At 46.9% G+C, this 143,864-nt stretch overlaps 2 protein-coding genes across 5 annotated transcripts in view; one reads left to right on the forward strand and one right to left on the reverse strand.

Moving 5' to 3' along the window:
- Nucleotides 1–5,388: 5,388 nt before the first annotated feature.
- Nucleotides 5,389–68,786, forward strand: MYO7A (myosin VIIA; the record flags this gene model as incomplete). 4 transcript variants are annotated; one of them, XM_080817723.1, is made up of 48 exons in its annotated part: nucleotides 5,401–5,499; nucleotides 10,543–10,695; nucleotides 16,357–16,374; nucleotides 17,726–17,910; nucleotides 18,444–18,565; nucleotides 18,646–18,788; nucleotides 19,045–19,158; nucleotides 20,326–20,479; nucleotides 20,928–21,004; nucleotides 21,601–21,720; nucleotides 22,502–22,644; nucleotides 23,577–23,787; nucleotides 24,286–24,421; nucleotides 27,244–27,350; nucleotides 32,088–32,225; nucleotides 33,903–34,061; nucleotides 34,512–34,604; nucleotides 36,593–36,687; nucleotides 37,891–37,975; nucleotides 38,549–38,767; nucleotides 39,171–39,278; nucleotides 40,149–40,358; nucleotides 40,734–40,937; nucleotides 41,176–41,352; nucleotides 41,805–41,894; nucleotides 43,294–43,421; nucleotides 45,472–45,598; nucleotides 46,334–46,453; nucleotides 47,014–47,187; nucleotides 48,033–48,260; nucleotides 49,546–49,716; nucleotides 51,844–51,961; nucleotides 52,701–52,827; nucleotides 53,936–54,105; nucleotides 55,049–55,239; nucleotides 55,914–56,038; nucleotides 56,656–56,825; nucleotides 57,768–57,921; nucleotides 59,038–59,193; nucleotides 59,711–59,816; nucleotides 60,924–61,037; nucleotides 62,095–62,182; nucleotides 62,359–62,465; nucleotides 64,696–64,881; nucleotides 65,309–65,425; nucleotides 66,493–66,576; nucleotides 67,460–67,579; nucleotides 68,175–68,786. In XM_080817723.1, the coding sequence occupies 48 exons, from the start codon at nucleotides 5,401–5,403 to the stop codon at nucleotides 68,262–68,264; spliced, it is 6,531 nt and encodes a 2,176-aa protein (XP_080673849.1). In that variant the 3' UTR covers nucleotides 68,265–68,786. The 4 variants fall into 4 exon arrangements, with proteins under 4 accessions (XP_080673850.1, XP_080673852.1, XP_080673851.1 ...); XM_080817724.1 differs by lacking the exon at nucleotides 16,357–16,374 and having other exon boundaries at nucleotides 5,389–5,499; nucleotides 53,822–54,105; XM_080817726.1 differs by lacking the exon at nucleotides 16,357–16,374 and having other exon boundaries at nucleotides 5,389–5,499; nucleotides 65,309–65,419.
- Nucleotides 68,787–98,327: 29,541 nt separating this feature from the next.
- GDPD4 (glycerophosphodiester phosphodiesterase domain containing 4) overlaps nucleotides 98,328–143,864 on the reverse strand; it is a gene marked incomplete at both ends in the record, with an annotated part of 138,502 nt that continues 92,965 nt past the window's right edge. The window contains 6 exons of the mRNA XM_080816362.1: nucleotides 98,328–98,821; nucleotides 113,974–114,023; nucleotides 114,776–114,858; nucleotides 119,676–119,823; nucleotides 132,997–133,151; nucleotides 134,127–134,348. Of these exons, the coding sequence (XP_080672488.1) occupies nucleotides 98,328–98,821; nucleotides 113,974–114,023; nucleotides 114,776–114,858; nucleotides 119,676–119,823; nucleotides 132,997–133,151; nucleotides 134,127–134,348 (1,152 nt within the window). The remainder of the gene's footprint in view (nucleotides 98,822–113,973; nucleotides 114,024–114,775; nucleotides 114,859–119,675; nucleotides 119,824–132,996; nucleotides 133,152–134,126; nucleotides 134,349–143,864) is intronic.

Genomic DNA, 143,864 nt, shown 5'->3' on the forward strand with positions numbered 1-143,864 from the left:
GAACAGGAGTGGCGATTGTGGGCATCCTTGTCGGGTTCCTGATCTCAAAGAGAAGGCTGTCAGCTTTTTCCCATTGAGGGTGATATTCGCTGTGGGTTTTTCATAGATAGATATTATGAAGTTGAGGAATGTTCCCTCTATCCCTATACTTTGAAGCATTTTAATCAGGAACTGATGCTGTATCTTGTCAAATGCTTTTTCTGCATCAATTGAGAGGACAATACGGTTCTTCTCCCTTCTCCTATTGATTTGTTCTATCACGTTGATTGATTTGCGAATGTTGAACCACCCTTGCACCCCAGGGGTAAATCCCACATGCTCATGGTGGATAATCTTTTTAATGCACTGTTGGATCCTATTAGCTAGCATCTTGTTGAGAATCTTGGCATCCAAGTTCATCCAGGGATATTGGTCTGAAATTCTCCTTTTTGGTGAAATTCTCCTTTCAGGTCTTTGCCTGGTTTGGGGATCAGGGTAATGCTGGCTTCATAGAAAGAGTCTGAAAGTTTTCCTTCTGTTTCTTTTTTTTTTTTTTTTTAAAGATTTTACTTATTTATTTGACAGAAAGAGAGAAATCACAAGTAGGCAGAGCAGCAGGCAGAAGGGGAGGGGAAGCAAACTCCCCACTGAACAGAGAGCCTGATGCGGGGGTCGATGCCAGGACCCTGAGATCATGACCTGAGCTGAGGGCAGAGGCTTAACCCACTGAGCCACTCAGGCACCCCAGTTTCTATTTTTTGAAACAGCTTCAGGAGAATAGGTATTATTTCTTCTTTGAAAGTTTGGTAGAATTCTCCAGGGAATCCATCAGGTCATGGACTCTTGTTTTTTGGGAGGTCTTTGATCACTGCTTCAATCTCATTACTAGATATTGGTCTATTAAGGTTGTCAATTTCTTCCTGATTCAGTCTTGGAAGTTTATAGGTTTCCAGGAATGCATCCATTTCTTCTAGGTTGCTTAACTTATTGGCATATGACTGTTAATAATTTCTGATGATTGTTTCTATTTGGTGTTAGTTGTGATCTCTCCCCTTTCATCCATAATCTTATTAATTTGGGTCCTCTCTCTTTTCTTTTGGATTAGTCTGGCAAGTGGTTTATTGATCTTATTGATTCTTTCAAAGAACCAGCTTCTAGTTTCGTTGATGTGTTCTACTGTATCTCTAGTTTCTATCTCATTGATCTCTGCTCTAATCTTGATGATTTCCCTTCTTGTGTGTGGGGTTGGCTTAATTTGTTGTTGGTTTTCCAGTTCTTTAAGGTGTAAAGAAAGCTGGTGTATTCTGGATTTTTCAATTTTTTTGAGCGAGGCTTGGATGGCTGTGTATTTTCCCCTTAGGACCCCCTTTGCCGTATCCCATAGATTTTGGGCCGAATTGTCTTCATTCTCATTGGTTTCCATGAATTGTTTAAGTTCTTCTTTGATTTCCTGGTTGATCCAAACATTCTTAAGCAGGGTGGTCTTAAGTTTCCAGGTGTTTGAATTCCTTCCAAACTTTTTCTTGTGGTTGAGTTCCAGTTTCAAAGCATTGTGGTCTGAGAATATGCAGGGAAAAATCTCAATCTTTTGGTTCTTTCTTTTTTAATATTTTATTTATTTGTGAGAGAGAAAGTGTACACACAAGCAGGGGGAACAGCAGGCAGAGGGAGAAGCAGGCTCTCTGCCTAGCAAGGAGCCTGATGTGGGACTCGATCCCAGGACCCCGGGGCTTGTTCGTGACCTGAGCAGAAGGCAGACAGTTAAGATTTCTAAACTGTGTGTTCACTGTGGGTGTGTCCAGTTTCCCTGGTGAGGGGGTGGGGTCCCAGGTACTTTTGAGAACTTTTAAGATCGATCCATTCTGAGAAATCGCCACTCAGGGTCTGGGAGACCCTCTGCTCTAGCCACTCATGTGACAGAAGAGAAGCTGGAACTGGCCCCCTGTCACGTGGCCATACTGAGGTGTCCCTCAGGTCACAAACAGGATTCTCAATTTAAGGTGAAGTCTCTAGTGGGGCGCCCTTCACAACGGAGTGGTTATGAAGGGGGCTAGATGCAGGCATCAGTGCCTGGGGTCTGGGGACTGGAGGGGTCAGTGGGGTAAGACCTGGGGCCCCGTACGCCTTTCCTCTCCGCCCTCTTTCTGCCCCACAAAGACAGTTCCTGTTCTTTTCCATCTTCCTTCCCTCACCCAGCCGGGACTCCCACCCCATGCTGCTTTTGGTCCAGGCCCTGCCCTGCAGGTGCTCCCAGTTTTATCCGTCACCATCATGACTGTGGCCAGGTACCTTTGTTTCTTTGGGCCTCAGTTTCCTCATCTGTAAAAATGAAGACTCCTCCAACCCACCTGCATTCTGATGCCCTAAGAACTTACCCTGGGACCATGGAAACTTCTCTCCTCAGAAGTTCTCAGGTCTCAGAATTTTCCCTGAGGCCTCTTAGCTGCTATTTTAGCCTTTTTCTTCAAGTTGAGACCCAGAGCAGAAGAAAAGAAATTTAAGTACCTGTCCTCCTCCTGACTGTCCTTGATTAGGAGAGTTCTAGTCATTGTTTCTATAGGTTCTGAGCTCCCTGCTCAGCCTCTCCCATTTCCTGATCCCATGAGGTCTTTTATTTTGGTTATCCTCTGTTCCCTGAGCAGGATGCATTTTTCTTTGTGCCAGGCTCTGTGCTGGGTCAGGGGATACAGGTGACTCAGACTCTTGCCCTCCAGCTCTGCCCTCAGCTGAGGCTCCTATCATGACCTTTGGCCCACAAGCCATGTAAGGCCAAGGGTCCTATCAGCGTTTCCTGTTTTGCTCACAGAACTGGGTTCAGAGAGATGTCAGGAAAGAGCACTGGATTTCGTTTGTCAGCTTTGGGCTTCATTCCTAGTTTTACTACAGAACAGCTGGGTGAATTTGGGCAAGTTTCTTTACCTCTTTTGAGGAGATGAGGTAGATATAGAATGCTCTGCCTGAGGGGTGTCAGTGAGATCGTTAATCACAGGGAAGCATCTAACTTGCTGCCTGGCCCATCGTGGGTGTACTGAGAGTTAGCATGAAGCAATGTCCTGTCCAGCCTGGCTTCCAGAAGTTAGTGTTTGTCTCTGTCTCTGGCTCTTTCTCTCTCCTGCTATACATTCTTCATTCTTTCTCACACACCCTCTGTCACATGCTTTGTCTCTTAGACACACACACACACACACACACACACTCTCTCTCTCTCTCTCTCTCTCTCTCTCTCTCATCGAGAGACAAATTCCGTTTTTCAGTGTTTGACTCTGGGGAGTCCCTGATGAGACCCGGCCCCAGCCCTGTACTTGGTGGGGGTGGGGTGTGCTCCATGCTAGTGGTGAAATGTTGCATAGATGGCGGTCATCCCATGTGGTGCTGGCTGTAAGGGGCAAGCCCAGAGGCCCTGGAGCCTGGAGGGATGCCCCCATTCTCTACAGCAGCCAGAGAGAGCTTTTGAAAATGTAAATTTGTCATGCCATTCTCCTGCTTAAAACCCTCCAATGGCTTTTTGTCATCCTTAAAAGAAAGTCCAACCTCTGTCATGGTTACAGGGCCCTTTGTAACCTGGTACCTGCTCGTGGTCCCCCCACACCCTCCCCTCATCTGGCTGTAGGCGCTCTGCCTTTCCCATCTGTTCACAGCTCTGTCCCCATAGCTGGAACGGGGCTGGTCCACAGGGGGTTCTCCATAAATACCTGCCAGATGAATAAATGAGCTCTTCAGTGGTTGGGGAGGAGATGGAGGAGGAAGATGGGGAGGTGGGCAGGGCCAGAAAACATGCACAGACTGGTGGGCATCCTCTCTGTGGACAGGTGGGCGGGGGAGCAGGCAGGTGGAGAAGAGCAGTGTGAGCAGCCAGTGACTGGTGGCCTGGAACTCAGTGTGACTGAAGGCTGTCAGGAAGCGCAGTTTGGGACAGAAGGGTGACACGGGGCGCCTTACAGGAAGCAGCCATGCAGCCTGGGCACGCAGCACAGATGCTCGGGAAACAGGAGTTCTCCCCAGAGGCTCTCCAATTCTCCTTCCGTTTTCTGGGAGAAAGCTCACGTTCAGAGCTAGCCTGTCTCTGACGGCCTGTCTCTGACGTGCGTAACCTCCCACGAAGTGGCAGCTGTGGCCGAAAAATAGTTGATTCCGAAGGGAAGAGGGGGAGTCCAAGGCAGGGAGGTACTGGCCTTGGGACTCCCTGAGCCCACCCGTCAGGCACCGGCAGAGACTGAGGCTCAAGTCAGTCAGCGTCTTGTCCAGGACCCAGCCTGGACTGACGAGCCTGGAACCTGTTCTCCTGCCTCCCCGCCCAGAGCTGTTTCCCCTGGGCTGTTCCCACAGGGTGACTGGATTGTCCTCTGTTTTATCAGCTGTTCTGTTTCTAACTGCCACTTGGTAGTGGTAAATTCTCCTTTTATTGGGATGTCTGCATTCTCTCGCCCTCTGGGGCAATACTCTTGTTTGGATAGGATAAACTCCCAGTTTTACCTGCAGGCCATGACAGGGAGCCTCTGTGGTGCTGGGTCTTGCCCGGGGCTGTGAGGGCTGTCGTCTGCTCGGGCATTCTCCGCCATCCATGTGCCTGGGCTCTTCCCAATCCTCACTATCCTCTGCAGCAATGGCGTGAGCGTGTTTGCCCAGCTGTTTATTTTCTGTCTCCTCCCAGCTGCAGTGCAGACTCCACTGTCACTGCGGGATCCCCAGTATTTAGATCAGTCAGTGCCTCGTATTCAGTAGGTGCTCAGTACCTATTTGCAGAATGCACCCGTGCCGAAAGCAGCTGTTCTAAGTCCATTTCTCTGCCTCTGGGTTTTGGGTTTGGCGTCCGTGTTCCTGACTGGGTATGTAGTAAGAGCAGGGGGCACAGCGTGACACCCTCCCCCTCAAGGTCAGGGCTCTTCCTGCAAGCCAGGAGGCAGTGTTGGGGGGCTCATATCGCAGGGCCCAGGTCAGAGCAGTCACTGTGAGGAACCCACCCCTGTGACTCTGAGACTTGCCCCTGTAGGTGATGGAGGCTGTTTGGGTGTCCTGTGAGGATGCCTCCTTTAGTACAGAGGGAAAGTGGTTTGGGTGGCTTGGTGTTTCAGCCTGAACCTCAACAGATTTTGCTATCTGTGTAGGGGGTGTAGACCCTTGGGGAGAGCTGGGCGCTGGACAGGCCTGTGTGTGAAGCTGCCTAGCCAAGGGGTCTCTTTCCTGCTCCAAGCCTCTGCTTACCTATCTGTGAAATGGGGGCAGTAAGAGCTGATAGGAGGAGGGATTGAAGACCTTGGATCAGTGCTGGGCCTGGGGCCTGGCACCAGCTGGCTTCCACCTCTTTCTTCCCTCTCCTGTGGTTGGCACAGGAGCCTCTGTTGGGAGGAGCGACGGCCCAGGATCCCCCTCCCTGCTCACCTGGCTGTGACTCTCTCTCACCCACAGGGGGACTATGTCTGGATGGACCTGAGATCTGGGCAGGAATTCGACGTACCCATCGGTGCAGTGGTGAAGCTCTGTGACTCTGGGCAGATCCAGGTGGTGGATGATGAAGGCAATGTGAGTAGCCCCCTACCTCCCCTGCCCCTAGGCCTTTGGGAAGACCCAGGTGGACAGGTCACCTGAGGCAGGGGCTGGACAGGAACCTGAGGGTGTTGGAGGCAGTGCCTGTGCCCCTACTTCCACCTCTCAGACACCCCATCTTCCATGCAACTTTCTCACTGCCCCAGTGAGACGGTGCCTCCCCTTCTAGCCAGGCTCCTGGATTCTATTTCCATGAGCACTCCGTGCATTCTGCCTAGTGTTCAAGATGGATGTGTGTGTGTGTATGTGGTGGGGGGGCACCTGCCCGTGTATGGTGGTGGGCAGGGGACGACACCAGGCTGGGAGCTCCTCAGGCACAGTGGTGCTTTGAGTCAGACAGATTGGATTCCAATCCCATCCTGCCCATTTGTCACTTATGCAACCTTCACCAAGTCTCCTTCCCTTCTGAGCCTCAGTTTCCTCTTCTGTAAAATGGGGATCATAGTAACTGTCTCATCAGGTTGTTGACCCATATGATGGGGACCCCATAGAGAATACCTCAGTAAAGTGAGCTAGACTAAAAATGCCCGTAGTCTTGCTCTATTGGGTTACAGCATCCTAGGAATTCATTGCTTACCTTGGCACTACCCTAGGAATCCATCTAACAGATTAACCCTTTATTTCTTGCAGCCCTGAAGGGAAAGGATATGGGAGGTGTAAGTTCTGTGGGTAGTGGGCGTGGGGAAGGACGGAAAAGTGTGAGGTCAGGGTCATGCCCTGGAAAAGGCGGGTAGTCTGGAGGAGGGCCCAGAGGGGAAGCTTGTGTGTATGTGGCATGGGCAGGTGGGGGCGTGGTCCTGAGAAGAGTCCTAGCTTAGCAGGGACGTGAGGAACCCAGGGAGATTCAGTCCTACCATCACTGGCATTGTGCCTAGTGCTGTGCCCAGTGCTGGGGAATACAGAGATAGAACCAAGTTTCTGTCTTGGGGTCCTAGAATGCTAGGGGCAAAAGAGGGTGCAGTGACTGGGAACAGAGGGCTTCACTGGGGGCAGGGACAGTCTCAGGGGCCCAGAGGCCAGGCGCTGGCCATAAAGGGAGCAGGGGGCTCATTCTTGTTCCTGCAGCCTTCAGGGACACCCCCATGGGGTCTACAAAGCCCTTTGACCCCAGCTCTGTCTTTGGGTCCTCATAGCATCCGTGAGAGGCAAATGCTCTGTTTCCCAAGGGGAAGCTGGGACAGGGAGGGACCACCAGGCCTGGTCACACAGCTAGTAAGTGACGGTGCTGGGATGAGTCCCCAGGACCTTCGGCCTCTGTGTAGTGTTTCCTGGGTCCATATCTCAGTGGCAGCTCTGGTGCTCAGATTCTGTTGAACCATGCTTTGTCCCCCCAGGCTTTAGAACAGGAGGGCCTGCAGATCCTTCTGGAGGCTCTGGTTCTAGAACCTTCTAGGAAGCCACTGTGAGCTTACAGCCAGAGAAGGGGGCACAGGTTCGGCTGGCAACCCAGACAGGCCCACAAACCCGCCGAGTGGGGCCCTGGGACTCTGCCTGCAAGCTTACGTTTCACCTGGGTCATGTTGCATGTCAGATGGTGTCCTGTAACCATGTCACTGGATCCCAGAGCTCCCCTCCCACCCTCTCCCACTAAAGCCCTGGGGGTGGGGGTTGCAGCTGGGGAGGGAAATGACTAGGTGGCCGGAAGCGGGTCGGGGAGTCTGGCTGGCTTCTGCGGCATTGAGCCCAGGGCTTCTGGCCTCCTAGGCGCTTTCCCACTCCCCTTCCTCCCACCCCTGCCCTCCAGGCTGTTGTCTTTGACCCCTCTGACTTCCAAGGCTCCCTTAACTCTAGGGCAGGGACTGAGGGAGTCCCATCTGCTTCCCCTGAGACCCCACAAGGCCAGGGCCAGAGAGGGTTCTCTGTGAAGCCTTGCTGAATGAATGAGTGGATAAATAAATGATCCTCAAGGGTACCCTAACATTCTGCCTTTGCTGGAGCTGTTCCCATTGCCAGACGCACCCCTTCCTCCCTTCCTCTGCAGAGCTCATAGATCCTTTCTCTCCAGTACCAGGCCAGCTCCTTTTCTCCACATGTGTCCCCAGTCCCTGGGGCTGGCCATGTTCTCTCTCTCTCTGGCATTCCTTCAGAGCCAGGCCTCCGTTTGTGCCCTGGTTATACTTGGGTCCGTGCTGTAGGGGCCTGTGGACATTGACCTGCAGGCTGCTGACATCGGTTGAGGGTCCTTCCGTGCAGGGAAGGGGTGAGGAGAGGCTTGGCTCTGCCGTGTAACGGGGTGAGCCAGGTGATGGCTTGAGTGTGACTCCCCACTGTTAAATGGTGACTAGTCGTTCTGTTATGGGATGTTATGAGGAATGAACGAGAACAAAGATGTCCTCTGTAAAGCCAGAAAGCATTGTAGTAATAATACCCAGCCCTGGATGAACAGTTGCCAGGCACCAGCACTTTTTACACGGTGGGAGGGAAACCAAAGTTAGCCTTTAGTGTCTCAATTAATCCCCCCAAGGTCCCCAAGAAGAAGGGATGGTTACTCTAATTCCCACTGAATAGACGAGGTCACGGAGGCCCAGGGATTCCAAGTGGTGTGCACTGGGCTGCAGGGTTGCCTCTCCCTGCTGTGCGGAACAGTTGGGGGAGGGACCGTGGGGATTGGAGGTGGGGCTCGAGGGAGGAAGGCTGACAGCCTGCCCAGGCATCCTCTTCCCTCTGGCCCACACTGGAGCCTAGCACCGGGTCTGTGAGCAGGGACCAGGCAGAGGGGAATTTTCCAACTGGATCCACGTTTATCAAGAAATAGGTTAAAATGGGAGAGAGGAATGTTCCACTCAGGACTGGAAGGTCAGGCAGGTTCTTTGATCTCCCTATCTGGCCCATTCATGCCTCAGGGAGGGCTGTGTGAGGGCCTGAGCCAGACTGAAGCGCTCCTGGCCCAGGAGGTGCCATGAAATGCCAGGGCAGTTGGAGTGGTGGGCTCTGGCTGGCCCTGTCCCCACTCCCTCTGAGGGCCGGGTGCAGGCCACCGTCCTACTCTGATCCTATTTTCTTGGGTGAAGTGAGAGGGTGGAAAAAAGGGACTCTGAGGGTCTCTCCATGACTAGGACTTCTGCTTCTAATTCAGAACTGGTCCCCCATAGCCCACCAGCTAGCCGACCGTCCTATCAGATTCCCTGCCACATCATTAGTGTGTGGCTCCTGTGTGAGGCACTGTGGACCAAGGATCTTGAAGACACGGAGTCTGGCTGCCATGAGTCCCCAGCCTTGGGGCACACTGGGAGGTCAGAACTGCATTCAGACAATGGCAGCCCAGTGCACCCACTGCCTTTCCATGGGAGACCCAGGCGATGTGGTGGCCCAGGGGAGGCACTGACACAGTCCTGTGGTGGAGGTGGGGGGATGGCACAGTGGAACACGTAAGAGGGGGCAGCATGGTCAGCAAAGGCTTTAGAAATGGGAAACTTTTGAGCTGTGCCTTGAAGGCTGAGTAGAAAGGAAGTAAAGGGAAAAGCATGACCAAGGCCACAAAGTGTCTGGGGAAGTGGAGACCAAGCTTCTTTGGCTTGAAAGTACAGGGGATTGCTGGAGCAAAGGCCCGAAGTCCTTGTGTCCACCTCAGGCTGGCCTTTGAATGCCAGACTGCAGTGTCGGGGGGAGCAGGGAAGGGCTCCAAGCCCCAAAGTGCTGCGATCAGACAGGTGTTTGAGGCAGCTCCCAGGGGGATGAGGGGCTGGAGGGCAGCCAGGGCCAGGGGGCCATGTGAGAGAGATGATGGTCTGGATCAGGGCAGGGGCTTAAAGCTGGTGAGGAGGGGACTGATTCACAGGGTTGAGTGAGTAGCACTGGGTGACAGTTAGATTGGGGCTGGGATGAGATGAGGGGGTGATGCCTCAGATTCTTGCTAGTGTCCAGCTTTTGAGGTTGGTTATCCCAGAGGGGACCTGGAGGAGAAGCAGCTATGGGAGGATATGTGTGCAGCACACATACTCACAAAGTCTTAGGGCCAGAGCTGGGAGGTGGCACAGGGGTCCCCTTCTCCTCCCCTATTTCCAAAACTCAAACTCCTGTGTTGTCCTGAGGCTCCCGGGGTTCTGGCATTTGGGAACAGGCAGGGACCCCCAGAGGGCTGTGGCGTCTCACTCAGGTTGTGGCCATACCCTGGAGCACAGTTCACTCTCACCTTGCTGAGAAGCTAGATTGTGAGAAGGTGCTGGAAACCGTCTTGGGGAAGGAGGGAGGGATTTGCAGGTTTGTTGAAACTGCCAACGCCATTGGCCAGATGTCCCTCTGGAAGTCGCCCCCCGCAATCCCCAGCAGAAGATACTGCAGGGGAGAATAGGGGGAGCCATGGAGGCAACCTCTCTTCTAGTTTCCACATCTGTTCATGAGCACCAAAAGTTCACCCTTGCTCCACATTCATCAACAAGCCCAGTGAGATCTATCCCCAATGGATCCACTTCCCTCCATCTCCACTGCTACGCCTCATTTGCTGGCCTCAGAGGCTTAGTATGGAACTCTCTCTCCCCACATCTTACCAGGGGTCTCTTTCCCATCATTCAGATCTCTGCTCAAATGTCACCTCTTTGGAGAGGTAGTTCTTGACCACCCTAGGGGAGTTCCCTCCCTGGTCTCTATCCTATATGCCTGTTGGTTTATTCTTGGCACTGTCTGAAATTATTTTTGGTGCCTTTGTTTACCAGAGCCTGCATCTCAAGTCGTCTAATTCCAGAGATTATATGCTCCACTCCATCTTGCAAAGTGACTGGGGGCGGGACGGGGGGACCGACTCGAATTCCCTTTATGAGAATGCTGAGTGGGGCCATAGTCCTTGCCCTGCCCAGCTTTTAGGTCTGCAGAGAGAATTCCCGAAGGGATGGAGTGGTCCACAGAGAGTGGGGGTGGGCAGCACCATCCTCAGACACTCACACCTGATAATGAGAATGTCTGGCCACAGGAGAGGAGGAGGCCCTTATCAGGGTCACAAAGACCTGGGATCCCTGTGTCCAGCAGAGCACAGCCTGGGTCTCAGGGGCCCCGCCTGACTGGAAGCACGGTGCTTCCCCACAGGAACACTGGATCTCCCCGCAGAACGCCACACACATCAAGCCCATGCACCCCACGTCGGTCCACGGCGTGGAGGACATGATCCGCCTAGGAGACCTCAACGAGGCCGGCATTCTGCGCAACCTGCTGATCCGCTACCGGGACCACCTCATCTACGTGAGTGCTGCCCCGCCCACACGCTGCCCCACCCACACGCTGCCCCGCCCACTCCCGAGAGCCCGGTCTCCAGAGGCCATCAGAGATTCTGCCAGCTACAGCTTGGTCTGAACCATCCTTTCTTTGGACCGTGGCTTGTGTGGTCTGGAATTGGAGAAGGGAGCTGTGTGTACCACGTCTTCGTGTGCCTCCCCAGGCCATTGCTCGATACGGTGAGAGGCTACGTGTTTTGCCCAGAGATGGGGAACTGCTGCCTCCTCTGGGTTCGCCAAAGGATGAGAGCCTCCCATCCTATTGGTCTTCCAGTGAGGAAAGGATGGGTCAGGAGTCTGTATCCTCAGAGGAGGAGGGAAGAGGGAACATGCTCCTTGACTCCACAAACCCTTGACCTAAGAACCAGTTGTACGTACGCTCCACGTTCTTATCCTTGAAACTTAAAAGGGCAAATGGTCTCACTCAGCCAGGACTGACCTGATCTCAGGAGGTGGGTTCAGAGACCGTCAGAATACAAAGGGCTGGTGGAGATTGTATCCTAGAGGTTCTCACACGTTTTGGCTTCGGGAACCTTTGATGGTCTTAAAATTATTGAGGACTCCCAAGAGCGTTTGCTAATGTAGGCTGTATCATACTTACCATATTAAGAATTAAAACCAAGAAACTTCACAAGTGGATTAATTTGTTAGAAAATGACCATAAAAATCCATTTACAGGAAAAGCATTTAATGAGACATAGCTATAAATATGCCCCCCAAATTAGCAAGAAGAGTGGTATTGTTTTATAATTTTTTGAAATACCTTTAATGTCTGGCTTAATAGAAGACCACTAATTCTCCTGTCTGCTTCATACCCAGTCTGATGTGAGGCTGTTTGGTTGAAGCATATGAGGAAGAGCAGGCCGCACAGATATGGAGGTGGAAAGGAACTTACAGACCTCTTGAAAGGGCCTTTGGGAGCCTCAGGGGTCTCCAGACCATACGCTGAGACCCGCTGACCTAGTCCCATAGTCCCATTTTATAGACAGGGTAACTGAGCCCCACGAGGTTTAGCCAGGCCCGGAGCTGTGTGCTGGGGTTGCTGCATGTCTCTGACCCAGACCCTCCCTCAAGCAGCTCCAGGTGAAGGAAAGCATGGGTGTGGAAACAGGAGAGCAGGATGGAGTCCCCCTCCCCAGGCAGGTCCCCAGGCCCCAGGCCGGCTGGTAGAGGGTGTGTCCTTAGGTGACAGGTATTGTGCGGCATGCTAGAGGTAAGTACAGACAGAACAGGTTCTGCAGGGTCTGGGGGAGGGGGTGAGGCCTCACTTCCAGCTCAGGGAGAGGGTTGGGGTTCCCAGAGTGGGTTAGAGAGCATTCCGGAAGGGGCGCTGCGTGGATCAGAGGCTGGAGGCAGGACAGGGCCTGGTGAGTGAGCAGCACAGTGTCCCTCACATTGTCAGCACCACGAGGAGGAATCAGGGAGACAGGTCCAGAAGCCCTGAATTTGTCCCTGAGCAGTCACAACAGGGAGCTGCATCAAGGTCAGAGACCCATCCTCTTAGAAGCCCTGGAATTGTGGCCACTTCACAGCCAGGGAGGCCCTCTGCGACCCTCCCCACTGGACCCTCCACCACTTCAGACTCCCAAGGGGAGGGTGCACCCAGGCCCTTCATTTACCCACTGGGCATGAAGAGCAAGTGGCTTTTGCTGGGAGCCCCTTAGCACTGATAAAGCCCCTCTCACTCTTTCCTGCACCTGGGGGAGGGCAGGGCACAGGTGGCCCCTCCAGATTTGAGGAGCATCACCCAGACAGGAGGATGGGGCTAGAACTCGAGCCCAGGTTGGAGATACCCCAAGAAGACCCGCCGGTGTCTGTGCCCCAGTTCGCAGAGGTTCCCTACTCACTCTTCTCCCTAGATGGGAGGGCGTCACCCAGGGTCCTAGAGCACTCTGTGGCTGCTCTCCCAGGGCTGTGTGGAGCCTGACACTTGGGTCTGGAGGTAAGTGGGGGGCCTGCCCCTCCCTCCCTCCTCCCCCTCAGGGAGGCCACTGCCAGAGTTAATGTCCTGACCCAGTCTCCTGGGTAAGGAGCTGGGTAAGATGAGGATTGTCCCCACCAGAGACCCCCACCCCAGACCGTGTCTAAGAATAGCTCAGAGGCGAGGTCACTGGTTATTTTGCACAAAGTTTATTGATTCTTGCGGGCAAACTGGTTCCTCACGTGTGAGGGGCAGTCAGTGGACTGAATCAGAGAACAAAGGCAAACACAGGAGGTGGGGAGAGAAAACTTCAAGAAGAGCAAATCTTATCTGTGAAATTTGGGAGGATGGATTGAGCCGCTGGCAGCTAGCAGAGAAATCAGCTTTGTGTCCTCGAGCAGGCTGATGAGGGGAGCAAGGGAAAGAATTTCCGAGATTTATGGTTTCTCCAGAAAGCGCCAAGATCAGTGCCACTTGCTTAATTAGAAGTTCTCACCAGTAACCTTTCTGGTGGTCTCTTTTTTGGATGGGGGAGAAGGGGGTTGGGGACGGGGTAGGGCACTGAGTCAAGACGAGGTGCCTAAGTGGCCTTCTTGTTCAGGAATCACCTGGGCGATCCCCAGCTCAGTTGGTCCATGAGCCTAGGATTCTGGGTGTCCGTTGGTCTGGGGACCCCTTCTGTTCAAGGATTGCTCTGTTCAAAGGTTTCAATTTGCTCACTCTCTGATTCTGTGTTGGGTAGATGGGGTAGGACCAGAGCTTTGAAGAAGCAGCTGGGCCATTGTTCCACCAGAAACCATACCTGTCTCTAACCATGGCAACCCCTGGTCACTTCATGGCTTGGGTTACCCTGGGTACAGTCCCGCGTACCCAGGATTTCCTCCAATTACCATGGCCGTTCACAGCCCTGGGCTAGGTGATGTGCTGTCCCTGACTATCTGCCTTGGGCTTGCCCAGTACAGCTAGCCTGCCCCCTAGGAGACTGAGGGACAGCACCCCAGGGCCACAAATCAGCCCCAGACACCCCCAGTGGGGATGTCCCTCACAGGACACCTAGAAACCCCTGGCTGGGTAGTCTCAGAGGCCAGGTGTCCTCCCTGGGTCCTGCAGGAAGCAAGTGGCAGGGTCAGTGGGGATCCGGGGCTCCCCGATGCTGAACAGGGACTAGAGTCTGGGACGCCTGGGTTCAAGTCTTGGCAGGTGGCCTTTGGGGAGTCCCTGTTCTTCTCTGGTCTCAGCCTTCCCTCTGGCACAAGGAAAGACTTCCTATGTGAGCACCGCTGTGACTCTAGGAAGGTATGTGTGCCCAGGATGTGTCTTGGTCTCTATGGCCTGCTAAGGGAGATGCCCGAGGGCTGGTAGGCCTGGGGACTTCCTGGAAGAGGTGGAGCCATTCCTGTCACATCTCTTGGAATGCGTCTCTGGCTCCAGAGAGGTCCTCAGAACTCCGCCTGGGGACTTGGGGCCCCTAGGCACCACGTGTGCTGTGTCCTTGGCTTGGGAATAGCCCTTATCTCTCCTCCTCCCAGCCTATGGCCCCAAAGGCAGACTTTCTTCCTGGAGGCTAGAGCAGGAGGCCTGTTCTGGGCAGCTGGGCATTAACCCCCTGTTGGCCATAGGCCCGAGAGAGAGAGAGAGAGAGAGAGAGAGAGAGAGGCGCCTGGAGGGGTTCAGGGAGCCTTGCCAAGAGCCTTGGGGGACAGACAGGGGTAGGATGGGCCTGGGTCTTGTTGCCCGCGGTGGCCAAGCCCCTCCCTTCTTCACTCCCCCATTGCTACCTCTACAGTTCCCCAGGTGTATTCCTGGGGTTCAGATCAGCGCAGCCCTAGGTAAGACCTAGGCTTGGGTGCCAGCAGTCCCCCCGCCCCCATTTAGCTCTGTGCTTCTCTAGTATGTGATCTTGGAGTTCCTCTGCTTCCCAGAGGCTGAGTTCTCCCATCTGGAAAGGACCATGTAACTCCTCCCAGCATCCTTCTGAGGAGGACAGGCTGTGTGTCGCTGACAAATTGTCCCCTCAGCTCCCTTCTCTGCCCTTTCCTATGAGCAGCAATTAGCTGTCCACTCCATTTCTTCTCCACCTGCTAGTCATTCTTTCAATCATGCAGAAACATTCGCCTGTTGTATGTGCCGTGCACGTGGCTGGGTCTGGGTAGGGAGGACAGTATGGCTAGAGGGTGGAGGCCTTGAACCCGAATTATAGAGGAGTCGGGGAGCCGAGGGACAGGGGCCATGCAGATCACATAGGAGGTTGCCTGGCTTCCTGTGGGGTGATCATCTCTGTGTGGACTGCGGGAGTTAGCTGGGAGAGGGGGCGGGGGGGGGGGAGTTTGGTGCTGTTAGCTGAAGGGTTAATGCAGACGGGGCCTCCTGGCTGTGGGATGCCGCTGGTGAGGACCAGCGCCCTGGCATCTCGTGTCCTGTAGGCATGGGAAACCACTTGAGGGTTTTCAGCAGGGGATGACACAGTCCCATTCTTGAAAAGCTGGCCCTGGCTCCGAGTAAAGTGTGGACGGCAGGGTGCGCCTGCGGCAGTCTGTGAGAGCCCATGGTGCCCAGGGCCTGAGGCCTGGCTGTGCCACCCGAGAGAGGCAGTCTGGGATGAAGGAGAGGGAGGCAGAGAAGGGCTTCCTGGGTGCCACCCTGGGTGAAGGACGGGGGACTCTGTTGGCCAAGTTGGGCAGTGTGAGAAGGAGCAGTGCTGGTGGGTAGGGTGCGGTCTGGTCTGGACAGGTGGGTGAGCAGAACGGGGGACATCCAGGAGGGGGACCTGGTGCTATAGGGGAGCCCTGGAAGCTCTGCAGGGGAGAGGAGGGTCCGGGCCCCACCCCAGGAAGGCTTCTCCCCGTTTTTATCGGTGCCTCCTCTCCGGCACTGCCTGGGCCTGCATGTGGCTGCCGGGCCTGCTCCCAGGCCACCCCTGTCTGGCTCTGGCCACCTCCGTTGACTGGCTCATTAGGCCTGAAATGGTGTCTCTACCTCCAGCCTCCGGGACAACCATTCATCCTCTCACAGCTGCCAAAGTGACCTTTCTCCAAAAGACCTTCCAAATGCCATGCCCTTTCACGCCTCTGTGCTTGATTCTCACGGACCAGGCTTCACTCCCCCTCTCCCTCCACCCCCATCTTCCCCACCAGAGGAATCTGCTGCCTCCCACAGACCCAGGCTTTTCCTCCCTGGCCCCCATGATGTGGCTGTTGGCCTCCCCATGAGTCTCAGTGGAGGGTCCTTGAATGACTGTGTGGAGGCTGACCTCACGCCCCATCGTGATCACAGACCAGGTGGTTTGGTGTCACTTTATTAAGGAAGGTGGCATGGAAGCACAGCTGCTCTGTAACCAGGCACATGCCAAAGGTTATGCCCTTTAGTTTTCAAATAACCTCGGGGTGGAGGGTTAGGGGGGATGTGCTAACCATCCCCCTTTTACAGATGAGCAAACTGAGGTATAGACAAGAAAAATGATTCACAGAAAAGATGTTCTTTGGGGCTAACTCCCTCCCTTGGGGATGGGGGCCATCTGGTTCCCACAGCCAGGCAGGGCTGAGCTGTAGGTCACAGGGCTGAGGTGCCCTGGGGCTGGCGGTTCGTGGCTTCTGATCTGAGACGTGAGCCCAGCCCCGAACTGTGTGGGGTGTTCTTGGTGGAGAAGCTCCTTGCGTCCCATTCCCTACTGACCAGCTCTCTCTCCTGTTCCTTGCTTTCCAACCTCAGACCCATTGTGGAGGGCGGGTGAGTAAGGCAGAGCCGGCTCCGGCTCTTAGGACGCGCTTGGCCTGGCAGCCCCCTGCAGCCTGCGTTCTCGTCCTGCCCCACCTTTCCCTGCCTGAGCTCTTGCACTCACTCAGGAGGTCGGCACCGGCAGGCATAGCAGCTCCTGGCTTGGGCTGCTTGGAGGGAGAGCCCGGTTGGCAGAGGAGCGTCCCCCGGGGCCCAGAGCAGGGTGGTAAATGGAGAGGCGGCCAGAGCCAGGACTGGAACTCAGGTCTGGGCTGCCGAGCCCGAGTCTGCTTTGCATGGCCACAGCCGACCCTGGTTTGGGCCTTTCCCCTGGAATGTGGTGCTGGCAGACGCACTTGCCCAGCATGGCCACCTTGGGCTGAGGCTGCTGGGTATGGCTTGGTTCTGGGGTGATGCTATATGGCCTTGGCGGGAGGCCGTGACCCGGTTGTTACTTCCTCTGTGTGGTTACATCTTTTTTCAGCCTCTCCAGGCCCAGATGTCCATCCATCCATCACCAATTATACGCTGCACCTGACCTTTTCAAGCTGGGGTGGGGAGGGAGCAGTAACCCCTGGGTACCTTATTCTGCCCTGGTGGCAAGAGACCCAGACCGTGTTGGCCCCTGTGTGGCAAGGCCCCAGGCTTACAGCAGGAAACCTCATGCATCAACATAGGAGCCCAAGAACAGAAAGGCCCCTAGAAGTTTATCTTAGGTGCACTGGGCCCCCCACCTGTGCTAGCCAGGATAGCTGGAGGTGCCCTGTCCCCCAGAACACAGGGATCCCTCCACCGTGGGGCCTTGCTGCAGAGACTGGGGCCTGCCCAGCCCCCAGACCACATCCCCCAGCCCCTTCAGCATGCTGTGGCTTCGTTCCACTCCCCCTGAACCAACCCAGCCTCTGCTCGGGCATGGTCCAGTTTATGAATGTTACTCTAAACCTCCGGGATGCAGGGCTTAGAGGCAAAGGTGGGAACTAACATTGCAGGAGTACCTACGGTGAGCTATGACTTTCATGACTTTTAAAATCCACCATCTCCTCATTTTTAGAAACAGTTACATTATGCCCATTTTACAGATAAAGGTAAGGAAATGGAGGCTTAGAGACCCTCTTCCTCTTCCCACTTCCTTCCTCCCTTCATCAAACCTCACTGAGTACCTACTCCGACCCAGACCCAATGCTAGTTTGCAGACCCCTCCCCCAGCTCGCAGAGAGGCAGGATTCTGACTCCAGGTCCATGTGACTCCAAAGCCAGGGCTGTGCCTTCCAGAGGAATGGAGCAGGGTGGAGCCTGAGAACTTTCTAGAGTTCGAGCCTCCCCCATGGGAAGTGGCAATTTCCTCATCCCTTTGTGCCCGCAGACGTACACAGGCTCCATCCTGGTGGCTGTGAACCCCTACCAGCTGCTCTCCATCTACTCACCAGAGCATATCCGCCAGTATACCAACAAGAAGATTGGGGAGATGCCCCCCCACATATTTGCCATTGCTGATAATTGCTATTTCAACATGAAGCGCAACAGCCGTGACCAATGCTGTATCATCAGGTGGGCGGCCCGGCACCGGATTGGGGCTCCAGGCTTAGCCCCAGAGCTCCAGCTTTGTGCTCCTGCTAATGCTTCATCATGTAGAGAATCCCCTCCCTTTCCCATGTCTTACATCTCTATTAATGCTGCCAAAGTTCTTGTTAGCTTTTGAGGCCAACATTGTTTATTACTGATTCCTGTTAAGTTAGAGTCAGGTGACATTTTGGGCCCCTGTTCTCTCTTGGGCAGAGGGTAACAGGACAAAGCATTGATCTAGCATCAGTCTATGTCATGCTCCATGGCAGATGTGGATGGAGCAGGGCGTGTGTGTGTGTATGTGTCTAAATGAAGGACAAGGAAAGTACCTTTGGCCGTGGCAGAGCCCCGAGTTCCTGGAGCCTTTCTCATCCCTGAAAGGTCCATACTGTCAGCCTATTTTATAGACTGGGGAGTGGGGAGGCATAGGTGGGGGAAGCAGCGTGGGCTGAAGCCCTGTAGGGAGAGGCCCCCGCAGACCGTGATGGGCCCTGCCTCTCTCCGGATCTGCTCTGCAGCGGGGAGTCTGGGGCAGGGAAGACCGAGAGCACCAAGCTGATCCTACAGTTCCTGGCGGCCATCAGCGGGCAGCACTCCTGGATTGAGCAGCAGGTGCTGGAAGCCACCCCCATCTTGGAAGGTAGGGCCAGGGCCCGCAGAGTGGGGCTGGGGGGCTGGGCGTGTGCTGACCTTGCCCATGACCCTCTCCCCACCCCGAAGCGTTTGGGAACGCCAAGACCATCCGCAATGACAACTCGAGCCGCTTCGGAAAGTACATCGACATCCACTTCAACAAGCGGGGTGCCATCGAGGGCGCCAAGATCGAGCAGTACCTGCTGGAGAAGTCCCGTGTCTGTCGCCAGGTGGGCCAAGACCAGGGCAGAGCTGGCCCTGCCCTGAAGCCCCAGCCTCGGGGCAGTGGGGATACCACACGGTGTGGATCGGGCCAGGCCGCTGCCCGCTCCTCGTGGTGCCTGAATTCCCACCACGAAGCCGCCCACAGGGGCTTTTTTGGTCACTATTTTGTCACTTGTTAAAATAGTAAACTGTGTTTCAACCTGACCGGTTTCTGATGCCTCCCCACCTCCACCCCCCAACACCTCGTACTTGCCTTTGCAGGCCCCCGATGAACGAAATTACCATGTGTTCTATTGCATGCTGGAGGGCATGAGCGCGGATCAGAAGAAGAAGCTGGGCCTGGGCCAGGCCACGGACTATAACTACTTGGCTATGGTGAGGCCCAGGTGGGGCACCTAGGGAAGGGGACACCAGTCCCAGCAAGGTCATGGCCAGCAACCCCAGCTGCTCCCCAGCTCCCAGCCTGGTGGGCGGGTTCCTCTGTGTGGGCTCTCCCTGTCCCCTGACCTGCCTCAGCCCACTCTGGGCTTGTATGTGGGCTTGTATGGCCCCCGCTTGGGCATATTTCCAGGGGCACATGCATCTAGATGAATCGTCATCACAGAGACACGTGTTCCTAATTCTGCACAGACACCCTAGACCCGGGGCATGTAGACATGTGCCCGTGTGTACACGTGCACAGACCTGCCCACGCACACATGCTGTTCGGGCTTTGAGGACATGAAGACCAGGGCCTCTGCCAGGCGCCCCAGGATTGGAGGACAAAGGCTGTTGCAGCCTCAGCTTCGGGGCTCACTGGTCACAGAGCCCTGGTGGCAGTCTCTTGCTGCTGTCTAGCTACCAAGGAGGCGTGGGCCCCAGGGCTCTTGCTGCCACCCAGCATCAGATGGGTGGAGGTGCATGGGTACAGCAGGCCGGCTCTGGACTGGCTTCCTTAGGCCTGGAGAGGATCCCTGCCTGGCTGTCTGGGGCGGGGCAGGGCCAGGACACAGGGACACATGGGGGATGTGGGACAAAAAAGAAGTAGGTGTTGTGGGTGTGCAGGCCTTCCCAGACACTTCCTGCAGCTGGAGGGGGCAAGCGCACGTGAACACAGCTCACAGGCACACATCCTGGGGCAGGCCCCTGTCAGTGCCCTGCTTGCCTAAAGTCCCCCCCACCCCATCGTGAAGCCTCCAGTTCCTGAGCGAGAGTGAGAGTGTCCATTGGGGGGGGCAGTGTGAGCACGGTATGGAGTAGGGCCTGTGAGCTGTGACTGCTGGGCCAGGCCAGGTCTCAGTGACCCAGCTCCTCTCAGTCTGGGGAAGAAGGGGCACCTGGGGTCCTTAGAAGTGGGAAGTGTATCCTTTAAAAGCTCTAACCAGGAGCTTTCTAGACTTTCTGGAGAGGTCATGGTGCTCACGAGGTGAAGTCAGTACCTGCCGCCCCACGCTGGCCTGGCTTGGCAGAGGGGGCCCTTTGGCCCAGCCACTGCCTCTCTGGGGTTCCCCACGGCCTTACTGACACCCTCCTGTGTCCCACTCTCCCATCTCTGCTCGCCAGGGTAACTGTATCACGTGCGAGGGCCGGGAGGACAGCCAGGAGTACGCCAACATCCGCTCGGCCATGAAGGTGCTCATGTTCACCGACACGGAGAACTGGGAAATCTCCAAGCTCCTGGCCGCCATCCTGCACCTGGGCAACCTGCAGTATGAGGGTGAGGGGCCCCGATGGTGTACCCCTGCCCCAGTCCCGCCCTGGCTTCAAGGGCAGCACAACACCTAGCTGCCAGGGAGGGGGCGTAGTAGGCTCAGCTTCTGGGCCAGCCGCTGCAAATCTGCTTCGTAGGAGCCAGGGCTGCTGTCAGGAGCTCTGGGAGTCTGGGGTGGAGGAGTGTGGGGGGAAAGGGCCACAACGGCCAGTGTCCCCACTTGGATGCTGGGCATGGCACCAGGTGCTGGGCACACAAGGTTCCTACCTCGTGGTGCCCATAGCTCATGGGGAGAACATCTTTCAAAAATACCCAGACCCGGAGAAGTGCTTAATCACAGTGCCAGTGGCCCCTGTGGACAGGGCAGGCCCCCGAGAGCCCGGCCCTCCTAGCCTGCCCCTTTCCCCTGTGCCCACCCTCGTTTGCCTAACCCTGCACCCCCTGGCTGTGACAGCCCGGACGTTTGAAAACCTGGATGCCTGCGAGGTCCTCTTCTCCCCGTCCCTGGCTACAGCCGCATCCCTGCTGGAGGTCAGTGTCCGGCCTTCTGTCCCCATGGCTTCTGCTTCAGTTTCTCTCAGAGGGGCAGTCTTGACTCAGGTTCAGGGGGCTGGGCATGTGGGAACCTGGAAGCAGGGACTCTGCTTGGGAGAGTTCTAGAAGTTCCACATGGAGAACTAACTGTGAGCAGGATCTGTGCTGGGCACAGATCTCAGGCAGGGGATAGAGCCTGGCTCCCAGGAGCCTCGCCGCCCTAACTCTGGTGCCCCTGGGGATGGTGTGGGGCATGGGGGACCCTGGGTGAGTCAGTCTGTCCATCTCTCAGCAAAGCCTCACTGGGCTCTGCCCTGGGATGGAAAACTGGGATGAATAAAACCAGTCTGAGCTAGTCCTGGGAGGGCCAGGTAACAGGGAGTGAGGAGGCCGTCAGGAAGAGAGCAGTGGTGTGGTGTGTTGGCTGGGGAGGATGTGGCTGCCGAGGCTGCAGCTGTGAGGTAGGGCATTCTCAGTGGAGGAGCTGGTCTGAGCAAGGCCTGGGGGGACAGTGGGAAGGGAGTTCTCCAGGGTGGGCAGAGGGAGCTATGGGCCTCGGGGGTCCGGTGAACGCCTGGATGTTGCCCCACCAGGTGAACCCTCCAGCCCTGATGAACTGCCTGACCAGCCGTACCCTCATCACCCGCGGGGAGACCGTGTCCACTCCGCTCAGCAGGGAGCAGGCTCTGGATGTGCGAGACGCCTTCGTCAAGGTGGGCTCTTCGGGGCGGGGCTCCAGCTTGCTCCGCCCAGGGTGGGGGCATTAGCTTGCCCATATAAGCAGGAGTGGAGGAGTCCACCCAAACAGAAGGACATCTGGGCCACGACCCCTGCCTGCCCTTGGGTCCAGGCTCTGGCCACTGGCTCTGCGGGTGGCCTGAGCAAGAGGCTGCCTTCTCCCGAGCTCTGTTCCTCCTGCAGGGGGCTGAGTGTCGTGCTCCTCGGGAGCCCTGCCAGCTCTGGTCCCCTCAGGTCTTCCATCCCCTGCCTGCTTTGCTCCCTAGCCCCGTGGGCCTCATGCTGGGACATAGTGTTTGGGCACTCAGTCTGCTGTGCTATTCCCAGCCCAGCGGATCAGGGAGGCCTGGTCTTTCCAAAGAAGACACTGAAGATGGGCTGGGTCAGGTGGAGAGGGCCCCCAGCCCTTCCTGTTTCCACGCTCACTTGTTTGCCAGCCATTGAGCCCCTGCCTGTGCCGCGTTCTGTGCTGGGTTCTGGGACCCTCCAAATATTCAGAGCTGATAGGGAGACAGGTGTGGATGGAGGGATGGGAGCCCAAAGGAGGGTTAGGGAAGGCTTCTTGACAGAGCTTTGAGGAGTAGGAATTGTTCAAACAGGAAAGGGGGCTCCAAGACAGAGGGAGCAGCTTGAGTAAAGACTAGGGGAGTTCAAACAGCAGGGGACATGGTGTGTGAGGTGGTGATGGCCCCAGGAACCCAGCCCATCTCCTTGGGATGGCGTGTGGGTCCAGGGGCTGACACAGCCCCCTCTCAGGGCATCTATGGGCGGCTTTTCGTGTGGATCGTGGACAAGATCAACGCGGCCATTTACAAGCCCCCCTCCCAGGAAGTGAAGAGCTCTCGCAGGTCCATCGGCCTCCTAGACATCTTTGGGTTCGAGAACTTTGCTGTGAACAGGTACCACGAGGGGCTCTGCTCTGCGGGAATTTTCTTCCACAGATAGAACAGGTGTTGCATTTCTGCTTTAAACCACACTCAGCAGGCTGTGAGCACGCTATGCCGGGCTGCAGATACTTTGCCTCCAGTCGTCCTGGTGGGCTCCCTCACTTACCTTCTGGCCCATTACCTCCCGCTGCTGGGGTCAGCTGAGGCCACTGGGGGTGGGGGTGGAGAGAAACCTCTGACACCATCATAGACACCCCAATGAACAAGGGGCAAGGTGCCTTGAAGCGGATGAGGCTGAGCCACGCTTGGGATCCCACACTCCCTGAAGGGCCGTTCTTGGAGGCGGTGGCAGGGGCAGCTGGAGGGAGCAGGCCCATATGGATCCCGGGGCTGGGGGCAGCCTCCCCACCCACTGCCTACCTGTGTGACTCCTAGCAATTCACTTCAATTCCTGTAACATCTGGATGTCTCCAAGCCCCCCACCTCCACCCAAACACCCACAGTGGATATGTGCAGTGTCACCTGGGAGAACACTGGGTTAGTCACTCAGAGATGCTGGCCCTCAGGAGGTCACTTGCTAAATCTCATCAGCCCCCTTCACCTCTGTTGACAACTTTGGATCCCTCTTCATGTCCCGCCCCTGCCCCCCAGGGTCATGGCTCCAGCCTCCCAACCCCGCCAGGTCTCTACAGGGATTTGGTGCCCCTGCCCGTCAGCCGGCTCACAGGCCTGGTCATGCGGGGAAATGGTTCCAGCCGTTTGCGCCTTCTGGCTCAGTGTCCCCTTCCGTACCTCCAGGGTGGGGGACTGGGCCCTGCCGCCTGCTTCAGAGGCTGGGGAGTCTGTGCAGGGAGCACAGCATGGCCAAGGACGTGCAGGGCAGAGGGCCCAGGCCTGCTCAGCCCCTCGCCCGCCCCCTGCGCCCCCCCCCGTGCCCCCTGCAGCTTCGAGCAGCTGTGCATCAACTTCGCCAACGAGCACCTGCAGCAGTTCTTCGTGCGGCACGTGTTCAAGCTGGAGCAGGAGGAGTATGACCTGGAGAGCATCGACTGGCTGCACATCGAGTTTACCGACAATCAGGACGCCCTGGACATGATCGCCAACAAGCCCATGAACATCATCTCCCTCATCGACGAGGAGAGCAAGTTCCCCAAGGTGCGCCTGCCCCCTACTGGACGCCTGTGCAAAACACCCCCTTCCACCCTGAACCTCTGCTTTCCTCATCTGTAAAATGGGACCAATGATATGTGCCTCTCAGGGTGGCTCTGAGGCCAGGGCAGGCGCATTCATCTGACATTTGGGGATCACCAGCAGTCCACGGGGTCCTGGACCAGATGATGGAGATCTAAGCACGTAGCTGGTACAGAGCAGGTGTTCCAAACCTGGGATGGGTGTCGGAGAGGGGGAGGGACTGCTCCCATGATTTTCACTGTGGGAAATAGATTTCCTAAACTGGACTGAATGCTCAAGGTAGTGTAGTTCCAATCCACCCGCCTAACAGATGGTGAAGTGGAGGCCCAGAGAGCTCCTGTGTGGGGTGCAAATGGAGGAAGCTCTTGAGAAAGACCAAAGAGCGGGCACAAAGGCCTGGGCCAGCAGAGGCAGGAGGACCTGGGGCAGAGGGGGGATGAGCACAGCCATCGGTTCCCACAGGGCACAGACACCACCATGCTGCATAAGCTGAACTCCCAGCACAAGCTGAACTCCAACTACATCCCCCCTAAGAACAACCACGAGACTCAGTTTGGGATCAACCACTTTGCAGGTGTCGTCTACTATGAGAGCCAAGGTACAGCGGCTGTCTGGGGCTGGAGTCTCTTTGCCTGGGCCCTCTCCTACCCTCGCCTTGCTCCTTCCCCGGGACCGGCTGGGGCCTGGAGCAGAGCCAGAAGGGGCCTTAGGAAACCCTGGGTCTGCTGCTCTTTCTTTCTTTTAGAGATTTTATTTTCTTTTATTTATAAAAGAGAAAGCATGCTTGAGCAGGGGGAGGGGCAGAGGGAGAGGGAGAAGCAGACTCCCCGCTGAGTAGGGAGCCCAGCTGGCGGTGGGGTGGGGGTGTGGGGACTCCATCCCAAGACTCTGGGATCATGACCTGAGCCGAAGGCAGGTACTTAACCAACTGAGCCACCCTGGCGCCCCTGGGTGCCTCTCTTTTAGAGATTTTAATAAATGGTGGTGAAATGTATATAATGTAACATGTACTGTTTTAACAGTTTTTTAAGGTGACAATTCAGTGGCATTAAATACGCTCACGGTATGTGCCACAGTCCATCTCCAGTGCCTACCCATTGTTCCCAATGAGATGCTGATTAAGCAAAAATTTGCCCTTCTCCCCCGGTCCCTGGTAACCTCTATCCTATTTTCTCTCTATATATATCTGACTACTCGAGAGACCTCATCTAAGTGAGATTGCACAGCATTCGTCTTTTTGTGTCTGGTTTATTTCACTCAGCATAATGTCCTCACGGTTCCTCCGTGTTGTAGCAGGTGTCAATCCCACATATATGTATGTATATATATACATTTAATATATAAAATTCATTCATCTCTTGATGCACATTTGGGTTGTTTCCACCTTTTAGCTGCTGTGAATATGGGTTTGCAAATATGTTTGAGTCCCTGCTTTCCATTCTTTTGGGTGGGCTCTGTGCTCCTATTTGCAGAGAGGGAAGCTGAGGCTCGAAAGGGAAAGTTAACAGTCTTTCCATCACATTGCCGGTTAGGGGCCAAGGCGGGCCTAGAACCAGCCCCGCAACCCACTAAGACTCTGAACACCAAGACCAAGTGTGAGCGTTGAATGGGCTGCATGGTCCACGTGGTTGGGCTGTGCAGTTGGGTTCGTCTTAAAGCTAGCGGTGAAGTAGAGGGCCAGCCCACAGTCAGGGTCACCCCACCTGGAATTCTTGCAGACCACCCCTGCAACTCTGCCCCCACCACCCTGGTCTGAAGGGCCTCGTCTGTCACATGTGTCTATATTGAGCTCTTACGTTCAGCCTCCGAGAGTTTCACCAGCGGTGGAAGGCCAGTGAAATTCAAAACAAACAAGCAAAGAGCCATTGGTTTCCTACTCCCTTGTGGAATCGCCCAGAAGGCTGACAAGTATATCAGTGAGCCGTGCTTCGGGGATGGGACCTGAAGCCTGCCCGGCCCTCCCCAGCTGTTAGACTGTGAGATCCAACCTCACTGTTAGAAGGAAGGAAGCCAACTTTAAGTTTGAAGGACTTTTGGGCAAACTGATGTGTCTGTTGTCAGGAGTAACAGAAGGTTGTGTCTGGCCTCGTGCTGTTGCTGAGCATAGAGATGGGAAAACTGAGTGGACTCTGCACAAAGTTATAAAATTATAGAATGTTAGATCTGGAGGGAACATGAGGCTTATCTACTTCATGGATTTGAAACAGAGGCTCAGAGAGGGAAATGACTTGTCTAAGGTCACTAGCCAGTTTTGAGCTGCTTTAAACAGTTTGGCCAGCATTTCTTGGCTCACAAAGCACTGTTTTAATCCAGCATTTCATTTACGAATCAGGTGGTGTTAGGGGATCTGAGGCAAAGCAAGAGATTGTGGGTACTGTCACTCCCATCTGACACATGAGGAAGCTGACGTCCGGAAGGGGGACCATCCTAGGGCCCCAGAGTGAGTCTGTTGTTGACTTTTGATTAGAGCCCACAATTCCTTCCCAGCTCCAAAAGCTACCCTTCCACGGCTGGGTGCCTTCTGTCACTCCCCCTCCCCAGATGCCAGGTGGGCAGACCAGCGCTACGTCTCTGTGCTGTCCCCAAGCCTGGACCCTGAGTCCTAGGGGAAAGGGTGCTGCTTCTCTGCAGTGTTTTTCCTCATCAGGCCTCCCCAGCCCTGGGCCACTCTGTCTTCTGTTAGCCTTAGCAAGAGCTGCCCCCTGCCCGCCCCATTAACCAGTCCCTAATTCCTCAGTCCCTGGGACTGGCAGGCCTCTTGAGGGTCTGTGAGATGCAGTGAGCCTTCCTGGGCTGGGGCCAGGAGTCCTAGGTTCAAGTCTCAATCCTGCCTATGGCTTGCTGTGTGGTGTCAGACAGCTTGCTTCTCTGAGCATTGGTGTCCTCCCTTGTGGGATGGGGAAGATAATCCCTGCCCACCCCCCAGATAGAGGGTGCTGGGAGGGCACTTTGTAGAACATAGCACACTGTTCAAGTACACGGTGTTTTAAATGCCATTGCTCTTAGCTGTGTAGCCCAACATGTGTTCTCTCCCAGATGACACACTTACTTAACTGGGGCTTCCGTGACTTCATTCAAAAGACTAAGGCTGGCATTGCAGGCACTGGGTGGCTCCCCAAGGAAGGCAGCCCTGCCCTCCCTGGGGCCGAGGCCAGCAGCCCTTCTCTCTAAACAGGTGGGGGGGGTGCGTGTGGGGAGGGAGGTGCAGCTCCAGGGCCAGCTCTGTCCCCCACTCTCTGCATCATCTTGGGTAAGCCGGGCCTCTGTGTCCCCTGCTGTGGAGTGGATGTGGTTGAACTAAGCGAAGTTTGAGGGTCTTCTGGGCTCAGACACTGTGGGTTTGGGGAGCAGCTGAGTGTTGTCAGGTGGAGGCTGCCGGAGCTCTCAAGGTGTGACCCACTGCTTCTTGCCACTGCCCAGGCTTCCTGGAGAAGAACCGGGACACCCTGCATGGAGACATCATCCAACTGGTCCACTCCTCCAGAAACAAGTTCATCAAGCAGATCTTCCAGGCTGACGTCGCCATGGTAATGTTGGGGCAGGGTCTCTATCGGGCAGGAAGGGCCCCCAGAAGCCAGGCCGGTGCCTAGGCCCACCCTTGTCCAACAGCTCCGGCTGGGCTCCTCTGACCCCAGAGTGAGGGCAGCGCTCTGCTGTGGATCCAGAATGGGGCCCTGGGGCCTCCACGGTCCTCCCGTCTGGTCTTCCTGCTGCACCAGAGAAGGGTGCCAGGAGAAGTCACAGAGCACAGCCTGATCGGGACATGGTTTACCATGGAGGTCCCCCCAGCTGGACCTCCAGCAGCTCATAGGGAGCCTAGGAGAAGGGGGCACACCTGGCCTTGAGGACGTGCATGGATGTGGGTGTTCAGAGACCCAAACGCAGCAGACATGGGCGCCCCAGCCCTGGGCCCCATACGGGGCTGCAGAATTTCCCACCCTGAGCATTTCCTTTGTCCCTAGAGTGGTAGTCTGGCAAACTTGTCTCCTGCGTGATTGTATGCCTCTTCATTATATACTTTCCTCCTGTCCCAGGGCTTCCTGAAGGGCGCTCAGAGGGACTCGCAGGGAGGGCAGAGCCACTGTCCCCTCGGTGCCTGTCTGGGTGCCTGCACGTCCCCAAATCCCTGGGAGCCCAGACCTCTGCCCCGAGAGTTGTCCTGTCTCCCTGACTTTGCTGTCTGTTTTCTGACCCACCACGTTCTCCTTGCCCCCAACCCCATCTGGCCCTGCACTGTGGTTCCTGTTGTAGTTTCTCTGTGGTTATTCATCCGGCACTCTTCGCCAGTCGGCAGCTTCCGTGAAGGTAAAAGACCCCTGTCTGGGGCCGGCGGATGGCAGGCCATGCCTCAGTGGCCCCTGGGGCTAGGCTGTGGCTTCCGCCCCCGTGGCTCTGAGGCTTGGGGAAAGGGCCGGCTTTTTCTTTTCTTTTTTCTTTTTTTGGAGTGTGTTTTTTTGTGGAGTGGTTTGTGGAGTGGTTTTGTGTGGTTTTTTGTTTCTTGAGTTGTGTGAACTGTGAGCCTCTCCATTTCTTAAAGGAGGAAACTGAGTCCTAGAAAAAGAGGCAAGACTTGCCCAGCATGCCCCATGAGCCAGGGGCCAAGCCAGGACTCTACTCCAGGTCTCCCATGTCCTCTGGCATTGGGCTCTTCCCCACTCTTTCCTCTTCTCCTCCAGTCCCCAGCCCACCCCCACCTCAGGCTCAGCTGTTCTTCCTGGTCTTAGGCAGCCCCAGAAGATCATGGAAGCTCGTCTTCTCCTACTGCCCCCTCTCCTCTCTTTCAAAGCACCTGGAGACATCTGGGAACCTCTCCATGTACTTTCCTATTCTGAGGCTTCTTTCCCTGGACTCTAGGACTAGAACCTACTTATTGAGGAACCGTGGGGAGGTCCAAGTTGAAGACCCTGGGGTGTTCAGAAACGGCTAATTCTTGAGGGAGTTTTGGAGCACAGAGTTAGAACACAGCAGTGATGGATTTGATCGTGATTGTATCTTCTTTCCTGGGCCAGGCTGTGAGCTAGCCACTTCCATTTCTCATCTCCCTCACTCCTCACAGCAACCCTGCAAGTAGTTAGTATTGTCGCCACATTAGAGACAGGGAAGCTGGGGCCCAGAGAGACCCAAAGTGCGGGCCCAAGGTCACACCGTTCATGACACATGGGACTTTGGTCCAGGTCTGTGTCAGGGAGGTATGGGAACTCATCCAAAGTCCCATACAAGTGAAGCTAAGGGGAAGCTTTGCAAGCCTCTGCTTTGTCTCTGTGCGCGCCACCCGTCCTCAGAAAAGTGGTTTGGGGACTGCTAGAAGCATGCTAGCTCTGTTAGAGGGATGTGGAAATCTGGTGAAGCGTGAAGTATTTAGTCACAGTTTGTTGATGACAGTGCTTTATCTTGGGGTGGAACCCACACCACCTCCTTCCAGTGATCCAAACCCACGTCCTATGCTCCTCTCCAACCCCCAGATTTCCATCCTTTGACTCTAGCGTCTGCCTCCTGAGGTGGCCCTCTGCCCCACCCCAGCCAGTCCTGCTGGAGGGACCAGCCGGGCCATGAACACCGAGGTTCTTCCAGGCCATCCAGCCCCCTGATTGATGTCTAACCCCAGTCACATGTCCCCAGGCCCTGACTCAGGCTTTATGCAGGTGGCTTGTCCTGCCTGTATGACCCCAGCCCCGTGCACGTCCCACTCAGGTGTCTGCCTCTCAGATCCCCTCTGGGGAGTCATTTAACACTGAGCTCTGGACTTTTTACTCTGGCCTTTACCCCATTTCCAAATGTCTGCAGATTCTCCCAGAAACCCATGAATATCAGAAAGGACCACTATTCCCCTCAGTGAAATACAACTGAGTCAGAAACCCCGGGGGCCAGGAGGTGAGAGTAGCTCCCCTTCCCACACTCCTGCTCTCAGACACAGAGGGTAACGGGGTGCCCGTTCCATGCCAGACGTCGGCTTAAATTCTGGGGACAGGGCGGTAGGCAGAACTGAAAACAGCCTCTGTCCTTGTGGAGCTTACCTTCTGGCAGAGTGGAGAAATTGCTAGTAAGCAGATAACTAAATAGAATACATAGTATGTCAGAGAGTGACACGATGGAGAGAAACTGAGGAGGGAAAAATGCCCGAGGTTTGCAATGTCAAATAGGGGCCCCCAGGAAAGGCCTTACAGGAAGCAGATAAGGAGGTGGTGGAGGCAGCAGAGGCTGTGGAGGAGGGACGCTGCAGGGGGGAGGAGCAGCGAATGCAAAGCCTGTGGGCCTGCCTGGAGCCCTGTGGAGAGCATGAGGCAGGGGTGGCTAGAAGCACGGAGAGACCGGAGGTCAGCAGGCTGATCCCGCAGGACCCTGTCAGGCCTCACCAGGACGGTGGTGCTCATGGGAGGGAAGCTGGGAGCAGTCGCAGGGGCTCTGAGTGGGGCGGGTAGAGAGCTCTGGATTTGTGTTTTGACTGCTTTCCCTGGGCTGCTGGGTGGATAGAGGAGCAGAGGGAAGTGTGGAGTGTGGGGGATAGAAGCCAGGAGGTAGAACCAATAAAAATTTTGACGTGTTGGAAATGAAAGAACAGGAGTTGGGGACAGTCCTTAGAGTTTGGCCTGAGCAATTGGAAAGCAGACGTTTCTGGGACCCTGTGGACACTAGGAGCCACTTCCACAGGACGTTGCTGATTGTTAGTTGTGCCAGGGCCTGAGCCACGACTGAAAACAAGGCAGATCTGCCTGTCCTCACCAGGCTCACGGCCCTAGGGAAGACAGACAGACAGAAGTAGTTCCTGAGTGATCACAGAAACCAAAGAAAAGTTTGTGTCGTGTATGTGCCATTCGGGGTGTGTGTGTGCGTGCGGGCGTGCTGCGTGTGGGAGTGTGTGTCTGTGTCTGTGCTGTGCGTGTGCTTGGAGTAAGGGCTCCAATGCAGGCTGGGTGAAGCTCACTCCGGCCTGCTCCCCCTCCAAGTCGCAGGTTGTCCGGTGCTGCAGCTGGGTCAGGTTCTGGGACAGTCATGGGGGTCAGAGACCTGACAGTCACCTGACCCCATTGCAGACTCCCCAGCTTCCCTGGCGAGATCCTAGAACCTGTGCCAAATTGCACTCACACAGAGGCCGGGCACGTTTCAGAATAGCAAGTGTTTGCTGTTTCCCAGCAAGCTCCATTTCCGTCTGGGGCATATGGTCTAACTTCTGTCTGTGTCACACGCCGCTGCCCCCACCCCACCATACACTCCACACCTCTACACCTGCGTGCCTGGCTGGCAGGGCTGAGAGATGTCAGATGAAATTAGGTCTCATTTAAAATATAAAATCTTACAATAATAATCAAATTCACTGATAAATTCTCACACAGATGCAGCTGGGAGGGAAATAACAACATCAAAATACTTTGGAATTGAGTCTGATTTCTAGGTCTAGTCTCACAGGGTTGGTCTGAGATGCCCTACTTCCTGTTTGTGGACTAGGCCCTCCCCTAGCACCCCTGCCTCGTCTCACAGCATTCTGAGATGGGGACCCCAACAGGGGAGGGGGTGCTAGCCAGCTCACCCAGATAGCGGCTGGCCAGCTGGCCTCAGAGCCTCTGGGCCTCAGGACCACCCGGCGGGAGGCCAGCTGTGTGCCTTAGGAGGTTTATCTGAGCCTGCTGCTGATCGGCTAATCCCACAGGGAAGGGACAGGGCACGGAGAGCACCACCGTCGACCCCAGCACACAAACGGGTTCCCAGGCTGCTGTTTACTGAGATGTACTCTGTGTTCACCCTCATCACAGCCCTCGTCACTGCCCTTGTCACAGCTACTGAGGTGGCACTGTTCCCACGTAGGAAACAGGCTCAGGGCTGTTCAGCGAGCTGTGTGAGATCACTCCGTTAGGAGGCAGTGGGGCCGGGGTCTGAATGTCGGTCTGTCTGACCCATCTCTAGAGAGGACCTCAGTGTCCTGAGGTGACCAAGTTCGGCTACTCATTTATTCCCAGCAAGGCGGAATGGAGACTGAGAGGGGCTGGGCCTTGCCCAGAGTCCTCCAGCAACTCTGGGAGTGGGGGGACCCACTCCCCTTGTAGCGCTCCTCCAGACCCAGGTCCCAGGGGGTGCTCTGGAGTGCCTCTGGGGCCCAGAGCCAGCCCAGACAGCCTGTCACAGGAGAACCCCAAGTGCCCTGCTACCCAGCTTCTCCAGGGGTGGCCCTCCCTCAGGCCTGAAGCTTGCTGACCTCCCCTGCCGCTTCCCTTCCTGGAGGGCTGGGGGCACAGGTCAGCCACTCCCATCCCTGTGGTCCGTCCCTCCAGGGCGCCGAGACCAGGAAGCGCTCGCCCACACTCAGCAGCCAGTTCAAGCGGTCTCTGGAGCTGCTGATGCGCACGCTGGGCGCCTGCCAGCCCTTCTTTGTGCGCTGCATCAAGCCCAATGAATTCAAGAAGCCCATGGTAAGTGGCCTTGGTCCCTGGTCCAGCCAGCCGGGGCGCAGCCTGGGGCAGGGAGGGCGCCTGGCCAAGCGGCAGGGTGAGGGCTGGGCTGAGACTTTGTCCTCTTTGGGGAATGGCAGGGCACCTGAGGGGCTTATAGAACCAGTTTAGACTTACTGGAGGTAGCAGGTCTCCCAGAAAGAGCCTTGACTGCAGCGGGCTCCACGCAGGTTCAAATCCTGACTCTACCGCTTTTAGCTGGGCTTAGCTCCTGGGGGCCGTTCATGCAATATGCATCCAGACTGCCTGGCATAGGAGTCAGCTGTGGTTCTTGCTGTGGCCCTGACTTTGAAAGCCTCCTCTCCTTCCATCCTGCCAACCACCACCTCCTCCTTGAAGCCTTCCCAGATTCCTCTGACTTGTTGGGGATGCCCTCATTTTTTTGACTCTGCTGAATAACATTGATTGGCCCTTTTCTATGTGCCCGACATGGGCCTGAGTCTCTCCACAGCCCCATTCCACCTTCCTAACAGCCTGGGAAGGATGGACAGACCATTGCAATTCCACATTTGAGATGTGTGACCGCAGACCCGGAGACTGAGGAGCTTGAGGCCAGAAGCTGGGAGCCCATGCCACCCTTCATTTGAGCCCTTTCTTTCCATAGCTCTGGGAGGTGTTGTTTACCACTATGCTCTTCCCAGAGGCCCAGGGGGGAAGCTGGGGCCTGAGGGGTCTGGGGAGGGACGGAAGGAGGGAGGCCAGGGCTGGGCCAGAGAAAGTGCCTGGAGGGAGAGGAAACAGGTGGCGGAAGCCAGCCAGCTGCGTGCTGGTCCTGCCTCCAGCCTGAAAACATTGCCCAGAGTGGACATCCATGGGGCTCAGGACTGGGTCTGCTGGGGCATGAGGGTAACACAGCATTCTCGCTCCCCTTCTAGGGCAGGAAGTCTGGGGGAAGGAGGCCAGGGGCCTGCCAAGCTAGCTGGGCAACCTCTCTCCTGATCTCAGATGCTTCCAGAACCTACCCTGGGCCCAGACCTCAGCATCTATAGCCTGAGCCTTAGCAGCAGGACCTTCTCATTGGTCTCCAGCCCCCTCTTGACTGCAGTGAGAGCCAGTGGGTCTCAAATGCAGCTCCGACCTGGTCATTCCCTGCTGCCCCCAGCCTGGCCCCTGAGCCCTCTCCAGTCCCTCTACAACCTGCTGACTCTGTGCCCATGGGGACAATTGTCTCTTCCTTAAGGCATCTTATTGCCAGCAGCCAGAAGTTGTCGGAAGAGCTGCTGTGGGGTTGAATAAGCACCCAATGCCTGCACAACCATGACCTTGTCATGCATTAGCCTCCACAGTCCCCATAAAGTCCCCAATGCTCCCTGTGCTTCAGTCTTCCACACCTTTGCCTGTGTTCCCCCTGCCGCCTCTAGTGCCCTTTCTCCTGACAGGTTAGAGCCCAGGCCACCTCCTCCAAGGAGCCCCCTCAAGGTAGCCCAAAGGGAGTTAGGCTGTTTCTCTTCTGTGCCCCCAAAGATGCAGTTTGTCCCACAGGAGGGTTTCATTTTGTGCTGCTAAGTAAGCTCGAACGGCAGCCCAGGGTTCAGTCTGCCTTGCTCCTCATCTGCCGGGTGGCTGGGAAAAGGCCGAGCGGGGCTGAGTGCCCCCAGGAGCCACCAGCGCTGATGCCCGTGGCTCTGCGCCCGGCAGCTGTTCGACCGGCTCCTGTGCGTGCGCCAACTGCGGTACTCGGGGATGATGGAGACCATCCGGATCCGCCGGGCGGGCTACCCCATCCGCTACAGCTTCGTGGAGTTTGTGGAGCGCTACCGTGTGCTCCTGCCTGGGGTGAAGCCGGCCTACAAGCAGGTACAGGGCTGGCGACAGAGATGGCAGGAGGGAGGGGCCCAGCTCTGGGCTGGGCAAGGGCCCTGGTTTTTTCATGGGCCCGGCATGCTGGGCTCGACATTAGCTCAGCCACCTCGGCTGTGGATGGGGATGTCAGGGACGGGCCAGTAGAGGTCTTTCCAAGGACTTGGGTCACCGTGCTCAGCTGGCGTGGCCTTCACGCACGTGGGGTCGTGAGCAACACCAGCGCTGCCCAGTGGGCCCTGGATGTTAGCCTTGGAGAAGACTTTGCCATCATCTGGCCCAGCTAAGGAGAAAACTGATGGTCAGAGAAGGCAGGACCTGGCCAGGCACATATAGCATGTCAGGGGATGCACAGCTGGAGCCAGAGTCCTGCCCCTTGACCTTGGGAGGGACACTCGGTGGCCTATCTCACTGGTGGGGCTGTCCCTTCCCTTATGTACCCCCTAGGATGACCTTCGGGGGACATGCCAGCGCATGGCTGAGGCTGTGCTGGGCACCCACGATGACTGGCAGATTGGCAAAACCAAGATCTTCCTGAAGGTGAGCGTAGCCTCTGTTCTGTTGGCCTCGTGGGTGTGTGAGTTCCCGTCGCAGTGAGAATGGGGTCCTGGGGCCTCTGCAAAGAAGCTTGAGCATCAGGTCGGTCAGTGCTGGGCCTTTGTGATTTTCCTGCCCCGTGGTCTGTGATGGGGGGATGGGGGGTTAGGTCTCCTCTGTGGGAGACGGGAAATTGGTTTTAAAAGCATCTATGATCTGGGGGTGGGTCAGAGGTGGTTCACCAAGGAGGCCTGGATTCAATGAGAACCCTGTGGTTGGTTGTCTGCCCTGGGATTTTGGGCCACTTGTTGGTCCTTTCTGAGCCTCATGTTCCCATCTGTAAAATGGAATGTGTTTGGGGGCAGGGGGCTCTTGAGTGTATCTTAAGGCCCCCTCCTGTGATTTCCGGCCAGGCAGGGCTCATCCTGGCTGTGCTAGGCCACATGCGGCCCACTCCCTCTGTCCTCTACAGGGGCCTATTCACACCATCCCTGAGCAGCACCTGGAGCTCAATGGGGCAGGACTTCAGGATGAGGCAGTTGGGGAGGGGGCAGGGCTGGGAGCTGGGCCATGTGGTGTCTTGGCCTTGGAGTAGAGCTTGCTGGGAATTGGCGGGGCCCTGGCAGCTGTAGCAGGGACAGTATGAGCTCCCAGCCTGCTTGCTTCTCCATTTCCATTTCCGCTGTCCTGGGCGACAGGCAGGGCTCCTTCCTCCTGTGGGTGGGCAGGGCCTTGGCAGCTGGGGATAGCTGCAGGAGGGAAGGGAAGAGCCAAACCAGAGCTGGGGGGAATCTGGGCTCCTCTAATTCTTCCCTGGCTCAGGGGCCATGGGCCAGTCCCTTCATCCCCCCGGGCCTTCATGTCCTTGTCAGAAAAACATGTCCACTGTGCCCTGCCTGCTCAGATCGCTGGAGCCTTTTCAAAGAGCATTCTTTGTTGTGCCAGGCCTGGCTGGGGGAAGAGGGGGCGCTTTTGTTTAGTCCTCACAGTGGCCCTGGGACGTAAGAATGTCACACCCTTTTCAGAGGCCCAGAGGGGAGAAGCCCATGGCCCAGGCAGTGCCCTGACCTGGAGTGGAGAGCAGCGCTTCTAGCCTGTGTGGCGAAGGGAGGAAAGGGGCAGCAGGATGGTGTCTGGTGCCAGAGAGCTCTGAGGACCATCCTTGTCCCCACTCTCACCTCCCAGGGCTCTCCAGAAATGTGCTGTCATTTCGAGAGCCCAGACACATACTTCTCATTCATTCATTCACTCATTCGGACAGTCTCGGCCCAGCTGCCTCTCCGCTAGGCCCTGTCCACAGTGATGTGTCTGGGATTATTGGACAAATGTGACTCCATCTCCCCAGGGCAGGGCCCCTGTCCCCACCCCAGCACTTTGCATGGTGTTGGCAGCTGGAGACCTTCCATTCATCTGTCTTGACCACATGATGTGGTTTTGTCTAACTGGGGTGAGGAGGAGAGGTTTAGAGAAGTCAGCAGGGCCTGGGTTGTGCAGGGAGGTACCAGGGGGGACACCAGGCTTGACCCCGGGAACCAGGGGTGTCACTTTAAGGTCACCATCAGCTTTATGTTTTGGGGGGTTTCGTCCCTAAAGGAGGGCCGGAGCAGGAGTGACAGAGACGGATAGAGAAATGGCAGGGCCCAGGTCAGCGAGCCATGTGACAGAGACGTTGAGGAAAGTGGGGCTTTGGCAGAGATGGCCATAGGGATGAAGCCAGTGTGTGAGTGGTGGGCTCTCGGACCCTGCCTAGTCAGATTAGCTCCTCCTGGGCCATTTGTCCCACCCTGGCCTCTGGGAAATGGCCCCCAGCCGGGTCTGTCCCCATGGCCATGGGAGGCTACCCATGGGGCCAGAGCAGAGCAGGGAGCTCTTGGCCTGGCCTCCACGGGAAGGGAGGGAGGGAGGGCCTGCATGGGGCAGCCGCAGCCGGGGGCTGAGCTGGGGGCCCTGCCAGGAGGGTGGGGGTGCAGCTCAGTAGCTCTGCCCTCCAGGACCACCACGACATGCTACTGGAGGTGGAACGGGACAAGGCCATCACCGACAGAGTCATCCTCCTCCAGAAGGTCATCCGGGGGTTCAAAGACAGGTGTGTGTCGGGACCAGCTCCCCCACCTTGGCCCACACGCAGATGTGTGAGTGTGTGCTGGCCTTGCCTCTGTCCCCTGCACAAACGCTGGGAATAAACACATCTTGTGTGCACACACAGGAGCAAGCGCACGTGTGCGTAGTGTGCACACACGATCGTGCAAACACTGACAACCACAGACATGTGACTCACACAGCCCTGCCTGGGCCCCATCTGCCCAGTGACATGGAACACACCCTCCAAACCGGCACACACACGTGGATCCGTGAGGCGCCCGGGTGACACTCCAGTGTCTCGGATGCCTGATGGAATTTCCCAGAGAGGAAATTTGAGGTTTTGTGACTCACAGAGCATATCCTGTGTTCCCTGTAAGGGGCACGTGTATGGCTGGGACAACTCAGAGCTGGGCAGGGCTGACTCTGCAGTGTGAGCTGGGCTCCACAACTCCACAACCTGCCCCTCCCTCCCTCCCTCCCTCTACCGTCTGTCTGTCCATCATCCTTCAGTTCATCTACCCTTCCCTCCATTCTGTCCGTGAGTCCATCTGCCCATCTGTTCATCCCCACCCACAGCTGCTCGCTCGTTCATGCACACCCAGACACCAGCTCCCCAGCTCTGTCCCACGCAGACGTACCCAGCCTTCACTCCTCCACTGTTCACGTCTACATTCAGCAGACACCTGCTATGTGACGTGTGGTCTCTCTGTCCTCCATCACGTCGCAGGGGACTGTCATCCCATACAAGCTGCCTCGCGTGTACAGGCGGTCAGCACTGTGCTCACTCAGAGTCCTGCGGAAGACATGGGCTCTAGTCCCAGACTCCTCAAATCTCACTTGCCTTGCCTATAAAATGGCGAAGTTAGTAATAAGTGACGTTCACAGTGTTCAAAGCTTTTAATCTTTATATTATTTCACTTATTATTCATATGTTTCTTCATTCAGTAAATGCCTTCTGAATGCCCACCTTAGTGAGCATATGTGACAAGGCTGTGAGGCACTCAGGGTGGGTGGTATTGTACCCATTTTACAGATGAGGAAGCAGAGGCAAAGAGAAGTTGTATGCCTTTGCCCAAGGTCATATAGCTGGGAGACACCGCGCTGGGACTCAGCCCTGGTCTCTGACCCCAAACCCCACCAGTCCCCTGGCTGTCTCTGGGCACTATTTCTCAGATCTAAGAGCCTCTGTACCATGATGCTATTTCAGATCTAACTTCCTGAAGCTGAAGAACGCTGCCACACTGATCCAGAGGCACTGGCGGGGCCACAACTGCCGAAGGAACTATGAGCTTGTGAGCCTCCCTGGGGGCTGCTCCTTGTCCCACCAGGCCTTTGAACCCGGCCCTGTTGCCGTAGCAGCAGGTTGTCTCTGTGCCCAAGGCCTCCTTGGCCTCCTGCCACCATCCTTGCTAGCTGTTCCCGCTCCTCCAGCCCAAAGTCCAAGTCGGCTTCTTGTGGCTCTTCCCATCTGGTCAGCAAAGTCTATGGCTTTTCTTCTGGAATGTTTTGATGGGTTGGGAGCACCTGGGCCATTAGAGACCATGGAGGGGGCTGGGAGCTGGAGTCACATGACCTCTTGCAGAGTAACTGGCCTGTGGCCTGGGCGCTGGGCTGGGGAGGCAGACAGGAAGGGGGCCGGCTCCTAGTCTGAGAATGGGGATCCACTGGGGGTGGAGGGCCTCCTTCAAGGGAAGCCAAGGCCTCTCCCTAGAGAACTCTTGTCTGAGAGGAAACAGAGTCCCACTCTGGGGAGCCCTGGTCCTAGAGAAGGCAGAGCTATGTTTGGGACAGTCAGCCTGGAGCCCTGTGCCGGACTGTCCCGTGGGCAGGGCTGGCGGGCTCTGAGCTGCTGGCTCTCCTTGCAGATGCGGCTGGGCTTCCTGCGCCTGCAGGCCCTGCACCGCTCCCGGACGCTGCACCAGCAATACCGCCTGGCGCGCCAACGCATCATCGAGTTCCAGGCCCGCTGCCGCGCCTACCTGGTGCGCAAGGCTTTCCGCCACCGGCTCTGGGCCGTGCTCACTGTGCAGGCCTATGCCCGGGGCCTGATCGCACGCAGGCTGCACCGGCGCCTCCGGGCTGAGGTGAGAGCTCTGAGCCCCAGGTGGGCTGTGGCCTCTACAGAGTGTTGCTGGGCCTCAGGCTGGCAGACCACCCCTGCTTGTCAGCCGAGGCCTATACCTCCAGAGGGGATCCAGGACCCTGACCTGGAGAAGCTACGATCACACCCCTTATTTCCCTCCTCCCAGCCGAGGGCAGGATCTGGGGCCTCAGTCACTCTTGTGAATCTGGGTTGGCTTTGGGAATCAGCAGTGCCCCCAACCTGCTGTGTGACCGGGAGAAATTCTCAGGTCCCTCAGTTTCCCTGTCTGCCAAATCATTCGGCAGGGTCACTCGCCATCCCAGAACCCAGTCAGGGTGGGGTGGGTGGGGGCCGGCAGCAAGTACCATGATGGTGCTCACTTGGCTGGCGGCCTGTTCCCTCAGTACCTGCGGCGCCTGGAGGCTGAGAAGATGCGGCTGGCAGAGGAGGAGAAGCTCCGAAAGGAGATGAGCGCCAAGAGGGCCAAGGAGGAGGCCGAGCGCAAGCATCAGGTGAGCTGAGTGGCCCAGCCCCACGGGTGTCTGCTCACGGGCCCAACAGCGCTGGGGAACCATTCCCTGTGCAGGCAGCCTGCCCTTATCTGCATGGCGGGTGCTGGTCCCAGGTGGAGCCTGAGGACAGGGGGCTGTGGCTGCAGAGTGAGGGGGTCGTGCCCTCACGAACACTTTTTCCAGTGGGAGAGAACATGGGCATAAAAAACCCGAGTCGGGGTGAGAGCACAAAGCCTGGGAGCCCCCCCACCACATGTGGCTGCCGAGTGCTTGGAATGGCATGGGGCTCTAAGTGTAAAACAGACACTAGATTTTGAAGACAGGAAAAAAAGAGGGGAGGATATAAAACCTCCCAGTACTATTTTAAAAATAATAATTACATGTTGACGTAACATTTTGGAAATATTGGGTTAAAGAAAATATATTATTAATAGAGATTTCACCTATTTCTTGTTACTCTTTTAAACAAAGCTGCTACATACATGGCCTGCATTTGATTTCTACTGGACAGGGCTGGTCCAGAGCCTCAACCCAATGGCTGTGGGATTTCTGGGTTGGTGGGGTCCCCTCCAGGTGGGAGGCACCGTCAGGCTTCCTGGAGGAGATGGTTCCCAGCTGAGCCCTGAAGGGCGGCGGCATTGCTCTGGGCTTGTCTGGAGGCTTCTCAGCAGCCGGGTGCTGGGCGTCTGTCTGCACTGGAAGGTGAGGGTGGGATGGGGCGGGGCTGAGGATGGAGAAGCCGGAGGCTCCGTCCTTGCCAGCTGTCTGGAAGTGGGGACCAAGGCCTGGCTGCTTCAGGGGCACTCCTGGGCTCCCCGAGGAGGGCTTACTCCCTGAGGCTGTCCCCCCACCCCATCTCACGTCTGACAGGCGCGCCTGGCACAACTGGCTCGTGAGGACGCAGAGCGGGAGCTGAAGGAGAAGGAGGAGGCTCGGAGGAAGAAGGAGCTCCTGGAGCAGATGGAGAGGGCCCGCCACGAGCCCATCAACCACTCAGACATGGTGGACAAGATGTTTGGCTTTTTGGGGACTTCAGGTGGCCTACCAGGCCAGGAGGGCCAAGCGCCTAGTGGATTTGAGGTACCAAAGCGAGGACAGGGGTGGGGATGGGACACAGTGTGATAGCCCTCCCTCCTTTTGTTCCTCTTTATGTTAAGGTCTACCTGGTCCCCTCTGAGCAGAGGGCAGTAGTGATGACGTGCGACCCCTGCCCCTGCCCAGCTGTTAGCTTGCTGTGTGACCTTCAGCAGTCACTGTCTCTCTCCAGGGCCATTCACAAACTTTCATTCATTCGTATATCGAGGACTCTACCACACGCCAGGCTCTGTTTGGGTCTTGAACAGCATGACCCAGTTCCACCCTTGTGCGGGAGGAGCTGGCCCCACAGGGACAGGTTGGGGGAGGGCTTTGGCCTGAGTCTGTTCCCACGGCAGGAAAGCCCTCTGGCCTCCTCAGGATCTGGAGCATGGGCGCAGGGAGATGGTGGAGGAGGACCTGGACGCAGCCCTTCCCCTGCCTGACGAGGACGAGGAAGACCTCTCCGAGTACAAATTCGCCAAGTTCGCTGCCACCTACTTCCAGGGCACGACCACGCACACCTATACCCGGCGACCGCTCAAGCAGCCGCTGCTGTTCCACGACGATGAGGGCGACCAGCTGGTGAGGTCTGGGGCTGCATGGGTCCCTAGGTGGTAGGTCCCCGGGGGGCAGGACAAGGATGGACTTCACCCTGATGCCCGGGCCATGTGCACACAGTCTCATGGAGCAGCGGAGCTCCTTGGGAGCAACTCAGCTCCAGCACTGGAGCCCTGCAGCCCCCTCCCCAGGCTGCCCCGGCCTACTGGGAAGGCTCAGCCAGGCAGTGTGTTGGTGTGCCCTGATGCGGCTCTGCCCCCAGGCGGCCCTGGCAGTCTGGATCACCATCCTGCGCTTCATGGGGGACCTCCCTGAGCCCAAGTACCACACGGCCATGAGTGATGGCAGTGAGAAGATCCCCGTGATGACCAAGATTTACGAGACCCTGGGCAAGAAGACCTACAAGAGGGAGCTGCAGGCCCTGCAGGGCGAGGGTGAGGTGAGGCCCAGCCCCCAACGGGTCTGTCCGTGTCCTCCCGGGCCCATTGGAATGGCCACCTGGTGTCCCCAGCCTCAGGGGCTCCCCAGAAGGAGCATCCTAAAATTGGCCTCTGCCTCACCCCCCTGACCCTGCCCCTCCTCTGTCTACCTGTGGGAACAATGTGCACACATTTCGTAAACTTCAAAGTGCAGATTGTGGCCGGACGAGATCTGTGCAGTCAGAGGCAGCGGCAAGCTCTGGGCAGATTCCTGCACTTTCCCGAGCCTCCGTTTTCCTGTCCATCACAGGGCTGGTGCAGGAAGTGGGGGATGAGAGGGTGGCAGCGTGGGGTACGCCTCGTAAACATTAGTGTGGAGGCGAGCCCAGCCTCTAGCCGTAGCTCTGGTGTCCTTTGCCCTTGTCATTACTCGGGGCCCAGTCACTTGAGCCTGACCCCATCTGTCCCACAGACGCAGCTACTGGAGGGGCAGAAGAAGAGCAGCATGCGGCACAAGCTGGTGCACCTGACCCTGAAAAAGAAGTCCAAACTGACAGAGGAGGTCAGAGCACACCCTGGAGTGTCTGAGGAGACTCAGGCTGGGGCCCGGCTGAGCTTGGGGACCACAGGGAGCCTCTTCCCAGGGGTGTGGGCTGGACCATGTAGGGAGCCACTGAGCAGATAGGAGTGCATGGAAGGGGGGCAGTGAGCTCAGGCTGGGGCCAGATCCAGGAGGACTTCCCAGAAGAGGGGCCTGGAGAGCTGGAGAGGGCTGGAGTGGCACATGGTGAGAGGGAGGACATTTCCTGCCAGTGCAGGGACCCAGTGCCTTTGATCCAAGGACCTTTCAGACACTACGAACTTTCTGGGGGTAAGAGTGCCCATGGGACGTTAACACTACTAATTTGCTTGAACTCTCATTCAGTCACCTGTCCTCTTCTGAGCGCCATCCTGGCCCTGTGTTCCAGGACTGTGCAGGAGGGGAGGGCAGCAGACAATAACCAAGGCATCTGCAGTAGAGGGGACTGGCTCCCTCATCCCCCTACATCCCCACACATCAGTCCCTCTGTCTAAAATTCCTCCTTCCACTTTTCTGCCCGGGTGTCACCTCCTCCAGGAAGCCTGCCCAGACCCCTCTACAGTAGAGTCACGCTCCTCCTCAGGGCTTCCGTAGTCTGCTTTGCCTCTGCCATTGTCCTCTTCCCCATCTGAGGCTCAAATCCAGTCCTGCAGCCACGTGGCCCCAGATTTGAATGCCAGCTCTGCTGCCAGTATCCGAAGGGCCCGGTTTGGTGGGGAGGGTGGTGGAAATGCCCACCAGTGGGCTCCAGGGAAGATGGCGTGAGAGCATAGCCATGGGTGCTCCATGGAAGTGAGGCCCTCCTCCACCCTTCCTGCCTTCAGGGGCACGCTCCTACCACTCCCCTCTCAGTCTGGGGCTCCAGGCAGGGTGTGGGCTGGCACGGTGGGCTGTGTGGAAGGAGAGGAGAAACGCATCTGTCAGAACCCAGGCCTGGAGCTGTTCACATGGACACCAGGGCCCTAGGGATTGGAGATGGTGACTGGGTGGTTGGACCCATGGTGTATGCTGGTGTCAGAGTTGTGGCCCACCCTGGAGAGATAGGTGTCCCACCAGGAGTCAGAGAACAGGTCCTTGTCCTGGATGAAAGGGCTTTCCTGGGGGAGGTGGAGGGTTCAGGGAACCTGCCGAGGAGCCTGGTCCCTAGCAGGCAGCGCCAGGCCAGTACTGCCCAGCTGTCTGGGCCTCATCGATGTCATGTCAGTTCTGCGCAGGGTCAGGGAGGGGGCAGGGCTGGGGCCTTGATGGTGGTGGGGAGCCCACCATTCCAGCCCCTCTCAGGATCTGCTCTCCAGGGGAGTGGGCAGACTCCTGCATGAGCCAGGGACCCCCCTCACTTTATGCTGCCCGGGGCTGAGCCTTGTCCCCTCCCCCTGTCCAGGTGACTAAGAGGCTGCATGATGGGGAGTCTACAGCGCATGGCAATAGCATGCTGGAGGACAGGCCCACGTCCAACCTGGAGAAGCTGCATTTTGTCATCGGCAACGGCATCCTGCGCCCAGCGCTCCGGTCAGTGCCCACGGAGCTGCTGGCTTGGGAGGCAGCCCGCGCTTCTCAGAATGGGGCCCTGAAGGGCTTCGGGGACCAAGTTGTGGCATTGTCACCTTGGCAATGGATGAGGCCAAGCAGGCCTGGGTTTAGCTCTGCTGCTATCTCCTCACATGACTTTGATCGAGTTATTTCATCTCTGTGAGCCTCAGTTCCTTTACCCATAAAGAGGGAATAACCCAGCACCTACGTCCTAGGTATGTGGGCAGATGGAACTCTGGAGAGTATGACAGGCCCCGCGGGAGGCACAATTGTTCTCATTATCGGATGCATCTCCTGCCATTGGCCCAGTCCTGCCAGCTCCAGCCTATGGGTGGGGTTCCTGCCGCCCATGTGCCTGAGAACCCTGCAAGGGCCTCCTTTGTTCAGGTCCCTAAGGTGGTGGGGAGGAGATAGGGTGATCTAAGCAGCAATAAAGGAATCAACTCAGCTAAGTCAGTGGAGGGAAGACAGCTAGGACTTTGCTGAGGACTCCCTCAGTGTAAGATGGTCAGTTAGGAGAGCAGATCCTGTGAATCTTTGCATACTGGCTGGGAAGACAGCAGGATAGGGCTGTGGCAGAGGCTTGGGCCCATTTCACGGATTGAAAAACTGAGGTCCAGAGAGGGGAAGAGACTTGTCCCAAGGCCCTAGACTCCCAGACCTCCTGCCTTCCAGGCATTGCTGCTGGAGGCCAGTTACTACCTCACTGGAGATGGTCAGTCACCCAGGGCCACCTGCCTCCAGGAAGAAAAGGTAGCTGCCCAAGGTGTGTTAAAGGGGCAAGAATTTGCCTCTCAGTTGTCTCTCAGACCTAAACTTGTCAGTCCTGGAGAACACAGTGCCTGAATCCCTGGGCTGAGTCAGAAGGCTGGGTGTTGAGTCTCTGAGGGACCATGGCTAACCCCTCCCTTCACTTCGCCTTAGCCCCCAAGTGTAAGTGAGAAAGCTTTCACTGATCTGTGATGAGATGGGAAAAATAAAATGTAAATCTGATTTATCGAAAGAAATGTTTTTGTTCTAAGATTTTACCCTTTCTGCTTTTTGGATATTAAAATTACATTTGTTTTATGAAATGACTGTGATACAGACAGTGGGAAAATTGTGTTTTAAATGACCTTGTCATGATAAAAAGCGAGCAACCTCAGAATTAATTTTGAAGTTGCACTGGCCCCTGAGCCCTGAAGATACCGGGAACAGCTGTTTCAGATAATCGCCCCGTCCTGCCCCGGCCTGCTCTTCTGAGAGCGACACTCAGCCGTGAGCGCCCCCTGGTGGTCATTTCGTTATCGACGTCCTGTCCTTGGTCCTGACCTGGCAGGCAGCGACTTCCCCAGGCAGCTAGCCTTTACGGAGGATTTATTGTGCCAGGTGCTTTCTAAGCCTTGGCTCATTTTTCTTCAGAGAAGACCTGCAAGGAAGGCTGTATCTTTCCATTTAAAGTGAAAACAAAACAAAACTACCTTTATTGCTTTGATCTGATTCACAAAATTAATACATGGCCACTTAAGCACTGTATTCAAACATTATGGAAATATAGCGAATGAAAGTCAAAGACCCACCTCTTCCACCTCCCAGACAGACTCCCCAGATGTGTTTGCTGTTTCTGCTCTTCCAGTTGCCATCAGTAGAAATTGTCCCTGTTGCCATGACTGTGGGCAGGGCTCGGAGAAGGCAACTCACCTGCGCAGGCCACCCAGCTGGTGAGGGACAAGGCAGGGACATCCCATGCTTCTCATCAAGGTGATCACCAGCGTGCCCCAGGGCAGGAGGCGCACCTCTCTCTGGGTCCTGGGGACCTGGCTGTGGATCTGGATTGGAGTCAGGAGCATGCTTTGTGCCTGACGCATCTGCCTCCAAGGCCAGACCCTCTTCGTGGCTCCATAGCTTTCCCAGGCCAGCCATAGGCCACTGCCTCCTGGGTGGTCCAGGTCAAGCAGGAGAGGACAGTATGTTGTGTGTCCCACTGGTGGCTGGGCGGGGCCGGGCTTCTCTGAGGCTGTCTCCCTTCCTTGCTTCTCTGCCTGCCTAGGGATGAGATCTACTGTCAGATCAGCAAGCAGCTCACTCACAACCCCTCCAAGAGCAGCTATGCCCGGGGCTGGATCCTCGTGTCTCTCTGTGTGGGCTGCTTCGCCCCCTCCGAGAAATTTGTTAAGGTAGGGAGGCTCTTGGTCTCCTGGGGCGGGAAGGGAGTCAGAGGAGAGAACAAGGGGAGGAAGTGCCGCAGGGCTCGGCAAGGAAGGCTTGCCTGGGCCATCTCCTCTCAGGCCCACAGCATACACCCCCCCGCCCCATCCTGGCCCTCCTCCCAGGCTCCAGCCCTTCACTCTCTTCTCCCCTCAGCCTCTTTCTATTTAGGAAGAGACTGACTTTGACAGCAGCATCTCCAGACCCTCCACTTAGGGTCTTGGAGCAGACCCTGTGGTGGGTCTCAGGTCCCTTCCTTGACTGCACTTCAGTGCCAGGCCCTGGGTGCTGGGGACGCAGAGGCAGAGCGGGTCACAGCAGGACCAACCCCGCTGGCCAGCGCCATGAGGAGGGGAGTGAGGAGGAGAGTGCTCTCCCAGTCGGGAGGAGTCAGGGAGGTGGGCCTAGCAATTAGGCCAGGAGAAGAGAGGGGGAGTGGTGTGTGGGGTGAGGCAGGAGGCATGGCTGAGACTGGACAGGGTGAGAAGAACGTGATGGCCTTGTTGCCAGCCTGAGGCACATGGACTCAATCCCAAGGGCAGCAGAGCTGAGCCCCAGAAGCAGTGGAGGGACGTGGATGACTGGGCCTCGAGCCGGTCCCGAGTGTGGGTGGAAGGGCTGGAATCAGGAGACCTGGTGGCTGTTGTCACATTCTCGGAGGGGAGGCTGGAGTGGGGGTCCCTCAGCCAGTCCTCTGTCTTCAGTACCTGCGCAACTTCATCCACGGGGGACCACCCGGCTACGCTCCGTATTGTGAGGAACGGCTCAGGAGGACCTTTGTCAATGGGACACGGACGCAGCCGCCCAGCTGGTTGGAGCTGCAGGTGTGGCCCCGGCCCCACCCAGGCATGTGTGCACATGTGTGTGCACGTGTGGGCATGTGTGTATCTAGTGCACTCCAGTGGCCCGGAAATATTCCCCACTCTAGGATTCTATGGTCTTTTAAGTTCTGGAATCCCAGGCTTGTTGGAACAGGAAGGCGCCCAATGGACTCCCCATCTGTTTCACAATCAAAGTGACTTGGGCAGGGTGTTCCCTCTGTGTCTTACTAGCTTCATCTGTAATGTTGCAGTGATGATACTCATTCCCCAGGGTCTTGTGAGGGTTGCATGATGTGAGGGCAGAAGCCCGTGGCCTGTGGCGGTGCTCAGCCTCCCAGCCCCAATGCCCAGGCTCAAGGCCTTAAAGATGCTATCAGGGCAGGGGAATATTGCAAGGCTCTCTGGGCACCTGTGACCAGCTGTCAGGATATCCTGGTGGGATGCCGGGGTCTGAGGCTCTGGGCCAGCTCCAACCCCCTAGGAGCAGGGAGCCAGGAAACCCAGAGGGCGTGAACAGGTCTGCAGTGAAAAGATCCCCACAAACCCTCTTTGGTCATTTTCAGGCCACCAAGTCTAAGAAGCCCATCATGTTGCCTGTGACATTCATGGATGGGACCACCAAGACCCTGCTGACCGACTCAGCCACCACGGCCAAGGAGCTCTGCAACGCTCTGGCTGACAAGATCTCGCTCAAGGACCGCTTCGGGTTCTCCCTCTACATTGCCCTGTTTGATAAGGTACGACCTCTGTGCAGCGGCCCCTCCTGGCACCACCCTAGTTCCTGTTCTGAGTCCACCATGCACTGACTCAGGCCATTTCGGGCAATTACCTACCTTCCAGAGCCTTCATTTCCTCTCAGCCACTGGTAACTCTGCCTCTGCCCAACTCATTAGGACTGTGGAGAGCATCTAGATGTCTCGTGGTGCAGTAGTAGCTGGACACCCAGAGCTCACTTCTGTCACGTACCTGGGCTAAGTCAACCCCTCCCTGGTACTGGAGAGAAAACAAGGCAGACACGGACTGGCGTGGGGGGCATGGAGCTACTTAACTCTCTGAGATTCCGTTTTCTCATTTGCAAATGGGAATGGACGTTTCTGTCAGGTTTCTATGGTGGTTTCTGTTCACTTGTTAATGACCACCTAGAGTGTGTGCAACCCTGGGCACATCTGGGCTGGGGGTGGGTGATTTTGCCTCCACACTCAGCAATGCCACAGACGCAGAGATGCCCATCCCCCCGCCACTCCGGCAGGGTCCAGGGACAGAACCACATTGTCCGACAGTTTGCCTCAGTTTTTCTCACCTACACGTAGCTCCCATGTTTTCAGTGACCATTTGTCCTTCAGGGTTTCCCGTAAGGCTTACACTAGGAAATGGGAAAGCCCACAAGGCTGTGCCGGCTCAGAGCCCATGGCTGGGATCCAGAGGTCTGATCCGCTTCCTGGGTGACCTGGACACATCCCTGTTTTTCTCTGAGCCTGTTTTCCATCTGAACAAGAACACTTGGCACCATTGATGGTTCTTTGTAAGTCCTTCCCTGCCTGCTCAGCTTTCCACTGGGTGACCTCCAGCCCTATGCCCGCAGGTGTCCTCCCTGGGCAGTGGCAGTGACCATGTCATGGATGCCATCTCCCAGTGTGAGCAGTACGCCAAGGAGCAGGGTGCCCAGGAACGCAATGCCCCCTGGAGGCTCTTCTTCCGCAAAGAGGTCTTCACACCGTGGCACAACCCCTCAGAGGACAACGTGGCCACCAACCTCATCTACCAGCAGGTGGTGCGAGGGGTCAAGTTTGGGGAGTACAGGTGTGAGAAGGTGAGTGACCGTGAATCTTCTGCCTGATCTTGCTTGGCTCACAACACTCTATGTTCCAAATCTTGGCTGAATGTTACTGTCTGGGACCCACCATTAGCTTCTGTGGAGGTTAGCCTGACTGAGGCTGCTTCTAGATTAACTCTGCCCACAGGGATGGGGCCTTTGAAGCCCAGTGTGAACTCTGCCGGTAGAAAGTGTCCACGCTTCTGTAGTACTCGTGCCTGGTACAGAGTCTGTGCTTTAGAACACGCTGTCTTGTTCTGCGTTCATCCAGGAAACCCTGTCCTTTAGACCAGAGTTTGCAAATGTGTACTCCCTTTGTCTCCTTTTAAAGGACAGGAATGATATGGAATAGTAACTCATGTTATGTTATTTTCAATGGCGGTGATGATGGTTCTCATAATGCTTATGATTCTGTTGGTGACTGTGATGGGGCAGTAAGGAAAAGGTGATGGAAGGGGGTGTGTGGTGGTGGCGGCGGGGACGACGGAGGCAGCACTGGTAGACGTGTGGTCAGAGTAGTGGTGGTGATGATGATGGTGCTGGGGATGTGGCAGGTTGGTGGCCCGGGAAGGTGCTGGGTTGGTGATGGTGTCAGTGGTCATGGTGGTGGGGAGCTGATCCTCACCCAGTAGGCATGAGTATAGCCATATCGGTTGTTGAAATTCTGAAATGCTTTGAATGGGCTGGAAGCATGTACTGCCCTCAACACCCCCAAGAGCCTTTCTCTCTTCTGCTTCTGCCGCAGCCCTGGTGAGTCCCAGGCTGCCATGTACCCCCAGGCAGAGGGGGCACAAATGCCCAGTCCCCATCACCTGGCCCTCGAAAGCCCCTGCGGCACAGCCTCCTTGTCTCTCACTACTGGGGCCATCCCAGGGAGGGGTGGTGATGGAGAGGGTAATGTGCGCCCACCCCTCACTCTGACAGTACCAGCAGCGCCAGGGCCCCCCCTTCTCCCAGGCAGCCTGTCAGCCCCCGTTGCTGGCTCACAGGCTGGGAATGTGGTGATCAACCCCTCACCAACAGCCAGGCCGGCCTCTCTGGGTCAGCTCATGTGCCTCTGTGCTGGTGCTGAGGGCACCCAGGAGAAGGCAGGGGTGTGGTCCTGCCCTTGGGGAGCTCATGGTTCCACCAAGCAGACAAGAACTTCTGGGGAATCAGTGAGAGCACAGTTTCCCAAAGCCTGGGGTCGACAGTTGCAGGAGGCAGGGCCCCGGGGCTTCGGGGGTCAGAAGGGCTTCCCAGAGGATGTGCAAACAGCACCCTCCTCTCCCTCCCCACCTAGGAGGACGACCTGGCCGAGCTGGCCTCCCAGCAGTACTTCGTAGACTATGGCTCCGAGATGATCCTGGAGCGCCTCCTAAACCTCGTCCCCACCTACATCCCTGACCGCGAGATCACGCCCCTGAAGACGCTTGAGAAGTGGGCCCAGCTGGCCATTGCTGCCCACAAGAAGGTAGGAGGACAGGGCAGGGTCTGGGGGGAGGGGCTCTCTGGTGACCTGGGCTGGGAGGCAAGGATCCAGACAATCAAAGGGGTCACAGCTCTCACTGGACATGTGTCAGCCCGCAGGGCGGCTGGAAGACAGGATGGCACCCTCTACCTCCTGCCTCCCCAGCAGCTTTCCTCTGCCATGGATATCAGTGCACTTGTGTCCTATGCTGTCTACTCTGGGCTGGTGCCAGGGACATAGAGATGGATCAAATCCCTGTGGCCTCATGAGAGAAACCATGGGCATTGGGGTGGGGGCGGGACCCTGCACCTGGCCCCAGCTGCATGCTAGAGCTGCAGCTCAAGAGTGTTGGTGCATGCTGGGAGAGCTTCTAGGAAGCCCGCCCTTCTTTCTGCCTAAAAGAGCTCTGGCCCAGCTTCCTGCCTGGAGAACTTTAGGGACAGTCCCCTAGACCCCCTTGCTTGAGGCCCCAGGCTCATAACCAGCCCTGAGTAGCTCTTTCCAAGCTAAGGGGCCTGCCCAAGTAGTAGAGGAGGGGTGGGCTGGCTGCTGGAGGGGACCCACAGGCCTCTCCGCACTCCTGGCCCTGGTTGTGGGAGACCAGAGTCATCTTTGCACACAAGTTCCTGGGGTCTCTGCAGATGAGCAGTCTTTCAGCTTTCTATACCCCATGCCCTCTTCCCCAACCAGGGGCCCCATGTGCCTCTCCCACCCAAGTCTTTGCCTTCTCTGGAGAGTTGCCCACAAGCCTCCCCTCCTCTCTGAAACTGCCCTGCTCCCTCTCTATATCTAGGCCTGGCTCTGCCACCAGGCCCTCCCCTTTCCTGCAGCCCCCTGCAGAAGAGATGCGAGTTTTCCTTCCAGCCCTCTGTCTCTTTGTCCAGGCAACCCCCTGCTCCTCACCTCTCCTTCCCTGTCACCTGCCGAAGCCTGTCCGCTCCACCTCCCAGATAGTTTCCAACCTTCTGCCCCCCATCCCCACCTCCCCAGGGCCTCCTCAGTGTTCACTGTTGTCATGCACTTGGCACATTCTGGGCTGGCTGCCATTGCTCATTAATTGGTTCTGTTTGGGGTGCTTGCCATGTGTCAGGCACTGTACCAGGCCCTGGGGACACAGCCATGAAGGGAACAGAGGTGGTCTCTACCCCTCACAGCCCACGACTGAGCTTGCTGTGTCTCTCCCTTGCACCAGAGCCTGTTGGCCCGTGTTCCATATCCCGGGGCCATTCTTCTCACAGAGTGTAAAGCTGTGAACTAGCATGGATTTTAGGGCCCAGTGGGTAAAAACGTTTTATCTGGGAACAATTTCAAACTTACAGAGAAGTTGCAAGTTCAAAAACCTGGAACTGTATGCCCCTCCGCTTCACCCAGACTCACTGGTTGTTCTGTGCTGTGTTTGCTTTATGGTCCCCTTTCTCCGCATACGCACACGTGGTTTCTTCTGACCCCATCCCCTCTTGGGAGGGCTCTGCTTCCAGCCCTCTCTGCACATGGCAGGCACGTGTGTCTTTGCTCATGTTTGTGTAGAGATGACAGATAGCATGAGTTCCATTTGATACGTCCAATTCTACTCCAACCCCACCGAGTTGTTAATAGGGCTCCAAGCGATATTTTTAGATAGTAAAATGCCAGGGCTTTCGTCTTCTGCCAGCAGCATTGCATCACCCCCTGGCTGCTCCAGCCCTCCCCTATGTGATGATCTTTCTCCTTCCCAGGTTCGCCTGTCCGGTTCTGCTAACAGCCCAGTCTGGCAATGGCTGCCTCTTCTACACTTCTGTGTGACCTGGCTCTTTTGTGTCCCTTCCCCACCCCTCTTCCTGGTGTGGCACATACATGCTTGCTTAGCTACACGTGCCCATATCTCAGAAGCCTCCTCCTCACCCCTGACTTTGGGCCTTGCACACATGCAGGCCAGGACTGTAGGCTTTTCTGTTGCGGCCGAATTGGGAGCTCCCTGAGGTGTGACCTGTGGAGTGATGAGGTTGGCTGTGGGCTAATGGGGTGTGACAAGGCCATGTGGCACAGGAGGACACCTTAGTTCCAGGGCTTTCCTGGGCTGGGGGCCACAGACGTTGGATTTCCAGACAGAGCTGATGTGACATTTTTTTCCCCCTGTCCGTCCCCCTCCAGGGGATTTATGCCCAGAGGAGAACTGATGCCCAGAAGGTCAAAGAGGATGTGGTCAATTATGCCCGTTTCAAGTGGCCCCTGCTCTTCTCCAGGTTTTACGAAGCCTACAAATTTTCAGGTACCCCCTCAGCCCTCCTGCCTCCCCGCCTTCCTCCTCATCCTCTCCCACCCCGCACTCTGGCTCCAGCCTACCTCGGAAGGGAGGGATGGCCTGAGCCAGACTCCAGTCAGCCTGGCTCCTGCCTGCAGGATTGCTTGCTCGTTCCAGGTCAACAAGCGCAGGGTGGCTCCTGTTTCCCCACAGTCTAGGTGCTTAGCAGCACTTTGGGTGAGACGATGGAAGGCCTGCTGACATAATTCAGCACCTGCCGTGTACAGAGGCAGGCAGCCCAGAGTCTAGGCTGTGCTGACTCTGAAGCGGAGTGTGGACATGACAGAAACAAACCCACATGGGCCGTTGGCTCAGCCATCCTTGGGGCTGAGTGACCGGGCATCTGCTCCATGCTGGGCCCTGTGCTGGTGTCAGGGGTCACAGAATCACCAGATATCCAGCTGGAGGGAACCTTGGGGCTCAGCTGACTCCCTCCCTATAGCCCACCTCCTTCCAGGGCAGGGACTTGTCCAGAGCTGCACGATGAACAGAGGCAGGGACAGGAGTCAAACAAGTTTCCTGATGTCAGCGCTGTCTTCCCACTGCAATTTGAATTTTGACTTGTAGGGAGGTTGTGCTCTCCAAGGCTCAGTTTCTCCATCTGTAAAATGGAAATCTGTTTCCCTCCATGGGGGGCATGAGGACTGGGAAGGGCTGGGCTGTGAGTGGGGCCGCCTCCCTGTCACTGCCTTGGTCTCTGCCCCAGGCCCCAGCCTCCCCAAGAATGACGTCATCGTGGCAGTCAACTGGACAGGAGTCTACTTCGTGGATGAGCAGGAGCAGGTGCTCTTGGAACTGTCCTTCCCCGAGATCATGGCTGTGTCCAGCAGTAGGTTAGTCCAACCCCTCCCACACCTCCCTTCCATGCAGAGCAGGCTGTCCGATGCAGCACAAAGACCCGCAGCAGGGAGGTGTCAAGCCCAGTGCTCTGATTCCGCACTGTCTGAAGCAAGAAGGGGCAGATGGAGACACAGACTGACAGGGGAAAGGAGAGGGCTCCTGGAGCTTTCCTGGGGGCCTGGGGGCCTTTGGCGGGGAGTCACTGCCTCATAGAGGATGTCACTGAGGTGCAGAGACATGTAGTCCCCTGTCTCAGTCCCACAGACTCAAGCAGTTTGGGCTGCACTGTGCAGACCTCTCAGGCACCCCCTCCCAACCGCCCCAGTCGGGGCCAAGGGGTCTTTATGGGGCATCACTGGCATTCAGAGATGGATGTGGGCAGCTAGGAGGATGGCCAGGGGCAGTCAAGTGTGTGCAAAGAGGGCCTGGCCTGGGATTCAGGGGCTCGGGTGGGACTCACGTCCACGTCCTTGCCCCTGAAGTGGAGCTGTTAATACCTGCCTTCGATAACAGTGGTGAGGACTCAAAGTAACCATCTGTGGGAGAGCTCTGGAAACTGAAAGGTGTGGGCACACTAGAGCAGTGGTGAGAGGGGTTCCTGGAATAGCCTGGTGTTCCCAGCAGCCCCTCCCCAGATCCCTGGCTTAGGGGAATGTCTCTGGGTAGCATGTGCTGAGCACAGGGATGCAGGACACTAACATAGACCTTGCCCTCTTGCAGCTCCCTTCAGTTGAGGGAGGAGACAGACATTGAATGGGCTGTTTTAAGTCAAGGACCAGTGTGGTAAGGGCTGTGGGAGGGCAAGGAGGACTACCTGGAGGAAAGAGTATCTAGGCTGAAATCTGAAGGGTGAGTGGGAATTAGGTAGCCAAAGGGAACTAGGCCGGGCCCCCGCAGATCTCGCTCTGGACCATGTGTGACTTTGGCAGGGCCACGTCTCACCCAGGCTGGGCCGTGTCTGACTGGGCTGGCCTTGGTCTCCTTCAGGGAGTGCCGTGTCTTGCTCTCGCTGGGCTGCTCTGATCTGGGCTGTGCTGCACCTCACTCGGGCTGGGCAGGACTGACCCCGGCTGGGCCCTGTTCTCCGTGTTGGTCCTGCAGGGGAGCAAAACTGGTAGCCCCCAGCTTCACGCTGGCTACCATCAAAGGGGATGAGTACACCTTTACCTCCAGCAACGCTGAGGACATCCGTGACCTAGTGGTCACCTTCCTGGAAGGGCTCCGAAAGAGGTCGAAGTACGTGGTGGCCCTGCAGGACAACCCCAACCCTGGTGAGTGGCTCCTGGCACAGGGTGCCAGGCCCCGGGGCTCATGGGCACCAGGCAGATCACATACCTTGGCCTTGGCCTGGCATTCAAGACTACCAGTGCTTGTTACTACCCCTCTCCAGATACCCTTGGCTCCACCTGGGCCAAAAGCCAAACTCTGCAACCCTCCCTCTGTGCCCCTTGGGGAATCTTCCTCTCCTGCCCCTTCCACACTTACCACCTGTCACCTTCTCCAGGTGACATCAGGGGTTCCTCCTCAGTAGTCTCCAAACACCCACTGCCTTCAAGTGATGACAGCAGTAATAGCTACTCTCACTGAGCCCTCCTCCGGCCTCCAAGGCTCTGCACAGAGTTTGGAAAGGACAGAGATAAAACAGACTCTGGCCCTCCTCTCAGCTGGGAGAGGGGCTGGAAACAGTCCCTGTGACAGTACAGTGACCAGGGAAGCCCAGAGCCTCTGGGTGTCTGGAGGGGAGGCCCCCAGGCAGCCTGGGGCTCAGGGAGGAGGTATGTGTGGGCAGAGTGTTTGAGGCAGAGAGGAGAGGAGAGACCCAGTACGGAGCCTGGAGAAAACACGGCATGTCTGGGAACTGCAGATAGTGTGGTTTGGCTGGAATAGGTGAGGAAAGGGAGGAAAGGCAAGAAGCGAAGGGGAAGAAGTCAGGAAACCCAGCCCACAACAGCCCTGTGAGCATGTTGAAGAGGGTGTTCTTTCTTCCCAGGGCAATGGGGAGCCATGGAAAGCTTTTGAGCACAAGAGTATCCCCTTCCAATGGCCATGTCTGTGTGAAGGGTTGTGGCAAGTTGGAGGCAGGGTGACCAGCGAGCAGACGTGAGAGAGACAGGGCCTCAGTTATTCAGTGGGGAGGGACCGCTTATAGGTCATCAACCCAAATAAAGATGTTCCAATCCAGCCTCTCTCTCTGCCCCCACCTCTGCCTCCCAGCGGGGGAGGAGTCTGGTTTCCTCAGCTTTGCCAAGGGAGATCTCATCATCCTGGACCATGACACAGGAGAGCAGGTCATGAACTCAGGCTGGGCCAACGGCATCAATGAGAGGACCAAGCAACGTGGGGACTTCCCCACCGACTGCGTGTATGTCATGCCCACTGTCACCTTGCCACCGCGGGAGATTGTGGTATGTGGCTTGGGAGTGACAGATGGATAGGAGTGTCCTCTGGGTCTCTCTTTGTCCTCTTTCCATATCTGTAAAATGGAGTGAGGAATTATAATAGATTTATGGTCTGCAGGTCCTGTGAAGAAGATCTGGGGGTCTTACAGGACCACAAACTTTGAGCTGGGGAAGCGGTCAAACCTGTGCTAGGTGGTGAAGGGCCCAGAAACTGCATCAGATGAGGAACTGCTGGGGGTGAGGGATGCGAGGAGAGTGGGGAAGGGAAGCATCACCTTGCACTGCCTGCGAGCAGAGCTGGTAAGGGAGGCCATGGCCCTTCTGGATCACAGCCCTGAAGACTCAGAGCCCGGCTTTGCAGGCAGTTGCTGAGCTAGGCGCTGCTGACTGGGCAGTTCTCATACCACATCTCCCTACTTCAGCCAGGCTCTATGACAGACCTGGCCTGCTTCGGACACAGGATATTCAGGAAAGGATCCTGAGTCCAGCATGATGGAGGCCGCAGTAGCTTCAGAGATCCCAAAGAGGGAAAGGACTCCCGGGGTCAGAATGGGGTGAGGGTCAACCCCATGGCGGCAATCTCCTCCAGCCCCAGTCCAGATGACTCTGAGCTTTACCATGTTGATCCTGGGGGCCCCAGGTGAAAAGCTGACCTCAGACTCCTGTTTCTTGGTTTCTAGGCCCTGGTCACCATGACCCCTGACCAGAGACAGGACGTTATCCGCCTCTTGCAGCTGCGGACAGCAGAGCCCGAGGTGCGCGCCAAGCCCTACACGCTGGAGGAATTTTCCTACGACTATTTCAGGTGAAAGCGTAGAAGGGGACTAGGACAGTGAGCTGTGGGCTTCTGTTACTCTAGTCTGTGTGGTGGGGTTGCCTTGGGATGCTCCTGCCTGGGCGCAGGGACAGTGTCAGAGGGGGCAGGGGAACAGTTTGTTGAGATGACCCTTCTTGTGTCATTTTATCCTTCTTTCATTTAATATATTGCAACTGTGGTGTAGCCATCCCAGGTGGGGTCCTGGGCACTCATGACTCATGCTAGTGCCTGCCTCACCAACTCAGTCCTGGTGGGGAGCTAGGCACAAAATTGGGCAGCTGTGATTGTGTGTGCCCAGCATCGTGGTGGGGATGGGGGTGGGGTTGGAAAACAGGCTTTCTGGAGGAGGTGACGTCTGAGCTGAGCTATATGGGGCGTGACCCAGCAAGGCCAGAGCAGAGAAAGCAGAGAGGAACAGAGGGGAGGAGGCCATGGAGGTGGGCAGAGCTGGCTTTCTAGCCGAGAATGTAAGGTCCAGGCAGGGCTGATGACTCACCCCAGGTCAGTCTGTGCAGCAGGAAGAGCAGGGCCTTCTGCCTCCTTACACAGGTGGGAGAGGGGCGGGTCTTAAAACCTGGGAGTCAGTGCCAACTGTGTTGTGTCAGGCCCCCACCCAAGCACACGCTGAGCCGGGTGATGGTATCCAAGGCCCGTGGCAAGGACCGGCTGTGGAGCCACACACGGGAGCCACTCAAGCAGGCACTGCTTAAGAAGATCCTGGGCAGTGAGGAGCTCTCGCAGGAGGCCTGCATGGCCTTCATCGATATCCGCACCTGTGCGGGTGGGCACCATGGGCCCCAAGGAGGGGGACTTCCGGGGAGGGGGGTCGCCAGGCCCCTGCCTCTAGGGTTTCCATCCAGATACCTACTTCCTTCTGAGGGGCCTAGTTGGGTCATGGGCAGCATGGAGGGATGCGGACCCATTTGCCTGGCACCAACAGTGTGTGAGGGGCAGCCTCATCCATGGTCTCCTCTGACCCTGTTCTTCGGTTCACAGATGTATACCGTGTCATGTGCTAGGCCAGGCATGGAGACATAGCTGTGACCAGACCCAGTCCCTGGCCTCATGGCACTTACAGCTAAAAAGGGCAGACATGCTGATCGGGACCATGCTGTGATGGGGCGGAACTGATGTGGGCTTGGAGAAGAGCAGGATGGCCTTCCTGGAAGAAGGGGTATCAAGGCTGAGACCTGAGAACTGAGCAGGCCCTAGTCAGTCAAAGGGGAGATGAGTGGGGAGTGTTCCAGATGAATGAGCATGCCCAGATGGCCTGAATCACAGAATGATGCAGCATGGTTGGAGGGCAGAGGTCTAGAAGGAAATTTGAAGATGTGGGCTGACTAATGAAGGGTTCCCAAGTCCCGCTAAGAAACTTGGACTGTATCCCAAGGCCATGAGGAGCCCCTACGTGGTAGGATGGCACAGTCAGATTTGTGATTTGGAACATCTGCCCTGGTTGCTGTGAGGACTTTGGATGTGGGGTAGGGACAAGGTGGGATCGCTGGTGAGGCGGTGGTCAGAGGAGTGGAGGAGAGGGAGAGCAGTCAGCATAGAGAGTGGGGTGGGTGGGTCAAGCCCATCTCCTGAGTGTGTAATCTGAGGCCCGGGGTCACACACTTGGGTGGGGCAGACCCTGTTAAAGAGTGTGGCCTGCTGGGTCAGTGTCCCCCACTCCCTGCTCCCACCGGTTACAAGCCCTTCCTTGACGGCTCCCCACCCGTGCTCAAGTACATGGGCGACTACCCATCCAAGAGGACGCGCTCGGTCAATGAGCTCACTGACCAGATCTTTGAGGGTGCCCTAAAGGCCGAGCCCCTGAAGGATGAGGTGTACGTGCAGATCCTGAAGCAGCTGACCGACAACAACATCAGGTGGGTGGGAGCGGTAAGCAGGTGAGGGACATCTTCCCCCACTAGTGCTCAAACCATGATAGGGAGCGCCCTCCCTCCCGAGGCAGTAGCTGGCCCACCTGGCAGCAGTCCTTCCTCACTCAGGACAGGGAGCTGCCCTTGGGCCCCCTCACGTCCCACCTCAGCCTCAAGGCCTGAGGTCAAGAACCAAGAGGTGGTGGCTGCGCCCTCAGCATCTGTTCTTTTCCAAGTTTAACAGCACCAGCTCCTCCTAAACTTCCTGCCGCTCACTGCCGAACCTCCTCTTGACACCCCTTCCCAGCCCAGACTCCACTGTCGGCCTGCATGAGACCATCTGCCCATGAGCCAGTGTCCCAGCCTAGCACGGGCTGTGCACTGCTGGCCTGCAGATGGAAGCTCTGGCTGAGAACTCGCATAGGCTGAAGGGGCTGAGTCCCAGAGTGTGTTACTTTCTCCCTGGGGGGCCGGTCCTCCACAGGAAGGGGACGTCAGGCCCATGCTAAGTCTCAGAGACTGAAAGAAGCCCCACCCTTATGCCCAGATCCCCAGCTCCCTCCTCAGCTTTGCCATTTTCTGCTCCTCTTACAAAATTTACCACTTGACCATACATCAGATAGCTTCACGCTGCCAAACCACAGTCAGCATTTATCTCCTTTTTTGCGTACCAGAATTTGCCTCAGCCTTCAAAACTGAGATCAGATGTCACCTCCTCCTAGAAGCCTCTGCTTCTCTCCTGTCAGGCCCAAGGAGCTCAGAGTGGTGCCTGAGGGAGCCCAGGGCCCAGTCTAACTCTGTGCTATTTAAGAATCCAGTTAAAGAGCTTCTGCCAGAACAAGGATCACACACTGCTTCCTTCATAGGAAAGTCTCGCCGAGAAACAAAATGTTAGCTGGACCAAGAGTGCTTGGTTGACACAGCTGGCTTTCATTCCGGCACAAGCACTGGCCGGCCAGCCATGTCGCCACTCACGGTGTGGCCCACCGCACTCTGACTAGCACTAGCAGGGTCTGGCTGTCAGGGAGCTGGTTCGCGGCCGGCACATGCTGCCACGGTGAGGAGCCAAGGGATGTGCTGCCCCTCAGGGCCCTCAGACCCCTGGCTGGCCTCTTCCGGCAGGTACAGCGAGGAGCGGGGCTGGGAGCTGCTCTGGCTGTGCACGGGCCTCTTCCCACCCAGCAACATCCTCCTGCCACACGTGCAGCGCTTCCTGCAGTCCCGCAAGCACAGCCCACTCGCCCTCGACTGCCTGCAGCGCCTCCAGAAAGCCCTGAGGTATGGCCCTGAGGAGTGGAGGCAGCAGGCGGAGAGCTCGGGGCAGGGGCTGGGAGGTGTTCCCAGCCACACTGGGCTTGTGGGTGTCCCCTGGGGATGAGGACGTGACCATACAGCAGGTGGGATGTGTCCCTGGGGTAGCACAGCTGCCAGCCAGCCTGATGTTGCGGTGCGTGGTGCCCACTCAGGACACACTTGGTGTCTGGCTGCTCGGAGGGGCTGCGGCAGGCCTTGTGGTCTGCTGGGGAGGCAGGCCCCTGGGACGCACCTCCTGTTCTGCAAAGCCCCCTCCGTCCTCTGCCTCGTTTGGTCCCCTCCACAGTCCTAGGTGGGGTGCTCTTCTCCTCTCATCCTACAGTTGAGGAACTGGAGGCTCTGAGAGGTTATGTGACTGTCACCTGGTAGGAAGTGGTGGACAGAAATTAGAATTGGGGTCTGGCTCCAAAGGTCCCCCTGGTCCCTGCTCCCCATGGCCCAATGAACCCTCTGCCTCCTGACTGCCTCTCCTGGTTTTCAGAAATGGGTCCCGGAAGTACCCTCCACACCTGGTGGAGGTGGAGGCCATTCAGCACAAAACCACACAGATTTTCCACAAGGTCTACTTCCCTGATGACACCGATGAGGTGAGGGCCTCTGGCTTCTTGGTCACTGGATGCTCCTGAATGGCCAGGCTGAGGACACAGGGAGCAGTCCTGATGCCTCTCCCCTGCCTTCCCCACATGTGCCCCCACCCTCCTGCTCCTCAGCGGAGTCAAGGCTCAGCTGAGGGCTAGAGACTCCTGAGTCAGGAGGCCTGGGGTTCCCGGTCCAACCTCCTGTTGTCTCCAGCAGCTTCCCTCTCTTCTAGGAGTTTCTGGCTCAGAGAAAAGTGCTCTCTGCCTCAGAGCTGAGGTCTGTGCCGGTGCCACCTCCCTCCTGCTGGCTCTGTACCGGGGCACAGGCCCGTCTGCCCCTGCCCCCTGCTGCCAAGCCTCACCCTGAACCCACTTCCCTGCAGGCCCCTTCCTTCCTCCTCACCGGACCTGGTTGTGGGTCTCCTTGACCAAAGATCCTGTCTGTCGTCCCATTGTGCCCATTAGGTCAGGCTGCTGCTTGACTGCTGCTCCCTGCCCCATCTTAGCACAGGGGCTCATTCAGATGAATGAGTCCAGCACTGAAACTTCTAGATTAAAAAGCAGTTTTAAAAATTTTAGAGACTAGAAACTCAGAAATGCCATAATAGGATTCCAGTGACAAGAACAACAAATGAACAACTCCTTTCCTGTCCTTCCAGTGGAAGGTTAAATGAAGCAGTGCCCTGACCTCCACCCCAGGCTCCATCCCCTCTCTCCTTTTTCCTCCCTTTCTGGAATTTGCTTTCTTCTTCCTCCAGCCTCTCCTTCCAAACACCCTGCCCATCTGTGCTCCCTGGGCTCTCACCCCCATGCTTGCATAGCCAGACCCAGAACCCTGGAAGCAGAGGCCAAGTCTGTGTGTGGGGTGGGGAGGACACAATCTGGGAAGATCCAGACAGGAGTTGACTTCTTCCTTTTCTTAAATGCCATGCCCAGCTCTAGACCCATGGGGAAACCCCTCTCTTGGAGGGTGGCCTCCATGGGAGGGGAGGAGAGAGGATGGGAGGCGACGGGAAGGGCTCAATTTAGTTGCAGGCACAGACAGAGGGATGCAGGAGGCCCCAGCAGAGGCCTTGCTAGAGTCAAGTACCTGCTCCTTCTCCCAACACTCCCCAGGCCTTTGAGGTGGAGTCCAGCACTAAGGCCAAAGACTTCTGCCAGAACATTGCAGCCCGGCTGCTCCTCAAGTCCTCAGAGGGATTCAGCCTCTTTGTCAAAATTGCAGACAAGGTGGGTCGTGGGTCACTGGCTTCCTATCAGGCCACTGTTGGTCTGTCTGTTGGAACATTTGCTTGGCTATAGGAGCTAGGAACTTGTGGGGCAGCAGGGAGGGGAGAAAGAATGGGGGAGGGAGGAGAGGAGAGAAGAGAGTTGTGCTTGCACGTGGCATCGGTGTCCCTCTCCTTCTTATGTCCCCTTACTTATAGCAGCTTCCTTCAAATCTCGCTCTTCTGGCCCATAGCAGAGCACAGCCTCAAAACTCTTGGGAGCCACGTGGTACTTTATGTTCTGGATACACCAGGTTCAGCACTCTGCCACAACACACGTGTACTTTCCAGATTTGATTTGACTGGTCCCTCAGCAGCCTTGCTGAGACCGATTAACCCTTGAAATAACCCTTGAAAGGAGGGTGATTATCCCTCACCTAACAGATAACAAAACCTGGACTCAGAAAGGTTAAGTAACTCATCCAAAGTCACACAGCAAGGATGCAGACCCAAGCAGGTCAGACTCCAAGGCACAGGCCCCTGTCACCATAACATACCGTTCTCCCCCGCTTCTGTGTCCATGGAGGTCAAGGGCCCAGTTTTAGAACCTCTTCCTGTGGGAAGGCTTCCCTCACCACATCAGGTAGATCAGGGGCTCACCCACAGTTTCCTGTGCACCCATGTGCACCCATGTCTGTCTCATTTCACAACTGTCCCCATGCCAGACATGGGGGACCAGGAGGAGATCTCAGTGAGATCCTGGACCCAGAGGAGCTTGGAGTCTGTGGGAGGAGCAGGTCACGGATGTCCAAGGGGGGACTGGGCCCCATTCTTGGCCTTCTCCCCAGGGTCTAGGGAGGCGTGTAGTCGGTCTTTGCTGAATGACAAATGGAATGACTGTCACTCTGGGCAGGAAGTAGGCTGTGTTCTGGAGACATTCAATAGGCACACAGTCAGGGCAGGGCAGGACACCCCTTCTGGCTGTAAGAAGAGCCACCAGGAGGACCTTGGGTGGGAGAGTGAGAAAATTCAGTACTGCTGGAACTAAAATGAGTGGACTGCAATGCACATGTCCCTAGGTCATCAGTGTCCCTGAGAATGACTTCTTCTTCGACTTTGTTCGACACCTGACAGACTGGATAAAGAAAGCAAGGCCTGTCAAGGATGGTAACGTGAGACCGGGTCCTGGGATCACGTGAGGCACGGAGCGGGGCAGGTGCTGGCTCAGAGCCATACTGCGAGGTCCACCTGGGTGGGACCCGAACTTGGGCCTCCTCCAGGGCTGGTGCTGGGTGACCCTCTGTGCTGGGACCCTCTAGGTGACCACCCGCCTTCTGCCACAGGAATCGTGCCCTCGCTCACCTACCAGGTGTTCTTCATGAAGAAGCTGTGGACGACCACAGTGCCCGGGAAGGACCCAATGGCCGATTCCATCTTCCATTATTACCAGGTGAGCCCCCTCGCCCCTCTCTGCTGTGTCTGCCTCCATGCACTGCTGTCCTTGCCAGGAGAGGGGTCTGTAACCACAAGGCCCCCAAGAGATTCCTGCTGGGATCCTCGGGACTGGCTCAGCCTCACACTCTTCTTCTTCCTCAGGGCCTTGTACTTTCTTCTGAGCTCTTAATCCCCACCTGTTCACACCCTTCTCTCGGTGAGGGGCTGTCCTCTCAATTAACTCAGGGTCTGCTGCTCTACCTGGGTGTATCTGAGGCCTGTGTGAATCTGTAAACCCTTTCCAGCACAAGCATGTACCTGCGGGAAGCCGGGCTGGCAGCAAGGAGGAGCCCTCTATTCTGTATCTGGCACTTTTCACTCATTTTGCCCTTCCAGCAAACACCAACAAGCAGGCATATTGTTCCCATTTTATAGAGGGAGAAACTGAGATGCAGAGAGATTAAGTGATGTAATTACGATGACAGGGCCAGTGGAACTGGGGTTTGATTCTGTGTCTTCACAATGGCAGACTCCGCAATCTTTTCTGGGCTAGCCCATTTACCTTTACCATTTACCTGTGGGACAAACGGATGAGGATGCTGGGAAGGCTGGAGGAGGCAGGGCTGGTGGCTGCTACAGTAAAGAGAACCCTGGCCTGGGAGTCTGCAAGACTCCTTCACACGTGAGCTCCACCTCTCCCCACAGTGCCCATGTAGTGACTGGCAACATGAATGTCAGCTGTTAGTTCCCCCAAGGCAGAAACCCACATTAGCCTGACATCTCCCTCTCCCCCCTTCCCCCTGTCCCAAATCATTCACCTGATGACTTTACCTCCCAAATCTCTCTTAAACCCATCACATCTCTCCATTACCACCTGTACCCACTCTGGTCAGTCCATCGTCTTCTCTTGTCTAGATGAAGCCAGTAACATTTCCCCTGGCCTCCCCTGTCCATTTTTACCCTCTTTGAATCCATTCTCCACAGGAGGTCATCATGCTTTCAGGACCTCTCAGTGGCTTCCCATGGCTCCCAATGTAGAATCCTAAATCCTGACTGTGGTCCTGCTTGGGGGTGCCCCTAGCTACTTCTGCTGCCTTATCTTATATCCAGCACCCCATTGTTCAAGTTCTCAGGTGTGCTAGGGAGGCTTTGTAACATTCTCTCTTTGGAAATCTCTTCCCTAGGTTCTTTCCTTCACCTACAGAGCTTTTAGATGTTTTTTCAATCATAAGGGAGGTCTTCTGTCTTCCCAAGACTAGATCAGTTCAACTAGTTATATGCTGTTATAGCACAGAGAAGATTCCATCAAAGACGATAATTATACATTGATTTGGGGGGATGGTTGTTCTTGACTACGACCACAAATTCTAGGAGAGTAGGGAGGGTATATGTTGCTGCTTAAAGGGCCTGGCTCATAGTAGATGCTCAACGAGTCTGTGTTGGCTTGGTGGATAGGTGAATAGGCAGCGACTCAGTGAATGAATGGGTGAGAGAATGGATGGTGAATGAACGTATGGTGGCCCTTGGGGGGCAGATAGATGGACAAATGGGAAGTGGATGTGGGTAGGTGGAACCATCTAGGTAGACGGATGGGTATGGAAATGGTAGATAGGTGGGTGAGTAGATGAAAAGGTAAATGGGTAATAATTGACTCAGGTTTCTAATCTGCAGTGTGTCCTTAGGCCAGCCTCAGTTTCCCTGTGCTTCAAAGAGTGGGTGAGACAATTGTGAGGCTGTGGGCTGTGTTGGCCCTTTTGAAGCTTTGTCTTTGCTTTTGGTCCACTCTTCATCCTCCGTTACTCTGTTTCTGGGTCTGGAAATTCAAAGTGGGGAAGAGGCTGGTGCTGCTGATGAAACCAGCCAGTCTCCAGGGAACACAATGGGAGGAGGAGACCAGCCTGAGAGGCTTTTCTCAAGAAAGGACAGGCTCAGAAGGTTAGGGGTATGGAACAGTCTCAGGTTCTCCGTCTGGTTACTCGTTGAAATGCAGGGACAGGAAAGAATATTCATACGTGGCTTTGCTTTCTGACTGTAATGGGCTGCATCTGCGCAGGCATGACTGCTCCTTCCCTGTGCTGTGCTGTTTTCCCTGGGGGCACAGTGTCAGCTGAGGCTGGGGGGAGACAGGGAGGCCCAAATGTGGGGTAAGGCCATGGAGCTGGCTCAGGCTGGTGCGGGGGTGTGGGGCAGGGGGCACCTGCTTCCTCCAGTTCCTTGCGCACCTACACCCTGCTCTGCCCTGGCAGGAGCTGCCTAAGTACCTCCGGGGCTACCACAAGTGCACAAGGGAGGAAGTGCTGCAGTTGGGGGCCCTGATCTACAGGGTCAAGTTCGAGGAGGACAAGTCCTACTTCCCCAGTATCCCCAAGCTGCTACGGGAGCTGGTGCCCCAGGACCTCATCCGGCAGATCTCCCCTGATGACTGGAAGCGGGTGAGTATGGAGGAGGCAACAGGACTAGGGACACTGCTGAATGGGTCTCTGGGCCCCCCACGGGTCAGGGGGAAGGTGCCGGCCAGCAGCCCAAGGAAGTCTCTCTTGTGGCTCCTGTGCATGAGGGTGACACCTTCCCATCTTCCCTTCTACTTGCTTTAGTATCCAGTCTTCAGGCAAAGGACTCACCTGGCTGCTTGGGAGAAATCTGTTCTATTCTGGTTACCATGGTGACCTGATTGCACTTGATACTCTTTGGCCTACTTGCTTAGGGAAGGGCATGGAGGGGAGAGAGATCAGGATTCCATTAACTGGGATAAGGAGGGAGCCCTTCCTGGCCTCCAGGACCCCCAGGGCCCATGACAGCTAACAGTGCAGGTGGGATAGGAGTGACGGGAGAGGCCTCTGACCCATGCTCCCCCGGCAGTCTATCGTCGCCTACTTCAACAAGCATGCAGGGAAGTCCAAGGAGGAAGCCAAGCTAGCCTTCCTAAAGCTCATCTTCAAGTGGCCCACCTTTGGTTCAGCTTTCTTTGAGGTAAAGGTACGTTATGGGTGTCTTCTCAAGTGCAGGGAGTCAAGGCGGTGGGGCAAGAAGGCACAGAAACTCCTCCCCAGGACCGTGGGAAGCAGCCACGGCCTCTGCTACCTGTGCCGGCAAGGAAAGGAGGGAAGTCCCCTCAGCTTTGTACCACCTAGCTGTTTCAGCCCGGGGACATGAGGAACCATCAGGAGCTCAGCCTGGGAGGGGAGGCAGATAGGTAATGGAGAATGAACTGTGCTGTGTGTGACAAGGGGGAGCCCTCATCAAGGTGGGAGAGTCTCAGAGCCCTACACAGACTGTGAAGGCTGAGGGGGCAACACCTGCATTTTCCTGGAAGACCCTGGGGAGAGTTCCTGGCAGAGGGCCTAGCATGAGCACAGGAAGTGCAAGTGGTTGAGTATGGATGGGCATAGGGTATAAGGCACGCAGACTGTGGTGAGGCAGCTTGGCAAACAGGCAAGGGGGTTGGGTTTCCTCCTGCAGGTGGTGGCTGACTCTGGAGGGTTCTGAACAGTGTTGATGGGGTCAGAAGTGCACTCTGACTGCAGGGTGGGGTGGGGGTGGGCCTGAGAGGCAGGAGCGAGGCAGGAAAATGGTGGACAGGCTGGCAGGAGAAGTGTGGGGATAGGTCAGGATGGAGAGGAGGGGATGGCTTAGTTACATACCTTGGATGGGGGCCTTTTGAGAAGTCTGGCTGTGCAAGGAAGAGAGGGAGGCACAGAGATAAGCTGGAGGCAGGGGTAGGGTTCAGAGAGAAGTTTTTAAATATGAAAGACATTTGGGCTGAGAGAGGAGATAGCCCAGACTCCTAGAGGAGCAGGAGTGAAGGGATAAACTGTCACCGGGAAGAGTGGAGGCTGGGGTCATTTGGGGACCCATGAAGAGACCTGGGTGGCACCGAGGGCCCAGCAGAGGTGGGAACCATGAGGCTGTGGAAGGGTTGCCAGCTCTGCTACATGCCTGGCATCGAGCAGGCAGCAAAAGAGGGCAACTTAGTCCTAGCACCCAGCTTTTCCTGCTCTGGGCTGCCCCAGATAGAGCTGATGGTTTCTGGCTCTCTTTGCTAGCAAACTACGGAGCCAAACTTCCCTGAGATCCTCTTAATTGCCATCAATAAGTACGGGGTCAGCCTCATCGATCCCAGAACCAAGGTAAGCACTGACAGGGGAGAGCAGGGATGGGGAAGTGGACTTCTCTGCCTGCACCTCTAACAACAGTCTCAGGACCCAACCCCCAAAGAGCCCCTGCCAGCCACCATCCTCACCCATCTTGAGAGGCTGTGTTTGCTTTGTCCATTTCCTTGCTTGCTCCATCAAAACTGCTCTCCTAGAATTATTAGCCAACACTTGCTACTCAGTCCACTGAACTTTTTAGTACTTGGCCTGTAAGCATCACTGGACCCTATCAACCATCCCTTCCTTCAACAGTGCTCTCTGTATTGGTCAGGATGGCAGGCTGCATGCTGGCAGGGGAGGGGGGCAGGGTGTAACCACTGCTCACATCCATGGGCCAGAGCAGGGAACCAGGAAGCACAGTCCTACTACATACCCAGGAAGGATACAACTGGACCATTGGCCACCACCTTCCGCTTGTGCTCATGTGCCCCACATTCCTGGTTTTCCTCTTATCTCTCTTGGTCATTCTTCTCACAAACTTTATGGGATTCTTCTCCACCCACACATATCATGCTCCAGAGGCTGTCCTTGTCATCTTCTTCCTCCTCAAGACCCCCTCATTCATGATCACCATTGTAGATTCTTCCAGCCTCTCCAATTTCCAGTTCCAGCTCCACATGCCCCACAGCCTCCCAGACTTCCCTGGGTGTCCCACCATCTGGCCCCAAATGAGGCAAGGAGGCCAGAGGTACCTGCTTCCCCCAGAAGTTCCATGGCAGAGCTGGCTTCTATCTTCTTGCTCCTTATCTTGTCTGAGGGCCCAAGGCCTTTCCAGTGGGTGGTGTCTGTGGGCTAGAACTCAGCGAAGTGAGGCAGAGGGTCCAGACGGTGCAGCTTCAGACTTTTTCTGCTTCCCCAGGACATCTTGACCACTCATCCCTTCACCAAGATCTCCAACTGGAGCAGTGGCAACACCTACTTCCACATCACCATTGGGAACCTGGTGCGTGGGAGCAAACTGCTCTGTGAGACGTCATTGGTGAGAGCTCTTCTGTTTAGGCCTGGTGGGCTTCCCTGCTTTGCCTACAGCTCCAGCTATCATCTATCTCCAGAAGAGACAAGAGAGTGCCTGGCTTGGCCTGAGATTGGGATCAAGGGTCAGATTGGGCCAAAGTCAGGTCACTTTGAGGCTCAGCTTAGGTCTGGGAAAGGGGCTTAATTTGGGGCTGAGGAACAGACCCCTCATTTAATAATTACTTGTTGAGTGACTTCAGTACTAATCTGGGGACTGAGACTTTAGCCCCTGAGTTCAACAGTGGACCCATTAGCAATGAGGTTTCTTCAACTGAGCTGAACTTCAAAGGCAAGGCTCAACTGGTAGAGCCTTTAGAGTCAGCAGTATTTAAGAGATCTATAAGCCAGGGCCTTCACGTGGGGTCCTAACAACTTAGAACCTTAGAGATCTGGCAGGATGAGTCCATCCCTTCAGGTGTACAGCTGGGGAGACTGAGTCCAGAGCAGGACAGGATTCTCCTTTGTCCAGGTCTCTGCAGTTTCCTGGGAGGGTTCTAGGTCCCAGTGCGCTGGCCCTGTCACACTTTTTGCTCTGTTTATCTTCTTGCTGCTGTTTCCAGGGCTACAAGATGGATGACCTCCTGACTTCCTATATTAGTCAGATGCTCACAGCCATGAGCAAACAGCGGGGCTCCAGGAGTGGCAAGTGAACAGTGAGGGAGGTGGTGCTGGCTCGGGCCCATCAGCTATCTCTGCAGGTGGGGGAGGACTTTGCCATCTGGGCAGGGGGGCTGGGCCAGGTGGCCACCACTGATTATACCAATTTGGCTTCCCATCCTTCTTCCAGTGAGGCAGACTTGCTGGGATGCAGAACTCCCCTTGATCTACTGCTGAGGGTTGGTTCTAGTCCCAGCTCGCCGTGGCCTTCCCAGTTGTAAGAGCCTGTACTCCTCGGATGCCTTTCTTAGACCCATCCTACCATGTGACCTCTTTTGACTCTCTGTGCACCACTGCAACAGGGAATCAAAAGGACAACTTGGTTCTCTGTACTGGGACCAACCAAACCAAGAATATTCTGAAACCTAAGGGACTGGCTTAATTCCTGTACATCCAGGATCCTCAGCTGGGATGGGGGAGACAGACCACTTTTATATATTGCAGTATGAGTGCTGAGCCCCTGTGCTGGTTTCCCCTGATCACTTCAAGGTATAAAGTATGTGTTTAATCTTCTGACCCTATAGTGTCCTTGCTGGGGGAAGGGGAGAGAGTGGGGGAGTGTGTATGGGACAAAGACGGGCCCTGGGGGGAGTGGCCTGTGTAAGTATCTCAGTCTGTGTGTGGAGGGCTAAGCTTGTCTGGGTTTGGGGTGCCTGAGCCCAAGGTGGGCTTGAAACGGGCTTAAAGGGACTGGCTGGGACCAGGGTGGGGTGGGAGGAAATGGTGGGACATCACTCTAAGAGGTGGGGACCTAAGTGTGCAGGGGCTGGGTATCTAGAGGAGGAATCAGCTTCTGGGCCCTAAGTAGGGCCTGTGGAGCCGGAGTGGCCCTTGCATCTGGTCAGAAACATCTCCTTAATTCCCAAGAAAGATGGTGCTTTGGATTAAACCCCTATGTCCTGAGAGTGCCTGTAAAATGTTACTTTGTGACCAGGATGACACAACAATTTGGGCTATGATCTAGGCCGGTATGGGGGTGGGGTCTTCAGACAGGGAAGGTGTCATGTGGGGGTGGGGCATCCTCCTAGACTGTGGCTAGGAGCACCTGCCTAGAAAAGCAACAGTGGAGAATCCTCTCAAGGAGGGCATGTTTCTGATCAGCCCCAAAGGTCCCCTAATACTGCAGCAGAGCAGAATCCTTAACTGTCTTGGGTCCTCTGCATCTGGATGCCCAAACACTCCACAGGCTACCTGTGTAGGAGGGGCTGCTTGTGACAATGGAGGACTCAAACCAGACAGCCCTGCTTCCTGGGGTGACCATGTGCTGTCGGAGACAGCTTTGCCCCACCAATGTTTACATGGTTCTACAGGAAGCCCAGGATCAATCTGAACCAGAAGAAAGATGCTGTGATGGTCTGCCCCGACACCATCATATCGATGGAGATACAGAAGCTCAGAGAAGGAGTGTGAATAGGTAAAAGTCACATGGAACTCAGTTCACAGCTTCTAACATTTAGCCCTCGGACACAAGGGGCTCCAGATGCTTGTTCTATGCTCTAGCTCCCCTTCAAGGCCTAGAGCTAATGGGTGGGCGCAGAATTATGCCCATGATCTCACTGCACACTAGATCTGTGTGTGTGTGTGTGACAGGGTGGGGGAGATGAGTTCTTTCTCCTAATTCATAATCATGCCTATGCTACTTCTCATTCACTGACTCAGTATGGCATCACTTTTACACTCATCCCCTAGTCTCTGTCAGCCTGAGTGATCACAGAGGGGTCCAAATAATACATCATTTACTTTCTTGGTTCCCGAGATGTTGCCTTTATTCCCATGCTGATGTGCACAAAGCCATTCCTTTAGCAGGAAGTACCATGAAGGGTTAGGATGAGAAACCCTGTAAAATCAGAGAACTAGCTCCAGCTCCAAGACCACAACTCCCTTGTTCCCCCTCCCCCTTGAGATGCATTCTTTATGAAAGGCACTAGACCAGAATGGTCGTCCTGAGAGCCTCAATGGCCCTTCTGCACTCCTTTCTTGACTACTCCCCATCATCACCACACTTACGCACAGAGAGGAAGAGGGAGGAGAAGGCAAGGTATGACTAAATTTTCTCCAAAGGCATCCTGTAGGAGAAGGAGGACATGCTAGAAAAGGAATGCACTACAGGAAAGGATTCCTGGCAGGAGGATTTAACGATGGGGGTCTCCTGGGATTTCCAGGATGGAGGCCTTGTTGGTGGGCACTGTGAATCCCAGGGTTTCTGTGGCAGGGGGTCAATGTGATTCAGTGGAGGGGGTCTGCCGGATGATGCCCCTGGGGGAGAAAATTGGTGGTTAGATGTTCTTCTTAGGGAATGCTGGTGGTTTGACTTTCCCCCTGGGGGATACTGGTGGTTTGATCTTCCCCCTGTGGGGCCCCAGTGGTTTGATCTTCCCCTTGGGAGACACTGGTAGTTGGATCTCCTTGGGGGACATCTGTGGCTTGACCTTCCCCTTGTGGGGTCATTGGTGGTTTCATATCCTCCTTGGAGGAGTAGTGCTGGTCTGAGGGCCTCATGCTTGGGGGCTTCTGTGACACAGAGGGAGTTTGGATATCTGAAAGTTTTAGTAACTGAGGGTGGCTGGAAGGTGGCCATGGTCCAGGGGTATCCCATGACTCATTTTCTATGTCAGGGGCTGGTTCCTGAGTATCTGTAGGGGATAGAAAAGACATAACACACTCTTTAGTGTCACTTCCCCATCTGTGCGCTGTGTGGTGAACTTACAGTCATCTCTTAAGTGTTAGAACCAGCCCCACTCCCTTAGGCTCATTCTTCTAAAATCCTCCCCAAAGATTTTGGGCAAACTTTTAAGTGGCCCTCCAATTCTGCCTGGGGCAGAAAAAGTCCATTATGGGAGAGTATGGGAGCTCCAAAGGAAGCTCTCTAAAAGTAGTATTTGTTTAAAGATTACATATTTTACAATAATTGCTTTCAAATCAGTTTAGAGAGAAGAAATATGTTTTGCCACTAGAATGGGAGCCTCTTGAGGCCAGAGACCTTTGACGTGCTTACCACTATATCCCTGGTACCCAAAAAATGTCACATACTAGGTGCTTGATAAATATGGAAAAACTGGCAATAGAGAATTCAGACCTACTCTCCTACTCAGAGCAAATTTTTTAAATGGATAACACACAAACAAACATAGCAAAATTATTTGAGTTAACAATACAGTGAGGACTTATGGGGACCAAATCAGGAAGGATGTGAAAATCCAAAAAGGTAAGCCCAGAGTCAACTGTACACTGTCTATAAGAAATTCACTTTGGATACAAAGGCACAAATAAGTGAAATAAAACAATGTAAAAATAAAAACCTTGCTAATACTACTAAAATTTTTGATGGAGGTGCTATTAATTTCACACAAAGTATACTGCACAGCAAGAATATACCAGGGATAAAGGTCATTTTCTAACAATAAAGAGGTCATTTCACCAAGAAGACATAACTCTAAATGTTTTGAAACACTGTTGATAGGTGTGTAAACACATGAAGCAAAGAAAAGACTGCAAAGAGAAATCTATAGTTATATTTAGGATTTCAATACTCCATTCTCAATAACAAATAGAACTAGGCAGAAAATCAGTATGATATAAAACACTTGAAAAACACTACTGGTTCTAGTCCAAGATGGTAAAGTAAGAAGATGCTGAACTCACCTATTTATAGGCAACTTCTCTTGAAGATGACCTGAGGGCTGACTGGCAACTTCTTCACCATCAAAGAAACCACACAGAAAATGGCAAGAGAGACAGAGGCACAGTAAGGAAGGGATTCCCTGTACCAACTCTACGAACTGCAGTGGCAGGGAGCGGATAGTACTGAGGGTTATGAACAAATTTGTCTGCCCTGAGGTGCAGAAAAAGAAAAAAAAAAAGCCTTGGTTTAAAAGGGCAACTAGAATATAAAAGAACCAGTCATAGAACCCTCTCTGGGTAATAGGAGCTGGCAAGTGCCTTGATAGTGTGGATGGAGGCAGAGTCCAGGCTGTAGCTGGCCTGTCTCAGTGAGCCCTGGAGCCCTAGCTCACACCAGCCTAGGCTAACCCTCCGAGGCAGCCCCAGTGCAGCACACACCAGGACAGCCCTGGTAGCGCTCACTGCAGTTACAGCCATCCTGCCATGGTGACATAGCTGTGAAGCACCCTGGAACACCCTGTTTGGCTCCAGACAACCTGCTAAGGTACCCCTGGCATGGATGCACACCTCAGCTCTGGCTGCCCTGCCAGGGTGCCCCCTGAACTGAGCACCCTGGAACACCCGGGCCTGCACCCACTTCAGCGTCAGTAGTACTGCCACAGCACTGACTATAGGGAGAATCCCAAGACCACCCCTGCCCACACCCACTTCAGCTTCGGCCCACCAGAGTGCTCCGCAACTCCCAACTCATAACCAGCCAGAGTCACAGGCACAACAGTATACACAAGGGATGAGATGACCATAAACAAGACCATTCCTCTAAGTTGAGGAGAAGTAGCTTTTCTGCCTAATTTATAGAAACAAACACAAAGTTGAGCAAAATGAGACAGAGGAATATGCTGCAAATGAAAGAACAAGACAAAAACCTCAGAAAAAGAACTAAATGAAAGGTAGATAACCAATCTACCTGATAGGTCAGAGTGATGGTCATGAAGATGTTCAACAGACTGGAGAGAATAGTAGATGAACTTTGAACTTCAACAAAGGGAAACATAAAAAGGGCAATAGTTTAAGAACACAATAATCTAAATGAAAAACACTAGAAGGAATCAACAGATTAGAGGATGCAGAAGAATAAAGCAGACATCTGGAAGACAGGGTAATGGAGAGTACCTGAGCTAAAGAGCAAAAAGAAAAAGGAATTTTAAGATTTTATTATTTTTTAAAGCAATCTCTATACCCAAACACAAAGCCCAAATCCAGCATGAGAAGGGAAATAATAAAGATTAGGCCAAAAATCAATGACAGAAATAAAAAAAATAGTAGAACAGATCAACAAAACTAGTTGAGCTTGGAACTCAACCCTGAGATCAGGAGTCACACACTACCAACTAAACCAGCTGGGCACCCTGGGAAAAAAGAATTTTAAAAAATGAGGATAGGATAAGAGGTCTCTTGAGCAACATCAAAAGAACAAATGCTTGCATTACAGGGATTCCAGAAGGAGACGAGAGAAAGGCAGAAAACTTACCTGAAGAAACAACTGAAAACTTCCATAACCCAGGAAGGAAACAGATATCCAGGTTTAGGATAAAGCACATAAAGTTAAAAACAAGATGAACCCAATGAGTCAAAACCCTGACACACACTAATTGAAATGTCAAAGTTCAATCTTTTTTTTTTTTTTTTTTTTAAAGCAGAGAAGCAACTAGTAATGTACAAGGGAAACTTCATAAGGCTATCAACTGGTTTTTCAGCAGAAACTTTGCAGGCCACAAGAAAGTGGCATGATATATTTAAAGTGATGAAAGGAAAAAAACATTCAACCAACAATAATCTACCTGGAAAGAACTACTATTCAGAATTGAAGGGAAGGTAAAGAGTTTCCAAAACAAAAGTTAAAGGAGTTATCGCCACTACACTGGCCTTACAAGAAATGTTAAAGGGACTTCTTTAAGTAGAAAAAAAAAAGTTGTTAAGAAACTTATGAAAGGAAAAAAATTCATGAGTAAAAAACATACAGTAAAGGCAGTAGTGCAATCACTTGTAGTAAAATCAAATATATCTAAAACATTAGTTAAGGGGACTCAAAAAATGACTATGTAATCATAAAACATGGAGGGTGGGACTAAAAAGTTCCTTTTCAAAATGTTCAAATTTAGGTTACTATCAACATAATAGACTGGTATGCATTTAGAATGTTACATATGAACTTCATGGTAAACGCAAAGCAAAACCCTATAATAGATACACTAAAGCCATCAATCACAAGAAAGAGTACAGGAGAAGAAGAAAGGAACAGAGAAGAACTATAAAAACCGTAAAACAATTAACAAAATGACAATAATTACATACCTATCAATGATTAAATATACATGGTCTATATGCTTTAATCATGACATAGGGTGATGAAATGGTTAAAAAAAAAAACAAGACCCAGCTACATGCTGCCTACAAGAGACTCAGTTCAGACCTAAGGACACATACAGACTGAAAGTGAAGCAATGGAAAAACATTCCATGCAAATACAAGGGGAAAAAAAAAACCAGAGTAGCAATCCCTATATTAGACAAAATAGACTTTAAAACAAGACTGTAATGAGACATAAAAGAAGGGCATTACATAATGATAAAGGGATCAATCCAAGAAGAGGATATAACAATTGTAAATATCAATGCATCAACACTGGAGCACGTATATATACATAGAGCAAATGTTAACATCTATAAAGGGAGAAATTAACAGAAATTAACCTAACCTTACACCTAAAAGAGCTAGAAAAAGAACAACAAAGCCTAAATCCAGCAAGAGAAGGGATAAAGATTAGGCCAAAAATCAATGACATAGAAATAAAAAAAAAACACATAGTATAACAGATCAACAAAACTAGTAGCTGATTCTTTGAAAGAAAAAAGAAAAAGAGAAAGAACCCAAATAAAATCATGAATGAAAGAGGAGAGATCAAAACCAACACTAAAGAAATACAATTATAAGAGAATATTATGAGCAACTATATACCAACAAATTAGGCAATCTGAAAGAAATGGGTAAATTCTTAGAAACATATAAACTACCAAAACTGAAACAGGAAAAAATAGAAAATCTGAACAGATCCATACTCAGCAAAAAACTGAATCAGAATTTTAAAAATCTCCCAAAAAACAAGAGTCCAGGGCTGGATGGTTTCCTAGGGAAATTCTACCAAACATTTAAAGATCTAACATCAATCCTTCTGAAACTGTCCCCAAAAAATAAAAATGGAAGGAAAACTTCCAAACTCCAATATTACCTTGATCCCCAAACCAGACAAAGACCCCACTAAAAAGAATTTCAGATGAATATCCCTGATGAACATGGATACAAAAATTCTCACCAAGATACTAGCAAATTGGATCCAACAGTATATTAAAAGCATTATTCACCATGACCAAGTGGGATTTATTTCCAGGCAGCAGGGATGGTTCAATATGCACAAATTAATCAGTGTCATAGACCACGTTAATTTAAAAAAGGATAATAACCATATTGCCCTTTCAATAGATGCAGAAAAAGCATTTGACAAAATACAGCATCCATTCTTGGTAAAAACCCTCAAGAAAGTAGGGGTAGAAGAAACAAATCTCAATATCATAAAGGCCATATACAAAAGACCCACAGTTAATATCATGCTCAATGGGGAAAAACTAAGAGCTTTGCCCCTAAGGTCAGGAACAAGACAGAGGTGTCCACTCTCACCACTGTTATTCAACATAGTACTGGAAGTTCTAGCCCCAGCAATCAGACAGCAAAAAGAAATAAAATGCATCCAGATCAGCAAGCCAAACTTTCACTATCTGCTGACATGATACCTATGCAGAATACCTGAACAACTCCATCAAAAAATTGCTAGAACTGATACAGAAATTCAGCAAAGTCACAGTATATAAAATCAATGCACAGAAGTCTACTGCATTTCTATACACCAATAATGAAGGAGCAGAAAGAGAACTCAAGGAATTGATCTTATTTACAATTGCACCAAAACCCATAAGATACCTAGGAAAAAACCTAACCAAAGAGGTAAAACATCCATACTCTGAAAACTATAGAACACTTATGAAAGAAATTGAGGAAGACACAAAGAAATGGAAAAACATTCCATAATTATGGATTGGAAGAACAAATACTGTTAAAATGTCTATATGACCCAAAGCCATCTACATATTCAATGCAATCCCTATCAAAATAACACCAGCATTTTTCACAGAGCTGGAAAAAATAATTCTAAAATTGGTGTGGAACAAGAAAATACCCTGATAGCCAAAGCAATCCTGAAAAAGAAAACCAAACCTGGAGGCATCATAATTCTGGACTTCAAGCTCTATTACAAAGCTGTAGTCATCAAGACAGTATAGTACTGGCACAAAAATCGATATACAGACCAATGGGAACAGAATAGAGAATCCAGAAATGGACCCTCAACACTATGGTCAATTAACCTTCCAAAAAGGAGGACAGACTATCCAATGGAAAAAAGAGAGTCTCTTCAACAAATGATGTTGGGAGAACTGGACATCAACATGTAGAAGAATGAAACCGGACCACCTTCTTACACCATACACAAAAATAAACTCAAAATGAATGAAAGACCTAAATGCGAGACAGTAATCTATCAATCCTAGAGAGGAACACAGGTAGCAACCTCTTTGACCTCAACCATAGCAACTTCTTACTAGATATGTCTCCAGAGGCAAGGGAAACAAAAGCAAAAATGAACTATTGGGACTTCACCAAGAGAAAAAGCTTCTGTAGAGCAAAGGAAACCTAAAAGTAAAAGGCAACTGACAGAAAGGAAGAAGATATTTGCAAATGATTGTATCTGATAAAGGGTTAGCATCCAAAATCTACAGAGAACTTATCAAACTCAACACCCAAAAAATAATCCAGTTAAGAATGGGCAGGGGCGCCTGGGTGGCTCAGTGGGTTAAAGCCTGTGCCTTCGGCTCAGGTCATGATCTCAGGGTCCTGGGATCAAACCCCTCGTTGGGCTCTCTGCTCGAGAGGGAGCCTGCTTCCCTTCCTCTCTCTCTCTGCCTGCCTCTCTGCCTACTTGTGATCTCTGTCTGTCAAATAAATAAATAAAATCTTAAAAAAAAAAAAAAGAATGGGCAAAAGACATGAAAACAAATATTTCTCCAAAGAAGACATCCAGATGGCTAATAGACACATGAAAAGATGCTCAACATCACTCGGCATCAGAGAAATGCGAATCAAAACCACAGTGAGATACCACCTTACACCTGTCAGAATGGCTGAAGTTAACAACTCAGGAAACAACAGATGTTGACGAGGATGCAGAGAAAGGGGAACCCTCTTACACTGTTAGTGGGAACGCAAACTGGTGTAGCCACTCTGGAGAGGAGTATGGAGGTTCTGCAAAAAGTTAAAAATAGAGCTACCCTATGACCCAGCAATTGCACTACTAGGTATTTATCCTTAAACCAAAAAATAGTGATTTGAAGGCATATGCACCCTAGGGTCCTATAGCAGCAACGTCCACAACAGTCTAACTATGGAGAGAGACCAATGTCCATTTACCGATGAATGGGTAAAGAATATGTGCTATAACCACTCTGGAAAACAGCAAGGAGTTTCCTCAAAAAGTTGAAAATGGAGCTCCCCTATGACCCAGCAATTGCACTACTGAGTATTTACCCTAAAGATACAAATGTAGTGATCCGAAGGGGAATGTGCACCCGAATGTTTATAGCAGCAATGTCCACAATAGCCAAACTATGGAAAGAACCTAGATGTCCATCAACAGAGAAATGGATAAAGAAGATGTGGTATATATATACAATGGAATACTATGCAGCCATCAAAAGAAATAAAATCTTGCCATTTGTGACGACGTTGATGGAACTAGAAGATATTATGCTTAGCGAAATAAGTCAGTCGGAGAAAGACAACTATCATATGATCTCCCTGATATGAGGAAGCTGAGAAGCAATGTAGGGAGTATGGGGGGTAGGAAAAGAATAAATGAAACAAGATGGGATCAGGAGGGAGATAAACCATAAGAGACTCTTAATCTCACAAAACACACTGAAGGTTGCTGAGGGGAGAGGGGGAGGGACAGGGTGGTTGGGTTATGGACATTGGGGAGGGTATGTGCTATGATGAGTGCTGTGAGGTGTGTAAACCTGGCGATTCACAGACTTGTACCCCTGGGGCTAATAATACATTATATGTTAATAATAATAAAAAAACTAATAAAATCTTCTAGTGACTTAAAAAAAAGAATATGTGCTATATAAGCAATGGAATATTACTCAGCCATCAGAAAGAATGAAATCATGCCATTTGCAATAACATGAATGGAGCTAGAGTGTATGTTAAGGGAAATAAGTCAGTCAGAGAAAGACAAATGCCGTATGATTTCATTCATATGTAGAATTTAAAAACAAAACATGAACATAGGTGAAGGGAAGGAAAAATAAGATAAAAACAGAGGGAGGCAAAATATACAAGACTCTTAACTACTCTGTCAACTGAGGGTTGACAGAGGGAAGGGAGTGGGGGGGTGGGCTAAATGGGCGATGGGCATTATGGCGGGCACTTGTCATGAGCACTGGGTGTTATACGTAAGTGAACAATCACTACATTCTACACCTGAAACTGATACTACACTATATGTTAATTAACTTGAGTTTAAAATCTAAAAAAGGAAAACAATTCCACTAAAAAAAAACCCTGGGGATAAACTTAAACCAAGGAGACGAAAGACCTGTACTCTGAAAACCACTACGAGATAACACTTTTTACCCGTCAGAATGGCTAGAATCATAAAGAGGGATCATACACCACTGGTAGATTTATAAATTGGTTCAGCCACTGTGGAAAACAGTACAGAGTTTCCTCAGAACATTAAAAATAGAAATACTATACAATCCAGTAATTCCACACTGGGTGTTTACCCAAAGAAAACTAAAACACAAATTTGAAAAGATATATGCACCCCTACGTTTACTGCAGTGTTATTTACAATAGCCATGATATAGAACCAACATAAGTATCCACTGATAGACAAATGGATGAATACACACACACACACACACACACACAGGAATGTTACTCAGCCATTCAAAAGAATGAGCTCTTGACATCTGCAACAATATGGATGAATTTAGATGGTTCATCTAATAGTTGATTTTCTTGTAATAGCCTTGTTTGGTGACAGATGGTAGCTACACTTGTGGTGAACATAGCATAATGTATAGAGAAGCCGAATCACCATGCTGTACACCTGAAACTAATCAAATGTTGTGTGTCAACGCTACTTAAAAATATGGCTATCTGCTGAAAGCAAACAAAATAAAATAAAAAAACACTATTAACCAGCTTGACCTAATTGACATTTAGAACATGCCACTCAATAATAGCAAAGCACATATTCTTTTCAAGTGCACACGGATGTTTACCAAGATAGACCATATTCTGGGCCATGAAAATAGTCCCAATAAATTTTAAAGGATTTAAGTCATATAAAGTATATTATCTGGCCATACAGAATTAAGTTAGAAATCAACAACATAAAAATAACTGGAAAATCCCCAAACATTGGAAACTAACAAACTTCTAAATAATCCAAGGGACAAAGAAGAATTAACACTACCTGATCTCAAGACTCACTATGAAGCTATAGTAATCAAGGTAATAAGATATTGGCATAAAGAGAGTCAAGCAGATGAATGGAACAGAATCAAGAGTTCAGAAATAGACCCACATGTACATAGAGAACTGACTTCTAATAAAGGTGTGAAGGCAATTTGATGGAGAAATAATAGTCTTGTAAACAAATGGTGCTGGAATAAATAGCTACCAAAACCCCCAAAACTTCAATCCACACCTTGCAGTATATACAAGAATTAATTCAAAATGCATCATGGACCCACATATAAAACCCCAAATTATAAAACCTCTAGGGAAAAAAAACTTAGAGGAAAATCTCTGGTGTAGAGTCCCCTTTCTTTTGCTTTTTTTTAAAAAAAAGATTTTATTTATTTGAGAAAGAAAGAGAGAATGCCTGAGCAGGGGCAGAGGGAGAGAGAGGAGAGAGAAGCAGACCTGCTGCTGAGCAGGGAGCCCAAAACGGGGTTCAATCCCAGGACCCTGAGATCATGACCTGAGCTGAAGGCTGATGTTTAACAGATTGAGCCACCCAACCCAGGTGTCCCTAGAGGCCCCTTTCTAATAAAGAAATGAAAATATGTAAAGGAGGAGGAGGAGGAGGAAGAGAAGGAGAAGAAGGAAGAGGAGGAGAAGAAGAAGGAGGAGGGGGAAGGAGCAAGGGGAGGAGAAGGAGGAGGCAAAGGTAGGCAAAGATCTTAGAAATAACATCAAAAGCATGATTAATAAAAGGAAAAATTCAATAAAGTACATTTATTTACTCTAAACTAAAAACCTCTGCCTTTTAAAAGACACCACTAGAGTAATGAAAAGATGAAGGACAGACTAGGAGAAATTTCTTGTAACACATATACCTGATAAAGGACTTATACCTAAATATATAAGTAGGTCACTAAATAATAATTTAAAAAACCTCACTATAAAAAGGACAAAAGATCTGAACAAACACTTCCCAAAAGAGTCATGCAGATGGTGAGTAAGCACAGAAAAAGACGCTCAACATTATTAAACATTAGGGCAATGCAACTTTAAATCCTAATGAGATTCCATTCCACCTGCCCTAGAATGGTTAAGATGAAAAAGACTGACCAAACCAAATGCTGGTAAAGATGCTGGAAGTAGAACTCTCATTCACTGCTGATAAGAATATAAAATGGTACAAATACTTTGCAAATCAATTTTGCAGTTTCTTAAAAAGTTAAACATACACAACACTGCTCCAGCTATTGCACTTCTAGCCATTTACCCAAGAGAAATGCGTTATGTCTATACAAAGATATGTACAACACACACAAGTACTGATACTAGTACTATTTGTAATAGCCCCAAACTGGAAACCCATATGACTAGATAAACAAATTGTGGTACATCCATACAATGGAATACCTCTTGGCAATAAAAAGGAATAAGCTACTGATATATATAACAACATGGGAGAATCTCATAGTAATTTTGCTGAGTGAAAGAAGCTAGTATATACTGTTGATTCAATTTATAGACAATTCTGGAAAATGTAAACTAATCTGTGACAGAAAGCAGGTCAGTGGCTCCTGGGGATGTTGTGTTCAAAGAAGGGCAAGAGGCAGTGAGAAAACTTTTACTGGTGATGTATCTGTTAATTTTCTTGGTTGTGGTTATGCTTTCATAAGTATATACCTAACTAAAAACTTACTAAATATTTTAAATACCTGTAGTTTATTTTATGTTAATTGTTCCACAATAAAGCTGTTTTTAAAAACCTTCCAGTAATTCACATACACAGTCATTTAAAATTAAGTCACTAGACTTCTTTTTTAAGCTAGGCAGAAAGATCAATTTATTTATTAGGTGAAACCAGGTTGGTCTCAGATTTCCCCCATGGGATTATTCAATGGTTGAAAATAGTGGAGCAATTCTGTAAATTCCAAGAATGTTACCCAAGAATGTGTTACCAGGTCCAACTTTGATACCAGTTTAAAGGCAGTAGGTAAAATTCTTGAGTATGTAAGAACTAGGGTGTATTTCTCCCATGAGCTCTTCTTGAAGAGCCTATTAAAGGCTGAACTTTAGCCAAGAAGAGAAAAATGGAAAAATTGTAGCAAAGGATTATCCTGAGCACTGAATTTATATAACTGAAACACTAAGGCTAAAACAAATATAGGGATAATGTAGATATTACAAATCTTGCCAATGTAGAAATGATAGAAAGGGAAGAAAGAAAATTTAAGTTGACTGATTCTTCTCATTCAGCTTATTTTCTAGGAGTGGTGATTCAAAGGATATCAACTAGTGCAAATAAATGAAATGACAGAGGTATATTATTCAAATAAGAATTTCTATAGGAAAATTTTGGCTAGTTTTGCATTTCCCACAGATTCTATCAATGATCATAGAAAGCCACAAAGAAAGGAAAACCACCCAGAAATACCCCTGTAAACAAAGGAATAAGCAAGTTAAGCAAAGAGGTGGAAATAAATCCCAGGAAGTAGCAGAGTTGATGCTAGAGATCCTAGTGGTAAGGAGCGACCAGAGAGAGCTGTGAAGACGAGTGAAAAATGCAGGGATGGTTTTTGAGCGATGGCATCTGGAAAATGCCAATAAAGATTCATTAAGAAGAAGAGGTATCTGTGCAGAAGCTTTTGATCTTGATGAAGTCCCAAAAGTTCATCTTTGCCTTTGTTTCCTTCGCCTTTGGAGACATATCTTGAAAGAAGTTGCTGTGGCTGATATCAAAGAGGTTACTGCCTATGTTCTCCTCGAGGATTCTGATGGATTCCTGTCTCACGTTGAGGTCTTTTATCCATTTCGAGTTTATCTTTGTGTATGGTGTAAGAGAATGGTCAAGTTTCATTCTTCTACATATAGCTGTCCAGTTTTCCCAGCACCATTTATTGAAGAGACTGTCTTTTTTCCACTGGATATTTTTTCCTGTTTTGTCGAAGATTATTTGACCATAGAGTTGAGGGTCCATATCTGGGCTCTCTACTCTGTTCCACTAGTCCATGTGTCTGTTTTTATGCCAGTACCATGCTGTCTTGGTGATCACAGCTTTGTAGTAAAGCTTGAAATCAGGTAACGTGATGCCACCAGTTTTATTTTTGTTTTTCAACATTTCCTTAGCAATTTGGGGTCTCTTCTGATTCCATACAAATTTTAGTATTATTTGCTCCAGCTCTTTGAAAAATACTGGTGGAATTTTGATCGGAATGGCATTAAAAGTATAGATTGCTCTGGGCAGTATAGACATTTTAACGATGTTTATTCTTCCGATCCAAGAGCATGGTCTGCACAGCAAAAGAAACAGTCAACAAAACAAAGAGGCAACCCACGGAATGGGAGAAGATATTTGCAAATGACAGTACAGACAAAAGGTTGATATCCAGGATCTATAAAGAACTCCTCAAACTCAACACACGCAAAACAGATGATCATATTAAAAAATGGGCAGAAGATATGAACAGACACTTCTCCAATGAAGACATACAAATGGCTACCAGACACATGAAAAAATGTTTATCATCACTAGCCATCAGGGAGATTCAAATCAAAACCACATTGAGATACCACCTTACACCAGTTAGAATGGCCAAAATTAGCAAGACAGGAAACAACGTGTGTTGGAGAGGATGTGGAGAAAGGGGAACCCTCTTACACTGTTGGTGGGAATGCAAACTGGTGCAGCCACTTTGGAGAACAGTGTGGAGATTCCTCAGGAAATTAAAAATAGAGCTTCCCTATGACCCTGCAATTGCACTGCTGGGTATTTACCCCAAAGATACAGATGTAGTGAAAAGAAGGGCCATCTGTACCCCAATGTTTATAGCAGCAATGGCCACGGTCGCCAAACTGTGGAAAGAACCAAGATGCCCTTCGACGGATGAATGGATAAGGAAGATGTGGTCCATATACACTATGGAGTATTATGCCTCCATCAGAAAGGATGAATACCCAAGTTTTGTAGCAACATGGACAGGACTGGAAGAGATTATGCTGAGTGAAATAAGTCAAACAGAGAGAGTCAAGTATCATATGGTTTCACTTATTTGTGGAGCATAACAAATAATATAGAGGACAAGGGTAGATGGAGAGGAGAAGGGAGTTGAGGGAAATTGGAAGGGGAGGTGAACCATGAGAGACTATGGACTCTGAAAAACAACCTGAGGGCTTTGAAGGGGTGGGGGGTGGGAGGGTGGGGGAACCAGGTGGTGGGTATTGGGGAGGGCACAGATTGCATGGAGCACTGGGTGTGGTGAAAAAACAATGAATACTGTTACGCTGAAAATAAATAAAAAATTTAAAAAAAAAAAAGAAGAAGAGGTATCATGTTGAACAGGAACCTATGAGAGTAGGTCTGAATCTTGGCAGTTAAGATGACTGGCATTCAAAGGAAAGGAATTTCCAAGTTAGGGAAGTGGAAGGACATCTTGGAAGACAATGCTTCTCATGAAAGGAGTCACACCGGAAGGTGGTGACATTCAGTGGAGGCAGCAGCCAGTTTCTGAAGAGAAGGAGGCACCTGACATTAAGGATGCTACTGCAACAAAACAGGTTAGACAGATCAGGGGATATTCTTTCCTGCCTTGTTGAAAATTAGTTGACCGTATGGTTGTAGGTCCATTTATGGGTTTTCTATTGTGCTTCATTGGCCTCTGTGTCTATTTTTATGCCAGTACCATACTGTCTTGATGACTACAGCTTTGTAATATAACTTGAAGTCCAGAATTGTGATGCTCCTAGCTTTGGTTTTCTTTTTCAGAATTGCTTTGGCTATTTGATATCTTTTGTGTTTCTATACAAATGTTAGGATTGTTCTAGCTCTGTGAAAAATGCTGTTGATATTTTGATAGGGATTGTACTGAATGTGTAGATTGCTTTGGGTAGTAAAGACATTTTAACGATGTTATTCCAATTCATAAGCATGAGATATTTCTCCATTTCTTTGGGTCCTCTTCAATTTCTTTCATAAGTGTTCTATAGTTTTCAGAGTACAGATCTTTTACCTCTTTGGTTAGGTTTTTCCTAGATATCTTATGGATTTTGGTGCAATTATAAATGGGATCCATTCCTTGGTTTCTTCTGCTGCTGCTTCTTTATTAGTGTACAGAAACTCAACAGATTTCTGCTCATTGATTTTACATCCTGTGACTTTACTGAATTTGTCTATCAGTTCTAGAAATTTTTTGGTGGAGTCTTTTGAGCTTTCTATACCCAGTATCATGTCACCTGCAAATAGTGACAGTTTGACTTCTTCCTTGCCGATTTGGATCCCCCCCCCCTTTTTTTTTTGATGCCTTCTTTTGTTGTTTGATTGCTGGGGGCTAAAACTTCCTGTACTATATTAAATAACAATGGTGGCAGTGTCTTGTTCCTGACCATAGAGGAAAAGCTCTCAGTCAGTCTCTTCAACAAATGGTGTTGGGAAAACTGGACAGCAACATGTAGAATGAAACTGGACCACCTTCTTATACCATACACAAAAATAAACTCAAAATGGATGAAAGACCTAAATGTGAGACAGGAATCCATCAAAATACTAGAGAAGAACACAGGTGGCAACCTCTTTGACCTCAACTTAGCAACTTCTTACTAGATAGCAAGGGAAACAAAAGCAAAAATGAACTATTGGGACTTCCTCAAGAGAAAAAGCTTCTGTAGAGCAAAGGAAACAATCACTAACACTAAAAGGCAACTGACAGAATGGAAGAAGATACTTGCAAATGATGTATCTGATAAAGGGTTGGTATCAAAAATCTATAGAGAACTTATCAAACTCAACACCCAAAAAATAAATAATCCAGTAAAGAAATGGGTGAAAGACATGAAAACAGACATTTCTCCAAAGAAGACATCTAGTTCGCTAACAGACACATGAAAAGATGCTCAACATCACTCATCATCAGGGAAATACAAATCAAACCCACAAGGAGATACCACCTCACATCAGTCAGAATGGCTAAACAATAGATGTTGGCGAGGATGTGGAGAAAGGGGAACCCTCTCACACTGTTGGTGGGAATGCAAACTGATGCAGCCGTTCTGGAGAAAAATATGGAGGTTGCGCAAAAAGTTAAAAATAGAGCTACCCTATGATCCAGCAATTGCACTACTCGGTATTTATCCAGAGGATACAAAAATAGTGATTTGAAAGGACACATGCACTCCAAAGTTTAGAGCAGCATTATCAACAATAGTCAAACTGAGAAAGCCCAAATGTTGATTGACTAATGAGTGGATAAAGATGTGCCATCTCTGTGTGTATATGTATATCTATACACACACACACACACGCATGCACGCACAAACACGCACGCACGCAATGGAATATTACTGAGCCATCAAAAAGAAGGCAATTGTGCCGTTTGCAATGATGTGGATGGAGCTAGATTGCATTATGCTAAGCAAAATAAGTCAGTTAGGGAATTATAAATACCATAAGATTTCATTCATATGTGGAATTTAAGAAACAAAACAGATGAACATAAGGGAAAAAAAAAAAGGGAAGCAAACCATAAGAGACTCAACTATAGAGAACAGACTGAGGGTTGATGGAGGGAAGAGGTGGGGGAGGAAACAACAGATGTTGATGGAGGGAAGGGGTGGGGGAGGAAACAGATGTTGATAGAGGGAAGGGGTGGGGGAGGGATTAAATGGGTGATGGGTATTAAGGAGGGAACTTGTTGTCATGAGCACTAGATGTTATATGTAAGTGATGAATTACTAAAATCCACTCCTGAAACCAATATTACACTATATATTAAATAACTAGAATTTAAATAAAAAATTGAAACAAAAAAAAAGAAAGGTTGGGAAGTCTGTTCCCCAAAAGGTAACTGTACATTAAAGAAACTGCCTTTAATTTGAAAAAGAAGAGAAGGAGACCTTGAAATAAGTGTGAAGTACCCAAGATTCTCCTCTTTGAAAATCAGAATTGCCTTGCTAATTAATTATTCCACCAAATTTAATATGTTCTATTATCAAGAAAACTCACTGAAGTATTTTTATAAGGGCACTGTGAAAATCAGCAGAAACTAAGAATCACAACTTCAGAGCAAGAAATGCATACATCTTCCTTATCCATTCATGCCCTTCAATGGATGAATGGATAAGGAAGATGTGGTCCATATACACTATGGAGTATTATGCCTCCATCAGAAAGGATGAATACCCAACTTTTGTAGCAACATGGACGGGACTGGAAGAGATTATGCTGAGTGAAATAAGTCAAGCAGAGAGAGTCAATTATCATATGGTTTCACTTATTTGTAGAGCATAACAAATAATATGGAGGACAAGGGTAGATGGAGAGGAGAAGAGAGTTGAGGGAAATTGGAAGGGGAGGTGAACCATGAGAGACTATGGACTCTGAAAAACAACCTGAGGGTTTTGAAGGGGCGGGGGGGTGGGAGGTTGGGGGAACCAGGTGGTGGGTATTAGGGAGGGCACAGATTGCATGGAGCACTGGGTGTGGTGAAAAAACAATGAATACTGTTATGCTGAAAATAAATAAAAAATTTAAAAAAATGCATACAGAAAAAATCATGCCATGGAGCAAATAAAAACAGTAAGATACTCCAATATGAAATAATTTTAAAAATTTTAAGCAAGCAACTGTATACTTGAAAGCATACCATGAATAAAAATTTTAAAAACTCAGGGAATATATATGAAATCAATGGGAAGATATGAAAGTGACAAGACTGAATGAAAATGAAGAAAAATGCAAAAATTACTTGTAAGACATATACAAAGGAGGAAAGTTGAGTAAGTGGCACAGAGGATAGAAATGTGCACATTCAAGGGGCACCTGGGTGTCTCAGTTGGTTAAACATCTGCCTTTGGCTCAGGTCATGATCCCAGGGTCCTGGAATGGAGACCTACATCAGGCTCCCTGCTCAGTGGGGAGTCTGATTCTTCCTCTCCTGCTCCCCCTGCTTGTGCGCTCTCTCTGTCAAATAAATAAATAAATAAATAAATAAATAAATAAATCTATCTATCTATCTTTAAAAAAATGTCCACATTCAAGAAAATGAATCAAATGGAGAAATTAATAAAAAAGGATTAAAGAGATCTTGCAATGAACACTCCAAAAAGGAACATTTTAAAAAATCCATTTACAATAGCACCAAAAAGAATACTTAGAAATAAATTTAATTGAAGAGGTAAAATATTTGACACTGAAAACCATTTAAAAAAAGACTACTAAAAGGAATTAAAGAGGGGGTACCTGGGTGGTACATTCGCTTGAGTGTCTGACTCTTGGTTTCAGCTCAGGTCTTGATCTCAGGGTTGTGAGATCAGGCCTCCATGCTCAGTGCAGAGTCTGCTTGAGACTCTCTCTCTCTGCCCATCTCCCTCTGCCCCTCCCCCTGCTCTTTCTCCAAAATAAATAAATAATTTTAAAAAGGAAATTAAAGAAGACATAAATCAATGGAAAGACATCCCATGTTTCTTGATTGGAAGACAATGTTGTTAAGATGACAGTATTATTCAAAGTACTCTACAGATTCAATGCAATTCCTGTCAAGATCACAAAAACAGACACATAAATCAATGGAACAAAATAGAGAATCCAGAAATGGACCCTCAACTCTATGGTCAATGATTCTTCAACAAAGCAGGAAAAAAAGGACACTCTCTTCAACAAATAGTGCTGGGAAAACTGGACAGCAACATGCAGAACAATAAAACTGGGCCACTTTCTTATACCATACACAAATAAACCTCAAAATAGATGAAAGACCTAATGTTATAAAGGAATCCATCAAAATCCTAGAGGAAAACACAGGCAACAATCTCTTTGACCCTGGCTGCTGTTTCCTGGTGGCACATGGGAGAAGAATGAGGCACAAACAAGTCAGCTGCAAGAGAAAGGGAGCAGGGGTCAACAACAGAAAAGACTGTCACCCCGAACAACTCCTCAGTCTCATATTTATTGGAAAGTAGGTAACAACTAACAAAGAAGCCAGAGTAGGTTACACATTGACCATGAGTCTTGTAGATAAGTAAGAAGAAAGACAAAATATGTCTGGTCATGTAATACATGACCTATAGTGAGCAAGCCCAAACTAAAGGATTGTTTGACTAACTGCAGGTGCTCTCCAAGGAAGGGGAGATCAATGGAAAAATGAAGCAGGCAGTGTTCCGGCCTGAATGAGCCGGGCATCCCAGCTGCTCAGCTTCAAGACCGTATATCGTCCTCTCCCCCAGAGGCCTGTTGCCAGTACATGTTTTTCTTAAGGCTTTATCTGAGCATGTTTGGTAACTAGTATAATTTCTCATGGGTTATATTTTAAGCAGTACATTGTTCTGAGGGATGGTTACACCCGGCCATAGCAACTTCTTACTAGATATGTCTCTGGAGACAAAGGAAACAAAAGCAAAAATGAACTATTGGGACTTCATCAGGATAAAAAGCTTTTGCACAGTTAAGGAAACAAAACTAATTCCAATCAGACATTCCCGAAGATGGCGGAGGAGTAGGAGACCTAAATATCATCAGGTCCCAGGAGTTCAGCTAGATAGGTGTCAAACCATTCTGAACATCTACAAACTCACAGGAGATAGAAGAGAAGTAGAGCAGCAATTCTAGGAACAAAAAAGAGACCACTTTCTGGAAGGTAGGACATGCGGAGAAGTGAATCCAAGACAATGAGAAGACAGACCGTGGGGGGAGGAGCCAGCTCCCAGCAAGTGAGAGAGCAACGGGCCATAAAATCCAAACTTTTAGAAGTCTGCTCCACTGAGCAATGTCGCTCTAGAGGCTAAGTCGGGGGTGGAGCCCTAATGGGGACAGTGATGCTCTCCACTCCCTTAGGGTCACAGAAAGATCAGGGGTGTCTGAGTGTGGCAGAGCTGCCAGGTACCGGAGTGAGGAAGCCTGCTGCAGAGACAGAGCTGAGGAGTGGGCTCTCAGCTTGGGGTCACCTTAAACCATGATTTGTGGCACAGTCTGACCACTGATCTTTGAGCAGGGACCCCACAAGTGGGAGATCCAGGGAGCTCCATCTTCCTCCACCGAAGAGCAGAGCAGCAGGAATCTGCTAGGTTTGGAGACTCCAAACAGGGCCGTGCGCCAGAAATAGAAATGCTCGGTGACAGGCCCAGTGAGCACGGAGTGCAGCCAGAGACCAGGGAGACAGGAGTGATTGACCGCTTTTCTCCAAGGGCGCACTGAGGAGTGGGGGCCCTGAGCTCTTGGCTCGTACTGGCCGGAGATTGAGAGGCCGTCATTTTCATTCCTGTCCTGCAAAGCTGTACGGAAAGCATTCAGGGAACAAAAGCTCTCAAGAGCAAACCCAAGCAGAATACTTAGCCCAGCCCCTGGCAAGGGCGGTTCAATTCCACCTCAGGCAAAGACATTTGAGAATCACTGCAACAGGCCCCCAGAAGATCAGCAAGAACATCCAGCCAAGACCAAGTTCACTGATCAATGAGAACTGAGGAACTCCAGAGCTAGGGAAAAGCAACACATAGAATTCATGGATTTTTTTGTCCATGATTCTTTAGTCTTTCAAAGTTAAATTATTTTTTTCTTACTCTATTTTTAAAATTTTTTCCACTTTCCTTTTATAACGTTTTTTAACTATTTTATCTTTCAATACCTGTAAAAAAATCTTTTTAAATTCTCATTATTATAGTCATATTTTATCCCTTTATTGTATTTAGCCTTATTTTTATATACATATAAATTTTTTTTCTTTAAAATTTTGGGATATAATTCTAATAGATCAAAATATATCCTAAATCTAGTACATGGCTTTGTTCTAGTCTCCAGCCTGATCACATTCTTTTCTCTCTTTTTTTTCTTCTTTCAACTAACTTCTTATCAATTCCTTTTTTAGAATCTTTTCTAATTTTCATCTTTACAGTCATATTCCATCCCTTCATCATGTTTACCCTTATTTTTATATATATTTTATATATATATAGGTTTTATTTATATATATATATTTTATATATATATAGGTTTTTTGATATATATATAGGTTTTTCTTTCTTTAAAATTTTGGGAAATAGTTTCTTCCAACAGACCAAAATACACCCAAAATCAAGTCTGTGGCTCTATTCTATTCACCAGTCTCATATAAATATATCTATCTATCTATCTATCTATAGATAGATAGATAGATTCTTTTCTTTTTTCCTCCTTTCTTCTCCCCCTGGTTTGGGTCTTTTCTGATTTGGTTAGTGTAGAACTTTCTGGGGTTGTTGCTACCCTTTTAGTATTTTGTTGTCTTATTCATCTATTCTTATCTGGATAAAATGACAAGGCAGAAAAACTCACCACAAAAAAAAAAAAAGGCCCAAGAGGCAGTACCAGTGGCTAGGGACCTAATCAATATGGACATTCGTAATATGTCAGAACTAGAGTTCAGAATGATGACTATCAAGGTGCTAGCTGGGCTCAAAAAAAGCATGGAAGATATTAGAGAATCCCTTTCTGGAGAAATAAAAGAACTAAAGTCTAACCAAGTTGAAATTTAAAAAGCTATTAACTATAGAACTAAAATCTAACCAAGTTAATTTTTTTTTTTTTAAAACGGAGGGTCTAACTGTTAGGATAAATGAGGCAGAAGAGAGCATTTGTGATATAGAAGACCAAATGATGGAGGCAGGGCAGGGGGTTGTGGTGGGTAGGGAGGGAAAAAATGAAACAAGATGAGATCAGAGGAAGAGAAACCATAAGAGACTCTTAATCTCATGAAATACACTGAGTTGCTGGGGGCTGGGGGAGTAGGGATAGGGTGACTGGGTTATGGATATTGGGGAGGGTATGTGCTATGGTGAGTGTTATGAAATATGTAAGCCTGATGATTTGTAGACCTGTACCTCTGAGGCAAATAATATATTATATGTTAACAAAAGATTCAAAAGGCACTTTTTACATCTTAAAATTCATATGAATCTCAAGGGACCCTGGAAATCCAGAGAAATCTTGAAAAAGAAGCATAAAGTTGGAGGACTCACATAACTTCTGATTTCAAAACTTATTATAAGGCTACAGTAATCAAAACAGTGTGGTACTAGCATAAAGACACATCTATAGACCAATGGAATAGGACTGAGAACTCACTAATAAATGAGTTTATATATGGCTAATTTTCAACCAAGGGTGATAAGACCATTCAATGAGAAAAGGACAATCTTTTCAAAAAATGGTGCTAGGAAAACTGGATATCCATGTACAAAAGAATGAAGTTGGACACTTACCTTGCACCATATATAAAAATGAAATCGAAATGGATCAAAGATCTAAAGGTATAAAATAGAACTATAAAACTCTTTGAAGGAAACATAGGGGTAAATCTTCATGACACTGGGTTTGGCAATGTTTTCTTGGATGTAACACCAAAGACAGTGGAAACAAAAGAAAAAATAGACAAACAGGACTTCATGAAAATTAAAAACTTTTGTGCATCAAATGACACTAATCAAGAATACAAAAGGCAAACCACAGAATGGCAGGAAGTATTTTTAAATCATATATCTAATAAGAGATTAATATCGAGAATACATCAAGAACTAGAACTGAACAACAACAAAATGAACAATCAGATTTTAAAACAGCCTAAGGCCCATCATTAAAGAGGGCACATGATAGGATGAGCACTGGGTGATACACTTAACTAATGAATCACTGAACATTGTATCAGAAACTAATGATGTACTATACCTTGGCTAATTAAATTTAAATTTAAAAATAGCAAAAAATAAAATAAAATAGCCTAAGTACTTAAACAGATATTTTCCCAAAGAAGACATATACAAATTGCCAATGATCACATGAAAAACAGGGCACCTGGGGGGCTCAGTTGGTTGAGCATTCAACTCCTGATTTCAGCTCAGGTGATGATCTCAGGGTTATGAGATCAAGCCTCATGCTGGGTGCAGAGCCTGCTTAAGATTCTCTCTCCTCTCTCTCTGCCTCCCCATAATGCGTGCATGCACTTTCTCTCTCTCTCAAAAAAAAAAGAAAAAAAAAAAGCACATAAAAACGCAAATGGAAACTGCAATGTAATACAACCTCACACCTACTAGGATGGCAATTATAAAAAAGATAGAAAATAAGAGAAGTTGGGGAGGATGTGGGGGAAATTAGAACCCTTTTACAGGGCTGTGGAAATGAAAAATGGTGCAGCCACTGTGAAAGTGGAATGGCAGTTCCTCAAAAACTAAAGACAGAATTATTGTATTATCCAACAATTCCACTTCTGGGTATATACTTCAAAAAAATTAAAAGCAGGGACAGTAATAGATATTTGTGTGCCCATGTTTATAGCAGTATGATTCACAATAGCCAAAAGGTGAAAACAACCTACATGTCCATGGATTGATAAATAAATAGAACGTGGTCCACACCCATAAAGGAGTATTGCTCAGTCTTAAAAAGGAAGGAAATTCTGTAACATGTTACAACATGGATGAGCCTGAATGGATGAACCTTAAAGTCATTATGCTAAGCAAAATAAACCAGTCGCAAAAGGATAAATACTGTATAATTCCACTCATATCAGGTACTTAGAATAATCAAAATCACAGAAACAAAAAACAGAATAGTGGTTGCCAGGGAATTTGGGGAGAAATGAGGCGTTATTGTTTAATGGGTAAGCATATTTCACGGATAAAATACAGCATTGGTAACTATAGTTATACTGCTATGTATTAGATCTCCAGAAATTATTCATCTTGTATAACTAAAATTCTGTACCCCGTGATTTTATCTCCCCATTTCTTTCTCACCCTAGCAACCACCATTCTATTCTCTGCTTCCGGGAGTTTGACTGTTTTAGATCCCACATGTAAGTAAGATTAGAGAATATTTGTCTTTCTACATCTGCCTTATTTAACTTAACACAGTGTCTTCCAATTTCATCCATGGTGATGCAAATGACAGGATTTCCTTCTTTTCTATGGCTGAATAATATCCCACACCAGAAACTAACCAAGCTCTATCAATTGGGCAAATAAGAAAAAACTCACTGAAAAAAAGAGGAGAGGCTGGAGACACAATCTTGCCATAAACCTCACCTCTAGCATGGCAATGCACAACCAGAAGAAACTCCCTTCAGGCATCTCTCTGAGGAGCAAAGAGCTTGGACCCTGCATCTGGTGTCCCAACTTTTAAGACTTCTGTCTGAAAGATGATCCCTCAAAACATCTAGCTTTGAAAGCCAGTGGGGATTGTTTCTATCAAATTCATAAGGCTATAGCAAACTTAGAGACCATATTTCAAGGACACAAGTGGATTCACCACGGTGAACACCCAGGACCCAGTGCAGAGGCAGAAGAGTACAACACACCCAGTTGTTCCATGAAAGAGGCTTACTTGTTTATCTTAATAGCTGCAGCTAGAGGGACAGTCTTCAAACTTAACATACGTCTAGGGGCCAACTGCGATACTCTCCAAAGAGCACAATGGCTGGTGGGTGCCTTCTTTATGTTCTCCCTCTGCCTTGCTCCAGGTTAACAGTATTTCCTAGAAGGGATTCTGAGCACATGTTTGCTGCCCTGCTTTTTGTAGCTGCTTCCTAGGGCATGCCCCTTGATTGCCTGGCTCTGGTGGCTAATGGGGCCTAAATTCATGCATCTCACAGGACAATAATAGAGAAACAATTCTTAACTGACTATTCCCCTAAAGCATAGCATAGAGTGAGCAGACAGAAATACCTAGTCTCTCTGTGAAAGAGGACTATTTGCTTATCTTAAAAGCTACAGCTTATTTTAAAACCTTAAAGAGGCAGCCTTTTAATTTAACCCATGTCTAGAGGCCAAGTGCAATCTTCTCCAGAGACCAGGAGGGCCAGTGGGAACCATCTTCATGCTCTCCCTCTGCCTTAATCCGGGTTGTTGTTGTCTCCAAGAAGGAGTTTGTATATACATCTGGTAACCTGGCTTTTGTGGCTGCTACCTGGAAGACACATCCCTTGATCCCTTGACATAGCCCTTGATTACCACAGCCTGGCTCTGGTAACTAGCAGGTTAGTGTTCACAGGTTCAACAAAATGGGAGTAAACAAATATATAGCTTATAACTGGTTATAGCCTTAGGGCTCAGTGCAGAGGGAGCAAGAGAGAAACACCCATTTCCCACACTTCCCTTGAAAGAGGTATATTTGCATACTTTAAAAGCCGCTGAGGATCTGACTTCTTATTAGCCTGCACCTAGGTGCTGAGAGCCCTCTCTCTTTTGCACACTGATAGGTCTTGACACACCCTCAACTACTGGAGCCACTAAGAACAATCCTGCTTAGACAACCATAAAGGTTTGAGAGACAACAAGAGCTAGGGCAGGATTGAATAATAAGGTTCAGTTCCTACACCAGACCACTCTTTCAAGACTCAGAGAGGCAGTTGTTTTACCTAAGGCATGGAAATCAACACAGAGTGTCAAGGAAAATGAAGAAATAGAGGAATATGTTCAAAATGTCAGAACAAGACAAAACCTCAGAAAAATACCTTAATGAAAAGGAGTTAAGTGATTTACCTAATAAAGAGTTGAAGAGAATGACAATCTAAATGCTCACCAAGATCAGGAAAACAATGAATGAACAAAGTAAGAATTTCAACAAAGAGACAGAAAATACAAGAAAGTACCAAATAAAAATTACAGACTGGAATAATACGATAAATGAGCTGGAAAAATTGAATAGAGGGGTTCAACAGCAGACTAGATAAAGCTAACACAGGACAAGGAAACTTGAAGACAGGGCAGTGGAATTCATTTAATCAGAAGAGTAAAAAGAATGAAAAATAGTGAAGATTACTTAAGGAACTTATTCGGCCACATCAAGTGGACAAATATGCACTTTACAGGGGTTCCAGAAAGAAAGAAGAGAGGGAAAGGGGTAGAAAACTTATCTGAAGAAATAATGGTTGAAAACTTCCCTAACCTGGTGAATGAAGCAGACATCCAGATCCAGGAAACCTAGAAAAGTTTCAAAGAAGATGAATCCAAAGAGACCCATACCAAGACACATTATCAAAAGCTAAAGACAAGGAGATACTCTTAAAAGCAGCAAGAGGAAAACAACTTGTTACTTACAAGTGAACCCCCCATTAGACTACTTTGCAGGCCAGAAGAAAGTGAAAGTATTCAAAGTACTAAAAGAAAAAAAGAAGTATTACCAAGAATATTCTATCCCACAAAGTTAGTGTTTAGAATTGAGTTAAAGGGTTCTCCAGACAAACACCACCTGAAAGAGTTTAGCACCACAAGACTCACCTTAAAATAAATGTTAATGGGACTTCTTTGAGCTGATATGAAAGAGTGCTAATTAGTAATAGGAAAATATATGAAAGTACCAATCTCATTGGTGAAGGTAAATATGCAATTAAACTCAGAATAATCTAATGTAACGGTGGTGTGTTAATCACTTATAGATCTAGTATAAAGGCTAAAAGACAAAAGCAATAAAAATATAACTATAAGAATTTTTAATGGATACACAAGACAAAAAGATGTAAACTGTGACATTGAAAACACAAAATGTGGTGGTGGGAGAGTAAAAATGTAGAGCTTTAGAATGTGTTCAAACTAAAGTGGTTATCAATTTAAAGTAGACTATTATGTTTTATATAAGCTTTCTCATAAACACAAAGCAAAGTCCTGCAGAATATGCACAAAAATAGAGAGAAAAGAGTCTAAGTATACCACTACAGAAAATCTTCAAATTACAAAGGGAGAGAGCAAGAGAAAAAGAAACAGAATGATAAAACGGCCAGAAAACAATTAACAAAATGGCAATAAGCCTATACCTATAAATAATTACTTTAAATGTAAATGGACTAAGTTCTCCAATGAAAAGACAGTGGCTGAATGGATAAAAAACAAGACCCACCTATATGCTGCCTACAAGAGACTCACTTCAAGGATACACAGACTGAAAGTGAAGGGATTAAAAAAGATATTCCATCCACACAGAAACAAAGAGAAAGCTGAAAAAAAATTCCATCATGTGTATATGTGTGTTTATATATGTGTATGTACACACACACATACACAGACACACACACTTTATCCATCAACAAACATTTAGGTTCTTTCCATATCTTGGCTATTGTGAACAGTGCTGCAATAAACATGGGAATACAGCTATCTCTTCATGGTACTGATTTAATTTCCTCTGGGTGTATACCCAATAGTAGGATTGCTGGACCATATGGTAGTGTATTTAGTATTTTTTGAGGCACCTCTCTACAGTTTTCCATAATGGCTGTAACAATTTACATTCCCATGGACAGTGTACAAGAATTTACTTTTCTTTCCATCCTCACTAACATATGTTATTTTTTGTCTTTTTGACAATAGCCAGTATAACAGGTGTGGGGTGATTTCTCTTTGTGGTTTTGATTTGAATTTTCCTGATAATTAGTGATGTTTTCATGTATCTGTTGGCCATTTGCATGTCTTCTTTTGAGATATGTCTATTCAGGTCCTATTCCCACTTTTTAATCAGGTATATACGTTTGTATGTATGTATGTTTATATTTACTGTGGAATTGTAGAAGTTCCTTATATATTTTGGATATTAACTCTTCATTAGATATATGGTTGCAACTATTTTCTCCCATTCTGTAGGTTGCCCTTTCACTCTCTTGTTTCCTTTGCTGTGCAGCTTTTTATTTTTACTTAAAAAAAAAAAAGATTTATGAGAGAAAGAGAGAGGAGGGACAGAGGGAGAGGAAAGAGAATTTCAAGCAGACTCCCTGCTGTGCATGGAGCTGGGTTTGGAATTTGATCCCATGACCCTGAGATCATGACCTGAGCTGAAATCAAGAGTCAGATGCTTAACTGACTGAGCTACCAAGGCATCCCTTTACCACAATTTTTTTAAAGCACAAATAAAGAATCTAAGATTGGTATTAAAGTTGTTCTGAACTAATGCTGTCTAGCATGTCTGGTGATAGCTCTTCCACTGTTACCTTGACGATTTAAATATTTATATTTATAAATAGTTACAACTAGTTATTTATTATAATTCTGTTTATCTTGATTCATCCACTAGATTGACTTTTATTAGAGGGCAGTGGCAACATCCTAATCTTAGTGTCAGTCAAGAGGATAAAGCTCTAGAGATTATGCCTGCTTTGATTAATAAAGTATTTAAAAATATTCCACTTTTATCTCACTGCATCACTTCTTTCACTTGGTAGATCCTAGGCCTTACTTCTTTTGAATCCTCCAGATTGATAGGTCTCCAGATACTTGCTGAAGCTCTGATTTTTACTCAGGTCTAGGGCCACTGGGTGGGCATGGGATTATGCCCATCATCCCGTTGGGGAATCAGCCATCAACAAGCTATTAGGAAGCAACTCACTGCACACTAGAACACAGGATGTACATGTAAGATGATCTTTCCTCTAACTCATGCCAAAGCCTATGCCAGTTTTTACTCTTTGACTTAGGATGGCATTACTTTTGCACTCATTCCTTAGTCTCTGTCAGCCTGAGTGATCACAGAGGGGTCCAAATAATACATTATTTACCTTCTGGGTTCCTGAGAGGTTGCTTTTATTCCCATACTGATGTGCAGAAAGCCATTCCTTTAGCAGGGAGTACTATGAAGGGTTAGGATGAGAAACCCTATAAGATCAGAGAACAACTAGTTCCAGTTCCCAAACCACAATAACTCCCTTGCCCATTCCCTTGAGAGATTCTTTATGGAAAGTGCTAGATGAGAGTGATCCTCCTGAGAGCCTCAATGGCCCTTTTGCCTCCTTTCTTGACAAGTCGCCACCATTACCACTCTTAGGCACAGAAACAAAAAGGAAGAGGAAGGCAACATGTAGCTAATTCTTCTTTGAAACCAGCCCAATGGAGAACATACTGGATGTGGGAGAAAACATGGTAAGAGAGGATTCTTGGGAGGGTTTACTTTTGGGGATATTTTCAGGTTCTATTTCAGACTGAGAGGTCTCTATGGAAGAAACTGCTGGTTTATTCATCTTCAGGGGAGGCAATGCAGTTTGGAGAGTATACTCTCTGGCATCATCCCACGTGGGTTCAAATGACTTCTTGGTGGATGCCAACTGTCTAACAGCATCCTCATGAGGCATCAGTGGTTTGATGGCTTCCCTGACTTGCTCTGGTTCACTGGCTTTTTTCTTGGGGACTACCAAAAGAAGGTGAGAGCCTGGATGTTTCCTTGTGCTCTTGGTTAAAGCTGGGTAGAGGGATGCTAGAGTCCAAGGACTTTCCATAACTCGGAAAGGAGAATTAATGGATAAATTCGAAGATTCTTGACTCCCAAGTTCTCTCTTTTGGTGGCTAACACTTTGAGAATCTGTGGGATAGAAACAACAAAAACACAAATTCCTCAAATGTCACTTCTCCAATCTTTGCTGGTCATGTGGTAAAATTTTATCATCCTTAAAATGTTAGTCCCTCACACACCATCTCACGTTTTTCCCCTCTTAGTTTTCCCTATCCCCAAGTTTGTGCAGCTTTTACTATGGTCTTCCAATTCAGCATGGTCCCTGAGTTTAACAGTCTATCTTGTGAGACTTTAGGTCACTATGGAAGCCCTCAAAAGGCAGGAAGTGACATCTGCTTAAAGTTCATGCATTTCACAACCACTGTTTTCCTAATCAATTTGAACAGACAAATGAAAACATTCTCAATTAGAATGGGAACTTTTTAAGGGTGGAGAATGTGTCTTGTTTGCCACTACATATGCTGTGCTCAGAAATGTCTGTCACATAATAAGCGCTCAAAAACTAATTCTAACCTGACAGAAAAAATAAATGGAGACTACTTCTCATAATGGAGCTAGGAAACAGAATTTTACCAAAGACAAATTAAAAACTGGATAATAATTAAAACCAAGAAAACATCTTAAAATAATCTAAGAGGGATGCCTGGGTGGCTCAGTTGGTTAAGCGGCTGCCTTCGGCTCAGGTCATGATCCCAGGGTCCTGGGATCGAGTCCCACATCGAGCTCCTTGCTCAGCAGGGCGCCTGCTTCTCCCTCTGCCTCTGTCTGCCTCTCTGTCTGCCTGTGCTCACTCTCTCTGACAAATAAATAAATAAAATCTTAAAAAAAAATCATCTAAGATTTTACAATATGGTGAGGAACTGTGGGGCCAAAATCTAGAAGACAGTGAGAATCCAAAATAAGCCCAGAATTCAGTTGTTTTTGCCCTTGGTGTAATGTCAATCTTGAAGAAATGGCTGCGTACATGAACTTCATTTCTGTCAGCTTCACAGGAAGAAGGGATTTTAACAGCACTTTACTTGAATTCTTGGTCAATTTCATGACAACTAATATCTAGGATATTGGGTTTTCTAATTCATGAATGTGACATACTAGTCCATTTATTTGTGCCTTCTCTCAGTAAACTTTTGTAGCATTCATTGACCAACCATATCTTCTCTGTGAGAGCTTGCAACATTTGCCTTAAATCTATTCCTATTTTGCTTTTATGGTGCTATTTAAAATTTTCTTAAGTTTCCAATTATTCATTGCTAATATACAGACATAAAACTGATTTTTCTGTGTATTGACCTTGTATCCTGAGATACTGTTTAGCTCACTTATCAGTTCTAGTAGGTATGTTTGTTGATTCCTTAGAATTTTTATAAAATTTTAATTTCAGTGTAGTTAACAGATAGTGTTATATACATTGCAGGTACGTAATACTGATTCAGTAATTCCATCTACTACTCAGTGCTCATGAAGAGAAATGTACTCTCAATCCCCTTCACCTATTTCACCCAACTTCCTAACTACCGGCTCTCTGGCAACTGTCTGTTTGTTCTCTATAGTTAAGAGTCTGTTTATTGGTTTGTTTCTTTCTTTTCCCCTTGTTCATTTGTTCTGTTTCTTAAATTCCATGAGCGAAATCATATGGTACTTGTCTTTGACTGACTTCACTTAGCATTATACTCTCTAGATCTATCCACATTGTTGCAAATGGCAATATTTCATTTTTATGGCTGGATAACATTCTATTCTCTCTCTGTGTGTGTATCTTTATCCATTCAGCTACAGATGGACACCTGGGTTGTTTCCATAATTTGTCTATTGTAAATAATGCTGCAATAAACATACGGGTGCAGGTATTCTTTAAAATGAGTGTTTTTTTTAAATTCTTCAGGTAAATACCCAGTAGGTCAATTACTGAATCATAGGGTAGTTTATTTTTACGTTTTTTTGAGGAACTTCCACAGTTTTCCACAGTGGTTACACCAGTTTGCATTCCCGCAGCAGTGCTTGAGGATTCTTCTTTCCCCACATCCTTGCCAATACTTGCCATTTCATGTGTTATTTATTTTAGTCATTCTGAGTGGTGTGACTTGTGGTTTTGATTTGCATTTTCCTGATGATGAGTGATGTTGAACATCTTTTCGTGTGTCTGTTGGCCATCTGTGTGTCTTCTTTGCATAAATGTCTGTTCATGTTTTCTGTCAATTTTTAAATTGGACTGTTTATTTTTGGGGTATTGAGTTGTATAAGTTCTTTTATATTTTGGATGCTAGCCCTTTATCAGTTATTTCATTTGCAAATATCTTCTTCCATTATGTCAGTTGCCTTTTAGTTTTGTTGACTGTTTCCTTTTCAGTGCAGAGGCTTTTTATTTTTGCTTTTATTTCCCTTGACTCAGGAGACACATCTAGAAAGATGTTGCTAGAACTGACATCGAAGAAATGATTGCCTGTGCCCTTTTTTAAGGATTTTTATGGTTTAAGGTCTCACATTTAGGTCCTTAATCAATTTTGACTCATTTTTGTGTATGGCATAAGAAAGTGGTCTAGTTTCATTCTTTTGCATGTTGCTGTACAGATTTCCCAGCACACCTTAGTGAAGAAAGTGAAGACACTATCCTTTTCTCATTGCATATTCTTTCCTCCTTTGTCAAAGATCAACTGATCATATAATCGTGAGTATACTTCTGGGTTGTTGTTTTTTTTTTTTCTGTGCTATTGATCTATGTACCTTTTTTGTGCCAGTACCATGCTGTTTTGCTTACTACAGCGTTGTAATATAACGTTAATCCCAGAATCGTGATGCCTCTAACTTTGCTTTTCAAGATTACTTTGGTTACTGGGAGTCTTTTGTGGTTCCATACAAATTCTAGAATTGTTCTAGTTCTGTGAAAAAATGTTGTTGGTATTTTTGATAGGAGGTGCACTAAATGTGTAGATTGCTTTGGGTAATATAGTCATTTTCACAACATTTTTTTCTTCCAATCCATGAGTATGAACTGTCTTTCCATTTCTTTGTGTCATCTTCAATTTCTTTTATCAGTGTTATATAGTTTTCAGAGTATGGGTTTTTCGTCTCTTTGGTTAGGGTTATTCCTAGATATCCTATTATTTTTGGTGCAACTGCAATTGGGATTGTTTTCTTGATTTCTCTTTTTGCTGCTTCATTATTAGTATATAGAAATGCAACATATTTCTGTACATTGATTTTTGTATCCTGTGACTTTACTGAATGTGTTTATCAGTTCTAACAGTTTTTTGGTGGAACCTTTCAGCTTTTTTATATATAGTAACATGTCATCTGAAAACAAAATTTTACTTCTTCCTTACTGATTTAGATGACTTCCTTTTCTTTTCTTTTCTTTTTTGCCATCTATTGCAGTGGCTAGGAGTTCCAATACTATGTCAAATAAAAGTGGTGAGAGTGGACATCCTTGTTTTGTTCCTGACCTTAGAGGAAAAGCTCTGTTTTTCCTCATTAAGGATGTTAGCTGTGGGGTTTCCATATATGGTCTTTATTATGTTGAGGTATGTTCCCTCTAAACCTATTTTGTTGACTTTTTTTTTTTTTAAATCATGAATGGATGTTGTACTTTGTCAAATGCTTTTTCTGCATCTCTTGATAGGATCACATGGTTCTTATCCTCTTACTGAGGTGATGTGTCACACTGATGGATTTGTGAATTTTGAACCACTCCTTGCAGCCCAGAAATAAATCCCACTTGTTTGTAGTGAATGATTTTCTTTTTTAAATGTATTGTTGGGGTCCCTGGGTGGCTCAGTTGGTTAAGCATCTGCCTTTGGCTCAGTCATGATCCCAGAGTCCTATGATCAAGCCCACGTTAGGCTCTTCTTACCCTCCCCACTCTTGCTTTCTGTTGTTATCTCTGTCTCTCAAATAAAACAAAATCTTTTAAAAAATGTTTGGTAGAATTCACCTGTATAGCTGTCTATCTGGTCCTGGACTTCTGTTTGTTGGGAGTTGTTTTTGTTACTTGTTTTTTATAATTATTACTGATTCAATTTCATTGCTATAATCAGTTCAAATTTTCTATTTTTTCCTGCTTCAGTTGTAGTAGGTTATATGTTTCTAGGAATTTATCCATTTCTTCTAGGTTGTCCAGTTTTTTGGCATATAATTTCTTTATATATTCTCTTACAACCATTTGTATTACTGTGGTGTGGGCTATTCTCTATAATTTCTGATTTGAGTCCCCTCTTTCTTTTTTAAAATGAGTCTGGCTAGAGGTTTATCAGTTTTGTCAATCTTTTCAAAGAACCAGCTCCAGACTTCATTGATCTATTCTGTTTTAGTTTCTGTATTATCTACTTCTGCTCCAATCTTTATTATTTCCTCCCTTCTGCTGGTTTTGGGTTTTGTTCTTTTCTAGATCCTTTAGGTGTATGGTTAGATTGATGAGATTTTTCTTGCTTCTTGGGGTAGACTTTTATTGATATAAACTTCTTAGAACCACTTTTGTTGCATCTCAAAAGATTTTGGATTACTGTGTTTTTATTTTCATTTGTCTCCATGTATTTCTGATTTTTCAGTTAACTCATTCATTATTTACTAGCATATTATTTAACTCCCATGTATTTGTGTTCTTTCCCGCTCTTTTCTTGTGGTTGATTTCTAGTTTCATAGCTCTGGGGTCAGAAAAGATACATGGTATAACTTCTTTTTTAAATTGTTGTGACTTGTTTTGTGACTTAATAGCTGATCTTTTCTGAAGAATGTTTCATATGCACTTGAAATGAATGTACATTCTACTGTTTTAGGATGGAATGTTCTATATCTATGAAATCCATCAGGTCCAGTGTGTCATTCAAAGCGTGTCATTTCCTTGTTGATTTTCTGTTTAGATGACCTGTCCAGTGATGTAAGTAGGGTGTTAAAGTCCCCTACTATTTCTGTATCACTAGAGATTAGTTCCTTTATATTTGCTATTAACTGGTTTAAGTATTTGGATGTTCCCATGTTGGGTCCATAAATTTTTACAACTGTTATGTCTTCTTGTACTGTCCCCATTTTTTTAAATTTTATTTTTTTTCAGTGTTCTGAATGTACTGTTCCCTTAATTATTATAGAGTATCCTTCTTTGTCTCTTGTTACAGTCTTTGTTTTAAAGTCAATTTTGTCTGATATAAGTATTGCTACCTCAGCTTTCTCTTCACATTCATTTGCATGATAACTGTTTTTCCATCTCCTCACATACAATATGCATGTGTCTTTAGGTCAGAAGTCTCCTATAGGAAGCTTACAGATTTTTTTTTTTTTAAATCCACTGCATCAACCTATGTCTTTCGCTTCTGGAGCAGTTAGTCCATTTACATTTAACATAATATTTGATAGGCATGTATTTATTACCATTTTGTTATTTGTTGTGTGTTTGTTTTTGTGGATTTTCTCTCACCTTAAGTTGGCTTTCTTTAGTGAGGTACTTGGATGCTTTTCTTTTTCTTTTTTGCATATCAATCACTTGCTTTTGCTTTGTTATTCCCATTAGGTTTGTATTTAATATCTTTTGCATATAGCAGTCTATATGAAGTTGATGGTCACTATATATAAAATAGAGTAACTGGGATCCCAGAAGAAGAAGAAGAAGAAGAAGAAGAGAGAGAGAGAGAGGCAGAAGCTATATTGGAGCAAATTATAGCAGAGAATTTCCCTAATTTGGTGAAGGGAACAAGCATCAAAATCCAAGAGGCACAGAGAACCTCCCCCAAACTAATAAAAATAGGTCCACACCCCATCACCTGAAAATCCTGAAAGCAGCTCTGAACAAGACGTCTGTAACATACAATGGCAGAAATATTAGAATAGCAGCAGACCTATCCACAGAGACCTGGCAGGCCAGAAAGGACTTGCATGATATATTCAGAGCACTAAACAAGAAAAATATGAAGACAAGAATATTATATCCAGCTAGGCTCTCACTGAAAATAGAAGGAGAGAGAAAAAGCTTCCAGGCCAAACAAAAATTAAAACAATTTGCAAACATCAAACCAGCGCTACAGGAAATATTGAAAGGGATCCTCTAAGCAAAGAGAGAACCTAAAAGTAGTAGACCAGAAAGGAACAGAGACAATATACAGTTAACAGTCACCTTACAGGCAATATAAGAGCATTAATTCATATCTTTCAATAGTTACCCTGAATGTAAATGGGCTAAGTGCCCCTATCAATAGACATGGGGTATCAGAATGGGTAAAAAACCAAAACCCATCAATATGCTGTCTACAAGAAACTTATTTTAGAACCAAAGACAACTCCAGATTTAAAGTGAGGGGGTGGAAAACAATTTACCATGCTAATGGGCATCAAAAGAAAGCTGGGGTGGCAATCCTTATATTAGACAAATTAGATCTGAAGCCAAAGACTATAATAAGAGATGAGGAAGGACACTAGATCATACTCAAAGGGTCTGTCCAACAAGAAGATCTAACAATTTTAAAAATCTATGCCCCTAACATGGGAACAACCAACTATATAAACCAATTAATAACAAAATCAAACAAACACATTGAAAATAATACAATAATAATAGGGGACTTTAACACCCCCCTCACTGAAATGGACAGATCATCCAAGCAAAAGATCAACAAGAAAATAATGGCCTTAAATGACACAGTGGACCAGATGGACATCACAGATACATTCAGAACACTCCATCCCAAAGCAACAGAATACACATTCTTCTCCAGTCCTCATGGAACATTTTCCAGAAGAGATCACATCCTGGGTCACAAATCAGGTCTCAATCAGTACCAAAAGACTGGGATCATTCCCTGCTTATTTTCAGACCACATTGCTCTGAAGCTAGAACTCAACCACAAGAGGAAAGTTGGAAAGACCTCAAATACATGGAAGTTAAAGAGCATCCTACTAAAGAATGAATGGGTCAACCAGGAAATTAAAGAAGAATTGAAAAAATTCATGGAAACAAATGATAATGAAAACACAACTGTTCAAAATCTGTGGGACACAGCAAAGGCAGTCCGGAGAGGAAAGTAAATAGCAATACAAGCCTTTCTCAAGAAACAAGAAAGGTCTCAAGTATACATCCTAACCCTACACCTAAAGGAGCTGGAGAAAGAACAGCAAACAAAGCCTAAACCCAGCAGGAGAAGAGAAATAATAAACATCAGAGCAGAAATCAATGAACTGAAAACCAAAAGAACAGTAGAACAGAGCAACAGAACTAGGAGTTTGTTCTGTGAAAGAATTAATAACATTGATAAACCCCTGGCCCAATTTATCAAAAAGAAAAGAGAAAGGACCCAAATTAATAAAATCATGAATGAAAGAGGAGAGGTCACAACCAACAACAAAGAAATACAAACAAGTGTAAGAACATATTATGAGAAACCATACGCCAGCAGATTAGACAATCTGGAAGAAAGGGTTGCATTTCTAGAGACTATAAGCTACCAAAATGGAACCAGGAAGAAATAGAAAACCTAAACAGACCTATAACCAGTAAGGACACTGAAGCAGTCATCAAAAATCTCCAAACAAACAAGAGCCCAGGGCCAGACAGCGTCCCAGGGGAATTCTACCAAACATTTGTAGAAAAATTAATACCTATTCTCCTGAAACTGTTCTAAAAAATAGAAATGGAAGGGAAACTCCCAAACTCATTTTATGAGGCTAGCATTACCTTGATCCCAAAACCGGATAAAACCCCATCAAAAGGGGCACCTGGGTGGCTCAGTGGGTTAAGCCTCTGCCTTCGGCTCGGGTCATGATCTCAGGGTCCTGGGATCGAGCCCCGCATCGGGCTCTCTGCTTGGCGGGGAGCCTACTTCCCCCTCTCTCTCTGCCTGCCTCTCTGTCTACTTGTGATCTGTCTCTCTCTGTCAAATAAATAAACAAAATCTTAAAAAAAAAAACATCAAAAAAGATAATCAAAAAAGATCATCATCGGGGCACCTGGGTGGCTCAGTGGGTTAAAGCCTCTGCCTTCGGCTCAGGTCATGATCTCAGGGTCCTGGGATCAAGCCCCGCATCGGGCTCTCTGCTTGGCGGGGAGCCTGCTTCCTCCTCTCTCTCTGCCTGCCTCTCTGCCTCGATGTGATCTCTGTCAAATAAATAAAATCTTAAAAAAAAAAAAAAGATCATCATCAAAAAAAGATGACCATCATCAACCAGGCAAAGACCCCATCAAAAAAGAGAATTACAGACCAATATCCCTGACAAACATGGATGCAAAAATTCTCATCAAAATACTAGTCAATGGGATCCAACAGTGCATTAAAAGGATTATGCACCACAACCAAGTGGGATTTATTCCTGGGCTGCAAGGTTGGTTCAACGTCTGCAAATCAATGTGATTCAATTCATTAATAAAAGAAAGAACAAGAACTATATGATACTTGCAATAGATGCTGAAAAGCATTTTGCAAAGTACAGCATCCTTCTTGATCAAAACTCTTCAAAGTGTAGGGATAGAGGGTATATACCTCAATATCATCATAGCCATCTAGAAAAACCCAGAGCGACTATCATTCTGAATGGGGAAAAATTGAGAGCTTTTCCGCTAAGATCAGGAACATGGCAGGGATGTCCACTATCACCACTGCTATTCAACATAGTACTAGAAGTCCTAGCCTCAGCAATCAGACAACAAAAAGAAATTAAATGCATCTGAATCGGCAAAGAAGTCAAACTCTCACTCTTTGCAGATGATATGATACTTTATGTGGAAAACCCAAAAGACTCCACTCCAAAACTGCTTGAACTCATACAGGAATTCAGTAATGTATCAGGATATAAAATCAATGCACAGAAATCAGTTGCATTTCTATACACCAACAACAAGACAGAAAAAAGAGAAATTAAGGAGTCAATGCCATTTACAATTGCACCCAAAACCATAAGATACCTAGGAGTAAATCCTAACCAAAGAGGCTAAGAATCTATACTCAGAAAACTATAAAGTACTCATGAAAGAAATTGAGGAAGACACAAAGAAATGGAAAAACGTTCCATGCTCATGGATTGGAAGAACAAATATTGTGAAAATGTCTATGCTACCTAAAGCAATCTACACATTAAATGCAATCTCTATCAAAATGCCATCCATTCTTTTCAAAGAAATGGAACAAATAATTCTAAAATTTATATGGAACCAGAAAATACCCCCCAAAAGCCAGAGGAATGTTGAAAAAGAAAGCCAAAGCTGGTGGCACCACAATTCCAGACTTCAAGCTCTATTACAAAGCTGTATTCATCAAGAGAGTATGGTACTGGCATAAAAACAGACACACAGATCAATGGAACAGAATAGAGAGCCCAGAAATAGACCCTCAACTCTGTGGTCAACTAATCTTCAACAAAGCAGGAAAGAATGTCCAATGGGAAAAAGACAGTCTCTTCAACAAACAGTGTTGGGAAAATTGGACAGCCACATGCAGAAAAATCAAACTGGACCATTTCCTTACACCACACACAAAAATAGACTCAAAATGGGTGAAAGATTTCAATGTGAGACAGGAATCCATCAAAATCACAGGCAGCAACCTCTTCAACCTCAGCCACAGCAACTTCTTCCTAGAAACATCGCCAAAGGCAAGGGAAGCAAGGCCAAAAATGAACTCTTGGGACTTCATCAAGATTAAAAGCTTTTGCACAGCAAAGGAAACACCAGCAAAACCAAAGACAACTAAAGAATGGGAGAAGATATTCGCAAATGACATATTAGATAAAGGGCTAGTATCCAAAATCTATAAAGAACTTATCAAACTCACCATCCAAAGAACAAATAATCCAATCAAGAAATGGGCAGAGGACATGAACAGACATTTCTGCAAAGAAAACATCCAGATGGCCAACAGACACATGAGAAAATGCTCCACATCACTCGGCATCAGGGATATACAAATTAAAACCACAATAAGATACCACCTCACACCAGTCAGAAAGGCTAAAATTAACAAGTTAGGAAAGGACAGATGTTGGAGAGGATGTGGAGAAAGGGGAACCCTCCTACACTGTTGGTGGGAATGCAAGCTAGTGCAGCCACTCTGGAAAACAGAATGTAAGTCGCTCAAAAAGTTGAATATAGAGGTACCCTACAATCCAGCAATTGCACTACTGAGCATTTACCCTAAAAATGCACATTTTTTTCTCCATGATATGAGGAATTTGAGAGGCAGAGTGGGGGGGTTGTGGAGTAGGAAAGGAAAAAAATGGAACAAGATGGGATTGGGAGGGAGACAAACCATAAGAGACTCTTAATCTCAGGAAACAAACTGAGGGTTGCTGGAGGGAAGCGGGGGAGTCCGGATGGGGTGGCTGGTTGATGGACACTGGGGAGGGCATATGCTATGGTGGGTGCTGTGAATTGTGTAAGACTAATGATTCACAGACCTTTACCCCTGAAACTAATAATATATGTTAATGAAAAATTAAAAACATAAAATAAAAAATAAAAATACATAAAAATAAATTTCTATTTCTTCTCTCAGTTCTGATAAGCTACATATTTCAAGGAATGTGTCTGTTTCACTTAAGTTGTACATTTTAATGGCATTAAATATTCCTAATTTTCCTTTTTATGTCTAGGATCTGGACAGGTAATCTGCTTTCATTCATCATATGAGCAATCTCTCTCTCTTCCCCCTCCCTCCCTTTCTCATCTTGCTAAGAGTTTATCAATTTTATTAATCTTTTAAAAAAATCAATTTTTTACTCTCTTCATTTTCTCTTTTTAAAAATTCAATTAGCCAACATATAGTACAACATTAGTCTCAGATGTAGTGTTCAATGATTTATCAGTTGCATATAACACCCAGTGCTCATCATATCACATGCCCTCTATAATGCCCATCACCCAATTACCCCAATCCCCCATCCATCTCCCCTTCAGTAACCCTCAATTTGTTTCCTATGATTAAAAGTCTCATGGTTTTTCTTCCTCTCCGATAACTTCCCATTCAGTTTTCCCTCCCTTCTCCTATGATCCTCTGTGCTATTTCCTATATTCCACATATGAGTAAAACCATAACTATCTTTCTTTGATTGATTTATTTTATTCAGCATAATACCCTCCAGTACATCCACATCAGTGTAAATGGTAAGTATTCATCCTTTCTGATGGCTGAGTAATGTTCTGTTGTGAGTATATATCACATCTTCTTTATCCATTCACCTGTCTGTGGACAACTTGGCTCTTTCTAGTTTGGCTATTGTGGACATTGGTATGAACGTTGGGGTGCAGCTGGCCCTTCGGATCACTGCATATATTACAAAGCTGTGACCATCAAGGCAGTATGGTACTGGCACAAAAACAGACACATAGATCAATGGAACAGAACAGAGAACCCAGATTTAGACTCTCATTTTCTCTATTTTTTGAGTGTCCTCATTTTATTGATTCGGGCTATCTTTATTATTTCCTTCCATTTACTTGGGGGGAAATTTTAGTCTTTTTCTAGATTCTTGAGATAGAAACTTCATCAGTATTAAACCTTTCTTCCTTCTAAATTTAAAGTTACAAATTCCCAAGTCCTGCTTTAGCTTTATCCCACAAATTTCATTGTTGTGGATGCATTATCCTTTATTTAAAATATTTTCTAATTTTTCTTGTGATTTATCCCTTGATCAGGATATGGGATGGGATGGGATGGGGTGGGATGTTTAGAAATAAATGAATTTCAGCATTTAGAGACTTATGTAAATATTTTACTAATGTTCATTTCTATTTAATTTGACACTTGTTTTTTGGTTTGTCAGGTAGTCTATTTTGGCAAATATGCCATGTACATTTGAAAATATTATATATTCTGCAGTTGTTATATGTAATGTTTTATGTCAATTAGGTCAAGGTGGCGTCAGGTGTTGTTCAGACTTCTATATCCTTTCTGATTTTATTTTTTGTGCTTTGTTGTTCTTGCAGGTACTGAGAGAGGAATGTTAACATGCCTAAGTTTGACCTCCCCCAGTTTTTGTTTCACCCTTGTGTTAAGTTTCAAGAGTTCTAATTATAATATATTCTTGATATAATGACCATTTCATCATCATGAAATCTTTGTTTCCAGTAATGCTCCATGTTTTGAAGTCTATTTGCTCAGATATTATTTCTTATGCTTATTGTTTGCATGGCATATAATTTTTCCATCCTTTCACTTTTAACCTTTTGTTGTCTTTAAGTATTTCTTTTGTAGACAATGTATGGTTGGGTCCAGCTTTTTTCTATCCAGTCCAACAACCTCTACTTTTGAGCATTTGGTCCATTTATATTTGATTAATAAAATGGCTGGATTTATGACTATCATGCTTCTACTTGTTTTCTGTTTGTTTTGTCTGTTATTTAGCTTCTTTTCAACTTTTCTTCCTGAATCTATCTGCTATAAGATATCCTGCTGGTTTTGAAGAAGTAGACTGTCTTGTTGTAAGAGGGCCATATGGCTGGTACCTGAAGGTAGACTCTAGGAGCTCAGAGAAAAACCCCACCAATAGTGATCAAGAAAACAGAAAAGAACTTCAGTCCTACAATTGTAAGGAACTAAATTCTTCTAACAACTAGTGATCTTAGAGGAAGACAAAGTCTCAGATGAGATCAGTGAGATTCCTTTTTTTTTTTAATATTTTATTTATTTATTTATTTGGGAGAATATGTTTGAGAGAGAGAGAGTGTTGTGGGGGAGGGCAAGTGAGAGAATCCCAAGAAGACTCCACACTGAATGTGGAGTCCAACGTGGGGTTTGATCCCACAACTCCAAGATCACAACCCAAGCTGAAACCAAGAGTCTGACACTCCACAGACTGAGCTACCCAGGCACCCCAGCCTGGTGAGACTCTTAAGTAGAGGACCTGGCTAATCCGTACCTGAAACCATGGACCAAAGAAACTGTGAGATGATAAATCTGTACTATTTTAAGCTGCAAGGTTTACAATAATTTGTTACACAGCAGTAAGAAAGTAATACATATAGAAATAGAATCTACTCAAGATGAAGCATAGAAATTAAATAGGCTAAAAATAACAATGAACAGAGCCTCAGCAACCTATGGGATAGTATCAAACTTTCTAGTGTCTATGTAATTGGAATCCCAGAAGATAGGAGCATGAAAAAATAAAGACTGAAAATTGATCCAATCTGATGAAAATTATACCAAGAGTTCAGCAAACACCAAGCAAGATAGATACACACATATTCACACAAACACATACACATACACACACACACACACACACACACCCCAAGGTAAACCATAATCAAACTACTGAAAATCAGTAATAAAAGGAGCAATCTTAAAAGCAGCTAGAGAAAAATGACATATTACAAGCAGAAGAACAAAGATAAAATGGGAGACTTTTTTTGCTCAAGACTTTTCCTAAGAAACTATATAAAGCAGAAGACAAAGGACTGACTTCATTAGTGTGCTGAGAAACACACCCTAAAGCTAGAAAGCTGACAAATGCCTCATGGTGGCAGTAGCTGCAGCAGTACGTGTCCGTCCTAGAGGCTGTCATGGTGCAAGATGGGACACTGTGCTTGCTTAGTGTCTGAGGCTCTATTCTCTTCAGCCTCAAGGGACCTGGGATGTGGTTTTAGCTTCAGTCTTCCTTGTTCCTCCAAAACTTTCTCTCCCATCTATACTTTCGTCACCATTTCTATGTTTTGTTTGTTTGTTTCCATTTCTTGGCTCTATTACTGTTACGGTCTGAATTTTGGGCCCCACACAAGTTCACATGTTGAAGCCTCAATCCCCCAATACTTCAAAATCTGACTATGGTTGGAAATAAGGCCTTTGAAGAAGTGCTTGAAATGAAGCCTAAAACAATCTGATTGGAGAAAAGGAAATCTGAACACACTGAGAGGCACTTGGTGTGTGAGTGCACGGAGGAAAGGCTGTATGAGGAAACAGCAAGAAGATGGCCACGTGCAAGCCAAGAGAGGCCTCAGAAAAACCAAACATGCTGACACACTGATCTTGGAATTCTAGCCTAGAGAAATAAGAATATAAATTTCTGTTGTTTAAGCCATACAATTTCTTGTACTCAGAGAAGCCCTGCTTTACTAATACAACTACTGAAAATCATAAGATAGCTAGGCTAAAGCCTTCAGACTTCTTAACAGCCAGTAGAGTGATCTTAAAAATCCATATAACTCAGAGTTACTTGAGATCTTTTGGCTCCTAAGAGATTTGGATGACCTTAGTCTGAAACTTCAGCTTCACAATATGCAAGACTATTGCTCTCCATTTAATTTATTCACATTTCTGAACTTATTTTCTCACGGTCCCTATGGATCCATTCCTGCAACTCTAAGTATTTCAGCAGTTCAACCCTCTGCCAGCTGGTGCATGGCATTTCAGGATCTTTATCACTACCCACAAGAAATTAAATTAATTCATGATTCTGTGACTGTACCAACTTTACCTAAGCCTCCAGGAGCTGTGGAAGAAATCTATCATATATTGCCCAGTCCTTTCTCTCCTAATTCATTTTCCTTTGACAATGCACTAGCTTCCCAACCACTCACTAACTGTGTGATTATCCTCGCAACCTCCTGAAAAACAAAATCTAGCTTTCCTTCCCCTCACTGGGCCTATCTTACTTCCTTAGCCCCTGAGTTACTCTGCTAAATAATAGGTATTCTGTTATTCCATCCCTTCACACAGAAATCTAAGCATATTGCTCATTTGCTATCCCTTGACTGCTTCTGTGCAGAGCATAGACTCTAGTCCAGCATTTTAGGATCTCTGAAGTTTTCTCCCTCCACTCTCCAACATACATCAACTATAGGTGAAGCCCATAAAGCTCTAATGGGCATGACAGCTACTTTGGTAGCTGGACCTTGGTGCCTGCCCCAATAGTGTCAGCTATCTACTTTTGCCTGCTTCCTCACTGTTCGTTGGGGGCCAGCCCCTCTCTCTTTGGGCCACCTTCCATGACAGCTTTTTGTTATCTTTAGCCCTTCTTAGAGTGCCTAGCACAAAGGGGGTACTCAATAACCAACTGTGTGATGAATTAAGATATTTACAAGTGAACAAATACCTATGCTCACAATCTTCCAAGGGGTCTTACTGCCAAAGGATAAAGTCCAAAGTGAAGCCTGATGTCAAGTCCTCCAACCTACAATTCCCATCTTCCCACTGGTCCCCACCTCCCACTTTCCCCAGACTCTCTCAGCTCTTCTCAGAGAAATGAAAAGTGGGCTCCATATCCTGGAAGCAGTGGGTAGGGATGAAGAGATAGGAGCAGGGCAGACCTGACTTTACCTGTATGAATGCTGGCATTATCGACCATTTCTTTTTTGTGCTCTCTCCACCTGGAAGGAAAGAGACTATTCATGAGTCTCAAAGACCTCTTCCAAAAAAGACAATAATCCAAGGCAGTGGTCAGAAAAGAAACATAATCTGGTCAAATTCTCATCTAAGTACAGGGGTTATACTTTCCTCTTTAAAGGATAACCCACGAATGATCAAATGATGCATGTGAGGAGGTCTGAACAACTATCGTCTCCTCTAGCTAAAATTCTTCTCCCTGGATGTTGCCTTTCCCACCCTGAATCTTGCAATCCTGTAACATTTGCTTTGCAGGATTCTCAAATGTCATCTTCTTGGACAGATAATAAGACTATAGCCTAGGAAGAGACAGTGGTTTTCCAGGGCCACCCAGTAACTAAGGGACAAAGCCAGGACTAAAACCCAGGCTTCCCAGTTTGTGAACTTGCTTTGTTTCACAGAAGGTGGGAAGATAAGGCACTTGTTCTGCACAACCTCTAACCTTTGGCCCATTGTGTAGACACAATGAATCTGTAGTAATAGCATTTGACCAGGCCTTACTGAGAGTCCTTATCCTTAGAATATTGTCCTGTGTTGAGGACATCCTCAAAGGATGTGAGGAGGTACAGACAGCACAAGAAGTAATGAGAGATTCAGATTATGAACTCTGTCTTCCTGAGAGCTTGCCCTGTGGGATTACAGGAAGAATCTAAGGGTTTTTTCTGAACTTTCCGTAAGAACCAATTACACTTTTATCCTGGGAAAATTTCATTTAAAATTGCAAATATAGGCTTACCAATGAAAATAAAATACGGTAACAATGAGAACCGCAGAAATACTATCCATGAGAAGCCACATAAACATATAGTAACCTGGTGTCTGCAAAATAGAAAACAAAACAGTTTTTAAAAAACAACAATTGGAAGGGATTTTAGATCAAAAGGGTTAAGTCCCTTGCTCTGCTGCCAGGGCTTGGGGGAGGGCAAAGCAGGTGGAAGAACTCTGATGTGGTGGTCTTGAACAGAGAGTACCTACTCATAACCTAACAATCACCCTTTATAAGTGCAGGGAACTCTAGAAGGGACAAACAATTCATATCCTTCATCTCCCTTAACACTCAAAGACAGAGGAGTCCAAGAGCCACATAGCAAGTCTATTCTGGACCCAGGACTACAGCCCAAGTTTCTTGAGTTCCACTGCTCTATGCTTTCATAGTATGGCTTCCCCAACCTGTCTGCACATCCATATCTATCTGGGCAGCTTTTAGTAATACAGGGTCACAGGTCCACTACATACCTTACGAATTAGAATTTCTGCATTTTGAACACGCTTCCCAGGTGATGCTGAAGCAACTAGTATGTGAACCAGCATCTAGGAATTTTTGTTCTAAAACATCATGCTTCAAATAAGTATGCTGAAATTATAACTTCCCCTTAGCTAACATGCCCCCTTCTCCATGTTCCTTTGCCTGAATCTCCCAGAACTTCATCTCCTGGGTCCTCTTATATGAGTTTTATAATTAACTGATTTGATCCTCCCTTTCCACCTCCACTGTTATCTGATGCCCTTGGGCCTGGCACTTTTTGCTTTTTCTTGAGCCTCTCCTCACCCTACCCCAAGGTCTTTCCATGAGCTGAATAATAACATTAATAGTAATAATAACACTAATGGTCATAATGACAACAACTAACAGTTAACAACAACAACAACAATTAATGAGCATCCACAAGAGCTAAGGAAGCATTCTAAGCACTTAAAGGGTGTTTTTACATCCCATCCTCACAACAGCCCCACTAAGCAGGTACAGTAGAAGTTCTTAGCCAACATCCATTAAACTCAGGCTCTTTTTTTTAAATTAATTTATTTACTTGAGAGAGAGAGCGCGGAGAGGCAGGGTGAAGCAGGCTCCCCACTGGGCAGGGAGCCCAATGTGGGACTCAATCCCAGGACCCTGAGATCATGACCTGAGTAAAAGGCAGATGCTTAACTGAGTGAGCCACCCAGGAGCCCCTAAACCCAGGCTCTTAATCCCTCCCCTCTGGGAAAGAGTGACTGATAGCCTGACCTGCTCCAGGATTCCCAGCAGGTGAGCTGTCCATTTACTAAGAATCAGTCGTTCTTGCTCCCTGAAATGGCTTAGAACAGTCTACTTGTTACAACTGTGCAGTGTAATTAAATGTTACTCAAATCTGTAAATGTAAGTGAAAAAGAGGTACATCATTTTCCAGAAAACTAAGCCAATGCTTTGGAAAACCCAGCAAAGACAGAAGAGATTAAAAAATAAACTACAACTGAATGAGTGTGAGTGAGACACTATAAGAGACTGGGGATAAGAGGATTATGAAAATCTCAGTGAATCCCTCATTCAGATTGTTTCTTGCAATGGCTTTATGTTCTTGTTCTGCTTGAAAGAAACAAAACTTAGAAATCATAGCTGGTTCATTTGGGTGTTTAAATAAACAAATGACTATAGAATTCCACCAGCTTAAGTACCCTCAAAGACCCTGACTTTATGTTATAAGGTAAATGAATATTTTAAATTAAAATGTGTGAGGTATTTATGTGATAAATTGTTTATAAAAATGACAGTATTCCTCCCAAAATGCAGGCCTGTATACAGGTGTGACTTTGTTATTCCTCCCCATCAATGCATGAAGTCTTTTTCTCTCCTACCCAACCTTGAATCCAGACTTGGCCATGTAATTTTCTTTGGCCAATGGAACATTAACAAAAAATCACACCTGGGAAACCTTGAAAACTGTACTGCATTGGGGCTTTACCTCTCTTCCTCGCTGGGAACCCATTGCCACCAAGTGAACATGCTCAAGCCAGCCTCCCTGACAGTGAGTGTTCACATAGTCCCCAGGCAATCCAGGTAAGAACCTAGACATATGGATGCACCCACCCTACATCAAGCTGGCTCTGACCACAGGACCATGTAGCCATCACAAAGAATATGACAAAGAAATATTTGTTGTTTTAAGGCTCTACATTTCAGATGGGTTAAGTACTAAAAGCCGACAGATTGTAAATACACACACACACACACACACACACACACACACACACAACACAATTATTTATCTATCTATGATTCCCCACTCTTACTTTTTCAATTAACAGACCAATGATCAGATTAAACTGTGAGAGATACAAGTACTTCTGTTGTACTATCATTATTCATAATTTAATAATAAACAGAGGCATGGACAAGCTAACTAACATTTCCAAGTTCACACAGTAAGGGGTAGAGCCAAGATTTAAATCTGCATATTCTAACTCCAAAAAGTGAGCTGCTTGAGAAAGCCCTGAGGACACTTACTGGTCCCACCTTCCTGAACAAGGGTGACCCTAGGTCCTACAGAAAAGCCACAGCCAGGTATAGAAGAAAATATTTTTTAACTTTATATCCTTCTATACTTTTAAAATTTTGAATCACATTAATTATTTCAAACAGTATCAATTCAAGTATTAAAATAAAAAGCTTTATTTAATAAAGCTTCATTTAATATATCCAAAGGCACAACTGTGAGACATTGACTGACTTAGGGGGGATAGGATTATGGAGGGATGTGTTGATTTCCCAGTTTATGTATTTTTATAATGACTGAATTTCATATAATGAACAGGCTTACCTTGTAATCAATTTTAAAAAACAAAATCTTAGAAAAATATATAGTACACATATGAAGGAAAATTGTATGAGAACAGACAAGTAAAAAGGCTTCACTTAGCCAAGGGACCTGCTGTTGAAGGTTTTCCTCAGGGTCCTCTCCACAAAGTTGCCCAAGCCAGCAAGAAAAAAGCTGTCAGTAATTTTACACTGCCACCACAGGGCTTGGCTCTATGAGACTGTGCCCTGACCCTGATCCCCTTCTCCTGGTCCTGACCCGAAACAAGGGCTAGTGAGGCCAGAGGTATGGAGAAGACAACCTGAAATATTTATGCTTCTCATTTGGGCTTCTCTGCCTAAAGATTTACCTTTTTTTAAAAAATTAATTAATTAATTAATTATTTAAATTTTTTATTTCTTTTCAGCGTAACAGTATTCATTGTTTTTTCACCACACCCAGTGCTCCATGCAATCCGTGCCCTCCCTAATACCCACCACCTGGTTCCCCCAACCTCCCACCCCCCGCCCCTTCAAAACCCTCAGGTTGTTTTTCAGAGTCCATAGTCTCTCATGGTTCACCTCCCCTTCCAATTTCCCTCAACTCCCTTCTCCTCTCTATCTACCCTTGTCCTCTATATTATTTGTTATGCTCCACAAATAAGTGAAACCATATGATACTGGACTCTCTCGGTTTGACTTATTTCACTCAGCATAATCTCTTCCAGTCCTGTCCATGTTGCTACAAGAGTTGGGTATTCGTCCTTTCTGATGGAGGCATAATAACAGCTTGGAGTTTGGGTGTATTTTCAACTAGACACTTCCACTCTGAAGTGAGACTTTTGGTGACTAGAAGTGAAATCTTGAAGTTATCTAAAAATGACTAGAAAATTTACGGGACCTGAGTAAGATTTCATTCAGGAGCAGGGAAAGTCTAGCTCGGAGAGAAGTTTAAACAGTCAATGAAAAGAAAGTTCTTTTCTGTTGTATACTGTTGTGTCTGGCTCAGTCAAGATACTCTACACAGATAAGAGCTCTGTAGTAGGGGCGCCTGGGTGGCTACGTTGATTAAGCATTTACCTTTGGCTCTGGATTCCTGGGATGGAGCCCTGTGTTGGGCTCCCTGCTCATCAGGGAGTCTGCTTCTCCCTATCCCATTCCCCCTGCTTGTGTGCTCTCTCTCTCTCTTTTCTGTATCAAATAAGTAAATAAACATCTTAAAAAACAAAAACAAAAACAAAAACAAAAACAAAAAAGAGCTCTGTAGCAGTTAACTGGTTATTCAGGGTGCTTCCACAGATAATAAATGGTAAGATTTTAGCTGTGATTATGACCCACATGTTCAAGTCCTTACATTTCTGGCAATAAGCGGCACCAGGGCTAGGAGGAGCAATCAAGGAAAGTAGGCTGGACACTAGCTTTTTTCTTTTTCTTTTTTTTTTTTTTAATTTTATTTACTTATTTTGAGAGAAAGGATGCAAGCAGGGGGAGGGGCAGAGGGATAGAGAGAATCTCACCCCGACTCCATGCTGAGCTGGGAGCCTGACATGGGGCTCAAATCTCATGACCCTGAGACTGGCTCTCCTTTTCAAAAGCATTTTGTTCAGGACACAAAGTTTTCACTTTGGAGTCAGATATACTTGTTTTTCTCCCCACAGTCCATGCCACTGTCATTGCTGTCATGCCTCTAGAAAGGCAGGACTTCTGTAACAAAACTCTGGAATCAAACCTCATTCTGAATCTTGCCTCATGTGACTATGTCTAAGAATGTTAACATCATCAAACTTCTGTTTCTTCATAGGAATAATAAAAATGAGTAACTCAGAGGGTCAAATTATATAATGCATGAAAAACACATTGTGAAGATTCAATAAACAACAATATTATAACAATACTAATTTCCTTCTGCAAACCACAGAAGGATGTGGGTGAGAGAAGGGAGAATGTCTCATCTCCAACATCATAGAGGTCTCTGCTATTAAGTAGCTCCTAAGAGGCCTGCACGCTGTACAATGTAGGGGTAGGGTAAGGGGCTTAGACTCCTACTGTACAAGGCTTGAAAGAACAACATGGATAGCCAGCTCACCATGAGGAAGTAAGGCTGATCTAGCTGACTCAGGATGTGAATGTTGTCTGTGGTCACTGAGTGAATCCTGGAGCACCAGGCCAGTGAGTAGAGCCAAGGTTCATTGACAACGTACAAGTTGATTTTGATGTTAGCTGCTTTATAATCTCTGGAATAAAAACAGAACCCACAGGGAATTTAGACTTAATCTCGCTTTACTCATCTAAAAGGGTAATGGCCACCATGTTTGTGAGAGGCTGCTGCTTATATCACTAGAAGCAGCTGGTCCTGTGACAACTTATGATAATGCAGAATGGGCTCGTGTTGCAATGAGGTAAAGGACTAGCTTAATACCTCTGCTCCTGTACCAAAACGGTATGTCAGTAAACTGGATGTCCTGATGGGAGAAAAGAAAGAAAGTAGGAAAAAAAGAGAAAGCTCTATTTGTAGCGTTTGCCAATTTCCATGGTGTAAATACTTCTACCACAGCCAATTTTAAGCTACCACTAGTAAAACGGAGTTGCAAAGTTTCTATTTAATAACTGACTTCTGTGTGCTGCCATAAGCCAGCTCCAGCACACTACTGGGTAGCAACTATATCTTCATCAGGGCACTTACCATCCTCTACTGTATTTATCTGCTTTCCTGTTAGTCTTCTTTACTTGGCTATAGTCAAATTAAAAGTAGAGAGTAACGAATAATTCATCTCTGTATATCTATTACCTAGCATAATACCTACCTTCATAAATGGTAAATGAAAGAATGAATAAATGGATACCAATCTGGTGAAAACTTAAATTTCAAATACAAAAAAATCTTTATAAGCACTGAGTAAAGACAATGAAATCAAACATTTCCCAATGCACAAAATGTTAGCAGATACTTGTACATTCTCTACAAAGAAAAGAAAAATAAGTATTGAAATACCTAGCAAGTCTAGTCTAGATATCACTTTTAGGAATCAAATTTCTTACAAAATATGTCATGTAAATGCTTTAAACAATTTTTTTTAAAGATTTATTTATTTGACAGAGAGAGAGAGAGATCACAAGTAGGCAGAGAGGCAGGCAGAGAGAGAGCGGGGAAGCAGGCTCCCTGCTGAGCAAAGAGTCCAATGTGGGGCTTGATCCCAGAACCCTGAGATCATGACCCAAGCCAAAGGCAGAGGCTTAACCCACTGAGCCACCCAGGTGCCCCTCAAAAAAATTTTTTTTAACCTGAAATAGTAAATAGCTCTGTATAAGCTTGGGTTTGAATCTCACCTTTGCCATATACTAACCTGGTAAATTTTTAGGTTCAATGTATAAACTATAAACTATAAATAACAATACTGCCTTTGCATGAGTGTTTACAATTAATTATCCAGTATGTTAGAATGGTCTCTAAGACAATTCTACAAATCACCTACAGATAAATAAAAAAACAGAAGAAGGAAATAGTAATAAAAAGCTACTTTTTAAGCTTTTAAAACCAATACATAAAAATCAATCACATTTACATATATTAATAATGAATACATGGAAACTAAAATATCAAAAACACAGTATCATTAACAATTAACAAAGAAAATAAAATACTGTGGTATAAACTCAACAAAAGAAGTATAGGATCCATATGCTAAAAACTACAAAGTGCTGATGAAAGTAATGAAAGAATTTTTTAAAAAACAGACATGTGTTCATAGACTAGAGGACTCAGTGCTGTAAAGATGTTATTTCTCAAATTGATCTGCAGGCTTAATGCAATTCCTATCACAATCCCAAGGTGTTTTGTACAACTAGGTCAACTGATCCTAAAATTATATGGAGGGGCGCCTGGGTGGCTCAGTTAAGTGCCTGCCTTTGGCTCAGGTCATGACTCTAGGGTCCTGGGATCAAGTTCCGTATCTGGCTCTCTTTCACTTGCTCTCTATCTCTCAAATAAACAAATGAAATCTTTAAAAATAAAATAAAATAAATTAATATGGAAAGACACAACCCCAAAATAAAACAAAGAAGAATGAATTAAGAGGGAGTGTACCCAATTTTAAGGCTTATTATATAGCTACAGTAATCAAGACAGTGTAGTTTTAGAGAAGGGATAAGCACACAGATCAATAGAACATAATTTCAAACCCAGAAACAAACCCACACAAATATGCCCAAATGATTTTTTTTACAAAGGTAAAGAAGAAGGAATTCAATGGAATAAGGACAGTTTCTCCAACAAATTGTAGCAGAGAAATTGGACAGGCATAGGCAAACCCCCCGCCAAAAACAAAAAACAAACAACCTCGAGATACACCATATACTTTATATAAAAATTAATTCAAGATAGATTACAAGCTTAAATATATAAAACTATATAAAATATATAAAACTCACTTTCAAGGAAAAAAACTATAAAAGAAAATCTTTGAGCTCTGAGGGTTAGACAAAGAGCTCTTAGACTTGAACTAAAAACATGACCCATAAAAGGGAAAACTGATATGCTAGGCCTCACCAAAATTAAAAAACTTTTGCTCTCTGGAAGACCTTGTTAAGAGGATCCTACAGACCCTACACACTAGCCATAGACTGGGACAAAATATTTGCAAACCACAGTTCCAACAAAGGACTAGTTTTTATAATATTTAAAGAACTCCAAGTAAGACAAACTCAGAGACTCACATTTCAAAAGACATTCACCAAACTTTCAAAAGACAAAGACAAAGAAAGAATCTTGAAAGCACCAAGGAAAAATTCCTTGTCACAGACAAGGAATCCTCAATGCAGTTATCCCCAGATTTCTCATCAGAAACTTTGGAGGCCAGAAAGCAACAGTCCTACATATTCCAAGTGTTAGAAGAAAACAAACAAACAAACTATAAACCAGACTCTTATTGCAAAAAACAAAAACAAAACAAAAAAAAAAACTGTCCTTGAAAAGTGAGGGGGTAAATTAAGGCATACCCAGATAATCTGAGGAAGTTTGTGGCCACTAGACCTACGCTGCAAGAAAAGCTCAAAGGAGTCCTGCAAGGTGAAGGGATGGGGCACTAGACAGTAATTCGAAGCTGTACGGAGGAAGATCTCAATAAAAGTAAATATATGGGCAAATGTAAACCCCAGTATTATTATAACAATGCATCTGAAGACGAAACAATTAGTCTAAAAGATAGTATCCCTGCCATTTTGGTTTGTAACTCCACACATAGTTTCCTATGTAATTTAAGAGATTAATGCATTTAAAAGAATTACTAACTTATGTTCTGGAGAACACCATATATAAAGATGTAATTTTCTGCTATCAACAACCAGAAGAGGTAAGAATGAAGCTGTAAAGGAGCAGAGTTTTGGTATGTTATTGAAATTGAGTTGGTATAAATTCAAATCAGAGTGTTATAACTTTAGGATGTTAAATGTAATTCCCATGGTAACCACAAAGAAAAGAGGTATAGAATACATACAAAAAGAAGTAAGAAAAAGATTTAAACATTTCACTACCAAAAAAATCAACTAAACACGCATACATAAAATAGTATTACAGGAAATAAGGGACACAAAAGTTAAAAAGGCACATAGAAATAACAGTAAGAGATGATAGGAACAAAATAATAAATATTTACAGAAATGACAAAAGTAACAAAACGATGTAAGTTCCTCCTTCTCAGTAGTTATTTTAAATGTAAATGGGTTAATCTCTACAACAAACCCTGGCAGAATAAATAAACACATACGACCCAACTATATGCTTTCTTCAAGAAATTCATTTTAGGTCCAAAGACATAGACAGATTACAAACGAAGAAAGGAAAATAGAAAGGAACTAACTATATCTAACAGACATATACAGAATACTTAATAACTGCATTTTATATTTTACAGGATAGACCATATGTTAGGTGACAGATTAAGTCTCAATACACTTTAAAAACTTTAAATGACAGCTATCAGGGTGCCTGGGTGGCTCAGCTGGTTAAGCGTCTGCTTTCCGCTCAGGCCATGATTCCAGGGTCCTGTGATCAAGCCCCACATAGGGGCTCCCTGCTCAGCGAGGAATCTGCTTCTCCCTCTCCTCCTCACTTGTGCTCTCTCTCTTTCCTTCTCTCTCTCAAATAAATAAATAAAATCTTTAAAAAGAAAGTCAGTTCTCATACAAAGTATCTCCCCATCACATGAGCATGAAGCTAGAAGTCAATAACATAAAATCTGGAAAATTCACATAGTTGTAAAAAATAAAACCACATACTTTTAAACAATCAATGGATAAAAAAAATCACAAGGGAAATTAGAAAATACTTAGAGATTAATGGAAATGAAAATACAAAATACCAAAACTCAGGGATGCAGCAAAAGTGGTGCTGAGGGGGAAATTTATACCTATAAATGCTTATATTTAAAAAACAAGAAAAATCTCAGGGTACCTAGATGGCTCAGTTGGTTAAGTGTCTTCCTTCGGCTCAGTTCATGTTCTCAGGGTCCTGGGCTTGAGCCCAGCATCGGGCTCTCTGCTCAGTGGGGAGTCTGCTTCTCCTTCTCCTGCCTTTCCCCCCACTCATGCTCTCTCTCTCTCAAATAAATAAAATCTTTTAAAAAATAAGAAAAATCTCAAATCAACAACCTATCTTTATATCCAGAATCTAGAAAAAGAACAAATTGACCCAACACAGCAAAAGGAAGAAAATAAAAAAGATTATAGCATTAATCAGAGAAAAGAAAACCTATAGGGAAATAGCAATGAAACCAAAAATTAGTTCCTTGAATAAAATCAACAAAATTAATAAAACTTTAGCTAGATGGACTAATAAGAAAAGAAGAGACTCAAGTACTGAAATAAAAAATGAAAGGACATTACTACAAATTTTACAGAAATAAAAAGAATTACAAAAGAATACTATGAACAGCTGTACCCTGACAAATCTGATAACCTAGATGAAATGGACAAATCCCTAAAAACACAGAACCTACCAAAACTGAATCATCAAGAATTAGAAGACATGAATAGATTTATAATGAGTAAGGAGACTGAATCCTTAACCAAAAATATCCCAACAAAGAAAGCCTGAGACCCAATGATTTCACTGGTGAATTCCACCAAATATTTAAAGAAGAACTAATACCAATCCATTAGGATGGCTACATCAAAAAACCAAAAAACAATGACAAGGAGGATATGGAAAAATTGGAACCTCTGTGTCATGCTGGTACAGCTTCTATGGAAAACAGTATAACAATTCTTCCAAAAAATTAAAAATTACTACTTGTTTTAGAAAGATGGCGGAGTAGGAAGATCTCGAACTCACCTTGTCCCAGGGACACACAGAGATAATAGCAACATCTATGTGACTAACTTTGAAAACTACCTGAAGACCGGCAGAACAGATCCTCCATAGGTAATCACAGAGAGAAGGCCACACTGAAAATGGTAGTGGGTCAGGGACTTTGCTCAGAACAAATTCTCGGTGGGACTAACCACAAACAGGAGTACATCACATCACAGAGAGGCAAGAGGATCAGACCCCAAACCAGGTACCTCTGGCAGGACCTACACTGCAAAGGACCTGCTTTGAAAATGGGCCGAGTTTAACTCTAAGAGCTTTAATTATTAGCAGGGCTTAACTCTATGAGCTTTAAAAATTCAGGAAACTTAATTCTGGGAGAGCTGCAGGTGAGAGGAAACTGAGTCTCTGAACATAAAGAACCAGCGTACTAAATGACTAGGCTGAGAAACAGAACAAAAGCAGTAGTTTGAAAAGTGCCTAGGGTGGAAGTAAATATTTATTGACCAATCTCAGAATGTGTGTGTGGAGGGGAGGGCAAGAAACTACAGGAAATTTCTCAGGGAACAAAAGTGCTAGCAGGCAGCATTCGTCTTCCACTCTCCCAAACCAGATAGCCAGATGCTTGCAGAAGCTAGTGCTAACACTCTCCATCTACCTTGCTAGCACTACATGTCCTGTCCTGGTGTTCTCCTGCAGACCCACCCCATCCAACCCAGAGAAAGAGTCCCTCCAAAGTGGCTCCTGCCCCATCACACCCTGAAGTCTGCCTCAGCTGGACCAGCACCACTCCAAAGTGACTCCTGCCCTGGGGAAGTGGAAAAATAACCCACACACCAGTGTGCCCACAGTTCTTGCAGTGTGGTCTCTTAGCTGGCTGCACAGGGAGCAAGCACTGCCCTTTGGTGTGCCTACAGCTATGGCAAGAGAGGCTAACTGCAGACAGCTAGGCTGACAGCTGGGCCCATCTACCAATAAGCCAATGGTTGCTGCAGACAGGCCTTTCAGCAACATGGGGGCCAAACCCTGCCCAGCTCATCCACAGCAGGCAAAGGAGGTCACTGCAGTCAGCTGGGCTGAAGGCAATCACAGCTCAATTACAACAGGAGGGTGCAGGCAGCCCACACAGGGGACACTCCTAGAGGACCTGGTTCTAGTAACCTGAGGGGATTGTGCCATAAGGCAGCACAGGACCTCTTCTACAAAAGACCACTACTTTCAAAACCAGTAGACATAACTGCTCAAGCTAATACACAGAAACAAACACAGAGAGTTAGACAAAATGAAAAGACAGAGGAATGAGTCCCATATAAAATAACAAGTCAAAATCGCAGTAAAAGAACTAAATGAAATGGAGATAAGCAATGTACATAATAAGGAAGTCCAAATAATATTCAGAAAGATATTCAGTAAACTTGAGAGAAGAGTGGAGGAACTCAGTGAGCACTTCAACAAAAAGACAGAAAATATAGAAAATAACCAGTCAGAGCTGAAGAATCCAATAGCCAAAATAAAAAATATACTAGACAAACTCAACAGAAGATTAAAGGAAGCCAAAGAATGGATCAGCAATCTGGAAGACAAGGTAATGGAAAGCAAACAAGTTGAACGGCAAAAAGAAAAAAGAACAAAATAAGTGAGTAAGTAAGTAAGTAAAAGGAACTCAGTGAGATCAAGTGTAATAACATTCACGTTACAGGGATCCCAGAAGGAAAAGAAAAAGAGAAAGGAGCGGAAAAATTCTTTAAAGAAAGGACAACTGAAGATTTCCCTAATCTGGGGAAGGAAACAGACATCCAGGTCCAGAAGTACAGAGACCCTTAAAAAGATAAACCCAAGGAGGTCCACACCAAAACATATAAAGTAAAATGGTAGGGTGCCTGGTGGCTCACTCAGTAGAGCATGTGACTCAGAATCTCAGGGTCATTAGTTCAGGCCCCACACTGGGCATGAAACCTAGTTCTGTTTTTCTTTTTTTAAAAAGCAAAATGGCAAAAAATAATGACAGAGAAGGAGATATACAAAAGTTGAAGGAGTTCATCATCACTAAACCAGATTTATAAGAAAGGTTAAGAAGAATTCTTTAAGTGAAAAGAAAAGGCTATAATTAGAAGAAAATTATGAAAGGGAAAATATTCACCAGTAAAAGCAACCACAAATTAAAGGTTATAAAGCCGGTATAAAGGTTAAAGTACAAGAGTAGTAAAACTACTATGTAAAAAACTAAATATGTAAATAATCATATTTAGGGGTGCCTGTATGGCTCAGTTGGTTAAGCATCCGCCTTTGGCTCAGGTCATGATCCTATGGTCCTGGGATCCAGTCCTGTGTCTGGCTCTCTGCTCAACAGGAAGTCTGCTTCTTCCTATGCCCCTCCCTCCCACTCGTACTGGTTCTCTCTCTCTCTCTCTCTCTCTCATATCTATAAAAAATATCTATAAAAAATTTTGTAAGTCAAAGAACACACAAAATAAAAAGATGTAAAATATGACATCATATGCATAAAATGGAGAGGGGAAACAAAAATTAGTGCTTTTAGAATGTGTTCAAACTTGGGGCACCTGGGTGGCTCAGTGGGTTAAGCCTATGCCTTTGGCTCAGGTCATGATCTCAGGGTCCTGGGATTGAGCCCCGCATGGGGCTCTCTGCTCGGCGGGGACCGCTTCCCCCTCTCTCTCCACCTCTCTGCCTACTTGTGAACTCTCTCCTTCTGTCAAACAAATTTAAAAAAAAAAAAAAAAAGGTGTTCAAACTCAAGTGACCATAAATTTAATGTAGACTGCTACACACTTAAGATGCTATGTATAAACTCAACAGTAACCACAAATCAAAAACCTGTAATAGATACACAAAAATTAGAGAGAGAAAAGAATCAAAGCATACCACAAAAGAAAGCTATCAAAAAGCACAGGGAAGAGAGCAAGGGAAGAAATAGGGAACAGAGAATAACTACAAAAATAACCACAAAAAAAATAATAAGATGGCAATAACTCCATATATATTAGTAATTAATTTAAATGTTAATGGACTAAACACTCCAATCAAAATACATAAAGTGGCAGAATGGCTTAAAAAAAAAAAATCGGGGCACCTGGCTGGCTCAGTGGGTTGAGGCCTCTGCCTTCAGCTCAGGTCATGATCCCAGGGTCCTGGGATCGAGCCCCGCATCAGGATCTCTGCTCAGCAGGGAGCCTGCTTCCTTCTCTCTCTGTCTGCCTCTCTGTCTACTTGTGATCTCTGTCTGTCAAATAAATAAATAAAATCTTTAAAAAAAAAATCCAAGACCAATGTTATTCTGCCTACAAGAGACTCACTTTAGGCCTGAAAACAAATACAGACTGAAAGTGAATGGGTGGAAAAACTTATTTTATGCAAATGGAAGCAAAAAAAATTTTAAAGGAAGCAATACTTCTATCAGATGAAATGGACTTTAAAACACAGACTATAACAAGATACAAAGAACTGCATTACATGATAAAGAAATTAATCCAACAAGAGGATATAACAAATATAAATATCTACACACCCAACAGTAGAGCATATCTATATATAAGCAAATATTAACAGTTATAAAGGGAGAAACTGACAGTAATACAATTATAGTAGGGGACTTTAATACTCTTTAAATCAACAGATAGGGGGCGCCTGTATGGCTCAGTGGTTTAAGCCTCTGCCTTCGGCTCAGGTCATGATCTCAGGGTCCTGGGATCGAGCCCCTGCTCAGCAGGGAGTCTGCTTCCCCCTCTCTCTACCTGCCTCTCTGTCAAATAAATAAATAAAATCTTAAAAAAAAAAAATCAATGGATAGATCACCCAGACAGAAAATTAGTAAAGGAACACTGGCTTTGAATGATACACTAGACCTAACAGATATACACAGAACATTCCATCCACGAGCAGCAGAATACATATTCTTTTCAACTGCACAAGGAACATTCTCCAGGACAGATCACATGTTAGGCTACAAAATAAGTATCAATAAATTTAGGAAGACTGAAATTATACCAAGTATCTTTTCCAACCACAACAGCATGAAACTAGAAATCAATTACAAGAAAAAAAATTGGAAAAACCACAAACACATGGAGGCTAAACAACATGGTACTAAACAACCAATGGATCAATGAAGAAAATAAAGAGGAAATAAAATTTACATAAACACGAAAATGAAACCACAGTGATCCAAAATCTTTGGGACAAAGCAAAAGCAGTTCAAAAAGGGAAGTTTGTAGAAATAAAGGCCTATCTCAAGAAACCAGAAAAACTACAAATATACAACCTAATCTTACATCTAAAAGAGCTAGAAAAAGAACAAACAAAACAAGTAGAAGGAAGGAAATAATAACGATTAGAGTGGAAATAAACAGACAAAAAAAGAAAGAACAAAAAAACCTCAGTGAAACCAAGAGTTGCTTCTTTGAAAAATTAAACAAAATTAATAAGTCTTTAGCCAAACTCATCAAAAAAAAAGACAGATGACTCAAATAAATTCAGAAATCAAAGAAGAGAAGTAACAATGAACACCACAGAAATACAAAGACTTACAAAAGAATATAAATAATTATACGTCAACAAATTAGACAACCTAGCAGAAATGGATAAATTTCAAGAAACATACAATTTTCCAAACTGAATCAGGAAGAAATAGAAAATCTGAGCACATCAATCACTAGTAATGAAATTTAATCAGTAATCAAAAAACTTCCAAATAAAAGTACAGAACCAGATGGCTCTGTGGGTGAAGTATACCAAATATTTAAGTGTTAATACCTATTCTTCCCCAATTTTTCCCAAAAAATATGAGGAAGGAAAACTTCCAAATTCATTCTATGAGGCTAGGATTACCCTGATACCAAAACCTGAAAGGGACACAATAAAAAAGAACTACAGGCCAATATCTTCAATGAACATAGATGCAAAAATCCTCAACAAAATATTAGCAAATTGAATTCAACAATACAATGAAAAAATTATTCAGCACAATCAAGTGGGATTTATTACAAGGACACAAGTATGGTTTAATATTAGCAAATCAACCCATGAGATCTATTCCATTAACAAGAATAAAGATAAAAACCATATGATCATCTCAAAAGGTGCAGAAAAAGCATCTGAAAAATACATCTGTTCATGATAAAAAACTTTCAACAAAGTGGGTTAGAGGGAACATGCTGCAATATTATAAAGGCCATATATGAAAAACCCAGAACTAACATCATACTCATCGGGGAAAAACTAAGAGCTTTTCCTCTAAGATCAGGAACAAGACAAGATGTCTACTCTTACCACTTCTATTCAGCATAGTACTGGACATCTTTGCTGTAGTAATCAGATAAGAAAAAGAAATAAAAGGCATTAAAATTCATAAGGAAGAAGTAAAACTGTCAAAATTTGTAGGTGACATGATACTATATAGAGAAAACCCTTAAGGAGTCCACCAAAAGCTATTAGAACTGATAAATTAATTTAGTCAAGTTGCAGGATACAAAATTAATACACAGAAATCTGTTGTGTTTCTATACACTAAAAATGAAGCAACATACAGAGAAATTAAGAAAATAATCCCATTTACAATTACACCAAAAAGAATAAAATACCTAGGAACAAATTTAACCAAGGAGGTGAAAAACCTGCCCTCTGAAAACTACAAAACAATTAGTGAAAGAAATTGAAGATGACACAAAGAAATGGAAAGAATTCCATGCTCATGGATTGAAAGAATTAATAATGTCAGAATGTTCATACTATTCAAAGTAATCTACAGATTCAAACTATCCCTATCAAAATACCAAGGACATTTTTCACAGAACTAGAACAAGTATTCCTAAAATTTGTATGAGACCCCAAAACACCTCAAATAGCCAAAGCAATCTTAAGTAAAAACAACAAAGCTGGAGGTATCATAATCTCAGATTTCAAAATATACTACAAAGCTGTAATAATCAAAACAGTATGGTACAGGCAAAACACAGACACACAGATCAAAAGAACAAAGAGCCTGGAAATAAACTCACACACACCAAGTCAATTAATCTAGGACAAAGGAGGCAAGAATATATGATTGGGGAAAGACAATCACTTCAATAAATGATGCTAGGAAAAAATGTGGGGCTCAGCCCTGGGACCCTGGGATCATGACCTGAGCCAAAGGCAGACGCTTGACTGAGCCACCCAGTTGCCCCTAAAATTAAGTTTTTAAAACACTATAAAAATTCCCACATCAGAAATAAAGCATAGGGCATCTCTATATTCATATAATTTTGATTAAAATAATGTATTTAAAGCAATCTCAGTCAAAATGGCAAGGTCACAATGTCTTGTAACTATGGCCAGACTATGAAGTGAGCATAACACAAAAAATGTATTGGAATTGTGATCATAATTACAAACATTCTGGTCATAAACATTATACAAATAATTTAAGGTACAACAAATTAATTTCTTAAAATATAATGGTCCTTGAGAAGGACTTGGAAGAATGTATAACACATGAATTTGTCATAGTCAGCCTTGCAGTATAGCTATATGGAAAAACCCTTATTGTTCTTATTAGAATACATGTCCTTATTGGAATACAATCAAGGAAAAGGATTGCGCCTTGCTTCCAACTTTTCACATAAAACTAGCATGGTGCACTTGTACATATTATCACACAGTAAATATTCGCTGAGCTAAATTAAGCTGCTTGACTTCATAACAGGACTCAGGATATGATCCCTCTCAAATTTGATGTCAGTTGAACTATGCCCATATAACTATAGCCAAGAAATAATTTCAAAGACCAAAGGTGAAAGAGTTTGGATTCTGGACTCTGTCAGACCTATGTTTAAATCTCAGTTTAGAGGCACCTGGGTGGCTCAGTTGGTTAAGCAGCTGCCTTTGGCTCAGGTCATGATCCCAGGGTCATGAGAAGCAGGAGAACCTGCTTCTCCCTCTGCCTCTCCCCGTTTGTGTATTGTCTTTCTCTCACAAATAAATAAATAAAATATTAAAAAAAATAAATCTAAGTTTGGTCCCCTACTGATGAAGTATATTAATTCTGGTGGATTACCTAGCCTGTTCGAACTTTCCCTCTTTAGAGGCAAGTTTCCTCATTTGCAAAAGGGATGGTGATAATTTCCAGGGCATAGCATGTAAGGCTGGTGATGATAAAAGCAGCAGCTAACACTTAATTGCCAGCATTTTGCATGTGCATAATATGAAGAATATTCTTATCTAATCCTTTAACCAGTCCATCATGTTACTGCTATTCTTTTTTTTTTCTCCTTAGGTTATTGCTATTCTTAATTTACAAATGAGAAAACGGACGATTAGAAATTTGTCCAAGGTCATGTGTAACTGATGAGCAGGCCACAATGAGAAAAAGAGCCTGCGGTCTAATAACCAAAAACCTGATACATAATAAAGGCTCAATAAATAAATGGAAGCTATAATAATTATTTTTCAACTACTAGATTGATCTAAATTATGAGTAGGAGAGAAGAACATCATCATAGAACTATTTTTATTTGGAAAAAAGTAAAAGGAAAGAGAAATACACTCAAAATAGAAGTAGTAGTTGATCAAAGAAAAATGTTCTGATTGGGAAATAGCAAAAGGAAAAAGGCAAGATTTCATGATCAACCACATGGCCAGAGAGGCAGGAAAAGTGAGAACAGGAGCAGAGGTAAATCCAACAGCTTAGTTCATGGCTTGAGACGCAGAAAGGTATTTAGTGACAATTTTCATTAAGCCCAAAGAGATTTTGGATATACATTTCTCCAAGGAAAACTTTGTCTTTGAAGCATTTAAAAGCATCACCTTATATAGGAACAAAACCATCAAGCATACAAAAAAGCGTGTTGAATGATAATAGATTGGAGATAAAGGAGGAGGAGCTGAAGACTATGTTCAAGGGACATAGTCTACACTTGATAAATGTTTGCTGGTAGAGGGAGGGAGGGAGGAAGATAGGGTGGGAAGGGGAAGAGGGGAAAACAGGGGATTCCGAAAAGAGCCATACAAAGAAATCCTGAGATGAGGAGAAGCTAAGGAGCTTGGTGGGAGAGCAGATTTTATGCAAGTAAGGCAGTATCTGCCAAGAGAAGTGTGGTCAAACTCTTACCTCAACCCACTGTAGAACAACCTCTTGTAGTCAACATTTATTCTACTGATATTTTCTTTTGTAAGATGTTCAATGGAATATAACCTGCCCACTTGCTGAAAACCAGGAGCTGCTTGTTTGACATATTCCCTGTCGAAAGCTGGCAACCAAAAAATCTGTAAGGAAAAAAAGGAAGTCATTCAGTGGATAATCAGCTCTCCAGGTACAAAGAGCCCCATGTAGAATAAATGGAGCCTCATTCCAGCACTGGTTAACAGTCTACAGGGAGTGGAGGGAGATTCTAGTTCTTGATGAGACACAACTTGGCCTAATACTGTCTAATGAACATTTGTAACGGGGCTTTCACCAGGATTGTTCTGGAGTTGAGATTTCTCAGAGTTAACATCCTGAGTCAAAGGCCCATTGTGTTTAGATAGCCTCACAGGAGCCAAAGTAGATGAGGGCTGGTAGGTGTGGATGAAAGGTGGGAATCATATTTCCTCTGGTTGGTGATACTAAAAATCACCTTTGAAAGGGGTCATTTCCTGTCATTGGGGAATACTATAAGGATTCATCTGTTGAAATAGTTCCATTTGCAGGGAAACACGTATTTGTTTCACTCAGCACTCTATCACATTCTGAGAACTTAAGAGATTTGGAATGATAGCTCAAGTGCAGAGAATTGCCTCTGAAAAACATGATGAACAAATCTCTGCTCAAATCTCTGAACAAATAAGAACCAGTTGTTTCTTCTGTATCATTAATTAAAGCCAAATCCTCAAAGCCTCAGTGTTGCCCAAGCCCCTTCTTATAATAGTTCTATGCCAGTGACGATGCAGGTCACATCACGTTACAGACATGTAACGTGTAACATGTAACGAGTAACGTGTAACATGTAATGAGTGCTGTTATTTCATTTGGTTTGGAGTAGCAAACAGCTTCCATGTTTTTCCCTACTGGGGAAAATTCAACTGGGTCATTCTTAGATTGCAACATGCAGCTACGTGAGTAAAAACCTCCATTTCTACAGATAGCCAAATTATTTGGGCATCTCAGGGAAGATCTACAGGATAGGTCAAGCTCAACTGCTATTCTCCTGGGACATGTTACCCACCTCCCAAACTCTACCATGAATAATGAGGTAGACATACCAGATGTTGCTCAATTTTAGAGTCAAGGATCAAGCTTACTACACGGCGAATATATGTGCCTCTGAGAGGATGTTTTCGTGGAGGGGCATTAAGATCAAACATCACAAATTTTTTTTCCTTCTGTGCAAGTTCCAATAAATCGATTAGTTTTGGAATTGTCTGATTTTCTGCTCTTTCACGATCAGCCTTTGATAGGGCTTTCATTCTATAAAATGGTTTCAACTAAAAACAAACACATCAAAGAATACATTGGCTCCTATCAAAAGCAGTTTCTAGTTTTCCTGTTCTATAGCCCCACACCCAGACCTACCTCCATTTTGCTCCATAATCATTCCACCCACCAGATCCTCTGAAATACTGGTCTTGAGATAAGAGTTGCCAAGGAGAGAAATTAAATGTAATCTTCATAGGTAATCATGGTATTTGGAATGATTTCTTCTACACTGTATGACATGTGTTTGCACTGAAGGTCCTTCATATTTTTGTTTTGACCTTCCTTTTCAGCTTTTTTTCCTAGAACTTGAGATAATAAAATCTCTTTTTATAAAAGTCACACTGGCTTCCCACATTTGCTCTCGCTGTCCTAGTTTTATGTAATGGAAAGAAAATGGGCTCTGGCTTCAGATTAAATTGGATTCAATCCCAACTCTATCACTCATTGGCTTTCTTTGATGAATCTACCTTCAAAGTATTTTTTTAAAAAATATTTATTTATTTATTTGAGAGAGAGAGAAAGAGAGAGAGAGAGCGAGAGAGAGAAAGCACATGCAGAGGGAAGAAGAAGAGGGAGAGAGAGCAGCAGACTCCCTGCTGAGCAGGGAGTCAGACACAGCACTCAATCCCAGGGTACCGGGATCATGACCCAAACCAAAGGCAGACGCTTGACTGACTGAGCCACCCAGGCAACCCCCCCGCACCTTCCTAAACCTATAGCTTAAGTGTTACCTCCTTCATGAAGCCTTCCTTAAATATTCCTGAACTAAACACACTTTGATGGTATTAAACTCCAAAGACTCATTTTTATGCCTCAGTTGCATGTTTCATTCCATCTTCTACTTGTTTATGTCTTAGACCAGGTTCATATCCTGGTTTCATATGTCTCTTGTTGTGTAACCTTGGTAAAACCTTTAAATTCTCAGAGTCTTTACTGCCCAAATTATAAAATGGGGGAAGGGAGAGGTAATCTATGTATTTCTCAGGATTATTTTGGTTTGTTTTTTTTTTTAAAGATTTTATTCATTCAAGACAGGGAAATACAGAAAAATACACAGAGAGAGAGGATGAGCAGGAGGAGAAGCAGGGGGAGAGGGAGCAGCACACACCCCTCTGAGCTGGGAGCCCTACACAGGACTCGATCCTAGGACATGGAGATGGTGACCTGAACCGAAGGCAGATGCTTAACCAATTGAGCCACCCAGGAGCCCCTATCAGGATTATTTTGAATATTAAATATTCAAATAATTCAAATAATTAAATATTAAATATTCAAAAATAAAATACAACATCTACAAGCATGTCTAGTACATAGAAAAGTGCACAATTCACATAGTTCCCTCACTCCCTACTGTCTCTACTGGACTGTACTTCCCTTATAGCAGGAACTGTCATATTTTCTTTGCAATACACCGCATTTCATTTTACACCTCAGTCCATATGTATATTAGCTATATTAAATTTAATAAATGACTACTTTTATAGTCATTTGCCCATTTTAGATCATTTGTAGGTGAAGTCAGTGATAAAAGGCTACTTCTAAGAAGGAAACAGGACATGGGTTCTTTCCTCAAGAGGCAAGTAATCTCTTTTTCCTACACAACTTTATCTTTGTTCTCCTTCTGACCCTATTTCTTCCCCTTCCCCTGACCTCCTTATTCTCAGCAAAGAAATTATCAGATTGTACGGTAACCTCATGCTAGAACAGAAGTCAGGCCATAGAAATTAAGTTAAACCATGGTCTATATCTGAGCTGAGGTCTATTATTAAAGGTTTTCTTAATCCTCAGGAAAAGAGAAAAACTGCTTCAAAATATAATATACTGTTAGATTCTACCAGATCTAGACCAACTGATTCACTTAATTATTAGATCTTCATGTGGGGGAAAAAAATTTTTTTTAAAGATTATTTATTTATTTGACAGAGAGAGATCACAAGAAGACAGAGAGACAGGCAGAGAGAGAGAAAGAAGCAGGCTCCCTGCTCAGCAGGGAGCCCGATGCGGGGACCCTGGCATCATGACCTGAGCCGAAGGCAGAGGCTTTAACCCACTGAGCCACCCAGGTGCCCCATGTGGGGAAAATTTTTAAAAGAACAGAATGAGAAAGACCAAGACAGAACTTAGATAACTCAGCTGTGCATACATTGAAAAATGTCCCTGAACAGGCAAAAAGAATAGGAGATGCACTGTACAAGGACATTTATAAAAGCCTTTCCTTTAAGGATAAACTGAACAAAAAAATAAAGATTAAACAAGAGGAAAGTTTAAAACTAGATTTAAAAAAAAAAAACACACTAGATTTCAGTAAGCTTTAGATAGTCTTATGGGGGTAGCTCTAATGGCAAAAGTAAATTGAGCCTTTTTAAAAATATATAATATAGGGAACTTAGTGAGAAAAATAAACGGGAATGGGACATAGCCAGTTTAGCCTCTTTCCAACATATGATTGAACATTTTCAAAAAAGCCCAAGGAAATAACGAGGTAGAAATGAAAAAAATTTCTGGTTCTCCATATAAAACACTTGGTTCCTCAAATAAAAACAACACCAAAAGGTTCTCAGTTCTCTATGGTTATACTTAGAGAAATTACAAGTAGGACAATCCAATGTCCTATGTCATATTGGTCCAATGTCAAATTAGTAAGATATAAAACAATTTTCCATAATCTGCCCACTAATGCCACTTAAAGGGAAACATTATCACTCAACATACAGTTCTGAAAAGAATTATCTGTAAATATAGATGAACAACAATACAACTTCTTGTTGATACAGGTGCAACTACCTTTACTATTAATTCTACTACCATGAAAAATCAGATTCTTCAAAGTACTAAAACCATTTAAGTAGTGGGAATTTCTAATAATTTTGAATCCTTTTCCACATCCTAACCTGTAACTGTTACTTTTGTCAGAAGAACACTACTTTCTTCTCTATGGCACTTTCCTATAAATTTCATCATTAGGAATCTAGTCTGCAAAAAAGATCCACCAAAAGAAATATAACAGAGACAAAATATTTTCAGAATTGAAAATTGCAGAAAATTCTACTGCACATTATCAAATTATGGCTATGGACATTAGTATATTGATTCAAACAACAACTAAATAATTGACCATTGTACCATAATCACTGGGAAAAGAAAGAATAATTAGGAGTTAAAACCGTAAGGGTTCAGATTGACTCTGTTGATACCATTGCCTAAAAACCTCTTAATGCTGAAGTTAAGGAAGATTTAAGCCAACTGTAACAGACTTTCTTTTTTTTTTAAAGATTTTATTTATTTATCTGACAGAGAGGGAGAGACAGAGAGAGAGGGAATACAAGCAGAGGGAGCAGGAGAGGGAGAAGCAGGCTTCCCGCTGAGCAGGGAGCCTGATGTGGGGCACGATCCCAGGACCCTGGGATCATGACCTGAGCTGAAGGCAGATGCTTAACAACTGAGCCACCCAGGCACCCCTGTAACAGACTTTTAATACAACAAGGATTAATTATCCCTAATATTAGTCCAAGCAAAATGTCTGTTTTACCTGTTTTAAAAAAAACCAAAACTATGATGGTAGAGGATACAAATTCATCTAATTATCTGTAAGCTATTTACCAAAGAGTTATATCTCACTTTTGAGTATTGTCTAACCCAAATGTATTCTCTTTGGCCCCATCTTTGCTTTCTTTCATGTTTTAGCTGGTGAAGATAGCCAATATTCACGGCCTTCACCAGGGCACAATCAACAATTTACCTAGAAAATTATGCTTCAGACATTTATTGAAGCCCCATCCTACTTTTCTCAAATCTTAAATGAAGAGCATAAGGATATACAGTGGGGCACCTGGGTGGCTCAGTCAGTTGAGTGGCTGCCTTCGGCTCAGGTCATGATCCCAGGGTCTTGGGATCGAGCCCCGCATTTGGTTCCCTGCTCGGTGGGAAGCCTGCTTCTCCCTTTCCTTCTGCCGGCCACTCTCTCTACCTCTACTCTCTATCTCTCTGACAAATAAATAAAATCTTTAAAAAAAAAAAAAAAGGATCTGCAGTAATGCGTCTTGAAATTGTAAGATCAACTATACAGTCATAGAGCTTCTAAAAAGAAATTTTAGTTCTAAAGCAGACCTCATTCTAGAGATTCAATTTTTTTTAACATTTTTATTTATTTATTTGACAGAGATCACAAGTAGAGGCAGACAGAGAGAGAGGAGGAAGAAGGCTCCCTGCTGAGCAAAGAGCCCGATGTGGAGCTCGATCCCAGGACCCCGGAATCATGACCTGAGTCGAAGGCAGAGGCTTTAACCCACTGAGCCACCCAGGCGCCCCAAAAGAAATTTTAGTTCTAAAAATAACAATTCATCATCCAGGGTTCAGCAAACTTATTCTGTGAAGGGTCAGATACCAAATGTTTTTTGACTCTGTGAGACATACAGTCTCTGTCACAATGACTCAGCTCTGCCATTATACTGCAAAAACAGCAACAGACAATTCATAAGTGAATACGCAAGGCTATGTTCCAATAAAATTTTATATATGGACTCTGAGATTTGAGTTTTATATAATTTTATATCATTTTATTTATATATAATATATAAATATATAACATATAATATATAACATATGTAATTTATATCACATTATTTTTCTTTAGATTTTTTTCAACCATAGGAATGTAAAAACCAGTCTTATTAGCTCACAGACTATATAAAAATAGCCAGTGGCTGGGGCGCCTGGGTGGCTCAGTGGGTTAAAGCCTCTGCCCTCGGCTCAGGTCGTGATCCCAGGGTCCTGGGATCGAGCCCTGGATCGGGCTCTCTGTTCAGCAGGGAGCCTGCTTCCCTTCCTCTCTCTGCCTGCCTCTCTGCTTACCTGTGATCTCTGTCTGTCAAATAAATAAATAAAATCTTAAAAAAAAATAGCCAGTGGCTGGATTTGGACAGCAAGCCACCACTGGCCAACACTTGATCTATGCCATGATGTGTTGTCTGAGGATGGACATCATCTAATGAGAGATTACAGATTATCCAAAATTATCCAAGGCCAAACACTAAGGACAATGAAATAATTTCTGGAATTAGTTGGATGTTGTAGAGTATACACAGCAAGCTCTTCTGAAATAGGCTTCTGTATGATTTAACTTAAACATCTTGGGAACCATTCTCAGAAAACACAGAAACGAAAAACACCTTCATTAGTAATCTCAAAATATTTCTTCAACAATCACCTTTGCTGATCTTCCAAATCATAATAAACCTTTCTTTGATTGAAAGTACATGAAACAGGGGGCGCTGGGTGGCTTCAGTGGGTTCAAGCCTCTGCATTCAGCTCAGGTCATTATCCCAGAGTCCTGGGATCAAGCCCCACATTGGGCTCTCTACTCAGCAGGGAGCCTGCTTCCTCCTCTCTCTCTCTGACTACTTGTGATCTCTGTCTGTCAAATAAATAAATAAAATCTTTAAAAAAAAGAAAATAAAGTATATGAAACAGGAGGTCATGGTCTAAAAGCATTAACTCAGCAACCTGGCACACACTGAAGACTCATTGCCTATTAATGCCTATTCTTTGATCCAGTAGCAAGGCTCTTTATCTTTGCCTCAGAAGTAAATGCAAATTGAAGCAGCCATTCTAAAGAACAGTTTGGAGATTCCTCAAAAAGTTAAAAATAGAACCTACCCTACAATCCAGCAATTGCACTACTAGTTATTTACTCAAAGGGATATAAAAATACAAATTCAGGGGTGCCTGGGTGGCTCAGTGGGTTAAAGCCTCTGCCTTCAGCTCAGGTCACGTTCCCAGGGTCCTGGGATCAGGCCCTTTGCTCAGTGGGGAGCCTGCTTCCCCCTCTCTCTCTGCCTGCCTCTCTGCCTACTTGTGATCCCTGTCTGTCAAGAAATAAAATCTTTAAAAAAAATACAAATTCAAAGGGGTACATGCACCCTGATGTTTAAAGCAGCATTATCAACAATAGCCAAACTATGGAGAGAGCCCAAATGTCCACCGACTGATGAACAGATAAAGAAGAGGACACACACACACACACACACACACACACACAGGAATATTACTCAGCCATCAAAAGAATGAAATCTTGCCATTTGCAATGACATGGATGGATCTAGAGTGTATTATGCTAAGCAAAGTCAGTCAGTCAGTCAGATAAAGACAAGTACCATATGATCTCATTAAGTGAAATTTAAGAAAGAAAAGAGATAAACATATGGGAAGGGGAGAACAGTGAAAAAGAGAGGGAAACAAGCCATAAGTGAGTTTCTACTACAGAGAAGAAACTGAGGGTTGATGGAGGGATGTGAGTGGAGGATGGGCTAGATGGATAATGGGTATTAAGGAGGACACTGATTGCAATGAGCACTGTTGTTGTTATGTAAGTAATGAATTACTGAATTCTACCCCAGAAACCAATATTGTGTTGTATGTTAACAAAATTTTTTTTAAAAAGAGGTGAAATGGTGGCGCCTGGGTGGCTCAGTCAGTTAAGCAGCTGTCTTCAGCTTGGGTCATGATCCCAGGGTCCTGGGATCAAGCCCCGAATTGGGCTCCCAGATCAGTGGAGAGCCTGCTTCTCCCTCTCCCTGTGCCTGCTGCTCTACTTGTGCTGTCTCTCATCTGTCAAATAAATAAATAAAAATGTTTTTAAAAGAGGTGAAACATAGCTAACCATAATTTTAAAAATCACCAATGTTAAAAGGTAGACAGAAACACAAGGAAAAAAAATAACAGAGATACAAAATAACCAAAAAACAAAAGATAAAATGGTAGTGGTAAGTCCTTACATATTAGTAATCACCCTAAATGCAAATGGATTGAACTCACCAATCAACAGAGAGAGAGAGTCCAGACCCAACTATATGACGCCTTTAGGAGACTCATTTCAGTGATAAAGACACAAACAGGCTCAAAGTGATGGGGTAGAAGATGATACTCCAAGCAAATAACCAAAAGCAAGCATGTGTAACTATTTTTGGATCAGACAAAATAGACTTCAAGACAAAAATGTTAACGAGAGACAGGGAAGACCATTATATAATGACAAAGGGTTCAACACATCAAGAACACAAAACATGGGTGACTGGGTGGCTCAGTTAGTTAAACATCTGCCTTCGGCTGAGGTCATGATCCCAGGGTTCTGGGATCAAGGCCTGCATCAGGCTCCAATCTCTCATGTGCACGCTCTCTCTGTATCAAATAAATAAATGAATCAATGAATAAATCTTTTTAAAAACCATACAATCATAAATACGTATTCTCCCAACACTTGAGCACTATTTAATTCTAGTACAGTTAACATACAGTGTTGTATTAGTTTCAGTTGTACAATATAGTGATTCAACAATTCTATATAGTACTCAGTGCTCATCGTAAGTGTGCTCTTAATCCTCATCACCTATTTCACCCATTCCCCCAACCAACCTACCCTCTGGTAATCATCTGTTTGATCTCTATAGTTAAAAGCGTCTCTTTGTTTGGTCTCTTTTTCTCTTTGTTTCTTAAGTACTGTATATGAGTGAAATCATATGGTATTTGTCTTTCTCTGACTGGTTGATTTCACTTAGCATTATACCCTCTAGTACCATCATTGGCAAGATTTCATTTTTTTTTTTTATGGCTGAATAACATTCCATTCTGTGTGTGCATGTACACATGCACCATATCTTCTTTGCCCAATTATCTATCAATAGACTTAGCTTACTTCCATAATTTGGCTATTATAAATAATGTTGCAATAAAAATAGGGGTGCATATATCTTTTCACATTACTGTTTCTGTATTCTTTGGGTAAATGCCCACTAGTGGAATTACTGAATCATGTAGTAATTCTATTGTTAAGTTTTTAAGGAACTTCCATGTTGTTTTCCACAATGGCTATTCTAGTTTGCATTCCCACCCAAGGTGCATGGGGGTTCCTTTTTCTCTACATCCTCACCAACACTTGTATCTTGTGTTTTTGATTTTAGACATTCTGAAAGGTGTAAGGTGATATCTCATGTGGTTTTGATTTACATTTTCCTGATGATTAGTGATGTTGAGCATTTTTTCATGTGTCTCTTGCCCATCCAGATGTCTTCTTTGGAGAAATGTCCGTTCATGTCTTCTGCCCATTTTTTAATTGGATTTTTTGTGGTTTTTTGGTGTTGAGTTGTGCAAGCCCTTTATATATTTTGCATAATAACCCTTCATCAGACATGTCACTTGTAAATAACTTCTCCCATTCAATAGGCTACCTTTTAGTTTTGTTGACTGTCTCCTTTGCTGTGCCAGAAGCTTTTTATTTTGATGTAGCCCCAATAGTTTATTTTTGTTCTTATTTTCCTTGCCTCAGAAGACGTGTCTAGAAAGATGTTGCTATGACCAATGTCTCTCTCCTAGAATTTTTATGTTTCAGGTCTCACATTTAGGTCCTTAATCTATTCTCAGTTCATTTTTATGTATGATGTAAGAAAATGATCCAGTTTCATTTTTTGCATGTAGCTGTCCAGTTTTCCCAACACCATTTGTTGAAGAGACTTTTTTCCCATTGCATATTTTTGCTCCCTTTCTCAAAGATTAGTTGGCCATATAATTGGGAGTTTACTTCTGGGCTTATTATTCTATCCCATTGATCTATGTGTCTATTTCTGTCCCAGTACCATTCTGTTTTGATTACTACAGCTTTGTAATGTATCTTGAAATCTTTGATTCTGATACATTCAGTATTATTTTTCTTTTTCAAGACTGTTTTGCTTATTTGGGGTCTTTTGTGGTTGCATGCAAGTTTTAGGATTGTTTGTTCTAGTTCTGTGAAAAATGATTCTGGTATTTTGATAGGACTGCATTAAATGTATAGATTGCTTTGGGTAGGATAGACATTTTAACAATATTTGTTCTTCCAATCCATGAGCATGGAATTCTTTCCATTTCTGTCATCTTCCATTTCTTTCATCAATGTTTTATAGTTTTCAGAGTATGAGTCTTTCACCTCCTTGGTTAAGTTTATTCCTAGACATTTTATTCTTTTTGGTATAATTATAAATGGGACTGTTTTCTTAATTTCTCTTACTGCTACTTCATTATTACTATATAGAGATACAATGGATTTCTGTACATTGATTTTGTATCCTGCAACCTTCCTGAATTCATTCAGTAGTTCTAGTAGCTTTTTGGGGTCTTTATGGTTTTCTATATACAGTATCATGTGATGTGCAAATTCTGACAGTTAAAAAAAAGTTCTACTTCTTCCTTACCAATTCAGATATCTTTCTTTCAGATGTCTGTCTTCCTTCCTTCTTTCCTCTTTCCTCCCTTCCTCCTTTTCTTTTCTCTTTGCCCGCCCACCTGCCTGCCTGTCTTCCTTTCTTCCTTCCTATCACTGAGGCTAGGACTTCCAGTATTATGTTGAATATAAGTGATGAGAATGGACATTCTTGTCTTCTTTCTGATCTTGGAGTAAAAAACTCAGTTTTTCACCATTAAGTATGTTTGCTGTGGCTTTTCACAAATAACCTTTATTATGTTGAGATATCTTCTCTCTAAACCTACCTTTGTTG

The sequence above is a fragment of the Martes martes genome, assembly GCF_963455335.1.
Source record: "Martes martes genome assembly, chromosome: 10".
NCBI lineage: Eukaryota > Metazoa > Chordata > Mammalia > Carnivora > Mustelidae > Martes > Martes martes.